This window comes from Ursus arctos, unplaced genomic scaffold (assembly GCF_023065955.2).
Source record: "Ursus arctos isolate Adak ecotype North America unplaced genomic scaffold, UrsArc2.0 scaffold_3, whole genome shotgun sequence".
NCBI lineage: Eukaryota > Metazoa > Chordata > Mammalia > Carnivora > Ursidae > Ursus > Ursus arctos.
The window spans coordinates 54266204-54405701 of NW_026622985.1; the positions used below are offsets into that span (position 1 = coordinate 54266204).

Below are 139498 nucleotides of genomic sequence, written 5' to 3' on the forward strand. Positions count from 1 at the left end.
ATAGATCAGGTCCTATGTCTCCCTCAGCGACCCAGGTGCCCACGGTAGATACTTAATAAAAGTCCCTTGGACTAAGTTGAATTACAATAAAATCTTATTGGTGGGTCCTAAATGCTTAGGCTCTTCTAAAAGGGCATAGTCAGTCATGTCAGTACCTCAGAAGAAGAGGAATTATTCAGCACAGAGGATAAGAGAGTCACAGGGAAAGAGAGAGGGGGACATTTTCTAATAACGACAAGGGAAAAAATCCAAAGAGGACAATTTTAAGAAAAATCATTAGTGTTCCACATTAGTGGAACTATTCTTTTTAAAGCTTTAAGAGTTGGCCTGAGGGAGCTCCGTGAAATTTGCTGTCTCAATGAATCGTGATGAAGTAAAAATAATACATCAGTGGTTCTCACCATTCCTAGGACTTATATGCATTGTCATTTCATTTCCGTGATAACCCCAAGCGTTAGGTTTACTAGTATTGCCATTTCCATTTTTCAGATGATGAAACCGAGGTCTAGAGAAGTTAAATGACTTGCCCAAGGTGACACAGCAGGTAAGTGGTGCCACATCTTTAGAAAGAATGCTCTTGGACAACAGCTGTATGACACATTGAGGCCCTAAGGAACAGTATTTCTAACATCGTGGGCACTTAAAACAAAAGAGAAAATGGACTGTGTTTGAGGGCAGTGGTTTTTGTCTGTTTAGTTCACAGCTGAACCCCAAGAGCCTGGGATAGAGCCTGGCACATCATGGGCATTTGAAAATGTTTGTTGAACTTGTGGTTGAACCAAAACGAGACATGCAGCACCTGCTACACAGGTACCATATAAACTCTATGGTACAGTTACGGTCCAGCATGCAGGGAAGAACCCAATTGCTAAGTCTCACTTCCCGTTTGCTTTGTATTTTTTATTTGAATCATTCTGTGAGATGGTCAAGGCAGTATTATGATGGTTAAGGCATGGCTCCAAAGTCACACAACTTGCTAGAGGAAGAAATAAATAGGACTAGAACAGAGGTCTTCTCAAATGGCCTAGCAATGATGCAGGTATAGGAGAGGCTTTCTCAACGCCATGAACCCAAGTACAAAGGTTGCTTTGTTAGTTAATCACTCAATGACTTTTTATTTGTATACTGAAAAAGGATTATCTCCTCGTTAAGAGGCATGGGCTGATGATCTGACTTGGCACACTTCTTAATGCCTCTGAGCCCTCATTTCCTCGTGTGGAGAAGATGGGTACGGTAGCACTTACCTCTGTCAGTCAGACTCCAATCAGGACAGAAGCATCACTCCAGACATCTCAGAGACAGGGCACTTAATATGGCGAATTGGTTACCTGGGTGATGGAAGGGCTGAGAAGCCAAATAAAATACTGAGGCAATCCAGAGACCACCTGCACCAGGAAGCCACTACCACATCTAGATGGTGTCAGGCAGGTAATGACACTTGTCAGGGCAAGAAAGGAGAAAAACTCAGGGCACATGGGTGGCTCAGTTGGTTGAGCGTCTGCCTTTGGCTCAGGTCGTGGTCTTGGGGTCCTGGAATCCGAGCCCTGCATCCAGCTCCCTGCTCAGGAAGGAGTCTGCTTCTCCCTCCCCCGCCTTATGCATGCTCTTGCTCTCTCTCTCAAATATGTAAATAAAATCTTTTTTAAAAATAAAATAAATAAATAAAAAAGAAAAGAGAAATATGCTCACCTTTTCCCCCTTTCTGCCCACCAGCCTATACCATTGTCTCTTCTTGGTTAAACCTAACTAAAAGCCGAGGAACGGGGTACAGAGCAGAGCAGGAGAAGGGCAGAGATGGATCTGGGAGCAAACAGGCAAGCAACCAGCTCAGGACCTCGTGGAGCTGCTGTGAGACTAAATGAGATGCTCGCAATGGGTTTAGCACTGTGCCTGGTGCGTAATAGTGCTTAATGAAAGGTATTGTTGTTGTTATATTTAATAGGCCCTGGAGCAGGCATGGGTAATGAAAAAGACAAGGACTCTGCCGTCAATAGCCAGTAGTCTGGACCTCATAGCCCATTTATCAGCTATGATGCCATCTGTGGGCCTCTGGAGTGAAATCTAGTGGGCCTCATCCCACCATATTGGTGCAGGCGACCAACTTCAAAGCATAAATACCTCCCGTCAAGCATCAGGGATTATAGAGAAAAACCAACCAATATTGGCCTATAATTGTTTTCCTCTCCTAGAATAAAAGAGGTCATTAACAATGCAAAATATTTTTATATGAGACACAAAATAATGTGTCATTAAAATAGGCATCAGCTCAATCATCCTCCCTGATAAGACAGTGACTTGTGAGTGTATGGTTTACACAGCTGACTGCGTGTCTGATTTAAAAGTACTTAATGCGCTGCTATAAAGGAGACGGCTTTGCCCTTGGAAGTTTATTTTAAGAAAGAGCTTTCTCAAAAAAAACGTGCGTCCCACACTGCTGACATGAAACCTTGGGTGAGGGGTTCCAGCACCCTGGCACCGAGCAGAGCCCATAGATGCTGCTATTTAGAGGCCAGGAAATCCTGTCTTAACATCTGTCCCTCTTTATCCCAAGCCTCTGGGTTACAGACTATTAGTGCTGCAGCTTGAAAAGCACATTAATATGTTTCACTAAGATGTAGAAACCAGTCCGAAAGCACAAATGCCAAGAACTGCTAACATTCATGGTCAGTAGAAAGATAAGGTAGAGATTGAGATAGCAACCTGACCATGGCATTGGGGCCTGGCCACACCAGGGCAGCATCCGATACTCCCTGCCTCCTCGTCCTGTCTCTATCTACTTGGGGCAAATGGACTGTGGGGGAGATTTATACTCTGCTTTTGAAGTAATAATGCCACCTTAAATAGCAGGCATTCTGGAACATTCTAACTAGGTGGGAAGGCACCAGAAGGTATAATCTGTATCTTCCAATGTATGACTAAATGAAGTCACTGAAACCCTTCAACTCATCTCTAAAGAATGTGAATGAAAATAATATTTTATGCACAGAAATAAAGGGGAAAGATGGAGTGAGTTTCCAAAAATTATGGGTAAAATTGAGCTGGATTAATAACCTCTTTCCTATACAAAATGAATCAGTCTGACAACGTAGTGACTCTGAAGTTACCATAGGCTTAAGACAATGGAATGGCTCCGCCATTCTCCATGCTGATCCAAAACCTTTCAAAAAGGAGAGTTCCTGGACCCAACAAATTTCATTCTGATATTGTTTCCTGGTTCTGTCTTTTTGGTCCCCAGTATAAATGATATCATTGTTCCCATTAGTTTGACATGAGGTACTGCCAACTCATAATTACAAATGCCTCCCCACCCTCACCCACCAGCATTCTGTTACATGGAGCTGTCAGTGAGCCTCATCTCCAAATTGTAATGGCACTATTTGCTTTATTTAGGCTTGGGTGATACAGGATGGATGCCCTTCTAGAAAAGCATGTACATTTAAGATGGCAGAGCATGAGTGATTTATATAGGGAATAACTCCTTAGTCTGTCAAAGACCTGGCAGAATCTTTCTGGGAAAACTAATTGCAGCCAGTTCCTTGCACTGCTTGAAGATGAACTATCGGCCTCTCTGCCAGCTATCATAAGATACAATCTGCCAACCCTAAGAAGAGAGGAAACCAGATTCCTCATTCTCAACATTTGTACAGGCCTGATAATGCTAAGTTTCTCCGAAGCCAATTACTGAGATTTGAACGTCCCATTTACAAACATACGCCATTTTCCTTTGATCATTACAAAACCTCACAACCTTTCTGGACCATTTAAGATGCATACAAAAATGCTTGTTATCCTACAGCCCTGCTGACGTAGTTGCTGTAAATGTCGGGTCTGCAATGCCCTTGTGCTCTCATGAAGGGCAGAGATGCAGGCTGCTCATTTGACGGGGAAAGGCGAAGATAGAGTCTGTCCTGAACGTTGGAATTCTGGAGAGTTCTCCTGTTCCCTGAATGTTCTTTCTATTCTCCCTCTCGTGGCCCTTTCTCCCGTGACCACCCTCAGGGAGTCTGAGAACCACATTGGACACCCGGCTCCTCCACTGCAGTGGGAGGTCAGGAAAGGAACCCAGAGTGGGCCAGTTCCCTTAAAAGACCGGGAGCCACCAGAACCTCCCTGGGCACCCCCCGGGAGAGGCCCAAATTCAATCCCGTCTGATCAGCTAGACCAGTAGTTATCAACAGGGGTGATTTTTCCCCGGGGGACATTTGGCAATGTCTGGAGACATGTTTGGTTGCTGCGAGTCGGGAGTACGGGTGTGCTCCGGGCGTCTAGCAGGGAGAGAGCTCAACGTCCAGCTCCGCACAGGACAGGCCCCCTGGACGAAGACTTGTCTGAACCAAAACGTCAATCGGGCCAAGGTTGAGAAATCCTGATCTAGATTTTAATCAAGGTGTGTAAATAAGAGGATTCAGGCAAGCCTTTCCCTCTTCCAATTGGCACAAAGCCCTGCACGGAACCTACACCCCAAGCCGGAGCCCTGTTGAGGCCCCGCAGTGGCCTGATTCAGCAGATCACACTTTCATAATGTAATGCAATTCTTCCTCATTTTTTTAATGTTATTTGGGCCCTTTAATATAATTTGGCAAGCTATTATAGTTGTTACAGCTGCTAGTTTTGCCCTCAATACTGATTTCACTTATGACCTCAGCCGGAATAAGATTTAAAGTTTGAGATGATGTAAGTGAATAAGGATTATTAGATTTATTCGTATGGCAATTTAAATAAGAAACTGCCTGGCTTAGAATAAGTGGTAAATGAAAAATGCTAGTGATTTATAGACCTGTCCATTTTAAAGATTTATATGATGTGTGGGATGATTAAGTAAGAGACAGGCCTGATTATATGAAATATGTAATTTTTGCAAATGCAATATTGGAAGCAAGCTGCTAAACAGTGCTGCATGGCATCTCTCGGCGAAGCAATTTTTATTCCATGATTATTGTAAACCAGTATGCAGAGTCATGTGCGAATTACGCATGGAGTCCTTGCTCTAATTCTTTATAGTCGAATGGGAGTGTGTTCATAGAAAATGCATCGAACTTCAGCCTTGAAACGTCAGTCCCATCAGTACCCCAAAAGACAGGGCAGGCTGCTGATTTGGGACCTGCGTCAGTGACTGCCCTCCTGAGTAATTCTCTTTTGTAAAGGACTCGGCCACTCTGTTCAGGTCACAGCCACCGATTTATGAAATGGAGATTATCCATTTGTCACATTTTAGTGACACACTTTGTGAAAATACTCCTGACTCCAAAGTACAGTGAATCAGAAAGAGAAATGCAAGAAACTGAGATGGGGTTTCCTTTCCCTACTGTGAATCCTACTCTCATCAAGGTAGCACCTCAAGCCTGAAAACTGGGGTGCTCAGAGGTGATTCACCCGGGTCTCAGGATGCCTCCCCCTCCGGGGAGCCTCAGGATCCCCCAGGGAAAGCTGAGGCCCAGGGCCTCCCTGAGATTTCCTGCAGAGCTCCAAAATCAGCCAGAGGATTGCCCTGGAGGAATGAGCCACGGCTGGATTCTTATCTCTCAAGATGGGGGAAGACGTAAGAGATATCATTAATATTTAAATCACTTTGACAGCTGCTCGGTACAAACAAAAAAACAAAACAAAACAAAACACAATACCTATCCTCGGAGAACAGAGAGGTGTGGGGTAGCAGTGGTGTTTCTTCCACAAATTGAGTGTAGGACCTTGGGTAAATTGTCCACGACTGTAAACTCAGGGCTATAGCTTCTTTATCCATTTCTCAGGATTGGTATGAGGTACTAAAGGGATCATTGAAAGGAAAGCCCTGTATAAAGCAAAGGGCGACATCCAAATGCAAATAAAGAGGCTCAGAAGAGAAACGGAGGCCAAAGCGGAAACAGGAAACACCTTTGTTCAATAAACATCCGTGAAGGCCCTAGAGTAACGAAGAGGAGCAACTCAGGAGACCTTGAGAGAGCTCAGGGCTGAGTTTGGGGATTATCTCAACTTTACAGTGTTTAGCAAACAGATTAAGTGCTGAGGGTGAGAGTTATTCAGCTTCGGAGGTGGGGGGTGGTCAGCAAAGTAGAAAACTTCACAGAAGAAATAACACTTAGACATTCGGCTTCTGCAGAACATAGAGGAATCAGACAAACAGACAAAGAAGACTCCTAGTCCGTCCCCATGTTTGTCCAAGCTGGCCCTGAGATCACTGTCAGAAGGTGAAGGAAACTACCAACATGCATTTGGGTTGATATCAGGAACCAGGAACACACCTGAAGTACACTTTGTGGAGGAGAGCAACACAGCGTTCTGCAGCTCTGGAAACCTGCAGCCCTGGCAGGGACCAGAAACTCTTAGATTCCAACCTCATATTGAAATTTAATATCCTTTATAAAACATGTGGAATTTCCAGTGAATTAGAGCAATGATGCTCACACCATTCTTTCTATGGTCAAATATCATTCTCTTCAACTTTTAATGGGGCCATGGATTTTTAATCACTAATTTGAATTCTCCAGTACAGTGATTTTAATAAGATAAATATTTTTCTTTCATTTAACAGTAAATGGTTTGCTCCAGAGTCCTGATAAACTGATTATTACTTCTGAAAGATTCATGTTGCCCATATTGATTAAAAGTGATGGCATAAAAAAAGAATCATCTTTATATGAAATGATTTTTAAAAATTCAAAATACGTATCTAATCTTTTAGCTCTGGATTTCTTTCAATAACTTTGAAATCGTATGCTCAGCTTCGCTAAGATAGAAGAAAAGAATAACAAAAGGAACCTGGGCTGTCAAATTACGGCTAGCCTCTCTCAGAAAAGAGAAATATTTTTAGTTGCTAACTGAAGACATTTCCACATAGCAAAAATTATAGGTCAAGAGAGAGAAGAGCAAATTAAATAATAAGATGCATTTCTTTGTTGGAACTTTATCACCACACCTTTCTAAAAGCCTACTCATCCAACAGTAGTAGGTTTTAGATTTATTTCCTAATTACTACATTAACAGATCCCTGAACATTTTCCTGATCAGTTTTATGAATTGATTAATAAGGCAATCATAGTTTGAGAAAGCTTTTATATGCCACTTGATATCGATGTCATCTATTAAAAAAATGGCCAACTGAGCACCTGATATCCAGTAAAGGCATGTTCAAAAATTGCAGTCTTAGAAAGATAATGGAATGACCATGACCTCAAGTACTTTGAGCCAAATAGCAACTGTCAACTCCTGATAGCAGTATTTGACCTCAGAGCCAGGTGACAAAAACCAACCTGAAACAGCCATTTTCTCAAGTTCAGTTAAAGATAATAAACCATGTTGGGAGAAATCACCCACCTGAGTAAGGAAGGCTCTTGTAATCAATGACCTAGAAACAGGCACCATGATTTGGGTGAAAGGATCAGCTGCTAAGGGACTCTGGGAATTTGTTGCTTTAGATTGAATGCCCGCTAGATTTTGGCAGAGTTTTTGGTTTTGGTGGTTGTTACTGTTTGCTTTCTTCTGATTCATTTTTAGTTCTTCTCAAGGAGTATTTCAACACACATAAAAGTAGAGAGAACAGTATAATAAATCCCCATATCTACCCATCATGGAACTTCAAGAATTACCACCTCAGGCCACTCTTGTTTCATATATACTTGGGCAACATATCATTTCACCCACAAGTTTTAAGTGACTATTTAAGTGCATTTTTCTAAACTATTTAAGTACACATTTCTAAAAATAAACTTTTTAAAAAGTACGAATCCAAAGCCATTATCACCACTAAAAAATTAACAGTAATTCTTTAATTTTATCAAGCGTCCACACAGTGCTTACTTTTCCTAGCCGTCTCCTAAATGCTTTTTTTACAGTTTGTTCAAATCATCGAAATAAGGTCCACATGTTACAATTGGTTGTCATGGCTCTCGAGTCTTAGTCTATAGGTGCCCCTCCTCCACTTTAATTTTCCTGGCCATTCGGTTATTGAAGACATAGAGGTCATTTGTCCTAGAGTTTCCCATATTCTGGGTTTTGCCCTCTGTGCCCTATTATTTTCTGAGAGGTGATGGTTAGATGGAGCCCTCATTAGATTCAGGTTTGATTTTTTTGACAAGACCACTTTATTAGAGGTGTCATGTGCTTCCATCAGAAGCGTCATGGTGTCTGGTTGTCTCTCTCTGTGATGTTGGTGGCCATTGATGATCGATGGTCTCTGTTAATGTGGGCTGTTTAGAGAAAATCATTGAACCACAATATTCAGAAGGTTCTATTTTTAAAAAAATGAATAAAAAGAATTTTACTCTGTGTTAGGTACTGTGTCCTGCCGCACACATGCCTCACGTAATCACTCTCATGCCTCTATGAAGTAGTGCTAGGGGAGACTTTGAACCCCCAGTCAGTCTTCCTCCAAAGCCCATTGTCTTAGCTACCACAGAAACAAAGCACCTTGAGAGGGGGACATGAAACTGTAGCCCAAAAATGTTTGAATCTTAACAAAATACAATATGAATTTATTCTTTTAAAGTAGATCAAAGTACCAAGTAGGTATTTCTTTTTTTTTTTTTTAAGATTTTATTTATTTATTCGACAGAGATAGAGACAGCCAGCGAGAGAGGGAACACAGCAGGGGGAGTGGGAGAGGAAGAAGCAGGCTCACAGTAGAAGAGCCTGATGTGGGGCTCAATCCCATAACGCCGGGATCACGCCCTGAGCCAAAGGCAGACGCTTAGCCGCTATGCCACCCAGGCGCCCCCCAAGTAGGTATTTCTTTTTTTTTTTTTTTTTTTTTTTTTTAAAGATTTTATTTATTTATGTGACAGAGAGATAGCCAGCGAGAGAGGGAACACAGCAGGGGAGTGGAAGAGGAAGAAGCAGGCTCCCAGCACAGGAGCCCGATGTGGGACTCGATCCCGGAACGCCGGGATCACGCCCTGAGCTGAAGGCAGACGCCCAACGACTGCGCTACCCAGGCGCCCCCAAGTAGGTATTTCTTAACTGGCAAACACAATCATTGAAGGTGCTCATCATTTGATAGGGGATGTGAGTTTGACCGCAGTAGGCACCATCTTGGTTCAGGCAGGGAAGGAGCCAGAGGAGGTTGAGGACAGCCTGCACAGGAGAGCCCCACAAATGTCACCAAACCAGCTAGAAGCTATGATGTGCTGTTTCAAGCCGGCTCCGCCCTCTGCACAAATCAACTTAGAGTTATGTTACCCACTCTCCATGTGCAAGGGTTGCCAAAATTAGAGTCATTTCATTAATCTCCCATGCCAGGGAGAGGTGGCTATATATCACTCCAGGTTACACTGACAGCAAGACAATAACGTTACATTTCCACAGTGCATCAATTAGCATTTTCCTCAATTCATTTGCTATCAGAGTCACTATAAAAATACCTTATAGCTAAAATAGGTCTGTCTTTTAGACTTCAACAAGACTCACTTCAAGATAAACATCTTATTTTTTGGTATAAAGGAAGAAAAGTATGGAAACTTCACTTCAAATGACATCTCTAAGCAAATAAAAAGATCAATATATTTTTTCAAATCCTTGTCTCATTCCCACCAGGGAACGGTGCCTTGTGATTAGAAGGAAGAAGAAGAGGAGACAGGGGAAGGGGAGGGAAAGAAAAAGAAGAAAGGAAGGACTCAAACTTAGAGTATTTAAGATGCTAATTTTTATTAGAGTATGTAAGAAATTTAAATAAGTGTCAAAAACAAAACAAGGTAACCTGATATAGATGGTTTGTCATTTAAATGCATCTTTAAAAATAACATGACCGGGGCGCCTGGGTGGCACAGCAGTTAAGCGTCTGCCTTCGGCTCAGGGCATGATCCCGGCGTTATGGGATCGAGCCCCACATCGGGCTCTTCCGCTATGAGCCTGCTTCTTCCTCTCCCACTCCCCCTGCTTGTGTTCCCTCTCTCGCTGGCTGTCTCTATCTCTGTTGAATAAATAAATAAAATCTTTAAAAAAAATAAAATAAAAATAACATGACCAAGCAAACTCAAAGTTCCTTCTTCTTCACATATCTTCCTCTCTCACAACTCACTTTTAATCACTTTGTTTAGGACTCTAATTCAAGATTCTGGATAATTTATAAGCTCTGAAGGGGTAGCCCCAACTTCCTCAACAGTGTTTATTAACAAGGAATAGTGTCATGGCAGAGATTTCTGGAAACTTTTCTCTGAAATAGTATTCCTTCCCAGTTCTTTTTAAGAGCAATTTAAGACAATCATGTATGACAGGAAAAGAAGAATCATTTTCAATAGAGTAAGATATTATTAAAAATAATGAGATCTCATAGAATGCATTGTAAAATAAAAATCAGAGGCAGGAGAGTCAAGGGATTTGCGCTATCATCACTTCACTGATGTTACAACCCCCAAGAAGTGTTTACATTGCCCAGATCCACGTATTTGGTTCTTTCAACTCACATAACTCACTACGTTTTGAAGTGTTTCTGTAACAATTTATTAAATGTTAGTCCTTGCAGACAATTCCACTGCTGTGTTATCCAGCTTTTTTGTCTTAGCACCATGAACCATTTCATGTCACAAGACCGTGAACATAAATTTCGATAACACCAAGCATCTCTTACACTGTGCTCTGAAGAAACCACTCAGGGAGTGAGTAAAGGTCTCGCAAACAGTGCAAAAGACAGGAAAACAAAGCCGGGCTGCTTCAGACCCAGACGGGCACAGCCCTGGCTGCAGACAAAGGAGAACCCAGACTCCCGGGGCGCTGCAAGCCTCGCGCATGCGCTGTGGTAGGGGGATCAGGTGGCGCGGGGTAATGGAGTGGAAAGAGCGGGGACTAGCTACAGTCACCAGTCCTGAGAAAAATGCTGCTCTGCAACTCACTAGCTCTGTGGGTCAGGGCCAGTAGCGCAATCTCTCTTAGCCTCAGTTTCCTCGTCTGCAAAATGAAGAAAATACCACCTTGTAGATTTATTGTGGAGACGGAAGAGAGAACATGCATAGCTTCTTAGTATGTGGTAGATGCTCAATAAATGGTATTCATTCTCACAACCTGTTATAGCTCTGATCATCATCCCAAATGTGTAAGGGACAGCACCATAGCAACATCGCTGTCCTTAGACTGATTATGCAGAAGACTAAATCGAAACAAATTTAAATAACACCCACACCTCTTTTAGACATTCTTTTAGAATTTGGGCTGTCTGAAAGTGATTCGTGTGAGTGGGCTGCCCGCACACGTGCTTCATCTTGCCTGTGTATTCACTGCTCCCTTCCTCTGTTCAGACAAGAAGAGAAATTCCAATCTGTGGGTGGAGCAAAAGAGTACAGGTCTTTAAAAAGCTACGTGGAGTGAATGGAACCACCAAATTTCAGCAGCAAAAAGTCTATATTTAGAGAGCGCCAAACTCAGAATCCTAAACGTCATTATTAGCCTTAACATTCTGAATTAATCAATCCTTCCTAAATCCACACTTCCGAGACAGACACAAAAGCCAAATATACTTCCCACACACTGTCTGCTTTGGAATGCTGTTCTAATATTGATGAGTTTTGGATACAGTGTATTAATATAAAGATGTTAGAGGGCACATCTGAAAGCCAAACTTGACCCTGGAGGTAAAAGGGATCGAAGATAGATATTTACTATACACATTTCCTTTCTGAAGCTATGTGGGAATGCCAAATAATATCCAGGTTAACTATTCACTTTACTTTTTTTTCCTCCCCATAAAAGAAGATTGCTGGGATTATAAAGACTACCTACAAACTGACCTAATCTGAGAACAGCAAAAAACAAACAAAACAAAACAACAAACAACTAAGGAAATAAAAATCAACAGCTCATTCCATTGTTTTCCCAGTTCCAAACACATACACACACCACATACATGCACATATACACTTAGCTGAGAAAAAAAAATAGCCTTTTGACAAAAAAGGGCATCTGACTGGGAAATTCTACCTCAGTGAGAATAATGGTGAGGCATTTCTTTCTATCTTGCTATTCCTTAAACGTGGGCTTGCAGAATATTTTCCATCCCCAGTTGAAATTACCTCAAGAATACTACAGAAAAAGCTCTATATGACCATAGCGTCTAAGAGGGATCCATCCTAAAAGGTATCCTCCCATCTTCCCAGGAGGACTTATGACAAGGACCTGTATTTATTCTTGTGAGGTTGACAAGGGCTAAAAGAGATGCCGATGAATCTGGTAGGCTCAGAAATATATTTGTAATGGACATAAGATTAAATGTCAATAACTCATATTTGGGGGGTGGGGCGAGGAGTGAGAACAATCGCAAGAAAGCTCAGGAAACCCAAAACAACCAGGGAAGCATGCTCCCCTTTGAGAAGGCTGGCATTCTGCTACTCTGCTCTGTCCAGGGCCTCAGACAGCCTCCACCACATATGGTATTTGAGAACCGCCAGATGGAATTGAAAGGACCACAAAGCTGATGCAACATCTTCCCATGGGCTGTCTGGCCACTGAGGTGGGCATCTGGAGTAGTTGTTACCGTGGAGGAAATCTGACTAAGGGGACCAAGGGAGTAAGGCACAGCCTCCTGCATCCGGCCCTCAGCTCCTCAGTCACATCAGTCAATCAGAACTGTGAGTTCTGAACCAACTTGGCCACTTCAGCCTGTCTGGTAAAGAGCCTCTGAGGATTTTCACAGGATGTCCCCAATAGCCCATCACTTATCCACATCCAAACTTAGTCCAGGGGTCTAGGAAGCCCTAGGATTCTCTGGTCAGGACCAGTCTCACCTATGGCTCTGTCTAGGTGTGATTTTAAGGGTCATGAGAATCTCTTTCTTGAAACATTCCCTCCCCCATCCCCAATGCACCTCACCCATCTTCCCTGACTGAATGCTTTAGAGAGTCCTATCTTTGAACTGGGAAAGAAAGAAAGAAACTGTCCTGAAAGAAACTTCCTTTAAAATGCAAATGCATTAAGACAAATTTTTTAAAAAGCAATTTAGCCTATGCCAGGTCCCTGAGGAAATGGAAGGCAGAGGACAGGGAAGCAGGAAAATTGCCTGGGGGGGGGCAGTTTAAGAGGGGGACCCACGAGGGTCTCTGAGCACCCCAGGGGAGCAGGGAGGCTCTGGGTGTTGAGAAAGTGGCTTGGGATGAAAAGTGACAAAAAGAACTGCAAGCATGAGAGCTAAGGCAGACAGGGGAGGCGACATTTCTCCCCATCTCTTCATTAGGGCCCTGGCTCAAGTCCCGAAGGATCTAGAATGGGTTAGGCAAACCTATTATAGACCTTTTTCATTCTCCCACAACTGATCCTATTTACAATGATCTAAAATAGGAGGTGGTAAACTAAGGTCCACAAGCTAAATCTGGTCCACCACCTATTCTGTACCTATGAGCTAAGAATGGTTTTGACATTTTGTAATGGTGGGGGATAAAATCAACAGAAGAATACTTCCTGACATATGAAAATTGTATGAAATTCAAATTTCACTCCTCACAAAGAAAGTCTTATTGGAACACAGCCACACTCATTTGTTTACATAATATCTATGACTGCTTTCCGATCTCAAAGCCTAAAATATTTATAATGTGGCCCTTCTTAGAAAAGGGTTTTGGATCCCTGCTCTAGATAGTGGTTAAGAGTGTGTGCTCTGTGGCCAGTGGTCGGGGTAGATGCCCTGGAACTTACTAACTTCTCAGGCAAATCACTTAATTTCCTTTTCCGTAAAATGGGGACAAATCCTTGTGGATTGAGAGTAAGAACTAAACTAAGTGTTCAGCCCAGGGTCTGGTGCATAGTAAGTGTTCAATAAAGGGTGGGCCGTTATCATGTTTTAATGTGATGAAGTACTAGCACATAATATTATTCTTCCACACCTCCCTGTCCTCCATTCCAACTTAGAATACATCTTGTGCTTGAATGAAATATTCTTGAACAAGACTCTAGAAGGTAACCCGCTTCAATATGGCCGCCCCTACCAAAAGTTGTCAGGAGAATCACTTGCACAGCAGGAGTTGGCAATCATTTTGTACCAACCTCTAACCCCTTGAAATTCGACCTTCTGTTTATGTCCCATGACTTCAGGTAAAGCAAATAAATCAGCTTATGACCAGTTTAGCAAAAAAAAAAAACAATTAAGGCAGAGAGGCAATCTGACTCACAAATACTCTGACAAGCGTACGCGGACTTGAGCAACAAGAGCTGAAATGAATCACTGCTTGGGAGCTCTCTCACCGTGGCAAAAGCAACCAGTTGGAAGTTAGGTACCTTGGGGTAGAAGCTCTTTGCTTTAATTCAAGAATTTCCAGTTTTTAAAAATCCTCATTAGTCATCTGAGGCCTATGTGAAGGATTAAGTTAGAGAACAAACATTGGAAGGAACAAAGCTCAGCCTAGCTTGAGGGTAAAAAGGGAATGGAAGAATTCTTGGGGGTGTGAAACGAAGAGTGTCAGGGGTTACTGTGGGCACTGACCTTCGGAGCCACCGAAGGCCACGACGGAGGTGGCAGAGGCAGGCCGATGGCCATGACTTTCCATGCTTCTAGTCTTTGAGTTAAAATAAGAGAGCAAGGGACAGGGGCGCCTGGGTGGCACAGCGGTTAAGCGTCTGCCTTCGGCTCAGGGCGTGATCCCGGTGTTGCGGGATCGAGCCCCACATCAGGCTCCTCCGCTGGGAGCCTGCTTCTTCCTCTCCCACTCCCCCTGCTGTGTTCCCTCTCTCACTGGCTGTCTCTCTGTCAAATAAATAAATAAAATCTTTAAAAAAAAAAAAAAAGAGAGAGCAAGGGACAGATTCTAAGTACCAGGGGCAGGCATAATAATAACAGCTACCATTTTGTGAACTCTCACAATACACGTGCCAAGCAGTGTGCTGGGGATTTTGTTTGCATTATCATATTTAACCCGCCCGATCCAGTCAGGTGGGCTTTCTGGGCTCCGTTTTACAGACGAGAAAACTGAGGATTCAGAAAAGCAAACAACTTCGTAAAACGCACACAGCTAGTGAACAGCAGAACTGGAATTTTTTGAATTTTTAAACTTGTGGACTTAGCCATTCAGGCACGTGTAACTAAATTCAAAGGGTGTATCACGAAAAATAAGCGAGTGAGACTCCTTCTCTCCGTCTGTAGAGGAAGCTGCAAGAGCTAGTTTCTTGTGGATTCAAAGTAATTCCATGCCATGGACAAACACGTGTGCCCGTGTTCTTTCACCCACAAGTGTCGCAGAGTAAACATGCCCCATAGCTCGTTTCTCCCCCTCAATAGTAACATTTTCTTCGAGAACTCTCTGTGTTGGTATATGTAAAGCTGGGACTTGAATCAGATTTTCCAGCACCCAAATCTGTGCCGTTGACCATTTTGCCACATGGCCTCTGCGTACCAGTGAGGAGGCAAACAGAAGGCGCAAGTGCCAACCTCAGAGTCTGGCTCGTAGGGGGAGCTCCTCATTGAACATTTGCTGTTTCTAGGACATGGCAGTAAACCCAGAGAACAGCAAGATCTAGTTTTTCCCTCTGTTCATTTGAAGTTAAGTTGCATATGCTTTCTATCAATCATGCAAGCAGGGAGTTCCCCAGCACAGACAGAAAGTGCCAGTGGGTTTCAGGAAGAGAAATCGTGGAAGGTGAGAACCGTTCAGAAAGGAAGAGAGGAAGCTCAGATGGGAAAGGAAATGGCATGAGGAAAGGGCAGGCCGGTGGCTGGGAGGCAGGTGGGGAGGCCCACAGGGAAGGTGTAGCCAGGTCAAACGGAACCTGCTTTTCAACTGTGGTGTAATCCCACGCTGTTGGTTGTGGTATATATTGCAAGTACTCTGCTGTTAATAGCGGAAAGATTCTCAACTTTGTGTCCACCTGGAAAATAGGAAGGTGGCTCCCAATTACAGTGATTTTCAGAGGGTTTATGCCTTGCCCTGTCCCCAAGACAGGTAAGGAGGGGGGGATGATTTGAGAAGCTGTTCAACTACTGTTCCCAAGACTTGCCACCAGATATTCTGAAGGTCTGTTGAGAGGGAGCAGCCTATTTTAAAAATAATTCCACATCTAACCCCCAGAAGCCTATGCGAATGTCACCCTGCCTCGCTAGCGGTCTGGGGGGCTTTCCTGAGTGCAAGTAAGAAACCACATCATCTGGGCTCTGTATACGGTGTAGGGAGACTGTGGACTCTAACTCATTTGAAAACGATGAAGAGTAGAACTGCAGCTTCTATTAGGTTCTGGATGGGGACTCTAGACCTGCCTGGATTTTGTCCCTGAAGACTATCTTTCTAATGAAATAGAATAGAAAATATCAAAGGGCATAGATAGATTGTTTGTTCACTGGCATATTTATGTGTGTGTGTGTGTGTGTGTGTGTGTGTGTGTGTGTGTGTTTGTATGGACTCTGAGTCTCAGCATAAAATGGATTTCTTACACTAAGTCATGGTCCAAAAAGTTTGAAATCCATAATCTGCTCCAGAATACGCTACTTCCTGGAATTCAGCAACCTATTCCTGAGGAATCCAAGCAATTGGACCATGCCTAGCTATGCAGATCTCATACCCAAAGGAACTTTAACCTCATTAGGAAAGTCGCCAGTTACAAAGGCCGAGAACAGAAGGTGAAGACCCCATTGGTGACAAAACCCGCTGAGGGAGTGTGTGGGAACACCATGTTTCAGGACTGAGTCACAGGGAGTTGGCATCTAACAAGTCGGCATTGGTAATTGGAGCCATCCAACAAGCCAGAACCAAATGGCATCTGTTTGCCCCTTTCAGTGAAGCCGTGGGTTTGAACTGACAGTGAGTAAGGTTTGTCTAGCCCGTGTGTATTGACTTGAATTGGACACGTGGGCCAGGCTCAGCCGGCCTCCAATTTTAGTGTACAGGGTAATTACTGGATGCTTGTCAAACATCCAGGTTCCCAAGCCCTACCTCCAGAAATCCTGATTCAGAGTGGGGGGTAGAGTTCACAGCCCACCCACACATGGAAACCACTGGAAACGCAAAGCATTCCATTTCCATGATGACAGGTCAGTTTCCATATGTTGGCAAGCAGAATTGAGCAAGTGTGCAGGACTAGGAGGGTGCTAGGCACTGATAGTTTTTTAAAAACAGATCTTAGGGCCTTGTGCTCAGGAGTATATAAGTGAACTGTGTGTAGATGTGTGTGTATGTGCACATATGTAATTTAATTAAGGAAGGGCAGAAAATAAGGGACTAGGAAGAAGGTGATGACAAATGGGTAAAGCTACAGGCTTCCCTTCTTTTCCTATAACATTTGGGGAACAAGGGCCAATCTCCTCCATACATCGAAAATTTTAAAAGGGTAATGATATGAATGAGGTCAGGGAGTTCCTTGGAGGCCCGTTCTAAACAGTAGCAGGTAGAATAATTCACAATCACAGAACAAGCCCGTGGAGTGTCAGATCCGGACAAGGAGATCTCAGATCCGGACAAGGAGATCACACACCCGGGGCTGATGTGAACAAGAGAAGAGAGAGGGCCACTATCTGCCTGATGTGTGATTTTTTTTTTTTCCTGATGCGTGATTTAAACTGTAGTTGGTTCTTTTGACAGATAGTGAAATAGAGAAACAGACTTTTGAGTTCCTTATACAGTAGAGGAACTAAAGGTTATTCGCTCAGGGCCATATGGTTGGAGCCAAGACTTGAACTCAAAGCTTGCATGATGAATATATTTAACCTATCTGCCTATTCCGGGTGTGAATGGCTGAATGGCCACATAGGTAAAAATTAAGTTAAGGCCAGAACTGGCAGTATAGTGTGTACCTGGTAGGCACTCAGCAAATATTTGTCAAATGAGTTAATCTCTTATTTAAGAGATACACAGTGTTGGGTCAGATGGCTGTGAAGAGCTCAAGCCTAGAGCCTGAGAGCTTCTCTATGACACATGGCCGATGATCAAACAAGCTGTTATCGATCCCTTATTTATGTGCCCAGAACAGTAATAATAGCTAACACTTACGGCACACCTCCTAGGTGTTAGGCACTTGCTTTGTATCCGTTAACTGACTTCATCTTTACCACTATCCTTTGGAGCAGGAGCTGCCACCATCAGCATTTTACAGAGCAGGAAGCTGAAGCCCGGAAAGGCCAATTAACACCGGCCCTTACTACACAGAACTTATAAGAAAAATTTGAGAACAAGTAAATTCTAACTAATGGTTGCTGAATGGGATTCACCCATGCAATAGGAACTTAGAATCATTTGGGCGATAGGAGTTAGCCCTATAAGAAAAACCATTATTGGCCATAGTACCGGAGAAAAGTTCATGGTGGAGGTGGGATTTTAGCTGCATCTTAAAATACAGGCAAAGGGCACCTGGGTGGCTCAGTCCATTAAGTGTCTGCTTTTGGCTCAGGTCATGATCTCAGGGTCCTGGAATAGAGCCCCATGAGTTTGGCTCCCTACTCAGCAGGGAGTCTGCTTCTCCCTCTCCCTTTGCCCTTCCCCCTGCTTCTGCTCTCTCTCTCAAATAAATAAAATAAAATCGTTAAAAAAATAAAATCCAGGCAGGACTGGGAGGTGGGAGAGAGAGGCATAAGGAATCAAGGAAACAGGGTAAGCCAGGGCCCAGGGGCCAGAATGGAGAGAGTATGCTCAGGGGACCTTCCTGCCTGGAGTGGACACTGTGTGTCAGGGATTAGTGCGAAGTCAGTTGGGATAATATGGAGTTCCCTGTTCTTTACCCTGTTCTTTACTAGGAAATAGTCTCCGAAGAGCTAAACATAAAGGATATTAGGTTAGCAGCAGCCCGTGAGAAGAACAGGATCGGGGAGCAGCTTAAAGGCCCAGAGACCAATGTGGCCGTGGCTGCATTAATCCAGGCCCGGAGGCAGTAGACAGGAAGAAGAAAAGAACCAGCTGCGAGACCATATTATTAACAAAATAAGTAATCGTGCTGAGTCCTCCTGTAGGCTGGGCCCTGGGCTAAGAGCCTTAGAGCTCATCTTGATGCCTTATCACAGCAACCCCAGGAGGGTATTATTGTCCCCATTCTAACGAAGAGAAAACTGAGGCCCTGAGTCCAGAGCCTATGGTCTTAGTAACATGAACAGGCTCTGGCAACAAACCAGATGCCTCAATTTCTTATCCAGGATGGCACCTGTGAATGGCTTCTAAGCCCCTTGCGGGCAGGGAGGCAGTTGGAGGTGATGAATTCTGTTTGGGGTTGGTTGAGTCTGAGGTGACCGTGTGTTTGTGCAGGGAAATGAAAATTCTAGATGAAAAACAGAACTACTCTCTAAGCTTGGAGGCTCTGCCCAACTTCAAGATGGTGACTGTGGCTATGAGGGTCCTAGGAGCCTTTCTCAACTGTGCTTTAACTTTCCACCCAAAAATCGTGTTTAATCCATACAACAATCCTAGAAGTGGGTATTGCCTCTGAAAGAAACACACTGAGAGTTAAGAAACGAGCCAGTAGACGTTGGTTAGTCCCCAAACACGTCCCATTCCAGAAGCTGCACACACCAGGATGTTCTGTCATCTGGATGAGGAATGAGTGACCCCCTTCTCACAAATCTGCTCCCCGTAGGGCCTTTCACTGCAGGCTTCAGACTAAAAGGAGTCAGACAGAAACACGCCTTTTCTGAAAGCCTTCTGGCCTTCTGAGCCAGGGGTAGTCAAGACAGTCTTACCAAAGCAGCACAGTTCAGTCAACTGTATGTGTAAGTTTGCTTTCCTTTCACCGAACAGTCTTATTCCGTGATTACAAAACAGCTCTTTTAGAAAGGAGACAGCATAAATTGTAAAAGATTTGTCCCTGTCTTGCAAGTATTACCCCTTCAGGGGCCTTCGGAGCATCTGGAAAAGTAAGTCTGCCAATCTACCAGCAGATGTCTCTGTTTTTCCTAAATGAATAACACTGTGTTCTCAGCCACTACGATTCAGATCCAATTAAAGAAAACCTTTTTCAACTTGTCCCCCGAGATCCCAAAACACGTTTTTCTAAAATCAAAGAATTCCCTTCCTCCTTAACTTTTAAATGGAGAAATATAATGAGATCATTTCCATATCTCCTAAAAAATCAGCATTCAATCTCATGTACCCATTTCTAGTAAATCTTTTTTTTTTCTTTTATTTCAAGATTTTATTTATCCATTTGACAGGAATGGGGGGAGAGCATAAGCAGGGGGAACAGGCTCCCCACCAAGCAGAGAGCCTGACCACCACCCGAGCCAAAGACTTAGGCTTAACGGACTGAGCCACCCAGGTGCCCCTCTGGTAAATCTTACAAACCAAGCTTGTACTAAAGAATCTGCTACTCTCAACTTTAACCCTCGCTGTAAATCCTACTCGTCGACAAACTTTGCTACAACTGGCAGAAGTGACTTGGGAAAATAGACACATCTCAAGGATAAAATTTTATTTTATTTTTATTATTTTGGCGGAGGTGGGCAGAGGGAGAGAGAGAGAGAGAATCTTTTTTTTTTTAAGATTTTATTTATTTATTTGACAGAGATAGAGACAGCCAGCGAGAGAGGGAACACAAGCAGGGGGAGTGGGAGAGGAAGAAGGAGGCTCATAATGGAGGAGCCCGATGTGGGACTCAATCCCAGAACGCCGGGATCACGCCCTGAGCTGAAGGCAGACACTTAACCTCTGTGCCACCCAGGCGCCCCGAGAGAGAGAATCTTAAGCAGGCTCCACACCAGTGCAGAGTCAGACGTGGGGCTCGATCTCATGACCTGAGCCGAAAGAGTTGGACGCTTAGCTGAGTTACTCAGATGCTCCTCAAGGATAGAAGTTTAAATTCTGGGTGCTTAAAGTAGAAGTTTCTGAACGGACACCTTTTGTTAATAATGAAACAAACCCATCTTGAGTAGACATGGAACACCCTAGTTTGAAAGTCCTCATGATAGAAAAGATGCTGAAAAAAATTTAACCTTTTGGTGAAAGTAATTTTTCACATAAAATATTCACAAAGTGTGGGGTGCCTGGGTGGCTCAGTCGATTAAGCTTCCGACTCTTGGTTTTGGCTCAAGTCCTGATCTCGGGGTCATGAGATCCAGCCCTGCGTTGGGCTCCACACTCAGCACAGAGCCTGCTGGGGATTCTCTCTCCCTCTCTCTCTGCCCTTCCCTGCCTAAAGTAAATAAATAAATAAATAAATAAATAAATAAATAAATAAATAAATCTTTTTAAAATTTTTTAAATTAAAAAAATAATAAAATATTCACAAAGTGCAATCAGAAGTTCTATTACTGGGGCACCTGGCTGGCTCAGTCGGGAGAGCATGCAACTCTTGATCTCAGGATTGTGAGTTCAAGCCCCATGTTGGGTGTAGGGATTACTTACGAATAAAATCTTTTTTTTAAAGTTCTATTACTTTCTTCCTGCTACACCTTTTCCTCTCAAGACATCTGAATTTTTAATTGCATAAAAAATACAATTAATATTTGTTGAGTTTTTTTCTCCCTGAACAAATGGGGGTCCCATCTTCATTACCACGTGGGCCTTCAGAAAGGGCTTTCCCCATGTCAAAGCAGGTCAATCCTGCTGGAACGCTTTTCAGTAAGCACGACCCTTATGAGGCAGGAAAACCTTCTCACCCAGAACTTCTGAAGGTCAAGTGCCAAAAACTCAAAACCTTGACTTGACCCAGGCAAACCGTTCATGTCAAGATTCAGATTTAGGTTTCTACGGTGACACCTTTTTACATTCCCAACCACTAAGCCAAACTCATGGATTCCTACTTCATCACTTAACACACATCTACATAAAAAGAAGAATGTTAGGAACAGACTTGACCTTAATGGAAATAAAGCCTCAAGAAGGTCCAATAACTATTCAGAAGATTTCAAAGTTCCACTTAAAATTCAAATTCAGTTCAAAAAGTCAGCTTATATTGGAAAACACATTTTAAAATGAAAGGCCCCTCAGGAGTCTCAGCCCAGACATAGCCCCGTGTTTTTCCAGCAGAATCTTGGCCTGAGCCTTTCATTACTTACCTCTCCTGTGAGTGGAAGAGAAGGTCATCCTTGGACATGGCATTGATCCAATTAGCCTATGCTAAGCATGTCTAGATTTCACTTTTTCACTGAGTACCATTGTCTTTTGTATTCAAGAGACGTGCTCACCCCCCCCATTCTAGTTCAGACTGTCCTGAGTGACCAGCATTTACTGCCATGTTGGATGACAGGGCCAGCTGTGCTTTAGATATTTCCTTGTCCTGGAAATCACAATGAGAATGTGTCAATCAGCTGGCATGATGCCACTAATGGCAAATCACTATCACCTCCCCTTTTTTATTTTTAGCTCTTAAGTGACAGGTGAATACCATCCATCCAACTATTTCAAATGCTGCTCCCCTTATTGAAGACTTTGGGGGAACTCAGAGCTGGAAAAAGTTGCTAGTGATAGAGAAGGCTCTATGATCACATGGTAGAGGTGGCCACAATGTTAGGACAGGCCTAAAAGGACTGGTCACTGCAGACCCTCTGAGTCTATACTCTTGGGGAGGGGGGAGGGAATGGAAGGGCTTCTAGGTCTGTAGCTGTTGTATGAAAGGAACAAGTTTCTCCACAAAAAGCTCTACTCGTGGCCTGAGGGAAAAGGGCTGGAGGCCTGGCAGGGAGGAGCCCAGGGGAAGGCTGTGAAGCTGTGGCCCGGGTGGCCAGGCAGGCCTACTTACAGCCTGGTTCTCTCCCTTATAGCCAGGTAGCCTTCCACAAGTCACTGAAACCCTCAGACCTCAGTTTCTTCATTTGTCAAATGGGAATTGCAAAATCCACCTTACAGATATATTGGGGACACTTTTCTGCAAATAATAAACAGATATACTATCTTAGTAAACATTTTGATGAACTATATTTATAGAAAAGTTGCACAAGCTTTAAACTCAGTGAATTTTCACAAAGCAAAGACCCCCAGATCAAGAAACAACAGCCAAAAGGCAGAAACAACCCAAAAGTCCATCACTAGATGAATGGGTAAACAAAATAGGATATACACATGTAATGGAAAATTATTCAGCCATAAAAAGGATGAAGAACTGATACATGCTAAAATGAAGATGAACCTGGAAAACATTTTGTTAAGTGAAAAAAAAAAAGACACAAAACATCACATATCATGTGGTTCATTTTATTTGAAGTATTCAGAGTAGGGAAGTCTGTAGAGACAGAAAGTACATTGATAGTTGCCAGGGGCTGGGGCAGGGGAGAATGAGGAGCGACTGCCCCAGAAGTACGGGGTCTCCTTTGGGATGGAGAATATGTTTTGGAACTTGATGGAGGTAGTAGTTACAGAATATTGTAAATCTACTAAATGCTGCTAAATTGTTCTTTTTTTAAATGGCTACCTTTATGTTACGTGAATTTCACCTCAATAAAAGAAAAGAATGAGAAAAGAAAAAGGAACAACATAATCAGCACCTCACTCCCTCCCCAAAACAGCCACTACCTTGACATCTAACACCATAGATTCATTTTGGTTTGTTTTTTTTTTTTTTTTTTATTCATTTGAGAGAGAGAGCGCACAAGCAGGGGGAGCAGCAGAGGCAGAGGGAGAAGCAGGCTTCCCGCTGAGCAGGGAGCCCAACTCAGGGCTCGATCTCAGGACCCCGGGATCACAACCTGAGCCGAAGGCAGACACTTAACCGACTGAGCCACCCAGGCGCCCCACCATAGATGAGCTTGGACTGATTTTGAACTTTACGTGAATGGGATCATACAGGATGTACTCCTTATGTCTGGCATTTTTCACTCAGTATGCAATTTCTCTGAGAAATAGCCATGTGGTTGTGACAGCGAGACATTGTTCCTCCTCACTGTTGTATAATGGTCCATTGTAGGAATATATCACAGTTTTTAAAATCCACTTAAGTCATACTCCTTTGCAGCCTGTCTCCTCCAGGACCAAGCCATATGGTTTTGGGGTTTTTTTAAAGAACAGCTCTATGAAGATACAATTCACATACCATACAATTCATCCATTTAAAGTGTGTGATTCAATGGCTTTAAGCATATTCACAGAGTTGTGCAACAATCCCCCCAACTTTAGACCATTTTCACCACCCCAAAAAGAAAGCTGTTCCCTGTAAGCAGTCTCTGCCCAGCCGCCTGCCCTCTAGACGTCAGTAACCACACCCTGCCTCTGTTTCTATAGTTTCCTTTTCTGGGCGTTTCACCATGGATTTATACTGCAGAAAACATGGCAGGCACCACCTACAATCCAAAGGCCAATAAAGAACTTTGAATTTAAAATATTTATGTTTATGAAATAAGACGATGTTCATGAAAGTCAGATATGGTTGAGATATGGTTGATTACTAAACTCCATTAGCTCCCATTTAATATCTCCCCACCAATATATCAAGAAGTATTAAAGGGAGGAAAGGGGTGACAGGGGAGGGAAGACAGGCAGTCAGTTCTGTCCTGACCTCCCCCGTCTCTGGGCACCACTTGAAAAGAGGAGAGGGAACTTTCTGAGAGGTGAGTTGAAGAGAAGACCAGGGTGACATGGTAGCCTCCTGTCTCCATATTGATGGAAAATCTCCTCAGACTTCCGTCCCAGTGCACCAGAATAATCTTGTGGTGCAGCCTAACCTGACACTTGTTTCCCCAGCTGCCCTGTTACCCTGAAGCTTACCACAGGATCCAGAGCTCTCAGATGTCCCCAAGAAAAGGGTACAAGATGGAGCTGAGAATTCTTGGCTAAGGAGCTTGGCGTACGTGGCTTCCATAGTAGCAATGAGGAGCAGAGGACAGACCTGAGGGCTGTCCTAAATGGAAACCACAGCCAAACTTTGGTGGGGGGGCTCCACTATGCTCTCAAAAAGAGGCAAAGTTGCTCAGCAGAGAGAGCCGCCATGTTCCAAATGAAGTAAGATTTAGGCAGTTTGTACCAGCAGGATGGGAAATGGTTCTGGATCAACCAAACCTCCCCAGGTCCCGATCAGCACACACACAAGGGTCAAAGCCAGGCCAGGGTCCCTCTCCCCATCCCATGCCATGAGGTTTCACAAGCCACGTATCCCCCATTGAGCTGGCATCTAGGAGAGTTGTTGAGATGAAGTGGAATTTGGCAAGTCTGGTCATTTTATCCAACAGGTACTGAGTTTAATTTTTAAAAATTGATTCACTTCTTGATTTGGACTAAGGTTGGCTTAAATATAAAAGTTCTTGTATACTTGGTGGAGTGGGGATAAAGAAGATCAGGTCAGCTCTAATGAAGTAAAGATACTGCATTTTCTTGCATATATGAGTGTATAAGTGTGAGTGGATTTGCAACCCTGATATAAAAGAATTATAGAAATTAAAGTGTTGACAATGCCCGACACATAGGTACTCAATAAACAATAGATATTACTACTAGTATCATCATTTTACCATCTTTATCATCGTTACCGCAGTAACTCACATAACCCAAAGCAATTCTATTCTCTTGGGCATTTTAGAAAAGCATCTCCCAGCATAGTTTTTGAGAGTCTGTGTTTGCTGCGCCTCAAGGAGCAATGGACGACAGTTGTGCTAATTGTACAGTCTCCCCTAGATCCCGCCTTCACCCATTACCCTTCTTCCTCTGCCTTCCCTCACCCCATCTGTCTCACTCCTCAGCCCAAAGCATCTTGGCACTTTCTTCTGGGAAACATGGCAGTCTACAACTAGACGACTTCCCTCAGTTAAAGAAAGAAACCAGAGGGCCCCCAGGAAGGGGAAGCTAGATGGTGGTGTTCTTTGCAAAAGTTTGTATGTGTGTGTGTGCGTGATTACCAAGACTTCCCAAACATCAGCAAGTGAAGAAAGATGATGATTAAGTTACTTTGGAGCACTGATGGTAGCTGAAACCCAGAAAATGTTTGATCTTCCACAGCTAAATTGAGCTTAACATACATATTTGCTTCAATAAATCATTGCATGCATAACCTGGATTACCATACCTCTGCCCCTCTTCAGTTGTTGAGTATCATGAATTTGTAATCAAACTCCTTCTCTTTTGCCCAAACTTTGAAGGTCACCACATTTCTATTCCCCGCCCCACCTCACCTCACCACCAACTTTTGCTGGGATGCAATACTAGTCACCTTGGCAGATTCAAAATCTTATCTATATTTATAACCCTCTTAAAGACATTCACTCTTCCTATGCCTCCGGGCTACCATATGCCAAGGATTTTCCAGTATAACCCGAATGTTGAATCTTTCTTCCACCATTCCTCTAAACTCACTCATATTCTCACACTACGTGCTCCAATTTTTGTGTCTGAAAAGATGGTCTATATTTCTATTCCCATTCTGAAAGAGGCCAGAGCAAGTTTCCCACACCCTGCATACAAGGAAAAGGGGAATGTTTAGGGATGGATTTCCAGAACCTCATCACAGTCTCCCACCACTCCCTAGGATGGCTATCAAAGAGACCACTCTGTGAACCCAGCTGGTCAAAAACTCAAACCAAGAAGCCAGAGTATTTGATTTCGTGAGCTGTCACCCTGGAGTAGCAGGGGCTGCCTGGTGCTTCCGGGTTCCCCACAGACCCAGCCAAACTCCCTGGCAGCTCCTCTGTCAGCAATGGGATATTGCTCCACTTCACTTTACTTCTCCGTCAAATGGGGCCAACGAGGGTGTGACGAGACATAATTACTGTTTATAGAGAACCTCAGCATCTGAGATGAAAGGCGTCAGAGCTGGGCAAAGCTTGTCCAAGACGAGCTAACGCTTTGATTAGAGGAGTCCGAGGAAGAAAACTAGACCCCATGTCATCTGAGAATTATCCCACCTGCTGGGAGAAGCAAGCTTTCACTTTGCAGAAGACTTATGGGGACTTTTTGTTCTCATTTAAATAGTGTTTAGAGTCCTTGAACTTCATATCAGGTCTGAGGTTAGAGGAAGTCCTCAAACAAAGGGAAATACAACTTTTAGAACCAGAGATAGGGTGTGCAAATCAGTCCTTCCACATAGTCACACACCGAGTCTGTGACCCAATAAATTCCTTTATTTGCTCAAATCTGTCCTAATGTCCATGAAACAGGCTCCGGGAACTAGGTTAGCATAACAATTTCAAATCACCAAAAGATGAAAAGTCACATAAAATTACATGACATGGTTATTTTGACTTTCAAGAAATGTTCACACTCCACAGAGAATAATTTAGAAACCATGCAGATATTCCCTCACGCTAAAGTCAGCATGCAAACAACAGCAAACGGAGACATGGTTCAAATTACTTGTATTACTTGAGTCTAGAGGGAAAGAGAGAAACTCTAAAGTAATGTGGCAGCTTTTTAAACAAACGCATGAACCGTACACATGCCCCTGAGCGCGACCTCTCGTTCTAGCAGGGACGGCACTCCTCAAAGCATCTGAAAATTCCTCTTTAGAAACTTTATACAGAGCCCGAGGCCTCTGTTTTTTTAAATCTGTTATAGTGGCAAGTCTTCATATTTGGAGGGTACATTTGATTCTTTCAGACGCTAACAGGCATCAGAACAGATGGGCGACTCTACATTATGAACCAAAAGGGGAATGAGATTATGATGTAATCACAACGAATTTTCTCACATAGCTGCCAAACTGGCCCTAAATGCAAATCTGAAGAAGCAGTTTCAGAAATAGTTTTCAAGGGTTGGTGTGGCAGATTTACTCACTCCCAGAGAGGGGACAAAACCACCAGGCAGAGCACGTCGTGACTGTCATTGTACTGAACACTTGGGTGTTAGGGTCTGTCCTTTACAAGATGCTTCGGCATAATAGACTCACCTGTGCCCTTCACAACTGCCCCATCCCAAGTCCAAGTACAGACCCATGATGTGTATGGTCTCAAAAGACATCTACAAAATACGACATTGAGACCTTGTGTTCATAGTGTTCTACAACTAATAAGATATATTTTTAAATACTCGATAATGAAAATGTACCAGTGATCCTCAATTTTGCTAAGTCTCCCTAGCAGTCAAGTGAGTCTCTCCAAATCCATAAGGGTCTCAAAAAAAAGTATGAGATTTAGAGGCAAAGGTGCCAACTTAGTATCAGGGACAGGAAAGTGATCTTTAAACTAGGTGGCCAGAGAAACTTCCTCATCCTATACAAAGGCTGAACCAACACAACCAAGGGGGAAAACAGGAAGTTACATGTAAAATCCTAGTTCCAAATTAGGTATCTTTGTTATTATCTTTATAGTCGATACTTCTTAATATTCCTTACCTCCAATCCTTTTCACCCAGACATAATAATTGCATCAGAATAACCTGTCAGACACTTGTAAGCAGCCAGAAAAATCTCGAGGCCACCCAACACTCCCCTAGATCAATTTTGGAAAATGTTGGAGGTGAGGGCTTAAGTCGTGTTTTCTGGTGGTACCAGGCGGAGTGGTGCACGTGGGAAGGTCTATGTCATTCGATTAGTGTGGTCCTGCAGAGACAAGTCACTCCTCGGTGGTTGGCAAAATACATACCGAAGATCAAAATAATAGCTCTCCTCATGCCCGTGGCTGTTTGCGCGTGGAATTTAAATGGCACTTAGTTCCCGTGAGCAGTAGGACATAAACGTTTCCTAGGGTGACTAACTGTCCCAGTTCACCCGAAACTGTCCCAGTTTTAGCACTGGATGTCCCACGTCCCAAGAAACCCCTCCGTTCCAAGCAAACTGAGCAAATCATTGATCACAGGAATAAGGTGCCCAATTGAGGGTCTAAGATATGTTACAGCTGCCCGTGGGGAGTGGAAGTCAGCTCTCCTGACATCATCCATTAGGCCATTTTTGTCTATTTTGGCTGGTGCTCACCTCCGAGAACTAACTTTCCCTAGCAAGAGAAGAACATGAAGGCAAGATCTGGGCCCCAACTTCAGCACGATATGTGGACCGCACCATACCACCTCCCCCGACCTCAGAGCCATCCCGTGTCAGTAAGGGGCTTACGCATCAGTGTTTTCAAACCCCAGACAATAGCTTGATTTTCATGGGTCATGAAATTAATTTACTGAAGTACAAACAGCATTTGTAATTAAATAAAATAGAACAAAACAAGTAGAAAACACTAGAGGACATGACACAGGGTAAGGAAGTAGTGTTTGTAAAGCACATTTCAATGACATATACATGTCTGCATGTACTGGGTCTCAGTGTCAAACTCCCTGCTTAGGGCGGGCAGCAGTCAAACATTTAGAGCCAACAGATTACATAATCTCCAAGTTTCCTGCTGGCTCTAGAATTTTACAGTCCTACGGCAGTCATTTTTATAATTTTTTTCTCCTTTATTATTGTAAAAGATCCTAGAATAAAAGTTATTGTTGCCTCATTTACAGCCCCCAGTACCGGGCCTTACAGTTGGTTTACTCTCAATAAATGTTTCTTATATTCCAACACACCCACAAGAACACACTCCAACACGATCATTGGTGCCATCTTCCAGCTCCAGCAACAGCAGAAGTCCCAGGGCTGGGTGACTGTCCAGTCAGTGGGAAAATGGCCTCTTGAATATTGTTGTCTTTCAGCCTGAGAGAATTCAGAAAGCCCAGGAAAGGCCACGACCATGTGGGCAGCAGCTTCTGCAAATACGAACTTTGACACTGAGGTGAGATGCTGCCTTTGGGAACAATCTGGTTCAATTGCTGGAGAGATGAACACCCTAGCAAGGGAAAAGCAGAAGAGAGAAAAAAGGGAACAGAAATATTCTAGGACTGACAGATCCACACCAATTACACATCAGCAATGGCTTCTAGGAGCATGAAACATGACAGGTGCGGCTGGCAGATTGCTAAGGAAAAGAACAAAAAGTATAATTTTATGGATTGCCACTTTTCAACAGCAGGATAAAGAAAACATGAAAGTTGGTATTTTTTACATCAGGAATCACAGTTAGGGAACACGTTTCTTTTTCAAAGCATCCTCCTCAAAAGAAGTTGTGTGGCACTTTCCATACAACCAGGTCTTCAAGTAAAAAGTTCAGCATCCTGGGGCACCTGGGTGGCTCCGTCAGCTAAGCCACCGACTCTTGGTTTCAACTCAGGTCATGATCTCAGGATCATGGGATCGAGCCCCATGTCGGGCTCTGTGCTTGGCGAGGAGTCTGCTTGAGATTCTCTCTCTCCCTCTCCCTCCACTCCTCCCTGCTGCCCACACTCACTTTCTCTCTCTCTCTTTCTCTAAAATAAATAAATCTTTAAAAGAATTTCAGCATCCTGAAAGAAAAATGTCCTTTCCTTTTATGTTTTTTATGTCATTTCCTTTTAAATCACATCCAGTTACTCTGTTGTTAGCTAAAAAGATGGAAATGCAGAAGGTCCAGTCTTTTAAAAATTAGGAAGTGCTCTTTCTGTTCCAAAATGTAAGAACAGAGCAGAAATAAAAACTTAACGTTTTACACTGCAGCCTAAACACCCGGCTACCTTGGAAGCAGGGTTGATCATGGGATCGGTTCATCCCCCAGTGAGGGCGCCTGAGACCCTGCAGCTACATGGCAGCCCACTGAGGGGAAGTCCATCCAAGTTAGAGAAGCAATGTTTCAGGGAGTGAGCTGACAGGGGTTACGGGTTGTCAGGGCAGGAGACGAAGGACGCACGGTTCCGGAAGCAGGCAGGTGGACTGCTCTAGTCCCAACTTGCGGCCCTAACAAAACAAGGGTCACAGAAAGGGCAGGCATGCTTGCCATGGCAGGAGGAGCGGCCAGCCGGCAGGGAGGGCAACACCGGCAGAACTTTCTTTCTGCTGCCAGTACCTTTTACTCAGTTTGTTAAAAGTAGATATAAATGAAACAACTTCAGAATTAATCCCACCAAGCTACACAGTGAGCACCGAAGCTCTTCATGGCCTCTCAGCTCTCCTCACTAGACTCCCAGTTGCCAGGAGAGGCACCGGCCACCGGCCACCCAAGGGCCTGTATCCAGAGGGCTGGATGGTTCATCTGGGGGGCACTCATCCCATCAGCTGCTGCGGCTGGAGGGGAGAAGGGAGCCCCACGAGACCAGCCTGGCTCCTTGGACAGCTGGGCCCAGGGCACACCCAGGCCCCGAACCCAAGTGACCCCTGCCACTGCAGGAAGCCCACCCCTGGGTGAGCAGAGAACCAAGCGCCAGCCAGATCCTGGCACAGGAGAATAGTCCAGCTCCCCGGGGAGTACGACTGGGCCACAAGAGGGAGGCTTCATTACAGGAAGAGGACAGCAGGCGCCGAATGTGGGGAGACGACTGCGGACAGTTGAACAATGGCCTCTCTTGCAGAGGCCCAGCCACGGAGCCCTGCACGTGGTAGGAAATCAATAAAGACCATCTTGCTGCTTCATCAACGAACCCAGCAGCTTCCTCAGCTAACCCAGGTCGCTTCGCCTTCGAGGAAGAAGTGGATCAGTGTGGAAGTCAGCACAGCAGCCCTCCTGCACCAGAATCACACGGGGAGCTGGTTTAAAAGGGAGGTGCCAGGCTCCAGACGAGCCACAAAAATTCCTGAGCTCTAGGGACTGATTCCCCAGGAATCTGTCCCTCACCGTGGACTGCACTGCCAGCGATGTGGGCCATCCTGTTCTCCGGGGAAACCGTGGTGTATCAGATTCTGTTTGCTCTGATCTTCAGCTTAAGGGGAATCTCCAGGTGAGCAAAATGGAGCCACCGACAGTATTGATACCAGTGTAGCTGGTGTGATTCACTGAGACGTGGCCCACGGGAGGGGGCGTTGACTCGCACCCTCTTGCGCCCGGCTCCGGTTTTCCCAGACTGCTGTATTCATGGGCACCAGCTCCAGGGCCGGTGGTTCCAGTTTCTGCTGCAATCCCAACGGCTGGATCTCAGCCCCACCCTCAACCCACTTGGCTGATAATTAGGTCATCCTTTCCAGACCTGACACCGGGGGACCAACCAACCTTGCTCCTAATTGTTCCCTGAAGGTGCGAGGAGCCCGAGCGCCAAAGGCGAGCCCTGTGGGCCCACAGATCTCCAAGGACCAGCATCTCCCCTGCCCTGGCCCTCTCTTGCCAGAGCACCCAGGCAATGCTCTTGCCTTCATTTCCCTTATGAGTTTCTCGTCCTCTTCTGACACCAACATCTGCGGAGAACCCACTGGACCCCAGGCCCTGACTTAGCAAAGCGAGAGAGTCCACAGACTCACGGGGGTCTTCAATTCTCCAAAAGAGTGTTAGCTGTTCTCGTCCCTTAATTTCATGTTTTCATTTTGATGATGATCCTTTTAAAAAATCTGGTAGTCTGCCATATAATCTAGAGTTTATGTTTATCTTTATAAATGCATTCTCACAAAGTGAGAGCCAAGTGATATCATGTTATGATGAACAATGGAGGGTCCAAAATCATTGGAACAATTTAAGTAGTTAGAATGCCAAGCATTCTGGGCCCCAAACTCAAAGGAACCTTGTAGTAACAGGACCACGTTCTCATTCTCTTCGTAGAGACTATTTTGCACCTACTGGCTTGTAAAAGTTCGTTTATGGAGAATGTAGCAGGAAGTGAGCAATAAGGAACTTTTCTGTTTGTTATTCGAGCAATAAGGCGATAAGACACTCACTTTATGCAGGTTCCCAGGATATGGCCATGCTAACCTTACTTTTGAATGAACCAGACAATTCCATAGAGTTATCGAGTGGCATTTCATTAAAATTGGCACTTCAGGAATGCTCAAGGGCAGAGTTTTAAATAACTATGAGGTCTGATTATTCTGAACTAGTAAATAGGGCCAGAGTATCAGGCATTCTCTGCATTAGCACTGAACCCAAAGGCCGAAGTAAATCCAGAACTAGACCGAGACCGTCATGTTAAACCCACAGGACCTATTAGTTTCAGAACAAAAGCCTTGTCTGGCACGTTAAAGTAGTATGGCTTACTTGAACAATATTGGTTTTGCAGATGGGTTTGTGTTTCAATCTCACGTTGGCTTTGTTTTTATGATAATGTAATAGCTTGGTACTTACTGTGAGCTTACTACATGCCAGGAACTATACTAAGCACTTTACATAGATTAGCTCATTAAATCCTCACAACTCTGGCAAATAGGTACCGTTACGGGCACTTTGCCCGAAGTGAACCAAAGCACAGAGGGAACTTGCTTAAGCTTCCATACCACATAAGTGGCAACTCTAGGATTTGAACCCAGGCAGTTTGGGCTCCAGAGCCTGTGTTCCTAACCACAGCACTGTACTATTTTATACTTATATCATTTTATATACCCACACACCTACACAGGGACTGGCGTGGCATGAAATATATATTCCCATATATAGATGAAAATATGGAATGATATAAATACTAGGTGCCAAAATTTATATAGCTTTGTATTTTTATGTACTTAATTGGCTACAATGAAAACCATTTAATCCAATATTTGGCTTGTAAGAATTTCTTTTTTTATTGTAGCATAACTGACATGTAACATTATATTGGTTTTAGGTGTACAACATAATGATTCTATATTTGTATATACTGTGAAATCATCACCGCAATAGGCCTAGTTAACACAGAACTTCTTTCCTGATTAAACAAACAAAAAGGTCTGTAGTCTATTCAAGTGAAAGAAATGCAGTTTTAGTGGTTTCTGCTTAGGATAACTGGTACCTAGGCTAAATCCCAGAGGTGACTTGCAGGAGGAAAGGGTCTGATGACCCACTCAGTCCTGCAAGCCCCCCTGTTCCTCACATCTCCTTCTCCTCATTCCCCAGCACCCCCTCTTCACCAGGGAAGTCCTGCTGTGTATAGCCCCTGAGCTCATCTGTACTCACCGAGCTCCCGAACATTCCCAGTGCCAAGGCTACCATGAAAGGTTCTGCTGTTAGGTTCGATCTGGTATGAATGGAAGCCTGAGCCACGGCAGACTCCATGGTCTTTGAACCCCATGGATTGTTCAGCCCTCCCCTCCCACACCTGCACATGCCCCAGTCTGCAGGGCAGGTAAGGCCCTGCCCCCAACCTCCCATAGCTGGCACCTGACTGTGGGGTCTCTATCAGGATCAGCTTCCTCATCCACCTCCCTGCCCAGTCTCACAGTTCTGCAGTCCAGATGCTTCTCCTTGGGCTCAGGTGAAGCCTCAATAGCATGTCTGACTGCACTGCTAAAGCCTGCAGCTCTCCAGGCCAGTATTACAAAAGTGAATTACACCATTAAAACTGCATTTCAAGGGAGCCAGGAAGATGCAAGCAATAAATGCTTCTCTTCTGCTGGAGGGCCCACAAATTACCATCCTCCCTCTTTGCAATCATGGAAGATACGAAGCATAATTATAAGAATGAAACATTTCTGCATGTGACGTGAGAATTATGAAATTATAGGGCTGAGAGCACACTTGGAGTTAGATGGTTCGGTTACAAGTCGCATCACTTGTTTACTAATGCAAGCACTTTTGCTAGCAGCGATGATTTCAACCTTAACAATTAAGCCTCGGTGATCTTAATGTTCTTGGGGAGAGTCCTGTCCACTGTCCAGTCCCAACTTCTTGAGTGATGAAAGGTGGTCACAGTAGCATCCAGGTGCCACCCTGGTCCCTGGGTCACAGCTGAGGCATTGTGTTCTTTTTTTTTTTTTAAGGTTTTATGTATGTATGTATGTATGTACGTATGTATTTAGTGCAAGCAGAGGGGAGGAGCAGAGGGAGACGGAGAGAGATTCTCCAGCAGACACCACAGTGAGTATGGAGCCTGATGCAGGGCTCAGTCTCATAACCCTGAGATCACGACCTGAGCAGAAATCAAGAGTTGGACCCTTAACCAACTGAGCCACCCAGGCGCCCCCGAGGCATTGTGTTCTTGAAGTCAGCTGCCCCAGTGATGGTCTACTAGTGGTCTACCTTCCTGCTCTTGGCAAAAGAAGCAGCTCCCCTGGCAGACCAGTTTGGAAGTATATTCCAGAAGCTGTTCGGGCAGCCTGAAGCCTGCTTCTCTAGCCCCTCATTGTTATGTTCCTAATTCCACGCATCAAATTCCTTTTCTGCTTTAAATACTCAGAGTGGTTCTTGTTTCCTGACAAGAGCTCGCCCTGATACACTTGCGTTGATTCATGTAATGCCAACAACAACCCTATGTGGGAAGCACTATTATCCCCTATTTACAACCTGAGGAAACCGAGGCATAAGGAGGTTAATTAACTTGCCCGAGGTCCTATTAGGGAGTGGCAGAGCTGGGTTTCTAACTCAAACCATCTAGCCCACAGCGCGCACTCCAAAGGCCACACTGCCTCCTCAGTAAGCTACAGTAAGTGCCAGGAAGTAATGGTGCCTCCCTGGACCTGAATTATTTTTGTGACTTGATGTTATTCCACCGGTGATTCAAATTCCCAGAAGAGTCTAATTAGCCCAGTTTGGGTCTCAGTTCTCCCCTCAACCCCTCATTGACAGTTCCATCACTTATGCAGTGAAATATGGTAGTTCCACCAAGAAAGAGTCTGGCTGCTGTTTCCCAAGGACAGGAAAAGGGATGCTGGTCAGACCAAAACAACAGATGTCCACCGCAAGTACCCAAGCTGATCTGAATCTGGCCATTGCTCGAAGTACCGCAGAAAAAATAGACAAAAAATGCTCAGATGTTAGGTGGAAACTTGGCCTTTGTTCAGTTAGGAAATAGTCCCATATGGATCTTGAAGACGACTCATGAAACGTGAAGACTTTTGTAAATCACATAGGCATTGCCTCAAGGCTGCCATGGAGCAAAGTCAGATATTCTGGAAGGAAAGATGGAAGAGAGATGATTCTGAGGGTTGTGATGGCCAGGAGCTCCCAGCCCACCTCACACTGACACCCCACCTCACAGAGAACTTCCGGGAGGCTCTGGCTGGAGCTCTGCAGGGCTTGTGGGGGCACTTCACACACTGTCACGATAACTAGCTAGACAATGTCCTTGTGCTGCAACAGGACAGGCCTCAGAGGGGCCCTGAAATGGCCTGGCTGCCAAATGAGAAACCCGATGCCCAAATTCCCAACTCGGAATGAATTTCTGGGCACTTGGTGGATTCCTCCATTTCCTGGAGATTTGTCATTTGATTTCAGAGACAGTTGTCATGGTGCACCTGAGTGGTTCCAACATCTCTGATTTAATATTTTTGAGTTTTTTGTTTAAAGATTTTTTTCTCCCAGAACTTTAAAAATAAAATTCTCTCTCTTTCTCTCTTTCCCTGCCTCCCCTCTCCCCTCCTCTCTGTCTCTTATATATATAATACTATCTCAGGTAAATTCCTAACTGGCTTATTTTATAATCCCTTGCTCCTAAAACCAAAAGGAAAACTCGGATTTTTAAACTCCAGACAGGCACTCTTTGCTGCTTCTCGTAAGATTCCCCCTTGCCCATCACGCCCTGGGATCTCTCCAGTGATAGCTTTCCATTGCTCTTCCCTGCTTTCTGCCAAAGACTGATGACATGGCTGAGAGTTGGTTACAAAAACATATCCCCGAATATCACATTTTCCCAAAGCTCTGCCCTTTTCCTAGCCCAAACTTCATGTTTTCACTTTTCCCTACAATGTAAGTAATCTCCCAGCTACAAATTCCTAAGCCTCAGTAGTGGAGACTGCCCTCCCCCTCTGGTCATTTCCTAAACTGACCAGAGCAAGAGGATCTCAGGCAGCATTTTAGGAAGACCCGCCTTTTCCACTGATCCAGACCAAAGGACACAGTGTAGAAAGGGGAAGAGGATTTGCCCTAGCTGAGGCCAGCCTCCTGCAGCAGTCCGCAAAGCAGCACCTTGTCACCAGCCAAAAGGATGCTCATGCTTTCTCTTACCTGTGTGGACAAAGTTGTCGTACCCAGGAAGAAGGAGAAACACATGACTCCCTTGGCATTCCTTCTTCTTTCAGAATAGGAAGAAACAATTTCAGGAAGGTTGGGTCTTGCCTGATATGCCTGATAGCCAAAGAGCAGAAATCAGTGCTGTTGACCATATTAGTGAGAGAGATAATGTGTAAGGGAACGAAAGGAAGCAAACATTGTCCCTGACAATGGTGAACAATCAGGTCACCAAGAGTCAAGAGCTTCCAAGGGTCAAAGCCCTCTGGACATTCAAGGAGAATTTTCTAAAGCTCTCCCTAAGTTGCAGAGCAACCATCTCCGGGTAGCAAATAATTTACATCAACCAAGAGGACAGTAGGGACTCGCATCTAGACTTGGCGAGACAGATGACTTGCAAATGACGAATGAGCAGCAGAAGCAGTCACACTGACAGAAACCGTAACCATGGCGTTAGCCCCCGTTAGGTAGCTCTAAAGCCGAGCACTCCCTTGCTGGGATTTTATACTCTGACCTGCCTCTGGCTTTGCCAGGACAGAAGCTCGATTCTTTTGCTTGGATGTGCCAGTAAGAAGTCTTCCCTGAATGGAGATGCTTAACTATGTGGGACCTTGAGCCTGAGCACTTCCCTTCTCCATATCAGACATTAAAAGGAAACAAGAAAATATATTTCCTCTTTTCATCTCAGGATCCCCAAAACAATTTATTCTACCACCTCTTTTGTATTTGTTAATGAAATACAGTGATGTAATGCTAATGTTAAGAAGATAGTTGGAGGGAGGCCTGGGTTGCTCAGTCGGTTAAGCTTCTGCCTTAGGTCTCAGGTCATGATCCCAGGGTTCTGGGATCGAGAGCTCTGAGTTGGGTCCCTGCTCAGCGGGGAGTCTGCTTCTCCCTCTCCCTCTGCCCCTCCCCCTGCTTGTGCTCACTCTCTCACTCTCTCAAATAAATAAATAAAATCTTTTTAAAAATGGAGTTTTAAACTCTATTTGGAGAATATTTACTATAAAAGCTCTTCATGACTCCCCCAGATGTAAGCATGAGGCCAACTCAGCTGGATTAAGCTCCCACTGCAGAGGAGTATAGGGGCTTGTGGAAAATTCCAGAAGCTGGAGCTTTGTCATAGAACTGGGACTAGGATGAGAGGAGTAAGATATCTACCTCAAGTGCAAAAACAAAACCACAAAAACCTCTGTATGACAAATATGGCCCATAATTGTTATGTTTAATATTGCTTGTCTTTCGTCTTTTAGCATTTAAACCTTTAACATGAACAAAATTTTTTCTTTTAACCATTACTTTTGTGTTATTCTTTTTTCACTGAAAAAGGAATAAATGTATGTGGTTTTTAAAAAATCCAAAACAGAGCAGAGTATCTCAGATCCCCAGACATCTATCCTTCATCAAGGAATAAACATTATTAATAGTTTCTTCTGTGTCCTTGCAGAATTTTTCTTTGTATATACATGCATACTTACAGGAGCATGTCCCTTTTTATTGTTTACACAAATGAGGACACACACTATATTGCATTTGTTAGTTTTACTTGACCTTGGATCTCAGATTGATGTATCTTGGCATATATAATCTACTTCATTATTTTTTAAAGAGGTGAATAGCTTCCCACCATATGAAAGTGTGTAATTTATTTAACCATTTCCCTGCTGAGAAACATTTTCATAATTCCTAGATTTTTGTTTTTGTTTTCTACTACAAATAATGTTGTAACCATAATAATTTTTGATAGATTCAGGGCAACCAGAAGTCTTTGATTTCCCGAGCAATCTTAAATTTAATATAATGAATTATTTTCATATAAAATAAAATAAATCGATTCCAGAAAGGTATTTGATAAAATTTAACATTTTATTTCGGATGTTTTTTAATTCTCAGAAAAGAAAAAAAATATTTTTGATTTTAATAAGGAGATAATAGAAGTTATTTTTGTATTTAATAAGGAAACAGTAGAGTCAGGAAAAAGACAAAGATGCCCAATCTCCCCACTGTTCTTTAGCATTACTCTAGAATTACAAGTCAATGCAAAAGGAAAATAAGATTAAAATTGGAAATAAGGAGGTAAAATATTCCTTATCTGCAATAATGTATTTTATAACTAAAAAGACACAGAAAATCAACAGAAAAACTATTAGAAGCAACAAGAGCATTCAGTAAGATGACTCTCAGACACGCTTGGTGACTGATAAACTGGCTCACCCCTGGGGTGGGGGCAGGCATTGGAGGGTGGGATTTGGACCATCTATCAAAACAAAGTGTGTACATAGTCAATGAGCCTGTTAATTTCATTCCTGAAATGCACCCTTCAGATACACTATCCCCATGGATTGAGAGACTCATGGCACAGGTGTGTATAGGGACATGGCCATTCACTGGAGCATTTTTTACAATAGCAAAAAGGCCAGAAACAACTTGCTTTTCAAGAAGATGTCAGCACATGTATGAGGTGGTGTATGATATAAGCATAAAATATTTTCAAAGAATAGCCAAAAAATCAGTCTCAGTGACTATCTCTAAGGACAAAACCTAGAAAGGATAAGAAGGAGCTTATTTTTCATCACATGCCCTTTGTACCGTTGGAATTTGCCCTGTGCCCCTCAAATGCACGCCTTTAAATGATTTACTTTTTGTACTATTTGTAAGGCTTTTCTAGTAGATACATTTATTTTCCTGAAATTCTTGATCAAACCCAGAAACAGATTCCTAATTCAAATAGATGGATGGCCTTGGTTCACTTAAGAAAACCTATTCATTGACATGAGCGGGAGGGAAACACACTTTAGTTTTTTAGTGTTATGTTGACATTGTTGGGGTTGCATTTATTATGTTTTAATTTTTTTATGGGCATATAATTGAGGGTTTTGGGTTTTGTTTTTTTTTTTAAGATTTTATTTATTTATTCAATAGAGATAGAGACAGCCAGTGAGAGAGGGAACACAAGCAGGGGGAGTGGGAGAGGAAGAAACAGGCTCATAGCGGAAGAGCCTGATGTGGGGCTCGATCCCAGAACGCAGGGATCACGCCCTGAGCCGAAGGCAGACGCTTAACCGCTGTGCCACCCAGGCGCCCCCGAGGGTTTTGGTCTTGATAGCTTTGAAATGGTATGACTATGTCTCGACTCATCAAGTGACTTGACAGGTCAGTATTCTTCAAGCCCCGTGTCCAGGAACCAATTCACCTCACTGAGCATGCTGAACTCTGCTGGCATGTAACCAGGGGCCAGTCTAGCTCTCCTGAAGGTCTTCAAGGACCCAACCGCATGGAGGCACTTGACCCAAAGAACTTAGTGCAGACCAGGCCAGCAGGAGGGAGAGAGGAAGCTCACCAAGTGGCAGCTCTGCTTGCTCTCGCTGGCTCCTCAGTTCACAGTGATGACACAGTCCCAATGGAACCTCCTTCTCTTCGATTTTCCTCCTCCTCTGAAGTAAGGAGAGCTGCTTGGGTAATTCTAGTGAACAAGAGGAGGCAAAGATTTATGGACATGCGGTGTTAACAACAGAAAATTATACATTTAATGACAATAATATTAACATTACCCAAGATTAAACTATATTGATCAGTTCCAAACACCTAGTCCACCAAGAGAAGCTGGGTTGCCCCTGAATCATGGGGAGCCACCTTGAAATGGAAAAATTCCCAGGCCACACCCCCCAGAGATTCTGCTTCACTGGGTCTGTGGTGAGACCTGGGAACCTGGGGATCTGTATTTTCAGGACACTCCCCAGGTAATTCTTTTTTTTTTTTTTTTAAGATTCTATTTATTTATTTGACAGAGATAGAGACAGCCGGTGAGAGAGGGAACACAAGCAGGGGGAGTGGGAGAGGAAGAAGCAGTCTCGCAGCAGAGGAGCCTGATGTGGGGCTCGATCCCAGAACGCTGGGATCACGCCCTGAACGGAAGGCAGAGGCTTAACCGCTGTGCCACCCAGGCACCCCTCCCCAGGTAATTCTGATGGGCAGCCAGGCTTGGCAAACACAGGTATAAATTATTCAGTGACCCCCAAATTACTGTGAATCGTATAACAGTCTAATAAATTTTGATGTGACGCTTTGGGGGAAAATAGTCCCAAGACAAATTGTTTTCATGAAAAAATTAAAGTAATCCTCAAGAGTGAGTAAATTAATCCCAGTAAACACATTATAGTTACTGCATTAAGTAAAAGTTTTGTCTGCCTAATCAATAATGAAATAAGCAGAGAGAGGACATTTTAAAGCCTGCAGGAGATATAATTCAAACACTAGCCTAGATCTGATAAATATTTTATAGACAATCAATTTTATTTCATTCTACTTGAGAAATGAGTAAGGGCCTGCATTCCTGTTTGGCAACGTCAGGTTTTTAAAATTGAATTGGAAGCATGCAGAGTTAGTTAAACTAATGCGACTTTCTCCCTTAAGGTGAGTATTAGCAACCTCGTAATTAAAAAACACCTGGTCACTTTCTCGCCTCAGCGCCACTTCACGTGGTCTCCTGGCTCCGGCCCCAGCCTGAGGTTCTGCCCGCCATCTTCTCCCGAGTAGCGGTCCGAAGAAAGGTCTCTGCTCTCCAGAAAAGTCCAGCTCTGTGGATCTCTGGTGTTGACAGGACCTGGTCCCGGTTCTTCTTGACTTTCTCCTGCTGAGAATCTTGCAAAACCTCAGGTTCTTTTCATTGGTCTGCTGACTGGACCACAACGAAATGCGTCTGCTAAACGTGAGTTTGTGAATACACACCCATGGCGGGGGGGGGGGGGGGGGGTGTGGTGTGAAAGTGGGTCTGCTTTGGCTTTTCTTCCTCATCCTAAATTTCCCATCCTAATGAGTGAGCTGTTTTGTAAAGGATGAAATCAAGCCAGCCTAGAAGGCCTTCAGGGTTTGACCAACATATGGAGAGATTCTCTCAGTTACAAACAAGGAATAGACACTGTGGAAATGAAGTGTTTTCGGGTCTCAGAAAGTTGCAGGGCAGTCCGACTTCATGTGAAAATGTTTCTTCTAGAGAAACTGGTTGTCAGAGTTACAGCTGAGATTTTTCTTCGAAGGGAAACCATAACTTTAAAAGAACGTTTCCCCGGTTTCCCGGACCCACTTCACTGCGGGCTGCTTGCGTTGGGTAATTATTTGGTGTCGAGACTAGCGAGAACCTCCGCCGGGTTTAACTGGGATGCCACCGCCGGCCTCTAGAGGTCGCACTTCATAAACGAAGTTGGACTTGGGGAGGGAAGGGGAAGAGAGTTGACAATCAAAGGTCCAGCCCCCAGGCCCCAAGATTAAGCCCCCTGAAAGTCACCCTTTGGAGTGTCCCCAGAAGAAAGGAAACTAAGGTACAGGAAATTTGAAAGCCGTGTGCTTTATTTCAAGATAAAACTGAAAGGCGAAGACAACGGCGCTGGGGTGTGTCCCGCCACTGCCCCCAGCCCAGCCCAGCTCCCCAGTGCAGACTGCCCACTGCTGGCTAGACCCCTGTTGCTTGAAGAGAATGTCCTTCGTTTTCGAGGTGGGAAGAGAAGGGTCTCTAAGCAAAATGTTAAAGAACAGGGTGAGGAGGCTCGGTCTCTGAGTGGAGCCGCAGGAGGGCAGGGACTGGAAAAACCAAGCAGCCTTCAGATCTACCCCACCACCAACTAGGAACCGGTTGGGACCGAAGGTTAAGACCCCCTGCTCAGCACGCTTGCACCTAAGAGGAGAGAGGAAACCACCCAGGGGTGGGAGGTGCTGAATCAGTGCCTCAGCACCAATATCTTTATGATCAGAATCTTGGCCCTCAATTGTCCCTCCTTTGGGGGTGGGGAGGTTGTGGTGTGTACTGAGAAAAGGGTAGCTATAAGTTGTTGGTGCACTTCTCTTTTTTCTGTATTTATAATACACAGGAATACATGACTGAATAACTTGGCTACAAAGAAAGCACACTTCTTTGAGAATTGTAAGAGAATTCGTGTGTGAGAATTATATGAAAACTATATGAAAATTCAGAGCCTTGGCTCTTTATTAAGCAAAAAATATTACTTCAAGTGGGTCAATGCAACATATATCTCCCTTTCACGTATACAGGTTTTCCCTGCAGTCATTGGAAGCAAAATACTCACTCTGACCTCCAAGAGTTTTATTTGAGATGAGATGACAAAACACACCCACCTAATAATTTAAGATCAATATGAGGCAGAACGCAATGAGAACCTAACTGGCACAGATGTGGATGAAAATCAGGACAGTGATCTAGAGAAGGAAAACATCAGTGCGAGCTGAAGTTTCTGTTCCAATCAAAGGTTTCATAGAGAAGAAGTGGGACTTCAGCTGAATTCTGAAAATGATTTGGTTAAGTGTATATGGGAGTGGAAACGATGGAAGTCTATTGGAGAAGTTACTGCAAAAGTACAGAGGGCATTATATGGAGATTCCTTAAATGATTAAAAATAGGGGGGGCACCTGGGTGGCTCAGTCGTTAAGCGTCCAACTCTTGGTTTCGGCTTAGGTCATGATCTCAGGGTCATGAGATCGAGCCCCTCATGGGCTCTGTGCTCAGTGGGGAGACTGCTGAAGATTCGATCTCTCCCTCTGTCCCATCTCCTAAAATAAATAAATGAATCGTTAAAAAAATTGAAAATAGAATTACCGTATGATCCAACAATTCCACTTCTGGGTATTTACATGGAGAACATGAAATCACTAATTCTAAAATCTGATTCTAATATCTGCACTCTCATGTTCACTGCAGCATTATTTATCATAGCCAAGATATGGAAATAACCTAAGTGTCTAGCAACAGATGAACAGATAAAGAAAATGTGTGTGTATGTGTATATATATATATATATAATATATATACATATATAATGAAATATTATGAAATAAATATATATATAATGAAATATTATTCAACCGTAAAAAAGTGAAATCTTGCCATTTGCAATGACATGGACCTCAAGGGCATTGTGTTAATGAAAGAAGTCAAACAGAGAAAGATAATCACTGAAAGATCTCACATGTGGAATCTTAAAAAAAAATTGAGCTCATAGATTTGTAGTTGCTAGAAGTGGGGGTTTGTGGTGAGCCAAACGGGTGAAGGGAACCAAAATGCATAAGCTTCAAATTGTAAAATGAATGTACAGCATGGTGACTATAGTTAATACTGTATTACATAATAGAAAAATTGCTAAGAGAGTGGATCGTAAAAGTTCTCAACACAAGAGAAAAAGTTCTGTAACTATGGTGACTAAGGTGTTAACTAGACTTATTATGGCAATCATTTTGCAATACTTACAAATATTGAATCATTATGTTGCACATCTGAAATTAACTTAATGTTGTATGTCAATTATACCTCAATTTAAAAAGAAAGTACAGAGAGCAGGATGAGAGGGGCTGTGTGCAGGACAGCGATATAGATGTCTGCCTGTTGCTCTCCATGGTCTGTGTCAATGACAGGGATATCCCCCAAGTTACCCACTCGCCCTACTCAATCATTTAACCTAATCTTCATCACTTAATTTTTTTTATTTTAAAATATGTATCCTTAGTTTCAGAGGTAGAATTTAGTGATTCATCAGTTGCACATAACCCCCAGTGCTCATTAGACCAAGTGCCCTCCTTAATGCCCATCACCCAGTTACCCCATCCTTCCACCCACCTCCCTTCCAGCAACCCTGTTTGTTTCCAGAGTTGAGAGTCTCTTATGGTTTGTCTCCCTTTCTGTTTTTGTCTTATTTTTCCCTCCATTCCCCATGTTCATCTGTTTTGTTTCTTAAATTCCACATATGAGTAAAATCTTATGGTATTTGTCTTTCTCTGACTGACTTATTTCCCTTGGCATAATACCCTCTAGTTTTATCCACTTTGTTGCAAATGGTAAGATTTCCTTCTTTTTGATGGCTGAGTAATATTCCATTCTATTTATATACCACATCTTCTTTATCCATTCATCTGTTGATGAACATCTGGGCTCTTTCCATATTTTGGCTATTGTGCACATTGCTGCTGTGAACACTGGGGTGCAGGTGCCCCTTGCTGGGTTGCAGGGTAGCTCTATTTTTAATTTTTTGAGGAACCTCCATACTGTTTTCCAGAGTGGCTGCACCAGCTTGCATTCCCACCAACAGTGTAGGAGGGTTCCCCTTTCTCCACATCCTTGCCAACATCTGTTGTTTCCTGAGTTATTCATTTTAGCCATTCTGACTGGTGTGAGGTGGTATCTCAGTGTGGTTTTGATTTGTATTTTCCTGATGCCGAGTGATGTGGAGCATTTTTTCGTGTGCCTGTTGGCCATTTGTATGTCTCCTCTGGAGAAATGCCTGTTCAGGAGAAGTGTCTGTTCAGTGTCTCCTCTTGAGAAGTGTTTGCCCATTTCTTGACTGAATGATTTGTTTTTTGGTGTTGAGTTTGATAACCTCTTCACAGATTCTGGATACTAGCCCTTTATCTGATAAGACATTTGCAAATATCATCTCCCATCCCATAGCCTGCCTTTTAGTTTTGTCGACTGTTTCCTTTGCTGTGTGAAAACTTTTTATTCTGATGAAGTCCCAATAGTTCATTTTTGCTTTTGTTTCCCTTGCCTGTGGTGATGTGTCTAGCAAGAAGCTACTGCAGCCGAGGTCAAAAACTGTGTTCTCCAATAGGATTTTGATGGATTCCTGTTTCACATTTAGGTCTTTCATCCATTTGGAGTTTATTTTTGTGTATGGTATAAGAAAGCAGTCCCATTTCATTCTTCTGCATGTGGCTGTCCGGTTTTCCCAACACCGTTTGTTGAAGAGACTGTCTTTTTCCCATTGGATGTTCTTTCCTGCTTTGTTGAAGATTAGTTGACCACCTCACTTGATCTTAATCCCCCAAATTGCCAGCTCCCTAATCACTTAACTTAATCCCCCAACTGCCACCCCATGTCCTTAACATATTCATGTATAACCCTTTTACAACCTCGAAAGAAAGCCCCATGAGCCAAGAATAGAAGACCTCGAGGGGATCCATCACTTGTCCAAAGTTATAGGACTCCAACTGACATTGGCTGACTCCAGAGCCTATCCCACTACCTTCTACACAATTGTATGCATCAGCGGTCAGGTGATGGGCAGCTCCGAGCTGCATGACCCTCTCAGATATGTGCTCTTGGCCTGCACAGGGTTTAGTAAAGCAAAGTGACCAGAAAGGTAGGCTGGCTGCCCAACCAGCTTAATTTCTATTCTCCCACCTTCCTTGTTTCACATATTTATGAGACCAAGCCAGGCGACCGTGCTTGGGATCCTAGGCTGACACTGCTACGGGAGCAGGGGGAATGGAAAAAAGCCCATTCTTGAGACTCTTCTAAAAGAAGACTTTGCAAACAAAGACAAAAGAAAGGAAGGAAAGAGTTAAAAATGACAGACAAGTCTATAGCGTTTTGCAAAGGGTGTTCTCCACCATCAGAATCCCCTGGGGAACTGGTTAAAAATACAGAGCCCTGGGCCCAGGGAGCACCTACTAAGTCTGAGAGATAGCCAAGGAGTCTAAATTTTTAACAAGCCCCCAGGGGGATTCTGATAGACACTGTAATGTGAGAACTAGTGAATTATACTTGTTCAGAAAAATCCCTCACAACCATCTATTTTTCCGTTTTTGTAAATATAACTCTTTGCCATATCTCCTGGAAAATAGTATTCACCATCAGTTTCATATATATCCTAGAAAAACCTTTAATCACTTAGCCTTCCTTTCTCTGAGCACTCTTTCTATCTGTGAGCTTTGGAGTGCCCAAACGGAAGTCAGTCCCGAGCAATAACTTTCTCGCACTGACCAAAGATGAGGGTTCTAAGCCGCAGACATATTTGAGAGACATAGGCAGTCACACAACCTCCTTCTCCTGCTCATCCCCTGGGAAAGGTGGGCAAGAGAAATCCCTCCAAAGTCTCTGGGCAGTGAGGGGTGCCCATTCCCTTGCCCCTGACCTTGGAAAACAACGTACATCTCCTTACATTTCCTCTGAAGTTCAGTGTGCCTGGAATAACCTTCCCTGCCTGCCACACTCATAAATTCCTATTCATCCTTCAAGTCCCAGCTCAGAAGTAGTGACTCTCAAAATAATCATCATAAATCAGGTTTCCTCCTTCTATTCTGTCTTACCTTGCTGTAATTTCCCCTTATGGCACTCATCAAAGTCTGTAGTGATGGAGTTTGTGTTTATTGTATGAGATCTATATATCCTATTTGACTGAAAGTTGTGTGAGGGCAGAGACCATTTGCTTTGCCCATACTTGTATTTGTAGCCTATTACCATGCCTGGCACATAGTAGGTCCTCCATTAATATTATTGAATGAATGAGTGAATGAATGAATGAATGGGTTTACATTTATTGAGTACTTTTAATGTTGCCAGGCACTGGGCTAACTGCCACTGATACCTGATCTGTTTTAATCTTCCCAGCAACCTTCTGAGATAGGTATTATTACCCCTTCTGCATAGATAAGGAAGCTGAGGTTCAATGAGGTCTTGAAAATTTGTCAGAGTCACACAGCTAATAAGTGGGGACACTTGAATTCAAATATGAGTTTGTCTATGTCTAGAACACAGCTCTCAGCCATAATACCATACACTTCCTGTTTGAGATGGTCAGCCTCCCTGTTAACGTTACGTTCTAATATTAACACTAGCATTAGTGCTTTCCTCCGTTGTTTTTCTCATGGCACTTCAGCTATTCCTCAGTTAGCACACTTGTCGCCCTACCTCATCAGGATCTAAATATGTATCTGTGAGTGCCATGAGCGCATGGCCCATACGTTCTTCATCCAGCAGGCCAATTCCAACCCCCCAGTCCATACCCCAGTGCGGTTACAATACGGTACATAGGTGCTCAATTAACCCCTCATCATTGTCGCCTGATGGTAAAGAAAAGGGAAGCCATTAACACAGGCAGACAGATTAACCACGTGGACAAAGAGAGGGCTCAGAGGCAGAGCAAACATAGACGCAAACTTGACATATGAGCTAGGGGCGAGGGGGGAAGGGTGGAGTCAGCACGCTTGGTTACCCCGTGAAGAGGAATGAAGGTAGACCCCACCATACACCAGGCACAAAAATTCATTCTTAATGGAGTAAAGACTTCCATGTGAAAAACAAAACTTTCAAACCTATAAGATGAAGAATAATTGCAATGGTGATCGGGAAAATTAAGATTATGATAGGTTAATTATTTTAAAGCCTCTAAATTGGCAAAAAAGCAGAAAACTGATAATACTCTGTGTTGGTGAAGATGTGGATCACTAGGAACTCCTACTGCTGGTAGGTATGTATATTAGCAAGTCATTTTAGGAAAAAGGTTGGCAATATCTAATAAATTACGTTATACTTATACTACAGCACAGTTTATGTAGTAAAAAATGAGGGGTGCCTGGGTGGCTCAGTCGGTGAAGCGTCTGCCTTCGGCCCAGGTCATGATCTCAGGGTCCTGGGATAGAGCCCCACGTCGGGCTCCCTGCTCAGCAGGGAGTCTGCTTCTCCCTCTCTCTCTCTCTCACCTTCACTCATGCTCTCTCACTCTCTCTGTCGAATGAAGAAATCTTAAAAAAGAAAAATTAAGAAACTGATGTAGTTGCTAGAAAACAGTAAATTCCTCAAAACACGGAATTACCATGTGATCCAGCAACTCCAGTTTTGGGTATATACCCAAAAGAAATGAAAGCAGGGACTCGAAGAGATATTTGTACATACATGTTTGTAGCAGCATTATTCACAAGAGCCAAAAGGTGGAAGCAACCCAAGCGTCCATCGATGGATGAATGGATAAATAAAATGCAGTGTGTGTATATGTCTCAGTGGACACCAGTCAGCTTTAAAAAGGAAGAAAATTCTGACACATGCCTCAATGTGGATGAACTTTGAAAACATCATGCTAAATAAAATAAACCAGTCACAAAAGGACAAATATTGTGATTCCACTTACGTGAGGCAACTAGAGTAGTCAAATACCTAGAGACAGAAAGCAGAATAGAGGTTGCTAGGGGCTGGGGGCAGAAAGGACAGGGGAGTGAACATTTAATAGGTAGAGTTTCAGCAGGGAAAGTTGGAAAGTTCTGGAGATGGATGGGTGGACTATTGCACGACAGCAGAATGTGCTTAATACAATGAAACTCTACACTTAACAGTCATTAAAGGGTAAATTTTAGGTTATGTAAATTTTACTGCAATTAAAAAAAAAGTAAATGAGCAATGTATCTACTCATTCTCCCGTGCGTGGACATTTAGGATACTTCCGCTTTTGTTTGTTCATTTGTTTTTATTGCTATTGCTGACAATGCGACTATGAACATTCTTTTACAAGTCTCTACTCTTTCGCATGTGCAAGAAAATGGGTAAGTATATCCCTAAAGATGAAATGGCTGGGTCCACTTTATTGTGTCACATTGTTTTCCAAAGTGCTTGTACTTTTTGACATAATTTACATCATAAAAATAATTTGTAAAAGATGTTCAGGATATGTTAAATAACAATCAGAAGGAGCTAGGTGAATCTTACCCGACTACATAGAAGTATACCGTCCAGAAAAGGGAGCTCCGACCAGACTCTCTGTGCCATATTTACTCCTTGGCTGGGCATCCCTTTCAAGACCATTGGCTAGTTGATGCCAGGTGGTGGACCACAGGATGGCAAGAGTTCTGGAAACTCTGAAAGGGAGGAAAGGCTGAAGGAGAGGGAGTGGAAAGCACTCATGGACTTGTTGGAGAGTCTAATTCAGAAGCACAGCTACGGCTCTTTGCTTGGCTAATGCACTGTTCCCTTCTCTCTGGGAAATTCATCCTCTTTGATTAAGTGAGTTACCTCAGCAGGAGCCAGAGCCACAGAATCAGCCTGGAAAAGGAAAAGGGCAAGTTAGGGGACACATGACGCCTAACATCAACTACTAGAAAACCTGTCTTACAGACATGGATTCACTCTGGGGTGTCCAGAGAGCAGGTCCAGTGGTTAGAGGCCACAGGGGAACTTATAATAGACAGAGCTGAGTGAGCACCTACAAGATAGGCTGCCTATGAGGTCCTGGCTATGGCCAACCATCTAGGTGGTCAAAGACTCCAGAACGAACGGCTGGGGAAGCGGCAGAAGACGACAAGGGGTCCTCTCCCACTCTGTGATAATGATTCAAGTGCACCCCACCTGCCATAATAGCACTTGGTCTTAGGCCCGCTCAGTCGACATTTGAGTTGGGTTTTCTGTCTAATTAGTCCATTCCCCATTCTGATCTTACCATGAGCCAGATTAGCCCTTTTCATGTAATTTGTGGTCACTGGAGAATTAAAACTGCTGTCCAGGCTCAGGTTTTACCATTTATAAAGTAAGCCACATATTCTACTAATAAAAAGTGGCTTCTAGCAGATGCATATAGTTCTTTTTCTATATCCCAGCCAGGTCATCATTTTCTAGCTCTCCTATAAAACAGTCTACCATCTTTTCAAGATTTTCTCCCACATGCACTTTAAAACATCTCCATATTCTGCACACAGAAGTGTTTCAATTACCTTTGATGGAAGCCCACAAGATACTGAACTTAAAGATTTATATAAACAGCCACAGGCAGTTCTCCTTTGATACTGCGCGATGCAGTCATGAAGAAGGGACCACAAATAAGTCAGAGGATTACAGGTCACTTTAAAACCACTGAATGTAGAGTAAAGGCTGCTGAAAGATTTTGATCAATACCGAATCCACCCCGAACACCATGAGAAATGTGAGGCATGATGCCGATGTCTTTTCCCAAGTCTGGCAATTTCTTTTCTAAGCAGTCATTAAATCAGTGAAAACGATACAGATTATGTGAGTTGCTCAAATTGTTTTAGCAGCCATCCTGGAGCCAAAACCCCGCTGATACATTTGAGAAATCTGCAATTGGCAAGTGTTGAAATGTCAGGTCCATGCTAATTTATTTTTGCAAACTACTCCAGGGAAGCCAGATACCAGCCCAAGCTTTCCCTGCTGGTAGGAGAAAGATTTCCGAAAGTCCTCCCTAGCTGACGTCAGAGCCCAGTGGGCTCTCTTTGTCCTTTCCCTGGCACCATTTGGTGTCCCTGTGAAGTGTTCTGCTCCTGCTGCCGGTACGGGCATCGTGTCAAATCTGGTCAAACCCTTCAGTGTGTGCTGCGTCGGAGCCGGTGCGGAAATGGAGTAGCCGCTTGGGAGCTGTATTTGCATCTTGCAGCTGCTGAGCAAGCTGGCTCAGGTGTGCTTCCGCCTTTCATCTGCCATTGGTTTGCTCAGCCCGAGACCGGTTGTCTGCCCAGCAGGACCTGAACCGGTGGTTTCATCCTTGTCATTTGATGAATTACTAACAGCGTGTTTGAAGCTGTCCTTTCATTCTCAAGAGGCAACTTCCTTCTGTTGTGGAATCACTTGTCCCTGCAGAGCCCAGGGTTTGGGACACCAGGGAGACTTGGCCCTGAGCCCATGACTGGAGACTGTCATAAAAGGGAGGCAGTCGTGGGTTTGGCCATAGGAGCGTCTCTCCCCCTTTCTCCTCACCCAGAGTGGAAACACAGGGAAGAAGCCCAGTGGTTCTTAGAGAACCTCCTTCCTTAGAGACCCAGTAAGGCAAAAAAGATGCTGACTCAGAGTCACAAAGAGCTTTGCAGTGAAATGTGAGAACTTCAGCATCTCGTGCTTTCTAAGTGGGCATTACCAAATACTCAACTTCTTTTTAATGTTAATAGTGATTGTGAATTAGGGGCTGGCTCACAGACTGACACGGGCTGCGGTTGCTGTGGACCAGGGAAAATCAAAGCAGTCTATTAGAGACATCAAGGTCTCCTAGACGCCAGTGAGGTTTGCTTTTAACCCACCAAACTGCTCTGTGACCTCACAACAGAAATGTCTGAGCCAAGGGCTGGGATCCACCAGACTGGTCTGGAGGTAGTGTGAAGAGAAGGCGGAGGGAGATAATCAGAGGTGAGAGGTGGAAAGAACTAGATGCCTGATATCCAGAATGCTTTCATACACAAGCACAGGGGTGAGGCCGTGCCCTAGAGAGGGTCTGGCAGAGGAGAGAACAACAAGGCATTGTCAGAGTTAGAGGGAAAGACAGCTGCATTGACATTCTCAAACATAATTTGTGGGGGGCTCAGGTCATGATCTCAGGGTGGTGAGATTGAGTTCTGCATTGGGCTCCGTACTGGGCATGGGATCTGCTTAAGATTCTCTCTCTCTCTGTCTCCCTCTGCCCCTCCCCACCCCTCTCTCTCCTTCCCTCTCTCTAAAATAATAATAATAATAATAATAATAATAATAATAATAATAATAATATAATTTTAACAAAAACCAAAAACATATTTCTGGAGCCCAAAGTGGAAAGGACTAGATTCTTCTAAACCAAAAATGGGAGTGCGTAGATGAAGGAGGCAAAGGGCTACCAAAAGCAGTCCTGGTCTGGTACAAGCCAATTCTACAAGGAGATGAGCTCATGAGGGGATGGAGCTGGGGCACTGTACTGGGCAGGCTGGTGAGGACTGGTACTGAAGGGCCAGTTTCCTCCCCAGGAAACTGTGGAGCCCCTGGCCACAGAAAGCCAGGCAGCCCGTTGGCACAGAGGCCTCTGGACATTGTGATGTGTGGACACTCAGCTCCGTTTGCCTGGCAACTTCCGGCACGCGTCCCACCCCACCTTCACCAAGCTATTATCAAGAGAGAGGAAAGATATGTTTAAGGATCCTAGAGAAGGGGTCCCCTTTCTCTAGAATGAGCCAAATCTTCTTTTCTTCTGTAGTAAATAAATACAAAACACAAGCTGAGTCATCAGAAAAAAATTATAATCTGATATGAAGTTGAGTTGAAGCTTTAGCGACTGTTCTGAAGAGAACAGGGTGAGAGGCCCGTGGGGACCTCTGGAGAAGGAGGCCACGAGGGAAAGTCCGGTAACCCAGGTACGCAGACACTGAACTTGGCCACAACCCCCTTTGAACCTGGAAGATGGCAGCAAACCATGAACTGGGGCTGTTGCCAGGGAAGGGGGTGTAATCGTCCCTATTCCAAACTGCCGAGGTTTCTGGTGAGTTCTAGACCCAGCTCTCCCCACAGTCCTACTGATGTGCTATACCCCTTCCCTCCCTGCTTTTCCTGCTGCGCATTTGCTCCAGAGCCCCCGCCGCCCTCCCCACTGCTTATCCGGCTCTCCCCTCAACTTCCGGAGCTGCCCTCTGACCCCACGATTAGATAGTTACAGGTCACGCTTGGCACTTTACTGTGTGCCAGACACTGCTCTGAGGGCTTTTGCATGTCTTACCTCCCTTAATCCTTGTAATAACCCTGTGAAGTATTATTTTTATCCCCATTTTACTGAAAGACTAGGGCACAGAGGGGTGGAGTGACTTGTCCAAGTTCACAAAGCTAGTGAGCGGCAGAGCTAGGATTTGAACCCTGGAGGTCTGACACAGACAGCTATGCTCTCAACCATTATCCTATCTTTCAACATGAGCCTGTCCTAGCATGCCGAACGTTAGGATGTACAAGTTCATTTTGAGGCCCTACTGGTCTAGCCACTGAGGCCCCCTGCAAGCACAGCTGTCCCTGCCTAATCCCTGAGCCCCTTGCGACCAAGGCAGTGGACGGCTGGGATCCTGGCATCCTGCCAAGCTCTTACCAGGCCCCTTCCCATGGGACTTGATGCCAGCCATCTACCCCTAGCTACTGACTAGGGTCCTGCTGACCCCGAACCTTACCCCTGGGACCCTGGGACTATACCCAGGCTGATTTTGAGTACCATCTCTCGCTGGAAGCCCCAGACACATCACACCTGTCACAGGGTGGTACCCTCTTAACCGTGAGATGGCCCAGGGTCACTGCTTTTCCCCACACTGGACTGCTCACTACTCATCCTTCCACCAGCTTCCCCCCACTCCCCACAAGCCCTGGCTTCCATGCTGAGCCCACCTAAATTGTGAGGGCCTTCAACCTCCTATGGGGACAGGCGCCATCTTCTGCTTCTGACCGCAAATTTATAGTCAACATTCCATGCAGCTAGTGGACGGGCAAGAGCTTTTGAAAAACAAATGGACAGGTGACATGTATTCAAGTGCACACTTCTCCCTAAAGGCCGCATGAATGGAGCACGGTCAGATCTCTGACCTCGGAGAGTCATTCAAGGAATCCTCTGGATCCTCCCTCTGTGTGACCTCCATGTTTATCGTCCTGTAACCACCCTGACGGGGTCAGTGGTGAGACAGAGGGCACAGCAGAGTGACCGGGGAAAGACAATAGGGGAGCCCCCCATGCGTGGTCTGGGGCTGTGTGTATGAAGCAGTGAGGGGAGGACCTGGGAGGAGCACTGGCGGCCGAGGCCGCACATCAGTGCAGCGTTGCCCTGAGGCTTATCCTGTCGGGAGGGATCCTGGGGCTCCAGCAAACACTCTGGGATGGAGGTGATAAGGAACATGGCTATTTTTCTGCTTGGCTCTAGCTTTCATTCCCAGGAACATAATCTCAACTTAAAGTTTCCGGGGAAGTTTTGCCAGAAATATTTGCCACTTCTGCTGTCCAGGGCTTTTCCAAGGATGAAGTCCACTTCTGGCCACTGAGCCAGACTGTCAGACTGTGTCCAGACAGCTAAGAAACAGATGCCTGTCTTAATAAATAATACTACTTTAAGTACCCTAGACACGAAAACGGCATTCTCTGAATATGTCCTCGGTACGAAGAATTATAAAGAAAAAAAAGTGTGGAAAATGCTGCATATGATGGACCCCCTTGCTGCAGATCCCAGCACCCTCTCAACATGTTGAGGCTGCTGGAAAGTTCTGCAGCAAAGAAGCCTGTGTAGTTTCACTTAACACTGTATTTCCCCGGGCTGGGAGCAAGAGCGATTGGAGAGTGACTACTTCATGCGGAAAGGGTTTCTTTGGGGGGTGATGGAAAAGTTCTGGAATTAGTAGTGATATTTGTACAACAGTGTGCAGGTAATAGATGTCACTGAGTGGAACTCTTTGCTATGGCTGAAATGGTAAATTCACTGTTATATGTGTTTTACTACAAAGAGAGAGAGAAGGAGGGAGGAAGGGTGAACTCCTGATGGGGTGCAACAGGAAGTGGTCAGCACCTCCTATGAGGTAGTCTTGCCAAAAACCCAACTGGGTTATGCCTCTAGGGCTACCAGTTTATAGGGAAAACAGGGGAAAGAAGAACATTCAGCAACTCCCTGCAGTTGCATTCAGCAAAACAGAAAATGAGGGACATCTAAGGAATAAATCACCAGGATTCTTTAACAAATAAAAGATAAGGGGGAAAAAAGGGGGAGGGTGAACAACCACAGTTTAAAAGATTTACAAGAGCTCTCAGCCAAATGCAGTGTGTGAACCATGTTTGGATCCTGATTTAAACAAATCAACTAATTTTTTAAAAAGGTTTATTTATTTAAAAAAAGATTTATTTATTTATTCATGAGAGACAGAGAGAGAGGCAGAGGCAGAGGGAGAAGTAGGCTCCCCACTAAGCAGGGAGCCCGTTGCAGGGCTCGATCCCAGGACCCGGAGATCATGACCCGAGCCAAAGGCAGACGCTAAACCGACTGAGCCACCCAGGCGCCCTCAACTAATTTTTTAAAGTATTAATGCGACCACCAGGGAAATTTGATTACAGACTAGATTTTTTATGGTATTAAGGAATTATTGTTAAATTTGTAGGTGTGATAATGGCATTATGGTGATGCAAAAAAGATTTTATTTTTGGAAATACATACTGAAGTATTCATGGATGAAAAGATACATCTGGGATTTGCTGTAAAGTAACTCAGTATAAGGAAGGGGAGGAGTGGCTCCTGGGTGGCTCAGTCAGTTAAATGTCCGACACCTGGTTTCAGCTCAGGTCATGATCTCAGGATTGTGAGATCAAGCCTCCAGTGGAGCTCCATGCTCAGCGTGAAGTCTGCTTAAGATTCTCTCCCTCTCCTTCTGTCCCTCCCTTCCAAGCACTCTCTCTCTCTTTCTCTCTAAGTAAATCCTAAAAAAAAAAAAAAAAAAAAAAAAAAAAGGAAGGGGAAGAAAATGGATGACAGTTTAGAAGAAACAAGACTATCCATGAATTGATAATTGCTGCAAGCTGGGTGTTCTAATTTTGTATTAAGTTTGAAAATGTCCATATAAGAAGTATTTTAAAAATACATTGCTGAGCAACAAATGAAAAGAAGGACCTAAGTCTTGGACACGGGGTAGTTTTCTAGTCACCAAATCTCTGGTAGATATAGAATGTTAAAATAAGACCCAGAGATTATAAATGATCAGGATTTTTATATTTGCTTTCCATCCTTCCTGCCATATTTGGAAAAGAAAATACCATTCCCACAAAGCAGGGTAGTCAAGGAAAGCAAAAATAAAAGCATTTTCTTAAGTATTTGCTGCATGCATGTATTAATTTCTTATTCACAGTCATCTAAATAGCTTCCCATCTCACTCAGAGCAAAATACAAATTCTTCGCCATGGTCTGTGATGGGTCCAGTATGACCTGGCACCTGATACCCTTCTCCCTTCCAACTGCACTGGCCTCCCTGCTGTTTTTTTTTGTTTTTTTGTTTTTTTTTAAAGATTTATTTATTTATTTATTCGACAGAGATAGAGACAGCCAGCGAGAGAGGGAACACAAGCAGGGGGAGTGGGAGAGGAAGAAGCAGGCTCATAGCAGAGGAGCCTGATGTGGGGCTCGATCCCGTAACACCGGGATCACGCCCTGAGCCGAAGGCAGACGCTTAACCGCTGTGCCACCCAGGCGCCCCTCCCTGCTGTTTTTTTAAAACAGTCGGTGATGTCCTGCCTCAGGGCTTTTACACTCGCTATTCTCACTGCCTGGAGTACTCTTTCCCCCAGCTAGCTGTGTGGTTCTCTCCCTTACCCCCTTGAAGTCAGACTTTCCCTAGGCACTTCGTTATGTAACACACGTGTGAGCTCTCATACACATACCATCACTCACCTCTCCTTTATCTCTTTTCCTCTGCTCTGTTCATATTTTTTAGCATTGATCAGCCCCTGATAAATTGTTTGTTGATTGATTGTCCCATGAGGACAGCAAACTCCAATAGACCTGGGCTTTGTTTTATTCACAAAACAATGCCTGTTTGTTTGTTTTTTAGCACGTACTAGGTGCTCATTAAATATTTATTGAATTAATTAATTTAGTGTATACCCAAAAGTGTGTAGGTAAACATGCCCCCCATGGGGAGCTGAAATGTATTTGCATACTGGCCAAGACCCTCCTGGATTAGCCGGAGGTACATAAACTAGGCTAAGAGGCCTGCAGAGCAGTCAAATGTCTTACAGTGAGAGAGGACTCCTCCTCTATTCTAGCCTATGGGAGGGACAGCTGGAGGGGATCTTCTAGAGCTCCGTTGAGGGTTCTTGAGAAGAGTGAGGTTAGATGAAGGTCCCGCTGAGGGGTGGCAGCATCTGCTGGAAGCAAACTTGGAAGAAAGGACACAGCTGGATGGAGTGTTTAGGGGTCACAAGAATACTGGGGACTCAGATGCTACAGATGGTTTGAGGTTCCTAAAGGAATTCGTTTGCAGGGGAGAGCTGGACAATACACAGATGAAGCAGTTCTGAGCGGTAAATAGCCTGCGGAGCAATACTGTGTGAGCAGAGAACTGGACCCCGTCCAACGCATTTTGAAGAATGTCACTTCTATCCAGGATGACCTCCCGAATGACTCTTCAGGTTGCTGTCCAAAGGAATCTGGGTTTTTTGGGTTTTTTCTCCCAAAGGAACCCAGGTAGCTAAGACCCTTCTTTGGAACCCAGGTCAGAAATCACACTTGAGAAGCTGGGCGTTGTGTGTTCCGCCTCCCCACCAAAACTGCCCACGAACTGAGTTTCTGCACATGATAGAAGAGAGCAGTGAGCCTCCCTGGGGAAGAAACAGCACGGCTGAAACAGTGCAACCCTGGGAAGGGAACTGGGTCTCATCAGCTGCCTGCTTCCTAAAAAGCTGTACAGCAAAAAGATCAGCTAATGATCGAATGTTTAAACCAACAAGGTGATCCTACTGGTTACAAGATTCCCGTAAGGAAATATTTTGGGAAAATAATCCATAATTTACAGTTTCGAACATGAAACACGTTTCTCTACTTCCACTTTTCACACAGCAGAACATCTCTTTACATCAGCCAGGTTCTGATCTGTCAGCCACCTTGCTGAATTTCAGTGTCAGCTATGCCAAATAATCATCTCTTGGCTGTGAAAAGATTTCCTGGCAGGCTCTCAAAGACAAGGACAGATGGCATCCCATTGGGGGTACTCCCAGCTCTTTGTTTTAGCAAATATTGACACTTTTGTGGGAAACAGATCCAGATCCTGTTTCTTCCTAACCATCTTGGCAATCCTGAAGGTTTGGAGATGTGCAGAGCCATAGAATTGGGAAAATACACTTGCCACTGAATTAAAAAAGACATACATTAAGGAGGGTAACGTTCATTGTTAATCCATGCTCGTAAAAGTCACAAAGTAGGAAGCAATAGTCTGTGATCACAAATCACTTGCGAGCAGAAATGAGGGAGGATAGGCAGGGAGAAGGGAGACAGTGACAAAAAAATTCAAACTTTTTTAAGACCCCCAAAATATGTATAAAGAGAGTTTATCACGGAATTATGGTAGTGAAAATATGACAACAACCTACACATTCATCAGTAGCAAGTTGTTTCACTAAACCAAGATACAGCCACATCAGATGATATTTTGCAGCCTACAGAGATGACAACGTGTGACAATATTTGTTTAATATGGAAGATGTAATCAATATTCGTGGTTTTTAGAAAGCAGGTACAAAATGCAATTTGTTACAAAACCAAATTATTTTTATAAAATTACTATAGAACTCCTGTTAGTTACATAAATTATAAAAATTATTTTTATAAAAATGATGTGTGTGTGTGACCCTAAAAAAGTAGTTATCTTTGGGCGGTGAAATTCTAGGTGATTTTAAGTTCCAGTTTCCTTTCTGTATTATCTGTTGGTGGTGGTTTACAAGGAGCACATATTGCTTCTGTTATGAGGAGGCAAACTAAAAGTTATTCCAAGTTGTAAAAAGGAAATCACAGATAACTTTTAATCAACTTCTCCTGCGAAAGCCTGACTCAGTATTTTGCTGGGGTGCTGCTGCGGGGGGGGGGGGGCAGCAGGGAGGGACAAAACAAAGGTCAGGCAGAGGGAGCCTTGCAGGTTGGACACTGGGACAACGTTAAGGGTTCAGAGGGCTTCCAAGCCAAGCCTCCCGCCCATCTGCCCCCGACCTGAACTGGCCTGAGAGCCAATGTGGAAACTCCCTGTTTCAGCAACGCTCGCTCCCATGCCTTGGTCTGAGGCTGCCATGAACTTGGCAGCACCCAGAGTATCCCAATCTTTACTCAGGGGAAAAATAGTTCTTATATAATCACAAGAACCACATAAAAATGAAGGGAAATAGAAAACTTATCTGTATCCGTTTTCTAGAAATGCCACAGCAAATTACCACACCAAAAGCCTGGTGACTTGAAATGGAACTGTATCTCTCACATGTGGTTGGGAAGTCAGAAGTCTGAAATTAAGGTGCTGGCAGGGCCGTGCTCCCCCTGAAGTCTCTCAGGGAGAACCCTTCCTTGCCTCTTCCCACTTCTGATGGCTCCTGGCGCTCGGGGCAGCATGGCTCCCATCTCTGCCTCTGTCTTCACATGGCCTCCTTCTCTGTGTGTCTGTGTGTCTATGTGTCCTTTTCTGTCTCTTATAAGGACACTACAGGGGATTCATGGTCCACCCTAATCCCGCATGATCTCATCTCAATCCTCACCTTATTGTATCTGCAGAGACCCTATTTCCAATTTAGGTCACAGTCTAAAGTTTGGGGTGGATGTGAATTTGGGGGGACACTATTTGTCCCACTATAATATTGTAGACAACATTTGTTCAGCAAGCAACAACTCTGACTAGAATTTACCTTTCTAAAAAGGAGGCAGAAGGCTGGCAGGTGTTGGCAGGGGGCTCAGAATTGGCTCTACGGGGCCCAGAAAGCCCTGCCTCTGTCATAGTTTGGCCATCAGCAAGCTGCCTGGGAGTTAAGATCGGATAGAGTTTCTGGAGTACAGGACAATAAAACTAGGAATTGGAGAAAAACAGCAAGGACAAAGAAACAGTTAAGCAGGAATTGGTTAATGATGTGAGTTGGCACAGAGAACATTACAGCTGCTATCAAAAATGCAAACATGCTTGAAGGAGAAGATCAAGGGAATGAGAGAATTGAGGTGCTAAACTAGCCATCAGTTCAGGAAATAAAAAACACATCAACTCTACTAAATAACGATCAGGGTCATTGGCCTCAAAACTAGTTTCTGATAGCAAAGGAGCAGTAAGTCAGGCCTCTAGAAACTGGACTTATATTGAGTCCCAGTTAGGGATTCTTGGGTTTTCTACTCTCTGGATGGTCAGCGACATTCCCTACAACCCAACTTCTGTGCGGCTTCCCTATCATCGAACAGTGCAAAGTTGCAGAGTGAAGATCAATGTGATAGACTTTCCAAACCGACAGGCAGGTACATGTACCAAAAAAGTGGAAGAAGACGCATCATAAAGTCAGAGAGTGATGCTTTCATGTTCCCCTTCCAGCTGGAGATTGAATCTAGAGTAGAGTGTATTTTCTTTTCCAAAACCATGTGGTGGTGCTTTTAGGACTGAAAGCCTCAGAGTCAAGTGAGAACATGAGGCTGACAGTAATCAAACATAACTCCTCATTCATTGCCAAGACTTTCAGAGACATTGAAGGCAAGACCGGAACTTAGGAACCTGTCCAGTTCAAGTTCTCTCTGTGCAGGTAAGCGGTCTGAGGACTTGCTTGGGCCAAAGTAGGATTAGAACCAGGAATCCCAAGCTGGCTTCATGATGTGCTGTCTGACCAAGCAGCATTCTTTAAACACCTAGACTGTCAGGGTAAAGGGTTACTCGACTTTGAATAAGCCGCTCTTGGTTTGAATTACTGGATCAAGTCACTGTGAGGGGCTTAAATAGTATCTTCGGTCAAAAAGAGCTAGATACCAAGTAGGTGCTGAACAAATGGTTTCTAAATGAATAGAATGTGGAATAAGACCAAGGGACAGTGACTTCCCAGATGTGCCCAAGCCCCGTATCCATGCTCTCCTCTTGGTCTTGGGAACCCCAGTAGGCCCCACCTTCCAGCTTTCCTTGCTTTTAAGTGTGGCCATGAGGTTGAGTTCTGGCCAATGGAATGTGAGTGGAAGTCACGGTGCCACTTGCAGCCTGGCCCACAAATTCCTCCCATGCTTGGTCCTCACTCTCTTTCTCCAGCATCGGCTAAGTGGAGAAGATGCTGAGGACCTGGAAGAAGACGGAGCCACAATAAGGAAAAGGCCTTTGTCCTCAAATGACCTAAACAAGTACAGACTCCCCTGAACCCAAACACTTGTTTGATCAGTGAAATAAGAAAGAAGTAAACTTGCATGGGGCCAAGCCACTGAGATTTGGGGGTTATTTATGGTAGTGGTTGGCTGTTCTGATTAGGTTTGTGTGGGCAGTTAACCAGAACCAGGCCCAGAATAGTTGAGGGGCTAGGCACTTAGGCTGTGATGGACAGGACCAAGGTTAGCAATGCTAATTCCCTTTGCTCCCAACTGTGTATGCCGCAAACTTGCAGATTTCTCATTCCCTGCTGATCAGCCTCACTCTGTCCCCTAGACCTCTCTTCCTGACTCCCTTTCCGTCCTCTGCAGTCCTCCTTACGCACGTGCACACACACACACACACACACACACACACACACACACACACCAACTTCAAACTTTGGAAGCTTAACCTGAATGTAAGAATTCTAACTCACACTACAGAGACAAGGTGGGAGGCAGCAAAGCTCCTTCTCTTGTGAGCTCCCTGGCACGGGCCTGACCTTAAACAAACCGATTTCTCACAGGAGGACTCTTAGGTTCCCAAATCCTGCTGCCCTAAGAAGACTGCAAGACAGAACTCAAAACTGAGCCTGAAGACAGGAGGGGTTATTTTTGTGTCGAAGATCAAAAAGGAAGAACATCGTATGAGGGACAAACCAATATATTATTTTCCCCTGAAACTTTGCAGAGAAGATTTTAGCAGATCTGACACTTTCAAAAGCCATGGGAAGCATGCATTGATTGAAGAACGGGATTCCCTCCTGCGGGATGAAGAAACAAGCCCAACAGCCCAGACGAGCAGGTGTGGATTGCAGTGAAAAGTGGGGAGCTTGTGGGTTTGAATTCGGTCTCTGCCATTTAGCAGCAGCGTGTCATTGGGCCTGGGGTGTTATGTCTGTGAGCCTCAGTGTCCTTATCGAGACAATATAAAATGGAAGTGTGACTTCATACCTCCTTCACAGAGCTGCTGTGGGGAGCAAATGATACGACACAGGAGAAGGGCCAGCACAGAGTGGGGTTCAGCCCCTCCTGGCTTCTGTGAACACCGCGTGTGAGCACATTGAGGACGGTCGTCGTCATGACAACGTCCAAAACAGCTTCGCAGTCGAACTCACAGAAGATTACAGACTAACAAGAGAAAGAGGACACGCTCTTCCTCTTGATTAGCTATTAGTTGATTGATCATCACCAAGGCGGGTACTCGCCAGCAGATGAGGCCATTCATAAATCGATTTCACAGAAGCCGTTGGCAAAATGTCTCAACGATTGCTGAGTCATTTAAATTCTAGTGATTATGCCTGTTTTGAAACTAGCTATGCTGAATTCGTCCTCCTAGATAAAATGACTGATATCTTCACGTCTTGGACTTTTAATAGGCTATTTTGCTTAATCCTGGAATTTCTACTACAAATTTAAATTTCCCGTGGCTAACATTAGCAGAAACTTTCAAAAGAAGGATGCCAAAGTTCTAACTTGTTTTCTTCTTTGCTGATTTTGGATAGACACTTACAAGAAATTGCCACAGAAGAAAGCCACTGGTGCTCACTTCACACCAGCTGTTGACGGCTATGTTTTCATGGTAACTATCTTTCATGCCAAGTTACAATCTTACATTTTAGTTTGGGGTAAACTAGTTAATTGTGTCTCGGGACCAGAATGCACTACTGCAATGTTACTTTGTAGTTAGAAATTATTCATTGACTATCTCACTAACCATACAGCACAACTGTAGTCCCCTTTTTCTTTTCTTTTTTTTAAAAAGATTTTTATTTACTTATTTGACAGAGAGAGAGCACAAGCAGGCAGAGCAGCAGGCAGAGGCAGAGGGAGAAGCAGACTCCCCACTGAGCAAGGAGCCCGATGTGGGGCTTGATCCCAGGAACCTGGGATCATGACCTGAGCCAAAGGCAGTCACTTAACCGACTGAGCCACCCAGGCCCTGCCCCTGTAGTCTCCTTCTGACACAGGATGTGTTAGTTACCTAGGCTGTGTAACAAGTTACCCCAAGACTTAGTGGCTTGAAAGAACATTTATTTTCTTTAAAGATTTTATTTATTTGAGTGAGAGCGAAAGTGAGAGAGAGATTACAGAGGGAGAAGGAGAAGCAGACTCACCACTGAGTGGAGAGACCGATGCGGTGCTCAAGCCCAGGACGCTGAGATCGTGATCTGAGCCGAAGGCAGATGCTTAACCGACTGAGCCACCAAGGTGCCCTTTGAAAGAATATCTCTTATCTTCGAGTCCTTTCTGGGTCAGGTATGCATGTGCCACTTAGCTTTGTCCTATGGTTTGAGGGTCTTTCACAACGTACAATTGAGGAGCCAGAGAAGGAAGGCCACAGTCATCCCAGACCTCGACTGGGGGAAAAATCTGCTTCAAAGCTCCCTCAAGTGGCTTTGAACTCCCTCAACTGTTGGCAGGCCTCAGGTTCTCACCGGCTATTGGCTGGAGGTGCTAATGTCTTGCCACCGGAGCTTCTACATAGGGTTACTCACAACATGGCAGCTCTCTCCAAGAAGGAGAGAGTGAGAGATGGAGAGAGGAGGAAAGTGCTATGCTTTGATTTTTTGTGTGCTCCCAAAATTCATATGTTGAAATCTAACGCCCAAGATGATGTTATTAGGAGGTAGGGCCTCTGGGAGGTGGTTAGGTCATGAAGCTGGAATTATCATGAATGAGATTAGTGCCCTTATAAAAGCCACCGAGCAAGCGCTTTGTCCCTTCCACCATGTGAGGCTACAACAAGAAGTCAGCAGTCTGCACCCAGAAGAGTGTTCTCACCAAAACCCACCCATGATGGCACCTTGAGCTTGGATCTCCAGCTTCCAGAACAATAGATTTCTGCTGTTTATGAGCCACCTGGTCCTATGGTATTCTGTTACAGCCGCCAGAACAGACTAAGCAAGCAAGCAAGAAGCCGCTGAGTCCTTCTGTAACCCTAACTTTGGGGATGACATCCCATCACTTTTGCTATATTCTATTTGTTAGAAGTGAATCACTAGGTTCGGCCCACACTCAGGGGTTGGGAAGCAATGGGAGTCATCTGAGAACCTACCTACCTCACAGACATGCCATCGAAGGCAGTGCTTTGCAATCTAATCCTGGTGAAGGACCAGCTTGCTTTTTTCCCCCAGTCTGCCGTAGGTCAGTACTTTTGTAAAATAAAAATTCATTTCTAAAAACGTAACAACGGCATAAGAAAGCACTGATCATGTGTTGGAGGTTGCACAATGTCAAACTGCTGTAAAAATTTCTAAGCACTCTCGAGTCTATTATTACCCATCTCATCTGAACCAGAGGCAGTTTGTGGACTGGCAGCAGTCTTGGACCATCCTTTGAGTGGCACTGATTTAAGGACTTGAATAAATGTAGGTGACTTTTCGAGGCTTTTACAAGACAATGGTTTGCACTTTCCACTTGGCTATTCCTGGTGGAGGGATTTTAGAAATTTTAAAAAACCTAAGTACAAATCATTCCTTCTAATCGCATCACTCTCTGCAAACCTAAGTTGGGATCTCTTGTTGTGATTAAAGTCGAGAGTGTGTGGGATTGATTCTGAGTCTCCTGTTTAAGATTTTACTGCAGAGCCCTTATGTGCTCTCCTCTTCACCAGTCTGTAAGCTAGACTTAAGACACTTTTGAATGAAGCAGTCTGACAAATATGATTATCTAAGCACATTTTTAAAGATGAGGGGTCACCCCCCTTCCCAACTAATGTTACAAAGAAAATTTGAATGTCCTTCCTGATGCTAGTCTATTATTCCGATCCCTCAAAAATACTTCTCAAGTCTAAATTCCTCAATTCAACTGAAAAAAATATATTTTGAGCACCAACTCTGTGTGCAAGATTCTGGAAGATGTGACCTTGAAGAAAGCACCATCTCTCCTCTCACCTGGTTTACAGCACTTCCTGTACTGTCATGGACATCTCAATATTTTGGCACGTGAGTACATTCTTTCTCTTGTTTCTGAGTGTGTCACACATCTCTATCTAATCTCCCTAATGAAATCATAAAACCACCAAGTAAAAGCATCCATTTCATATCCTTCAGTCTTCAGCACAGGGTCAGGCGATTTAGTAGGTGCTCAGTAAAAACCTGAGTTCAGTGGACATGAACCGAACCTAGAACCTGAATCCCCCATCCAGGGACTAAGTGCTGTGAACAAGGGTTTGGTCCCAAACATCACTAACCTGGCGAGCATCTCTCTTCTAGCCTCTTTGCCACCCCCTAACCCATCCTTCAGGGCTTAAAGCAGAAGCAACTTTAAGAAGTCTGCTTCTGCCCCCCTCGCTCTCAGAAAAATGAAATCTCCTGTGAACTTTTCACACTAGGCCGAGAAGAGAGAACCAGGTAGAGAAAGGGGCCTTTAAAAACAAGTCTTTCTTGCTCAACACCTTACACAACTGCTAGCCCTCAGTTGGTCACCTCCTCGAGGAAGGGAGTGATGTTAGTAAAAGCTACTTTTGCAAGGCCCAATGCTGAGTACCATGTGCCCACAGAAGGGAGCCAAACAGGTTTTTTTGTTTTGTTTTGTTTTTTTGTCCTCAAGAATTTACAATGCGCAAATGAAACCAATCCTCAACTACAATACCATGTGCAATGTGCCAAGTGTTGTAATATTGGCATATGGAGAAAACGCTGTGGGAGAACATATGGGGGAAGAGATTAATTCCAAATAGTGAAAATTTAGGGGATATATCTTTGGGGTTAAGCCTTGGAGGATGGGTAACATAAATAATAATACTCAAAAAACATTACCTATACCAAGTGTTATGGTGGTGGTTTAGTTGCATCTCATCGGGGGTTCACAACAGGTCTGCTGGGGATGTGCTATTATCAGTCCCACTTTCCAGCGAGGAAACTGACGCACAGAGTAATCTGTCCAAGATCCAGGCTAGTAAGAAGTGGAGTGGAGGATTTGAACTTATACAGGGTAATTCTAGAGCTGGTGTTCTTAACCCTTACTTAACAAGCAAAGGAGACCAGAAGGGAAGGCCTAGCAGCATGCAAGGGGTGCCCAGGGAACAGTGAGGGGTTGTGATGCTGGAGCACAGGACCTGGAGATGTGAGGTGGGGGGTGTGTGGGGGGAGGAACAAAGGTTTAGGTGGAGTGCTGTTTGATCTCAACGGCAGCTGTGGAATCTATACGTCAAACTCTGGGCTTTACATAGAATATTTCATCCGACTTAACCACGTCCCTATTGGACAGGTACCATTATCCCCATTTTACAGATTAGAGAACTGAGGTACAGAGAAGTTAAGTAACTTCCTGGCTGATCATGGGGTTGGGATATGAAACCAAGGGTTGGACTCCTGGACTCACCGTGCCAGCCAGTGTTCTCACGTGGGTGATGGCCCTTTGCATGCTGCCCAGTGCCTCTACTTTCCCCTTAGTCTACACATCCTGTCACTTCCCACCCACCTTTACTCCTGACCCCCTATTCCCACCCCGCGCTTTCGGTGGCAGTCGCCCAGCCCACCAGCACTGAAACACGGTCACCTCGGGCACAGAACAAACTCTACTCCCAGAAAGCTTTGCGTTTCCCCCAATAAAGGGCTTTTGAGCTGGGGAGCCCCGCCCCTTGCATGCCCCTCCCACGGTCGCGAGCCCTGGGCGGCCGTGGGCGTGCCCCCGGCGGCTGCGCCCGCGGCTCGGGGCGGGGCCTAGCTGGGGGCGGGGCCTCGTCGCGGCGCAGGGCTGCCGGGCTGCCGGGAGAGTTGACTCTCTTTGCAGGTGGCTCCTCTTCCGCCTCTCCTGACCCCCAGGCGCCGTGCCGGCTGCCGAGGCAGCGTCTTTGTGCCCAGCGCCGAGAGCCCGCGACGGCCGCTGCGCGCCCGGGTCCATTGTTTCGCTTCTCCGTCTCTTCCGGGCAGGTGCCCGCGGCGCGCGGGGCCCGCACGTGCCAAAGCGGCAGCAGGAGGGCAGGGACCCGCGGGCGCCGGCAGGGGCGTCCCGGGCGCGCGGCGCGAGATGAAGTACCTGAAGCCTTGGTGGTCGGACGGCGGCGGCCTCCTGCACCTCACCATCCTGCTGAGCTTGGCGGGGCTCCGCCTGGACCTGGACCTGGACCTCTACCTGCCGCTCCCGCCACCCACCCTGCTCTGGGATGAGCTGCTGCTCGCCGGCGGCCCCACGAGCTCCGCCTACGCGCTCAGCCCCTTCCTGGCCTCGGGAGGGTGGGGGCGCGCGGACCAGCTGCACCCCAAAGGCCGCGAGCCGGACCCCGCGGCGGAGCCCGAGGGCCGGCTGCTTCGGGAGGTGCGCGCGCTGGGAGTCCCCTTCATCCCCCGCACCCGAGTGGATGCGTGGCTAGTGCACAGCGTGACAGCCGGGGACGCCGACGGGGCCCACGGGCTGCTCGGCGCCGCCGCCTCCTCCGCTGGAGGAGTGGGCGCCAGCGTGGACGACAGCAGCCCGGCTGCGCCGGGGGATGGCGGGGACCCCCGCGCAGCTGCAAGTAGCCCCTTGGCCGCCGGGGAAGAGGAGAAGGCACCGGCAGAACCGACGGCTCAGGTGCTGGACGCCGGCGGCCGCGCGAACCAGGTAAGGAGAGCGGGGACGCGAGCGCTGTGCTGGGGAAGCTGGCCAGGAGCCCTGCGGGCTTGTGCCGGACCCAGGGAGGGAGCACACCCGCTCTGCCTCCACCCTCAGCCCCTGGGTGGCTGCAGTTTCGGGACCACGCTCGCCGCCTCCTTTTGTGAATGCAAACGAAAGCTGTTAGTGCGGTCGCTATGGCTTTTAGGTGTTTGATAAAGAAGTAAGTGAGATCATCCGTTTGGTTGTAGAGGATCCCTTTCCTGTGTTTGATGGCCGTCAAGAGTAGTTCGGGGCTGCGGAGGGGAGAAGCGATGCTGGTAATTTTCTTGCCTATGGTCTTCGTTCAGTACCTCGTGTACACGTAAATGTCTTTTTTCTGGAACCAGAGGATCCAAAAGAGGCCTTAGCCACCGGGAAGACGCGTTTCTCTTAAGAACCCATGTTCCCGGTCTAACGTGATGGCCCCTGCCCAGATTTTAACCCGGTTGCAGTTCGTTTTTGCTGCTTACCGTGGATTAAGGAGCCGTGGTCAGTGTTCAGTTCCAGGCAAGTTGGCAGACGGCCCCGCAGTGACCTAACCATCCCCGGCGCCTAACGACCCTCCTCCCTTTTGGAACATGTGTAACTTTTTTTTTTTTTTTTTTTTTTAGATTTTATTAGCACGAGCGGGGAGCAGAAGCAGAGGGAGGGGGAGAAAGACAAGTAGAGTCCCCGCTGAGCTCGGAGCCCAACCCCACCGAATCCCAGGACCAGGAGACAATGACCTGAGCCCAAGTCAGTCATTTCACCGACTGAGCCATCCAGGCGCCCCATGTGTAACTTCTTATAAGCATAAAGAAAGCAGGTACCCTGACGGTCATCTAATGACTTAACAAGTGCCCTTTGGTTTATGGTTTCAAATCCTTCGGTTTAACATCCTTTTGAAACGACGTTCACCAGGATCGACTGATGGAGTATCTGTGTGGTGCTCCCACCGACTCTCGGAGTCTGAAGACACTTATTACCAGTTTTCACATAACTGCCTTACCCAGTGTTCCTTCAAAGGGACCTTTTTAATTACCTGTTGGCCCAAACCTTAGCGTTAGCAGTCGGTATCGATCAACAGGTGTTCCTTGGGATGTTGTTTTTGCAGAGCACGATCTTATGCAAAATGGGAACTGGGGTTGGACAGGTTTGTTTGCTGCTCTCCCGAATTGCCCTGTTTGTGTAGGCAGTTGCCAGACGAGCTTCTCCACCCTCTCCCGGAGGGGTCATTGTGCCGTAGTGCTTGTGATTCACTGTTATGCAGATCTGATCCCTTCCTCTTCCTGAGGCCGGAACTCATGCCGCGGGGCTTACTGAGAGTCTGGGTGGGCTTCGGGCCCCAGCGGAAAGTGGCAGTTTCTTCCCCCTCGCTCATCCAGTCTCGACCGTCATGAATCCCCTGCCTCCCAGGGAGTGGTGCGTGCCGCACTACAACCTTTCCTGACTCTGTAACCGGGCTGCGTGTGTGTGAGTGTGAAACCCAGTGCCCCGTGCTGTAGCAGATGGCACCCTCCCCTCCCCCGCTGAATGCCACCCACCTTGCGCAGCGTACCAGGGCCTGGAGGGAGGTGAAGCTGTTCGCTCTGGGAGAACTTCCTTCCCCTGCTCAGCATTACCTATTTGGACTGGCAAACCTGCTTTGGGGGAAGCTCCGGGGGCCAAGACCAGCCACACCTCCGTGGAGGGTTGAGCCCGGCTTTCCTAGGGGGGAGGATGAAGTTCATACGGAGCCAGTCTCCTGGAGTTGCCTTGCCCAGCTCGCATGTGTGGGCCTGCTGGACCTCCATAGCTGCTGGGCTGCCCTGGGTAGACTCATTCTGGGCACGATCCGCTGTGGAACACCTTACAGTTTTCACAGCCAATTCACCTTTATTGGGAATGCCTTTTAAAAACAAACAAACAAAACATAAGGAGCTTCTATCTGGTTGTAAGTTTGTATGTATTTGGTAATACTTTTTCTTTTCTTTCTTTCTTTTTTTTTTTTTTTTTACATCAGCTTGAGAGGTAGGCAGGCGTGGCTTCCTTCTATCCAATTTGTACTAAAGGAAAATAGAGGCCCAGCGAGGTTAAGGGACTTGCCTAAAGCCACACAGTTAATTGGTGCTAGGAGTGCAACCGGACAGAACCTGAGCTTCCTGACTCCCGTGCTAGCACATGAATTAAGCACCTGTGCTGTACCCAGGTTCTCCGAACCAGCGTGCAGCTGGCATGGGGTGAGCCCCCCCCCCCACTCCCCACCTCAGCACCACTGCTCTCCAGGGCTGCATGGACTTTTAAAAGCAGGTTGTGCCATCCGTAATACCGAGCTTACAATCTGAAACCTTGACTCTGGGGGAAAACAGCACCAGGGTTTGCAGTCAGCAGACCTGGGTTTAGGGCTATCACTTAACGAACGGCAGGTGGGAGAGTGATGCTTATTTTACGGTTTGTGCGAGTTAAATGGGAAAAGCCTGTGTGAAGTGCCAGCCCAGTGCCTGGAATGTAATCGCCGGTCTTTCACCTCCATTCTCCGGCCACCCTCCTTAACCTGCCCCCACTCACTCTATTTGCCTTTGTCTTGTTTATGAGTCTGCCCCCGTAGTTTGCTTGCCAAGGGGGTGTGGTGTGTTGCAGCCTGATGGCCTGGTTTTGAATCCCAGCATTACCACTTACAGCTCTGCGACCTTGGGCCAGTTTCTTCACCTGTCTCCACTTCAGTTTCCTCACCTGCACAATAGGAATCATCCAGGTGCCCGCCACATAGAGTTGTGAGAATTCATTCATTCCACATCAGAGGCTTAGAAAGGTGCCGGTCACATCTTAAGCACTTAATAAAAGTTAGCTACCGTTAACTTCTAAAAGAGGGACTGCTTTGTCCTGCAGGAACATTAGTTGTGTTTGTTTTTAAATAGATAATTCCGGTGGCTTATATTTGAGTTGTAGGAGATTGTTCTGGTTGTATGGGATAACTTCCCATAATTTTTGTACATGTGCAAAAATGTGTTGGAGTGGGGGATTTTCCAGGTATCAGAAGAGGTACTGCTTTGCTTTCACTGCTTGGTGGGGCCAAGCATTATCTGAAAACAGAATCCGGAATTCCCCAGGGCAGACCTGCTTCCCCTCAAAACCACAGCCATTCACTCACAGCCGATGCTGCACGTGTTTTCAGAGGCATGCGTGGGTTAAACAAGGGCTTGAACAGTTTTTGCAGATTTGAACGCGTGAGCATATTTGAAGATGGGCGACTTCCTGTAGCCAGCGCTGGCAGTTTGGAGAGCGGTCCCCACCTGGAAGCTGAGAGGCTTGTAGTCATCTTGATGCCGGTCTCAAGCCCCAGACCCAGGACCCTGTGCCGGGGGAGGGGTCCAGCAGGACCTCATGGGGTGGACCGGGTTTCTTCAGGTCACAGGAAGAATCTGATACAATCAGTACTTCTAAGAGTAAAGGAAGAGGAAGAAGCTCCTTGATTGTTAAAATGTGCTCTTCATTTCAAAAGCAAAGTTAATCCCTTGGTGCCTGGGCAATTGGAGATGGAGGAAATTTCAAACACTTGCTTTTAACTCACAACTGTGATAGAGATCGTCTTAGACCTTCCTGCGACTCGGTATAACGAAGTTTCAGAGGAGGCTCTTTGCTTACCTAAGGACTCAGTAAAAATTCACCTGTGGTCTAATGGGGAAGGACAGCATAGGTCACTCACTGGATTAGGGTCCTAGGGCTGCAGTAATGAAGTCCTGCCCGCTGGGTGGCTTAAACAGCAGAACTTTACTGTCTCCAGTTCTGGAGGTGAAAAGTTGGAAATCAAGGCTTGGTTTCTTCTGAGGCTGGGAGGGAGACTGTTCCAGGCCTCTCTCCTAACTTCTGGTCGTATGCTGGCAATCTCTGGCGACCCTTGGTCCCTCTTTCACTCCCTCATTTTAGTTTTAAGTAATCTCCACACACAATGTGGGGCTTGAACTCACAGCCCCAAGGTCAAGACCCTAACTGTGCCTCCCCAGCCCCAACTTTCATCTTCACAAGGCATTCTCCCTGTGTGCTCATCTGTATCCAAATTTCCCCTTTTATAAGGACACCAGTCAGGCTGGATTAGGGCCCACCCTACTCATCTTAATTACATCTGCAGTGACCCAATTTCCAAATAAAATCACATTCTTAGGTACTGAGGGTTATGGCTTCCACATGTGGACTTCGAGGGACACAAGTCAATCCATTACAGTTATTGTGCCCCTTTTCCTGGCAACTCTTGGGGTGTTTAGCTTACTTGGCAAGTAGGCTGCAACAATTTCTGGAAGCAGCTGGCCCAAGTGTGGGATCATTTGCTGCAGGATTTGGTGTTTGCTCATGAGCAAACCTGGGTTTGCTTTTTTTTTTTTTTTTTTTGCTGACTTCATGTGCAGCTCACCCCAAGGAGCCTTACTTCAAACTTTTTCCAATCAGTCCTTCACCTCCGTTTGTGGTTTACAGAAATATCCCCTCTGCAGTGTCCCTTGTATCATTTGGCTGCTCTCCACTTTCCCTGCTTCTCGGCTCAGAAATCCGAGTGCAGGCCCAGGCCCCGACTCCAGGGCAGGCTGGGCTGGTGGTCAAGTGTGCTTGGCACCGGGGTCAGACCAGCTGGGGCTGCTGCGGATCTGGGCTCCAGTGCGGACGGGTTGTATGATCTGGGGCACACTTCTTAACCTCTCTGTGCCTTGGTTCCCTTAGCTGTGAAGTGGGATGGTAAGAGTATCTTAGGGAGTCGTTGTGAGGATGAAATGAGATCATCCAAGCTCGCGTTGGTACATAGTAAGCCCTCAGCAGTGTCAGCGACTGCTGTTCATTCAGCTGGGGCTGTAACGCCCCTTCCCCGGCTTATTCCTGTTCATTCTCTCACCGGGTGCGGGTTTCCAAGCCCAAGTGCGTCTCTTCACTTCCATCTGGGGAGCCTCCACCAGCTCGTTACCTACCTGCCAGTTCGAGATTTCGTCACTCGAGGCTCCGCATTTGGCTAGTGTGACCTAACTCCCCAGCTGCCCTCGCCGAGCTCGTCTCCCGCCAGCCATGGCCTACTTCCCACCAAACTTTCTCCCTTCCTTTTCCCCACAGCCCCGTGCTTTCCTGCGCCTGCCTCTCTCTTACCTTTGCCCAGAATGCGTCCTTTCATTCCTTCCAAGTCTTTTATTGTTAAATTCTCCCGCTCAACTCAGCCATCATCACCTCATCTACCAGCATTTCCTGTTCTTTCCTCCGAGCCCTTTCGCGCTGTGTACTGTTTCGTCTGTGGGCCTCGCTTGCTCTGCCTGGAACCACAGGGTCTGGAGCGTGGAAACTGGGTCTTCGTTTTACCCTGGGGGTAGCAGCAGAGGCAGGGTTAAGAGCAGACGGCCGCCCAGCCAGCCTCTGCGGAGCACTGCCCATCTACCCCCCGCATGGGCCGTGCAGAGCTGCCAGGAGACCGTGAGCTTGCATGTGTCTCGGGTCGTTCAAGGCTAGAGCCCCCACTAGAAAGTGGGTCAGATCTGAAATCCTGGTAGGCCGTCTACCATTTAATGCCAGTTCGAGTGGATGGGGGCCATGGGAAGCTGACTTGCACGTTGGCATTGCCATTAATCAGGTGGTGAAACTCAGGATTGCCTCAAGTTATATAGCAAGTTAGTGACCTTACCCAGAATACAACAAGTCACCCTTCTCAAGCACTGAGTGACCCATACCTCCCACCCACTACGGAACTTCAAACTTGTGAGGACACACTTCCCCATTTATGGCAGCCTTTCGGTACGAAAAAGTTACTCTCAAAAATCTAGTTACGGATCTGTGCGAATAATCCGATAGGCGCCAGGCCGCGGAAGCTGGCCGCGCTCAGGCACAGCCCTGGCTTCGTTCTCGCTGAGCGGCGGTAGCCGTGGGCAGAGGACGGACAGTGGCAGAGAAGCAAGGCACGGCCTTTGGGGGTTGGCGAGAACTGGGTTCGCATCAGCGTCAGGGCTCTTCGGAGAACAGAACCAGTATCATCAGTGTACGTGACTGTATGCACACGTGCGCGTCCCTGTGTCAGAGATCGGCTCCGCCTGGCCGGTGCGATCGCGGAGGGGGAGCTGGGGACGCGGGGCGGGCAGGGCGCCGATGCCGCAGGCTTGACGTGGGATTTCTTCCTCAGTGAAACTTGCGTTTTGCTCTTAAGGTCCTTCCGCTGGTTGGATGGGGCTCACTCAGATCAGCCAGATCGTCTCTCACGGGAAGTCACGTGCTTGACTGTAGCTGTTCACCGCACGTACCGAGCAGTGTCCTCGCACGACACCTCGGTTAGCGTCGAGCCACGTGACCGAGCGCCGTAGCCTAGCCGCTCGGACACTCGGAGCCCGCCTGAGGGAGGCCAGCGCCGGCTCGTCTGGGCCACCTCCGCGAGCCTTGGTGTCCGAATTGGAGGAGGAGGAGATTAACGTGTTTCTGGGAGAGTTCTTGGGGGGGTTACGTAAGGCCTCGGTCAGAGCGCTAGTACCGGCCCCAGCGTGTTCCTAGATGTGTAACCGAATCTGCTCTGATTGCCCCGGAGCTGGGGGTCGCGTCTCCAGGGAACTGGCGTCCTCTGGAGGACAGTATCAGACGGCTAGGTCATGCTGGGACCTGCTTTGGTGTGAAAAGAGGAACCCTTCTGTCCATGAGGGGGAGGTCATGCTGGAAACGCTTGAGTGGATTGGGGATGTTCCGTGCTGAGAAGATGACACCGAGGGAAGAACACCAGGGGCAACTCAAATATTTGAAGAACTGTTACGTAAGGGAGGCCTTGGAATTGTGGAGGCAGACCCTGAACCTGAAGGCTCATCTAAAGGAGGAACTTTTTTTTTTTTAAAGGTAGGCTGTATGCCTAGTGTGGGGCTTGAACTCACAACCCTGAGATTAAGAGTTGCACGCTCTAAGGAGCAAGCCAGTCAAGGGCCCCTTTCTTGCCCTTTCTTAAGAGCAGAGTTTCTCGGGCCGCCTGGTGGCTCAGTCGGTTAAGCGTCTGCCTTCTGCTCAGGTCATGATCCCAGGGTCCCGGGATCGAGCCCCACATCGGGGAGCCTGCTTCACCCTCTGCCCCTCCCCCTGCCTGTGTTCTCTCCCTTGCTCTTTCTCCCTCTCAAATAAATAAAATCTTAAGTAAAAGAGCCGAGTTTCTCCAAAGGTGATCCAGTGAGTGCATCAGTTACTAAGTTGCTTGTTAAATGCAGATTTGGGGGCCCACCCCTGACTGGCTGAACTAGAGCCTCTTGGGTGGGGCCTGGGAATCTGCAGCTTACCAGACCTCCCGGTGATCCTTGCACCAGCCCAAGCTTGACCTCAGCCATAGTGTTCCTCTCCCCTGGCCTCCCAGTGTCCCGCAACCCCCGAATGGAAGGGGTGCCTGGCCTTAAGCCTGTCCTTCCATGAATTTAAAGCCCAGAACAGCCAAAGGCCTGGGCAGCAGGGCCAGGGCTAGTGGCCTGGTTTACACCAGGTGTTTTCAAGCTGAAGTCGCATCTCTCCAGTTCCCTGCTGGAGGATGGGGAACTAGCTTGCCGAAAAACTAATAATGAATACAGAAGTACAAATGACCCTTGAACAATCAGGTTAGGGGTGCTGACTCCACACACAGATGAAAATCCACGTCGAACTTCTGACTCCCCCAAAACTTAACTACTAACAGCCTGCCGATAACAGGAAGAGTTGATGGCACATGTATGCTATGTGCATTGCATTCTGGGTCCTTACAGTAAAGGAAGCTAGAGGAAATACGTTTACAGTACAGGACTGTAAAAAATCCACGTATAAGTGGACATGGCACAGTTCAAACCTGTGTTGTTCAAGGGTCAACGGTAGCTTGCCCAGAAATGCAGTTTAAAGTTCTTGCTTAAGTTTTTTTTTTTTTTTTTTTTTAAGATTTTAGAGAAGCAGGGGGAGTGGGAGAGGGAGAAGCAGGCTTCTCGCTGAGCGGGGAGCCTGATGCGGGGCTCGATCCTAGAACGCTGGGATCATGACCTGAGCCGAAGGCAGACGCTTAACACCTGAGCCACCCAGGCGCCCCTCTTGCTTAAGTTCTAAAACAGGCAAAGCCAAGGTAGAAATATCATCGGAACAGGAGATAACTTTCTGGGCAGGTAAAAATGTTCTGTGTCAAGTAGAGATGTGAGCTAAACAGGCGCTTCCATTGATCAGAATTGTACAGCTAAGGTTTATGCATCCCTGCCTGTGTAAATCCTGCCTAAAAACCATGATGGACTAGTTCTGCGGGGGGTAGGGGGGACGCTGATGATAGAAGCATGGCAGCATGCTGATAGCTGCTGAAACTGGGTGATGGGTACACGGAGGGTTTACTGTAGTCTGTTTTCTGCTTATTTTATGTGTTCGAAATGTTCGATAGTAAAGAAAATACAAAAACATCATACGTGTTGAGGCCCACCTGGCCTGCCTTGCCTGCCCGGGTAAGCCACTGTAAAATAAATGAATCGTAAATGAATTTCTACTGCCTACATCCCCTCTCTGTGGGCCACTTGGCATGAGAAACAGCACCTTTTAAAATCCGAGCCAGTGAGTTGGCGTTGGTGGCCTGGGTGTGGAGGCTCCTGGTTAGAAACACTGCGTATTTTTATACTGGACTTCGAGTGGGCAGTCGCGTGGAAGGACTTGCCCTGCGGAGCATCCCTGCCAATTGTCGGGCTGCCTCCCTGCCGCCTCCGGGGGCTTCAGACATGAGTTCAGCCTAGAGTGCATGTTATGGAAAATTCCCAAGCATGTATTACCAGTGGAGAGAATGGGGTCCTGGGAAATAGGACCTCCAGGCTCTGCCGTCCAGCTTTAACAGGCACAGTTCCCGGCCAGTCTTCTTTTGTCCGTAACAGCCCCCACCCTACTTACTTTGAAACCAATCCTGGACATCATTTCTTAGGGTTCTTGCACCAGCTCTTTGCAGGGACTTGGCAAAGAGAAGAGCAGAGCGCAGCTGTGTCCCGGTCTTACTCTCCCCACTACCTTCATTGACTCGGAAAAACTTCTGTAAAGATTTCCGTATATACCCCTAAAATAGAAGGACTCTTCTAAACATAACCGAGGATAACCGTTAACACCCCTAAAGCAGCATCCGCCCTCGTTCTTCAATGTGTGCACATTTGCAGGCAGTATTCAGGTTTCCCCGGACACTCCGCGCACAGTCTTTGCAGCACTGGGCTGTCGGCAGAGGAGAGCCACACCTCGCCCCGCCGCCGGCCGCATGTGCCTGGGCAGGTGCCGCTCGCACGGCTGGGGGTCCGCCCTCCCCAGCACCGGGCTTCTCTTCGGGCGGGCGGCCGGCGGGGTCCTGGCAGGAAGCAGAATTCCCCCTCAATGGCTCCCGTGAAGGGACTCTGCGAATGACTTCTTACAGGAGCAGATGGGGTGTTAGAGCACCCAGAGACCAAGCAGGGGGCGGGGGAGGTTTGAAAGTGTTACCAGAGCGGGGTGAGGAGGGCGCGGCCATCGAAGATGAAGGGGGAGAAATGCCCCCCCCTCTCCTTTGTTCCCCCTCCAGTCTCCCGCTTCTGCCGCCCACTGGTGAGCCCAGCAGGAAGCCGGCCTGCTTGGAGCCCCAGAGCCCGCAGGGGACAGCTTCTGTGGGCACACCGAGATCCCGAGCGACAAACCAGAGCTAGTAGAGTGGCTGAGAGCCAGCTACGAAGGGCAGATGCCTGCGGCCGAATCCTGGTTCTGTCACTTCAAAGCTACGTGACTTAGGGCAAGTTGCTTAACCTCTCTGTGCCTCCGCTTCCTCCTCTGCGGCGGGAGGGAACAACAGTACCTGTCTCACAGGGACGCTGAGCAAGTTCAGTGAGCTCATGCAGGAGGTGCCTGGCCCACAGCGAGTGCTCAATAAATGGGAGCTATAATTATTACCAATGCTGTTACAAACCACCCGGGCCAAATAGGACACAGCCTCTCTTTATCTGGCTCCTTGTTTCTCTCTAGACCTGATGACTCCAGCTTGCCTCCAGCTTAGAGACCGGCCTCACAATTCCTTGGCCTTTACCCCTCTCCCTCTGATGTCATGCTTCTCGTAGGCACCACATTGTTCTTTGTCTTTGAAGGTTCATCCAGCCCTAAAGGTCAAAGCAGGTCTCAGTCGTCCCTCCCCCAGAAGCATAAATGAAAGGCCCGGTCAAGCCAGCTGGGACTGTTCACAAAGACCTTTTTCAGGGTCAAGCTCTGCATCGCAGTATTCAGGTCCCAATACATTATAAAAAGTACCGGCTTGGAGATCGTGTTGCCAGTTATCAGGAACTTCAGAGAAAACTTAGCGGAAAGAGAAAAGCCCCGCCTTGCTCCTCTCGCCCCCTTCCCACCACCTCCGCTGACTCAGACAACTCGCGTGCAAGGCTCTGCTCCTCAGTTTTGGTGGAGGCGAATCTCAGCTGGAGGACCGCTTTCCTAAGTGTCCAGCCCATCAGCAAAGAAGAGATCTGAATAATTGTAATTTTAGATAGAACAGGATGAGTGTCATAAGAGAAAGATCCAGAAGCCATGGTATTTGAGAGACAGGAGAACCGAGTTTTAGCTGAGGGGCCCAAAATGGCATGGTTCTGGACCCGTGCAGAGGAAGAGATGAGTCACCTCTCAGCAGAGAGGGCTGTGGTGGGGAGGACCTTTCTAGCAGGTGCCTGTTCAGTCCAAGTCACTGGATTCTTAGCTGTGATTATTGAGCTCCACAAGGCACAAGTTTATGAGGGCTTCCTGTGGCAAGCATGGAAACTTTCTTTCCTTTTTTTTTTTTTTTTTTGAGTCCTAACCCCACAAAAGTAAAAATCACCTACACACAAATAAAAAGTAACTTAATGATGGGTTTGACTGACCCATTCTTTAAATTCAGAGCATGGACCATAAATCTCCAGTATATACAATAGTGCTTATAAAACACATATACTCGGTATCTCAGCGCCATGTCACTGAGTTGAGAAAGACGGGAAGAGAAGAGAGCAAAGATAATTATTGGTACCAGGGCCTCTGTCGCTTTCTCTTGACGTTCTGATTGAGTGGAGTTAGTCATTAATTGCCACTCTTCAGAATCAAAAAGTAGAAAGGAGTAGTAATCAGTATAACATCTTAAATGTATAAAGTGTTTTTTCTCAACTAATTCCTTAAAATATGAGTTAGAAAATATCCTTTCACTTCAACAGACAAGGAAACAGAGGGTCAAAGTGGCCCAAGGTCATACAGCCAATAGGAGTAGGAGGGGCCTTTTTACTCAGCCCTGTTTGGATCTGAGCCCTCCATAAGGCTTTTTTTTTTTTTTAAGATTTTATTTATTTTGAGAGAGTGTGCACATGGGGGTGGGGGGAGGCGAAAAGGCAGAGGGAGAGGGAGACAAAGAATGTCAAGCTGACTCCATGCTGAGCATGGAGATCTTGGGGCCCTGAGATCACGACCTGAGCCGAAATCAAGAGTCAGACTCTTAACCGACTGAGCCGCCCAGGCACCCCGCACAGGGCTTTTGAGGCGCCTTGCAGGCTATGCAAATTGTACTACAAATGCAGTACGCCTTGTTTTACTTTCTAAATAGAAATGTTACAATCTGAATCCTGTACTCCTCCCTGCCTTGAGAGCTGGTCTCCCCTTTCTTCCTGCCAAGATAAAATTAACTGTGATGTCACACGTTGGGTTCCCTCGGAGGGGGATGCTGAGATTAAGTTAGGTGTGCGGGGTGATTGTAAGGGAGCGACCGCGGGCACCACAACCGGGGAAGCGAGGACAAGAAAGCAGGATCAGGCAGAAGCAGAAGTCAAGCTTGATGCAGCCTAAGGAAACCAGGAGCTTTGGGGCTGATGTGGCTTATCACAGTTGTCCCACGTTGGGCCATGATGGCCAGGCCTTTATGCCCTCCCTGCTCAGTTGTGGGGTGTGGGTGCCCAGGGAAGGGTGTGACCTTAGGGCAGGTGGCCGTCAGCAGCTGAGGCCTTCTTAAAGGCACAGCTGGAGGCTCTCTGCCCCCCCCCCCCCCCGGTCCTTCCTGGAGGGCCATCTGGGTTACACAGCTCCATGGGTGGCGCACTAACCCAGGGAAAATTCTTCTCACTCGTCGCTTCTCATACCAGGTTTCTGTTAGCCTTGTAGCACAGCAGTGAATGATAGCTGACCGAACGAGCGAAGAACCAGCCAAGAAGATACTGAATACCTAAGGCTGTGCCTGCGAGACCGTCTCTCTTCCCCCGGGCTGTGGAGTTCCATCTGCCATCAAGATTCTTGATGGCTAGCAGTCTCCTCTGTCCCCTGCGGCCCCATAGACCGGGTGACCATTTGCGACAGTCTCAGTTTGTGCCCATTGTCCAGCTTACGGTTAATAGTAGGACCCTCTTACACGTTTGGGGCATAAAGTCACAGACTGGGGAGAGTCAGAAGTGGCAAGGGCCCGCTCGGGAGACTAGCTGGGCGCCCAGCTCTGCGGTGGAGAGCCCTAGGTCTCACCGCCTGCCTGTCCCGCCTCCCTGCCTGTGGCTGGAGAGGAAGGACCAGCACCTGCCAGCTGCTCAGCCCAAAGCCCTGCGCCAGCCGCTCCTCTGCTCGCTCGGCTCCGCCGGCCAGCTCCTCATGCCTCCGCCTGGCAGGGTGTTCAGAAACCCTCTTACATGCGACTCTGTGTCCCCAGCTTGAAGCTGCCTCTGCTGTCTTCATGTCACTGCTGGCTTTATGGGTACGTTGAGAGCTCCAAGACTATTGCCGCCTAATGAGCTGCATTTTTAACCTCTTAGCGAAATACTAAGAAACAAATCCAGAGTGGGTAGGGGTATGAGGCAGTGGGTATATTCAAATCCCGTTGGGCCTTTTTGGAGGGCTGTTTGGCATACCCCTGAAAGAAGTTTGTTGGTGTTCTTTTTTTTAAGATGTTTATTTGAGAGCATGAGCAGGGGAGGGGCAGGCAGAGGGAGAGGGAGAAGCAGACTCCCTCCTGAGCAGGGAGCCTGACATTGGGACTCAGTCCCAGGATCCCGGGATCATGACCTGAACGCAAGGCAGACACTTCACCATCTGAGCCACCCAGGCGCCTCCCCATGAAAGAAGTTGAACACGTCGTCAGCATAATTTCTTTAAGAAGTTAAAAGACATAAACTGGTGCGGGCAGAATTCAAGAAGAAATCTTTCAGACTTTCCAGTAGGGAGTTCTGTTACATCAAGTTTCCCATTTCTTTTTTTTCAAAACCAGTGCAGCAATGATACCAAGACCTAAAAAAGTACATCAAAGAATCACTCTTATGCATATTCATGCAGAATACTAAATAAAATGTTAGCAAGGCATGCAAACAATGTGGATGCAAAAAGCATTTTTAATGTTTGTATTAATTATCCATTGTTGAATAACAAATTGTCCCAAATTCAGTGGCTTAATACAACAAAGATTGATTATCCCACAGTATCTGTGGGTTGGGATTCTGTGGCAGCTTGGCTGGGAGGGGCTGGTTCCGGGTCTCCTGAGGTCGGATCAGGGTGTCGGTTGCGTTTATCCGAAGGCACGGCGAAGCTGCAGGATCCACTTCCAAGCTGGATGAGTCACGGGTCTCTGTCAAGTAGGCCTCTCCGTGGAGAGCTTGATCTTCCAACACACGCGATGGCTTTTGCTAGAACAAGTCATAGTGAGCAAAGAGGAAGCCAGTGCTATAACCGTCACTTCCCCCTTGCTTGTTGGAAACCGTTCACTAGGTTTAGCCCCCAGTCAAGGGGAGGGGGAGTAAGCTCTGCCTCCTGAAGAGAATTTGTGGACATATTTTTAAATCCTTTTAATATTCAATATCCATTTCTACTTTTTAAAAAATACCCTTCAAAAATAAGGGGAGGTCTTCCCACTAATAAATCCTCAAATACAATCTTGTATCCACTTCTTACTCATCTTGAAATAAAGGCTTTCATTTAACTTGATTCTGAATCACCCCTGCCACCCGTGCTTCGGGGTCCATCCTCTCTGCCTACTGTTCCCCTCTCTCCTACATCGTTCCCTTACTGACGCACTCTGGTTTCTCTCATCTTCACGCCAAACACTGCTCCGACCCGTTTCTCCACTCAGTTCATAGCCAGCACTCCTGCACAGTGGTCAGTCTGCTGTTGCCGATTGTCAGCTCCCAGTGACTCTTCTGCACGGCGTCGCTGGCGTCTACCCTCAATTGGTTGGTTGAAAGCCACCAACAACTAACTAACTTCTTTTTCTTTTTCTTTCTTTCTTTCTTTCTTTCTTTCTTTCTTTCTTTCTCCCTCTCTCTCTCTCTCTCTCTCTCTCTTTAGTGAGAACACAAGCAGGGGGAACGGGAGAGGGAGAAGCAGACTCCCCACTGAGCAGGGAGCCAGATGTGGGGCTCCATCCCAGGACCCTGGGATCATGACCTGAGCCAAAGGCAGATGCTTAACCTACTGAGCCACCCAGGTGTCCCAACAACCAACAACTTTCTTATTGCCAATTCCTGTGAAGACTTTTCGGTCCTTACCTCGTGTAACCTCCAAGCAGCATTCAACACTGTCAACCACTCCATCCTTCTCAAAACACTTTCAGATTCTGAGACGTTGCTGTCCTCTGGCTTCCCCCCGTACCTCACTTCCTGTCCTCAGAGTCTTGGCTGGCTCCTCTGCCGGACCACAGAATGCTGTGGCTCCTTGGGACCCAGTGCTGAGCCCCTTCCCCTTGCTTTGTACTCTGGACCTGTCGGGTTTTGTTGTTGAGGTGTTCCCAGTTTATACCTCCAATTCAAACGTTCACTCTGAATTCCAGATTCTCATCTCACCAGCATAATGGACATTTCTACTTGACTTTTCACGTCTCAAATTTAACATTTCCAAAATGGAAGGACTCCCTATGTTTCCCCTCTTCTCTCCCTGTCTGCCAAGTGATTCAAGCCAGAAGTCGAGGAGTCATCCTTCATTCTTCTCTTCACTCTCCCATTTCCTGTCTGTCACCAAGCCCTGTGTATTCTTTCTCCACAGTACATGGATTTTCCCACTTCTCTTTCCGATACCACCACCACCTTCCAGATTCTCCTCTGCTCTCCCTTACCTTACAATGCAGTAGCCCCCTCACTGGTCTCCCCACTTCTCTTGAATTTCTGCAGACAGGATGGGAGGAGGGGAGGAAAAACAATCCTGTGCTATTAACAATCCACAAGAAAAAGAATAACACCCCAACAGAAAAGTGGGCAAAGGCTACAAGCAGTTCACAGAAAAGGAAAGACGAACGCTTTAAAGCTTGTGAAAAATGTTCAAGCTCACTCAGTAGGAGAGAGTAGAATTATAATGAGATACCAATTTTTTTTTTTTTTAGATTTTATTTATTTGACAGAGAGAGACAGCCAGCGAGAGAGGGAACACAAGCAGGGGGAGTGGGAGAGGAAGAAGCAGGCTCCCAGTGGAGGAGCCCGATGTGGGACTTGATCCCGCAACGCCGGGACCACGCCCTGAGCCGAAGGCAGACGCTTAACGACTGAGCCACCCAGGCGTCCCAAGATACCAATTTTCATCTATCAAATTGGCACTTTTATCCACTGTGGGTAGGAATTTAAATTACCACAAATATTTTTGAAGAGCTGTTGGGTAGAGTCCATCAAATAAAAAATGCTCATATCTGTTGACCCAGCATAAATTTTATAAATTTATTCTGTTTGCACATGTATGCAAAGAAGTATGGACGAGACGTTCGAATATTGTTAGAAGGACATATTGGAAACAAGCAAATATCCGTCATTAAGAAACTAAGGACGTAAGTTATGGTAACAGGCACAGGATTACAGCGTTCAGAGGTTATCTGTGCCTCCGTGCATTCCTCCCTTCACACAGCTCTGTTCCTTCAGATCTCAGCTCCAGTACCGCTTCCGAGAGCGCCTCCCTGGCCATGCTCTAAAGGCCATCTCCTCGTTCTTCTCTCGCTTGCCATCGCTTGCAGTTATTTTGTCAGTTCACGTGTATTTCTGGCTCCCTCCCTTTAAATGAAAACTCTGCAGGGGCAACCTGCATGTATTTTTCCAACCTGCATGTATTTTTCACTGTTGTAGCCCCAGCATCGAGGGTAGCGTTTGGCACTCGGTATGTATTAATTGAGTGAATGACTAAAAAACTAATCGTTGAATCTCGAATAGAGGTCCATATGCTGTCCTTACTGGTGAACCATTAAAAGCATTCCCATTAAAGTCATGAGCAGGACGAGAATGTCAGGTGTGGTTATCTGATTTAAATGTGTATTTTGGTTTTCATTCCCCTTTCTGGCCAGAGCCCCCAAAACTGTTGGTTTCCTAAAAGTTAAGAGCAATGGAAGCATCTTTTGCTAGATACTATATGGCCTTTTGTCCTCAGTTCTTAAACCGTCTCCAGAGCCATAAAGGTAAAAGGAGCGTCTTATTTATAACAAGCCCCTTGCAGTCACTCTTGATTTACGTTAACGAGGTGACTTTTGCAAAGTCACTAAAGGTGGGGTGCCAGGGCAATCAGCCAGATGATTAGAGGGTTGGAACTTTCAGCCCCTACCTCTCAGACCTCTGGCAAAGCAAGAGCAACTAGAGATTGAGTTGATGCTTTATGCAGTCCTGCCTACATGATGAAGCCTCGGTAAAAACCCTGAGGGGTGGGGTTCAGAGCCCTTCAAGCTGGGGAGCAGTGGAGGTGCTGCAAGAGCCGCTGCCCTGCGTGTGGAGCCTCGTGCCCCTTGCCACGTAACTTGCTCTGCATACCTGGTTCTTTCTGAGTTATAGTCTTCCGTAATAAACAGTAACCTAGTAAGTAAAATTTTTTCTTGAGATCTGTGAGCCGCTCTAGCAAATTAAACCCAAGGGAGGGGGCCGTGGGAACCTCTGATTTATAGCCAGTTGTTCTGAACCACAGGTGACAACCCGGATTTGTACTTGGCATCTGAAGGGAGGTGAGTGGGCAGTCTTGTGAGACTAAGCCCTTAACTGTGGATCTGACGCAGTCTTCAGGTAGGTAGTGTCAGAATTGAGTTAAATTATAGGACACCCAGCTGTGTTGCAGAATTGCTTGGTGTGTGGAAACGCACACACCTGGTGTCGGATGAAGCAGTGTTGTAGTAAGAGTATCTAGACAGACCAATAGTGTTTTCCTTGAATCAGGTATCACCATTATTATTGAACATTATTCTGGAAGCATAACCAAAGCAATTAGGCAAGAAAATGAAATCTGAAGTTTAAATGTTGGAAGAGGTGAAAATAATAAAGCAATTCATAGGACTACTGTACACTTCGGGGAGAAAATGCAGATTAACAGAAGATTTAATGGAAGAATAATTCTGGGTCAACCTTTTGCTGTTGCTTTGACCAAAGTGATTTTGCCATGTATGAATTTTTAGGGCAACTCATTAGTGAGCTATAATTTCAAACTTTAATTGCAAGAATAGTATATATCCTTTACTCAGATTTACCTGTTTGCCTTTTGCCCCATTTGACTTCTCTGTTTTGTAATTATAGCTAACTATCCATCTATACATAATTCTTTTTGTTGGGAAACGCGTGAATTGAAGCCATTTTGTCCCTCAATACCCAAATACTTTAGTGTATATTTATCAAAATTATCAAAATCAGGAAACTAAATCTAAGACTATTATCTAATCCATCCATATCCACATTTTATCTGTTGTCCCAGAAAGGTCCCATATAATACTTTTTTCTCCTGGATCAGCATCTAACCCAGGATCACACATTGTGTGCCAAGTCTCTCAGTCACATTTAATCTGGAAAAGTTCCTCAGCCTTGCATTTCTTGACCTCTAGATTTTGGAAGAGCATCAATCAGCTGTTTTGTAAAACAACCCCAATTTTTACTTACGTTTGATGTTGCCTCGTGATTGAGTTGAGATTATGAGTTCTGGGCAGGAATAGCTTAGAAGTATGGTATCTCCATATCAAGAGGCACACGATGATGTTGGTTTATTTCCATTTTGTGATGATGGATTTTACCACTTGGCTGAGGCGGTGTGTGCCATGTTTCTCCTGTAGTGTCACAATTTAAATATGTTTCTCATCAAACTACTCCCTAGTTTTAGCATCCATTGATAATTTTTTTTTTTAAAGATTTTATTTATTTGACAGAGAGACAGCCAGCGAGAGAGGGAACGCAAGCAGGGGGAGTGGGAGAGGAAGAAGCAGGCTCATAGCGGAGGAGCCTGATGTGGGGCTCGATCCCAGGACTCTGGGATCACGCCCTGAGCCGAAGGCAGGTGCTTAATGACTGAGCCACCCAGGCGCCCCCACTGATAAATTTTCTAATCCCATCATTCTTCTGTATTTATTAGTTGCATTCTACTGTGAGAGGTTTTTTTTCCTCATTTGTTTCTTCTCATTGATTATTCTATTTAACTCATTTTGTTTAATGAGTTATTCATTATTACAAGGTGGGATTTTTTAACCCAATTTCTGCTTCTTGTAAAGTGAGTAGTGTTCATACAGAGTTTCTCTACATTCAGTTGGTCTCTTCTGGAGTCTTTAGGCAGGCCATTACCAAACTCTCACTCAGAGTTTTCCCCACCAAAAAAAAAAAAAAAAAAGCCTTCGCAGACTAAAGCTGACTTGGCTTCCTTATGGGCTTTATCCAGGCCTCTATGAGCTACCTGTTCCCTCTGTTTGCTTTGTGTCACGTTAGACATAACATATTCTCATGTTTGCAAGTTCATGTGTGTGTCCGTATGTGTTTAACTCACATACTACACATTAATGAAAGGGACTTTGCTTCATGGCTCTAAAATCGATCGTGCAGTTTCGTTTAGAAGCTCCTGTGCCCACCACCAGCAGATTTATAAACAAAGTTAGCTGCCTCAGGAATCCACAATTTTGGATTTGATTATCTTCAGGCTTAACAAAAAAAAAAACCTTGCCTTGGCAAAAGATAGACATTAAAAGAGTGATGACGAGTCAGTCACTTCCCCCCCCCCCCCAAATTTAGATAGGAATCGGAAATGTAATTGCAGGAAAGAGCAAGACAATGGCAGCTCGCCCACTGGAAGTGGGTCCCTACCAAAGTCTTCCAATGCTGTGTCTGGGAGTTCTATTCAACAAATACCTAGTAAGGGTCTACCATGTGGCAGGTTCTGGGGTAGGCAGTGGGCATGCAGGAACTAAACAGCCTCTACCCTCAAGAAACTAGCATTCTAGCGGGAGAGATGACACACATTCAGCTGGTGCTAAATGCTATGGGAAAAAAAGCAAGGGACATACTGATGGGAGAGATGCCTTTTTTTTTTTTTTTAATGAAAGATGGTAATATTTGAATAGAGACTTAAAAGCTTCAAAGCCACGGGGTTGGGGATGGGGGACCAAGCAGAGTGAGAGCCCTACAAGCAGAAGGAACAGCAAACAGGAGCTGAAAGGTGGGAGAGTTGCCTGGTGTGCCTGAGGCTGAGCCGCAGAATCCATCAGAGAAGTAGTTAGTGAGGTAGGATAATAGAGAACGTACTTGGGAAACGTACAGGGAAAAAACGTTTCCAGGAGGAGGGATTTATTAAGTGAAATGTTGCTGATGGGTCTGGTAAGGTGAACGTGGAGAACTGTCAACCTGGGGAGACCCTGTTGAGATGTTTCAAAATTCCCCCTGGAGTTAGTTTAACAGCGAGTGCATGGAGTCCAGATGAGTCTTTGGAGAATTAGGCTCTAACAGAAAAATGGGATGGGATCTAGAGAGTAATATGGGACACCAAGGGAGAGATTTTTAAAGGTGAGAGGTGTTGGAGGTTAGCAGACTGGTGGATGCAGAAGAGAGTGTAGGAGCAGCAGCGGCGCTTAAGCACAAGAAGAGCAGAGCTGTGCAGAGAGACGGGGGCAGGAACGAGACCAACACTGCATCAGGAGGGAGGCCGAGGATGTCAGTTAAGTACGGTAAACAGAGAAGCAAGTAAAACCAAGCGGGCCGTTGGCACATCAGTTCCTTTTTCTGCTCATTTTAATTTCTCTCCTCACTTCTGGCATCTGTAGATTTTATTTTTCTTTGACCTTCATGTTTTTAATTTGCTTGTTTTTTAAAAAAATTAGCATTTCTCTGCTATAGAGTGTGGGGGTGGTGCTGCTGTCCTTGAGGTTAGTCCACTGTGCTGTGCTGCTGGAAGAAAAATTAAAATAGATCTTTTGAAAGAGTTTGAGAGGCCTCGATGTTATGTTAGAGGGGGAGAAATTGTGCACTTTTAATATAAGTATCAGTATATACAGTGTATGTCAATGGTTAACTCTTAAGTCTGCAGTTAAAAAGTAGGACTCATCTGGGTAAGCAAGCATAGTTGAAAATATCTGTGGAGATGCTAGTCTAAACTTTGTTAACTTCTAGTTTTTCAAAATAAAACACATTTATTTCCTGATTTTAAAAGAAATAACATTTGTTGTAAAATAAACAGTACAGAAATGTATAAAGTGTAGACAGTTCTTTTCACCCACACTTCCCCAACCTTAGTCCACCTTTCAGAGAGAACCACAATTAATACTTTTGTAATACTACTTTTCCGGACTCTTCATGTATGTATATATGATATATATATGATCACTGTTTGCTTCCAGCTTAGCCGTTTGATCTATTTTCAACAGCAAACTAAGTAAAAACTGCCTGCTGGCAACACTGATTTCTAAATCTAATCAAATTTGTAAGTATTTTAAACTTCAGGGCTTTATAAATGCATATATTTAAATTATGCAGATTACAACAGCCTGTGTCTCAGTGAGTTCTTGGGCCTTGTTTCAGAATTAAAATGCCCTTTAATACTGAAATAATGCAATGTCAGACTTAGCTTTTGACTTGTGGTTTCTATGATCACTGAGCAGTAAGTATAATGAAGTTTTAAAGGTTGTTTGACTTATTTGGTGAAATACGGGTTTCTACTTAGCACATTTTGGGTACTTTTATAGGAGAATGAAGTACTAAGAGAGAGGCATGAAGCTGTGGATCACAGCTCCCAAAATGAGGAAAATGAGCAGAGAGTATCAGCCCAAGAAAAATCACTACAGCAGAATGAGAATGAAGATAAAATAGCAGATAAACCTGACTGGGAGGCAGAAAAGACCACTGAATCTAGAAATGAGGTAAGTGTATCAGAGTAACTCAGCCTTACCATTTTGGCTGTAAGGTAGGTTTTTTTCTTTTTTTTCTTTTGTATTTATCAGAATGAGTGCACAGGAGTGGTGGGGGCGGGGAGGGACAAGCAGACTCCCCGGTGAGCAGTGAGTTCAATGAGGACGAACCTGAGGGCTAGATCCCAGGACGTGAGCCTAAGGCAGATGCCTAACCCACTGAGCCACCCAGGTGCCCCTGTAAGGTAGATTTTATGGCTTTGACAATATGTGTTGGTAATGAATTTTCCATATAAGTGCCTTACTATATAAGCAAATCAGATACATGAAAATACATACCCTGTATAGTTGTGGAAGTGGCCCATAGAGTCTCTGGCTAAACTCAAGATTGTGTATGTGTGGGGGGTGTATTTATACACAACCCCCTCCAGGAAGTTGCTAGCAGGTTTTGTTGTGTTTGCCGTGGCAAGGGATGAAGAGGTGCTTGGGATGCTAAACCCAGGATTCCTCAACCAGCAGAGGTACCCAGGCTGGCTAGGTCTGGGATAGTGAGGCAGAGTAACTTGAAGGCAAATCACTCCTCAAAGCCATCTGGGTCTTAGGCTCAAATCCTCACTTGGTCTGCCACTAGGCCATGCTGGATTCAGGAGCCCACTTCGTACCTCTGGCCAGGCCCAGTGGGACAGCCTCCTTGGCTACTCTGACCATACCCCTTTGGCTGTCAGGCGTGTCTCATAGAAAGAGGAATTCCAGAGGCTATGCTGAGATGGCTTCTTCCTGCAGCCTGTGCTTCCCTTCGTTCTGCTCTGCCCCACTGACATCCTAGTCCACAAGCCTGGCAAACCAATACTCCAAAGACAGGCCTGGAGGTTCACAGACCCTTAACCCACTTGGTACTTCCATTTGGAAGGTACACCCTTGCAGGTCTTGCCCCGATGGCGCTCAGCTAGTGACTTGCCCCAGACAGGGAACCATGTGTTTATATTTAACATGAAGTTTTAGGAAGAATTATAAGAATCTGACTTAGAAAAAAAGACTTTTCTTTTTTTTTAAGATTTTATTTGACAGTGACAGCCAGCCAAAGAGAGAGAGAACACAAGCAGGAGGAGTGGGAGAGGAAGACACAGGCTCTCAGCAGAGGAGCCCGATGCGGGGCTCTCCTGGGGTCATGCCCTGAGCCAAAGGCAGATGCTTAACAACTGAGCCACCCAGGGCGCCCCAGAAAAAGACCATTTCTTGGGAATCTAAATTACACTTAAGAGGGCGCCTGGGTGGCTCAGTCATTTGACTGTCTGCCTTGGGCTCAGGTCACAATCCCAGGGTCCTGGGATCAGGTCCCACATTGGGCTCCTTGCTCAGCGGGGAGCCTGCTTCTCCCTCTGCCAGTCATTCCTTCTGCCTGTGCTGTGTCAAATAAAATCTTAAAGAGATTACACTTAACGTATGGAATACCTCTCGTGGATTAACTAAGAATGGCTTTACTTCTTTAGTAGACAGAACTCTATCAAATGGACTTCAAACAGATGTTGAGGCCCTCAACTAGAAAGCGTGTATCACATCTGATCAGATTCTGAAAAGAAGTGAGGGGATTTTGTTTTGAGGTGAGGGCATGTTTAAGGGAAACATCAAATAAGGAAACTTTCAAGGACCAATAGCAACATGAAGGGCAGAAGGGAATCTGGGAAGAAAGAGCACTCGGTTGTCTCTAAGGCACATCTGTCCCTCCTCCCATCACAGATCTGTCTCCCCTGTGGACCTAGCCAGGGGCCTGGCTCAGTAGGAGTTAGCCCCTCAGTTTGCCATCTCCCGGGGACTAAAGAAGGGAACAAGCAAACGTTTAATGAAATGTTATCTGACGAGCCTTAAGGAACAGTCCATAATTTACTTAAAGCAAAATGGGCTTCATACCCTTACCTCTGTTCTAAATATTCAGGCTTTGCGAATAGTTTTATTTCCCCACAATTTAGGATTTTCACAAGAATCCAGATTTGTGCTGATACTCCACACACTTGTGACCATCTGGAAATTTTGGTCAATGGTTGGAGCAGGACTAATGACTCAAGTTTGGGATCGTTAATGGAAATAGACACTTCTGAAATTTCTTGTAGTGAAGTTAGCAAGTAAGTCTCCAGCCCACTAAGGATGTGTGATTTGCTATTAAATGAAATCTTATCCACCAGTTCAGCTTAGATGGTACTATAGCATCCAGACACAGAAAGCCTTGTATTTGTTGTATTATGGGCCTTGAAAACATGGCCTCATAGAACCCAAGGTATTTGGTGGAAAGGGAAACCAAATATTTGTACACACTTAAAAACAAGTCTAACCGGTCCAAATCCTCAAAAAATGGAAACCCTCAAGTACAGAGCTAGGGGAAGGGGAGTCAGGAATATGAACTCAAAAGAAAGAAAGGGAACTCCTATAGATACAAGCAGCAAGGAGGCTACTCAAATCCAGAATTTAAAAGATAGACACCAAAACTAAAGAAACCCCAATGAAAAATTGGAGACAGATGTCATGAGACGGGGGTTGAACAGATAGGAAATGAAGTCTCAAGCCCATACTTGGGGGTACCCAAATTCCCCCACTTAAGGCTCAGAATTTACAGACTCTTCTGTTCAGGAGACGGGACTAGGGCAATCCTAAGCTACCACCTAGGAGACAAGAGCAAGGAAGCAGTCTATCCATCCTTTGAAATCAGAACCCCAAATGAGCCCATTCTTTGATTTAGAGTCTGAATTCACACTACCATTACTGTCAGGAATCCTGAGCCAAGAAAGCAAGGTCTACAAAATGATATAAAAACTGGTCCTTGCAGAGAAAAAATTGTTTTGTTAGCAGGTAACCCTTGGTATGTGGGATTCCTACAGAAACAGTTGCCAACAAAGATGAGCTCACCCTTAACTGTAGAAGAAAAACTAAGAACGAGAAAATCTAAGTTACTTGTAACAGGAGTCCCAGAAAAAGTATGGAGGTGAAGCAGTCTTCAGAGTGTTTATGGCAAATTATTTTGAAAATTAAAGTGATTTTAGGATTTGGATTATAGTAGTACAGACTCCCAAGCAGAGTAAATAAAAACAAATTAAGTCCCCAATACATCAAAGTGAAATAGGGCAACAAAGACTACGGGGGATAAAAAACTTTAAAATTACTGGAGGAAAAAAGATTGGCCATAAAATGACAGACTGACATCAGTAGCAATGCAAACACAAAGGGAAAACATTAAACTTGATCATCTTACCAGACAAATCACTGTTGGAAGCATGAAAGCAAAATAACTCCAGGTTACAAAAACTTAAGTTTACCACTGGTGGAGCCTCTCGGAGGCAGCCTGTTGAAGGAATTATTTCAGTAAGAACAAACCTGAAGGCTGGGATGAAGCAATAAGGAGTGAAGCTGGCATAAACATTTTGGTAAATCTATGTGTATTTGACTTGTAAAATTTACATAATGTTGTAACCAATTTGGAGGGTTAGCCATGTAACAGTAAGGCAGAATGAAGACCAGCCAAAAATTACATGGAAGAGTTTGGAGTTAAAGGTTTTTAAAATATTGAGTACTGAAGAGGAAATGTAAAAATTCCAGTAGGGATAAAAATCCAGAATGGAGAGAAGACCTGGTTATCCTTTCAAGATTAAGCCTAAAGCCATACAACCTCTTCAGCCTTTTAATGGTGCACCTTACATTTTTTTCTACAGAGATCTCTAAATGGGACAGACACAGCTTTCTCCCTGGAAGACTTATTTCAGATGCTTTCATCACAGCCTGAAAATTCACTGGAGGTAATTGGAACCTTGGCTTTTATCCTTGTAGGAAAATCTGCACCGATCCGTGAACATGTTGAACCTCTTTAATGGGATGCCATAGTTTATGACACAGTTTAGAGTACTCCTTCTGTAACAGTACTGCATTATATAAGTGCACAGATTTAGGATTACTTTTTATACAACTACAATTTTAGAGAATTAACCAAATATGTATACTGTTCCTCCTCCTAAATGATCCCACGGATATAATCAAATTTAGGATTCACTGAATCCAAATGACCATAAACCTTTGACAAACTAAGGCATAGATTATTTATGTCTTTATCATATTTAAAAAAAAAAACAGAAGACCTACCCACCCACCAGCTATAAAGCAGCAAATTACAGTAAGATCAGAATAATATTAACTGAATCAAGCTTTTTATATTTCTAAGATATACCAAAAAAATAAAATCTTTCCTCAAATACAGCATCTTTCAGATTTAGGGCTCACATAGCATGTTGTATTTGCCTAACTGTTATACTAGTTACTACTAGAACTGCTACTGAAATAAGGTTCCCCTCCCCCCCCCCCTTTTCAGGGCATCTCACTTGGAGAGATTTTTCCAGGAAGTATCAATGATGGCATGAATTCTTCAACACATAATGTAAACTTTAGCCAGGCTATAAGTCATGATGTGAATCTCCATGAGGCCATGTTGCTGTGTCCTAACACTACATTTAGAAGAGAACCAGTAGCAAGGACTTCACAACCACAAGAACCATTTCTGCAATTAAATTCTCCTACTACCAATCCTGAACAGACCCTTCCTGGAACTAATCTGACAGGACTTCTTCCCCTTGTTGGCAATCAGATGAGGAATCTAACAAGTCAAGATCTTCTACATGACCTCGATATAAATATATTTGATGAGATAAATTTAATGTCTTTGGCCACAGAAGAAGGTTTTGATCCAATGGAAGTGTCTCAGCTTTTTGAAGAACCAGATTCTGATTCTGGGCTTTCCTTAAATTCAAGCCGCAGTAGTACCTCTGTCACCAAGTCCAATTCCTCTCACTGTGTATGTGAAGATGGCGCTACAGGTTCTAATAGTGACCTTCAACCTTTCTCCCATGACTTGGAAGGGGCTGTAGGTGGCTACTGCCCAGAGCCCGATAAGCTTTGTCCCATGGATCATAGGAGTGACTCTGGTTTTCATGGGGATCTTGCATTTCAACACATATTTCATAACCACACTTACCACCTACAGCCAAGTGCTCTAGAATCCACCTCTAGATCTTTTTCACGGCATGGGAAGTCACAGAAAGTCAGTCAGTACCTCAATGACACAGACAGAAACTTAAGCCGTGATGAGCAGCGTGCTAAGGCTCTGCATATCCCTTTCTCTGTAGATGAAATTGTCCGCATGCCCGTTGATTCTTTCAACAACATGCTAAGCAGGCACTATCTGACAGATTTACAAATGTCACTCATCCGTGATATCAGAAGAAGAGGGAAAAATAAAGTTGCTGCTCAGAACTGTCGTAAACGCAAACTGGACATAATTCTGAATCTTGAAGATGATTTATGTAACTTGCAAGCCAAGAAGGAAATCCTCAAGAGAGAACGAGCTCAGTATAACAAAGCTATTAACACAATGAAACAAAAACTGCATGACCTTTATCATGATGTTTTTAGTAGGTTAAGAGATAATGAAGGTAGGCCAGTCAATCCAAACCAGTATGTTCTTCAGTGCGGCCAAGATGGAAGTGTTCTCATTGTACCTAAGGAACTGGTGACCTCAGGCCATAAAAAGGAAAACCGTTAAGGGAAAAAGAAAGTGAGAAGAAACTGAAGGTGGATTCCATTAAGATGTATATTATAAGGTATCAAACTGATACATGGCCATAAACTGCTTCAAAGTTTGGCTCAAGTATTAAATATCTTTTACTACTGCTACTCAAATCACTCAGGACTACATTTTGAAGTTTTTACGGCCACCTCTGTGGGAAATTTTGGGAAGCCACAACTTTTCATCAAGTCTGACTGCATTGTATGCAGGATTCAAAATACGTACAAAGAACAGGGTGACATGAAAATCTGACAGAAGTCCAGTAACATGGTCCCTTCAAAGAGCAAACACTGGATGTAAATTATTTTTAAACATTTTGGTTTTTATGACTTGAAATGCAATGTTAATTTAGCTGTTTTTAGTTTTTTAGCACTGAAGTAATTAGCACTGAATATATGGAGTCTTAAAACTTTCTGTGGAAATAAATTTTATATTTGAATTTGTAAAATTTTCTTATATAAAATTTAACCATATGTATTTGTTCTCCACAAAATCCACATTCAGGAATACAGGTGAGACACATAGCCAGTAAGAGCACATAGTGTGGGTTTTAATACCTGCATAAAAATCTATCAGACTCAGGCTAAACTAAAGTCACCGCCTTCGACTTACCCAACTTCTAAACCAAGATGCCAAGGAACAAAATTGGGGCTTCAATGCCTAAGGACAAAGACCTATACAGTTATAGAAGACTTTGCCTCTTGTAAGTAGAACAGAGCTACCTGCATAGAGTAGAGTTACCTAGCAAGTTAAGCCAGCCTGTACAAATGACTGCACATCTAGAACATGGACCTCTCCCCCAAAGGGTCTCACGTAACAATGTGAAAACATTACATACAAGAACACGAGCCAACAGTAGGGGAAGGGGGAAGTCAGTAGAGGAATATGGACTTTTACAACCAAAAAACTGGAGTAACTGAAACCACATGAGAGACTCTTAAATGCTTAAAACAGGAAAAAAGATAAACATCTGGTTAAAAAACAAATGGATTTGAAAACGAACTACATAGTTCTAGAAATAATGGCATTTGCGATGAAAGCTCAAAGAGCTTATTGCAACAGTAAGCTGGAGGTAATTTTCTGCAAACGTTGAAGGTTTGGCAACATTAACATGAGTACTTGTAGTCTAATGCTTAATTTCAAAATTAGAAGAGTTAATGTAGTCTAAAAGCTTTTATAAACAGAGCCTAGGCATTTCTTTCAAGACTAGATTTTGCCCAACAAAAAAGGTCCTAGACAGTTATTCTAGTCAGTTTTATACAGTAACTTACACTGGCTTTTTGTAAGAGAATACAGATTGTGATTGTAACTTGATTTCAGCTGCACAGAGGGCACATTTCCACAGAAATTACTTTAAATCTACAATTTAACCGTCCACAGTACCAACTTTACAAGCAGCTTTATCCATCCAATTAACCATATTGAAACAAGGTTTTCAGGGATGGGGATGTGACCTCATACCTCCAGTGCGTTCCCAAGTTATTTGGTATACAGGTTACAAATGCACATTTCAAGGGGGATCAGTAATGCTTACTCTAAAGAACTTAATTAACCCTTGGCTGCTTTTAAAGACATTTTCTGGTGGGCACCCCTTCTGCTCTTGAATCTGCAGTAGACAGGTGCAAACTTACATCCCAGTTTGAATTGGTCCCAACAGGAAATTAGTCTTACCTTTTTTACCTATGGGAAACAATGGTTAATCCTGAAGTCATTCCTCCAATTACAAAGTTACAAGTGAAGCAGTCTGGTCCACCAGCCAGATTCTCAGTATCTCATTTTTCCTTTTCCGCATAAAGCCTTCATATTTCAAAAGTAGCCATCAACAGGCATCTATGTTGAACCACCTTACAAATGCAATTAGATTTTCAAGTGTATGCAATCTCCATGCAACATGTACTAAAGAATGTCTGGATAATCTGGGTCCCTCTCAAGGCTGGCTTCAGTTCAGCAAGGACCTTTAGAATACAGCAGTCAGAAAATGCAATTTGCACACATCCAAGCCCTAGAACTACATAGCCTACATAGTACATGTATTAGAACTTAAATGCTTTTTATACATCTGGATCAGTCTTAATTTCCCCCTTCTAGCACCCTCAGAGAGATGAATTTCCCCCTTTCTTGGGTAGTCTACTCCCCTCACTGGTTTGACCAGTCACCCGAAAGTGTTACATTTAAGTGATCGGCGCAGTAATAAACAGTGGTGTCGTTAAAACTGACCGGGCCTTATCAGCCATCTAGGTACAGCCATTCCAAAGCTCAAAGATCAGATTTACATAAAATTTTGTGAAGAGTATGTTACCTATTTTTAGTACACTGGGATTAGCGTTTTCTACCTTTTTGGAAAGGAACCCACACTTGTGAACTACTAATTGTCATTACTAAATAACAGAAACAGGATTTAAGTTTTCTAAAATTAACTCAGTACTAAATACTTAGTACAAATTATAATTCCTTTCATACCATCTTAGCTTGTATTCATATACCAGTTATTGAAAACCTTACATGTGATAGAACCAGTTTCAAAAACTTCCAGTAAAGATTAACACTCTAACGTGGAAGCCAGCCCTCAATATGGCTCCCAATGATGCTAGCTTCTCAGTAGTCCTACAAGTAAACCCCTTCCGTCCACATGTGACCATTAGAATACAAGGTACTACTTCCAAACATTGATCCTACTGGGAGGGTTTTGGTTGCTCCAACAGCTCAGTATAGGAAAAATAGCCAGCGCCAACTTGCCAGCCCTGTATGTCCTAGTGAAGCTTTTCCTAACTGTAGCCTTGAGCTTCAGCAAGAATCACATAGCTAAGTTGTTTTCAAGTTGTTGACCTGCAAAATACTGTGTAAAGTAACAAATTCACTGTTGCTCCAAATCCTTAAACACTGAGGTGTAGGATTAAGCCTGATATAGAAATATAATGCTTCATACGCGAAAAAATGTTACTTCCTTCGTTTAGAAAACTTTTAAACTACTTTAAACCTCAAGTTCTAACAGAAAATTAACAGCTCCAATATACAACATACACACAGGGGAAATGCCTATGTTCATTACTCAACATTACCTACTTAGTTGCAGTAAGTCAGATCATTTCAGCCCATTGTGTACTGAATTGTTTTCTAATTTGTCCGATTAAGGGTTGGGTACTTCAGGTTATGGTGTTATACCTTCATTTACCTTCTCAGTTCGACTTCTTGGTAGAGCTGCATTTTTTAAAACCTTCAAATATATACTTACCTACTTTTCAAGTACTCTAACAAGTTTACAGTTGCTGGACGCATCTACTGTATTTTAAGCAAGTAACAGCTTAGCTCATCTTCTGTTAATCATCAGTTTGACTTACCTGTGAGTTACCTCATTATCAACCCCCCCCCAAAATGTTAATCAGTCTTACTATGTATCTTTCCTGTTATCTTTCATTGTTTCAGGTAAATATGTACAAGTAAAAAAGCTACTGCTTGTTAAATTCTGTCCACCATATTTAAACCTTTAAAAAGACAACCACTGAAAATCAGTTAAAATGCATATAAAGGTAATTTGACATTTGAGAAGCTACCATGACAGATTGTCTGTGCTTTGCAGTCACATTATTGGGATCGCTCCAGCTGTTTAAAATATTTGTAACAACGCCACCAGCAATGTTAAACATACAAGGTAAAGCCAGAAAACTAGAGCAGTATTCAAACGCTGAATGTACAGTAAATAAAGAATAGCATTTTATTAGGGACAGCCAATAATGTCCACAATGCTTTTCTTATTTGACTATCAATACTGAAAAATGGCAATATGCATAGCTTTGTGAAACTACTTTAAAAATCTAGGGGATGGCAATCTTAGACAACTGAATGTTTATAGAACAAGATTCACACATTTTATGTGTAAACATTACACCAAGTATTTGAATACAAAAGTGTTTATTTTATAAACTTTATATTTAAAATAGAATTTTTATCTGTCTACTCACAAAACCTAGTTTAAAACATGATACATTTCTCTCTAGCTTACTCGATGTTATACTCGTTTACAAACAATACTCAATTTGTAATTGTTTTATATTAAGAACCTGTACTAAATGAAGTTTGTATTTTATCAGATAACATTTCCCTTTAAACTTAAAGTGCTTTTTTTTAAATGAAGGCACCAACAAGAACTACTTTCAGATGGTACAGAATTTCTTATTTCTTGAAGACTCTGTGGTTGACCACTTCTTCATTAGTTACCTGCAGCAAGACACCTTCCTGCCAAAGGAAAAAAAAAGTATCTGAAGAAGTTTATCATGTTTGTCCAAAGAACCTAAATAACTTCAGTGGTGGTCTTAGGATCAAAGAAGACTCACTGGTGCATACAGAATATGCCCTGATTATCACATTCCTGAAAAGGCAATAAAGCCAGGCAAATCAAACTCTGATGACATTTAACAATTTCAGCAGCCAACCTAAATCTCTCCTATAAGGTAGGGGGGTGGGAAAGAATTACCACATTTAAACCCAAATATTTAGTACTGGATACATACAGAATTTATAATGTAGACACTTTATTCGTAGGTATAAACTATCATCTGGAAATAGTTTCAACCATTTTACCCTACCTTCTCCTGAGCCTGATCCTGATAAGCATGTAAAACTAGAACAACCATATAACAGAAGAACAAAATGTCTTTATTTTTAATAAAAACCACTAGTTCACTCAAAATGCTTGATCCAAGAAATGTGAATACAGAAGGGTGTAATGATGGGTACTTTCATGATTTATTGAACTTGCAGCCTAACTTTTACCTACCATTTTACTACCAACACCACTGAAGGAACCAAGAAAAGCTTTATTAATGATCACTTGGCTTGCGCCTCAGCTGTTGAAATGAAGCACTTTACAGTCTTTGTGGCAGCAGAATATACTTGTCCATGGTTCATATCAATGCTAAAATTCCAGCAGGGAAAAAAATGATATGTTAAGCACCTGAATCTTCATAGAGGGGGAGGGGGGTGGGAAAGAAGGAAAAAAAAGGGGGGGAAAAACAACCAAAATAATTTAAGTAAATGACAGATTGGAAAACAGGGTTTGTAAGATTATTCTCTTGAGTTTATAAATTGTTAAACTCAAATTTATAGCTATGTTAAACTACGTAAGAACCACTATACTGAAAGACCATTGAAGAGTAGTATTAGTTTATCTTTTGGGGAGGAAAATTAAGAAAGGAAAAGTAAATAAGATCTTACCTAAAGAAGTTTAACTGAAGCTTAGAACTATTTTGCTCTACACCCTCAGCTTTCGTTGTCATCCTTATAAACTACTGTAGTTAAAGCTTTGTAGAAACAGCACAGTTTTTTAAGACTGGCTGAACTTAGTAGCCGTCAAGAGTTCTCTTGTACTAGACCTGTATCCCTGAAGAGTACCTCGCTGGGGTTATTTCCTTTCCTTGCATTGAAGAAGCAGCATCTAAAAGATCTAAAAAGGTGTTTCTCTTTGCAGAGATATCCCTTAAGTTATCTAGATAATTTAATCCTGATGAATTGCAGACAACACACTTACATCTGACCAGCATTTATCTTACACAAATATAACAACAGCTTTGCAATGGACCTTAATTATACTACCCACTCCTTAACTTATTTAAAATAAAAAGTCTATAATTACACAATTTCCTTTAGAATTATTTTATTAAATCATAAATGTACAACAGCTTCTTAACTCTACACACGCACTTAAATTTTTTTAAAGGAAAAACGTTATGTCTTATTACACCATGATCCTGGCTAATAGCTTTTCAAAACTTTGAGAAAAATCTTAAAAAAGGTTTCACATGTCACCTGAAACTTACAAATTTAACATTATCAAAGAAGGAATGCTTCTACACTCTTACAAAGACCACTAGAAAGAAACAACAATTAAAAAGCTAAGAAACTGTCTCAAAGGCATTTTTTTTTTTTTACAATCCTTCCTCCACAGTAAGGTAATGTTATTAAATAATCCAATCCATTCACAAAATGGCTCTCTGCATCTGCTCTGGTGTCTTCTGCCATATCACTGCATATTTATGCATGACTGAGATAAGAGTTTCCTTAACATTGTTATTTCGATAACCTGAAGCTGTTCTGTTACCTCTGGGCTCTCATCCTCTCCTATTTATACAGTGAAGCCTGTTTCAACAGAAGTAAAGAGTAAAAAAAAAATAGGTTATGAAATTATCCATCTAACCAGATTTTAAGGAAAGATAACATGATCCTAAAAAGCTTTTACTCCTGGCAGCTAGATCTCCCAAGACAGTAATAATGTAAAACTCAAAAGCTACTTACCCATGGCAAATAGGAAGAAGCTCAATATCGGCTTCTCCCTCCATAACCCCCACTTCCTCCACTGCCTCCAGGACCATAGTTTCCTAGAAACAGCAAGAGAAAGCAAACTTACTTCTATTTTCCATAAGAAGCCTAATATGATCTATAGTTGATCTCTATTTTATAGATCTAGACTCCTTGAAACACACAGCTCATAACCTGTTAGTTACAGATAGTTAACCTACTACTTGGGAGATCAATTATCCAGACTCACAAAAGTTTAATTTTGCCCTTTACACTTATAAACACTTTACTGTGGCTATTCCTTTAGAGGATTGTCTACCTCAATCACTGGAGTCAGTACAGGGTTACATTAAGAGACATAAAACATTGGTTTAGTACTACTACAAACTTTCTCAAGACCTTAAACATACTTTTAGTAAATAATACCAATTTTTATTCAATTAACTTTCAAAAAGAGAATTCCTACAACTTTACACAACTTGTAATGTGCTCAATCTTCTTTGGCTTTTTCTTAGGGAGTAATCAGCCAAGGAAAAAGATCCCCACCTGAAATGTCTAACCTACTTTCCCAAGTCCTAAATATTTTATACCACTGAATATCCCACCATTTCAGTTAACAGTGAATTACAATGGAAGTATTACTCAAACTAGCAATCAGAAGGTCTTCCATTCTTAAAGTCATGAAAGAGTGTCCTTTAATCACAAAATTTAAAACAATCTAATAAATTACCTCCACCATATGGTCCCCCCATGTTCCTGCTACCACCAAAGTTTCCACTCTTCATTGGACCATAGTTAGAGGGTTGCTGGTTATAATTCCCAAAATCATTGTAATTTCCACTTCCATAATTTCCTGTGAAAAAATTGGAATGTTTTGCACAATGACCTTCAAAATAACATATTCAAGCATTAAACCAGCTAAACATAGTAAGCATATTTAGGACAAATCTCCCACAAAAACAATCATCAGAATAAATGCAAGATACCTATCTACAACTCTACAGTTTTTAAGACAACTACTGACAACATTGAAATGCAAAATCTCATGTGTTAAAGTCATTAATTCCAATCCATATTCCCACATAAAGGTTGCAGGTGAATTTATTACCTCCTCCATAGTTGTCATAACCACCTCCGTAGCCCCCACCCTGGTTGCCATATCCAGGTCCTCCACCACCATATCCTCCTCTTCCTCCTCCATAACCAGGGCTACCTCCAAAATTGCCACCTATTATAAAATAAGCTTTAAGTAATTACTTAATATTTTCAATGGCATTTGAACTGTCTTATCACACCCATTTCCAGCTTTCCAAAACACATATTTTTATAAACAAAATATTTGCTCTATGAAATCTCTTCCTTAATAGCCTCAAGGGCAGTATAGAGTACCTATCTTTGGTAAACATTTAGGGGCAGGGAGCATCTGTTCACAAACTGGATAAAAACCTTTACAGAGACAAACACTTGCAATGCCACAGCTCTCCCCTGACAGTAAAGATATTAAAAATCCTCTTGAAAATATCTTGAAACAGTTACATTTTTTGTAAGGATTGTGGGGGCAGACAAGAGGCATAGGCTAGTGGGACAAAAAAAAGCCACACACCCCTACTGGTCCAAAAGATTAAATTCTAAGGTTGTTTCCCCATGAATTCCCGTGTCTCTTAAATAATAAGCCCACTACACCCTTTTTCTGAGTAGAAATGGGGGGAGGACCAGAAATTAGCAAACTTGCATGTAATTCAAGAACATAAAATGACAGTTTTCCAATTATTGAAATACAAGAACTCGTCTTTCTCCTAATACCAAATTAGTATTTGGATTTCAAAGCAAAATTGATACAGGATATAGGATTAACTAAATCATGTTCAAGAAGCAGCAAAACCAGCATTCAGGTCTATTACTACCCTCAGTTTCTAATATCCCATTCTTAATAGGACATTTGTCAGTAAGTATTAAAAACTTTTCTGTACTCCAACAGAACATACATCGAATACATCACTTGTTATGGAACAGTGGCTCACAACTTTAGATGGGCCCAAGAATACAACTGTGTATTTTAAGAACTTCTTTCAGTTATTTATTTTTTAAACAAATTACCCTGGGAGACTTATCTTGGTAAGGGACTAATTTTAAGTTAACAGTTGACCTTAGTATCCTTCCCCTTTCATGTTGACCATAATCACATCTAGTGGTCTTTTTCAGGAAAATAGCATATAGAATACATCTAGATCTAATTCTTTGCCTGAGAAACAATGGGATAGCATGACAGCATCTTTAAATTCTCTATGAAATTCCCCCTAAATGATTTTGCAACTGGTACCTATACCTACAAGCAAAAATACTCTTTCCATAAGATATAAAACTAAGATGCAAATTATGAAGGAATAACAGCCAAATAACTGAACCACTAGCACCTAAGCCCTTTGCAAAGAGTAAAATGCAAAACGTTAAAAATATATACATTTAACTATACAAATCCACAGTGCTTGTATCTTTAAGTCACAAACTAAAATGCAGGAAAAACTGACCTCCAGGTCCTCCTCCATACCCATTATAGCCATCCCCAAATCCACGACCACTTCCATATCCATCTGTTAGAGACAGGAAAAAAAATTGTATTATACCCCGTTCACCCTAGTTATAATTTCTTACCCTCCTTTCCTCTGCATTCTTTATTAATACCTCTAAATGAGAATTATTAGAAACTACCCTCCTTGTGCTAGAACAGTGGTGTTACCTTCTTAAAATACAGAAGTGTATATAATTAAATCTCATTAAGAATAACTAATTTGGGGGCTTGGACTTAGCAAGACTCAATTGTAAGAGATTCCATTTATTTATAAGAATGACACTGGGTGGGGCAGCAGGTTTTTCTGTTGGCACTTCATCACATTAGTAATTCGAATGTATCTGAAGCCCGAAGATTTAACTGATACACACCTTTTAAAGCCTATACACAAAGCACCCACGATATCTTCACTTCCATTCAGGGGTACCCTCTTTTTTAAAGCTAGCTGCAATATCTTTAACTTTTTTTTTTTTTTTAAGGTTACTACCCTAAAAGGAACTCTGCGATTATCTTGGATTACAATTTTTAAGATGATTATGTTTTTAACTATACCTCCCACCTGGCCAACCAATTTAGACTATCCCACCAAGATACAATCTACTTAAGTATTAGAATAACTTTTAAAAAATTAGATTGTATTTCCTGAATCTAATACAAATTGAATGAATTTTTAATTGAGCATATGCACCCTTTTAACACTCAGAACTCAAACTTACCAGATCCTCCTCTAAAGTTACTTCCTGGTCCTGGTCCAAAATTTCCACCACCGCCACGAGAATCTCCAAAACCAAAGTTGCCTGTAGCAAATGCCCAGGTTAGTAACAAGCATTTACTGCAGTAAGTTTTAAAAAGAAAATTAACAGGAGTTAAAAGTTACCTCCTCTTCCACTTCTAGAACTTTGGACTTCCTGCATTTCTTGTCTAGACAGAGCCTTTCTTACTTCTGCATTATGACCATTGATGGTATGGTATTTTTGCACTGCAATGAAAAGTTCACACTCCATTTTATCAACATTATCAGTAAAAAACTTGCACAATCTACGTTTTAAAAAAAATTAACAAACCTACAACCTTATATATAAAGAGTCACACACCTACTACTTATAGACACTTACACACAATCTTATCCACAGGATCATGATCATCAAAGGTAACAAATCCAAAGCCTCTTTTCTTTCCAGACTGCCTATCGGTAATTATCTCAATGGTATCAATCTTCCCATATTCCTCGAAGTAATCTCTAAGATGATGTTCCTCAGTATCTTCTTTAATTCCACCAACAAACAGCTTCTTCACAGTTACATGAGCCCCTGGTTTTCCAGATTCCTAAAATAATGGGAGACAAATATCTTAACAGAAGAAACCAAAACATGATTGAAAGCACACTATCTGGGTATCAAAAACAGCTTATATCGTATGATAATGCACCAGGCAGAGCAACAGCTTACGACTAAGAACCCAGTTTTTTCAAAAATATGCAAATCTTAGGAAAATTAGAGTAGAAAACTGACAGCTTTAACAAGATACAAAACTTAATTCTTTCAAAAGTTAGTTTAATCTTCAGTAGGACAGAATATTCTTCATTTATTGTACAAAGTTATATTTTGCTCACCTCTCTTGCAACAGCACGTTTTGGCTCAACCACTCTCCCATCAATTGAATGAGGTCTTGCAGCCATGGCAGCATCAACCTCAGCCATGGATGAAAAAGTTACAAAACCAAATCCTCTTGATCTTTTGCTTGCAGGATCCCTCATAACCTTAAAACCAAAAGGGAAAACTTTAGCACCTCATTTCATTACTTACAATTACTAGCAATTTAGAAGACTAGCAGTTTTCACAATGAACAAAGACATTAAAATAATTTTCTCCATATTTTACTCAACATCTTAAACACAGTAGCCCAACAGCTTAAAGACTAGTATCTGCAGACACTTATATAACGTACCACACAGTCTGTAAGTTTTCCCCATTGCTCATAGTAGTTCCTCAAACTTTCTTCTGTGGTTTCAAAGCTCAAGCCACCAATAAAGAGTTTACGGAACTGTTCCTTTTCTCTCTGCAAAGGAAAACACCATTTCAATTTTTATTTACATTTCCTCTTTGTATACAGGAAATTAAATTCTTAAATATGAGGTGACCTGCTGGCAGAGTACCTTTTTCCTCTCCAAAGGAACAGTTTCTAAAGTTTTCTGGGGGGGAAAAAAAAAACTTACATCAAATTTAAACCATATGTTAAACTGCATATTAGTTGTGTTACACCAAAAAAATTGCCCCAGCTGATCTACACAAATTTCAAAGTCATTAATGCTCGATCTAAATTTACTTGACATTAAATTTTGGATAAATTTACCATCCCTTTATAACTTTCTGAAGAGAGAGGAATAAACCTATTCTTTGGTCATTGAAGGTTTAAAGGACTTTTATCAAAATTTGCATTCAATCCTATTGCCCAAAACAAAGAAACTGGCTTTTTAAAACACGCATTGTAAATATACCGTTTTAACATAGAAACTGTTGGTTCTTTACTTATAACCCATAATTTACCATTTCAGGATTCAGTGTCAAACAGTGACATTTCCTTTCCCTTTACTGCTCCCTCTGGTGGCGATTCTAATGTAGCTCAATTAAAAAAAAAACCCACATCACTGAGAAAAATCATTCTTTCTCCATAGACCAACTCTTCATGGGGGGGGGGGACTTAAACATTCAATAAATGTACCAAAATATCCTTACAAAATCTGCCTCTTTCTTTTGAGCAAGGCACAAATGACTTTTATGACCAATGGTGGGTGTTTAGAGCTTCCAAAGTTTTTAACATACCTGTTTTTTTTGTGTGTGGGCACCCTTATATTTGGTATTTACAGAATACAAAATAATCTGAATTATTACTGAACCATAAATGCAGTAAATGTTTGCAGTAATCTCACTTTTCAAAAACCGTAAGCCTTTAAATGATCAGTTACCTACTCAGTAGTTTTGCATTACAATTTACACTTCATGGGCGGGGGGTGGGGGGGGAGAACACCCACAAAAACTCAGGTGTACTGGCCTTAATGGCCATCTGGCAAAATACACAACACAAATATCTCTAATTTCACAAGTGTGTGGGGGGAACCTAAGCTGAAAAATTTTAAGCCCCATAAACCACCAAGCAAATATGTTGCATTAGCAGCCCTGTATTTTTTGACTGTCCGTTAAGATGGGTTATACTGTTTTCAGAGAACTAAGTTAAAAAATTAAACTATTCAGAAACCAGAATAAATCATAATGTACAGGAGCAACAATTATTAGTGTATAATACAAACCAAAGGTCAAATATTTTCCATGCAACAGGAAATACATTATTAGCAAATAGTATTACAGCTCTCTAACTCCGTTCTATGCAGGTTTCTTCCTCCAGCAATGAAATTTCAGAACAGCTCAAAATATACAGTAATAAGCATTCAATTAAGTTTTTTTTTCCTTGCTGCACAGTTCTCAGAATTGTGAAAAATTTTTTAAAGATCAAAAAACTATCAAGTTCCTAAAACACTCAAATAGCTCTTTGAACGATTATCTGACATATTGATATTTAAATTAAGCTTATCTAATTAACGTTAAATCGGTCTTTTACAACCCACATTACACAGTTAAAAAAAAAAAGCATTTACAATAATTTTTACACATCACTAACAAAAGGCAAAAACTCATTACTTACCTCAATTTTTTCCAAACTTACCCGATGTCCACTATCGATTACAAACAAAGTTATTTTATAAGTGTGCTTAAGGTCAAAGAAAATACCCAATCAGGCCCCCTTCACTTGAGACCTTATTCTTACCAATGTAATGATCAACCATCATAGCAAACAGATGAGAAAAGCAAATGACAAAGTTCAAATACACAGTGGCCCAGCTGTTACTCGAAACGAAGGACTGAACCACGTTTTAACCAAAGAACTACAGATAAAATCATTTTTCACTTTCCTCTTAACTTCTACCGTATAGCAAGAACCGCTGTATTACCCAGTAAAAATTAAGTTCCCCAGCAAAACTATTATTTAAAATATGAATAAATTCTACAGTTCAAAAGAAATCCTTCAGGAAAATATAGAATTGTGAAACCAACACCCCCCCCAACCACCTTCCCCACTGCCACCCACAGTCGGTACTAACTTAATGGCTCCCAATTTTTATTTTCTAAAAGTTTCCTGCGATTCAACTAGCTTTTTAATCACCGCAGACCCAGATGAAACCGTTATTCAAAAAAAAAAAAAAAAAATAAAATAAAAAACAAAACCCCCCCCCGACGGCTGAAAAACAAAATATTCCCTTTGTAGTACGATTCGACTTAAAAACTGGGCCCGATACCCTCGGTGGTTAAGTTTTACCTCCTCCTCTTAAACCGTGCGCACCAGCCCCGGGGAACCGACTCCCCCACCCGCCCGCTCTTCGGTGTGGCTTCTGAACGCAATGGCGCCATTTCATCGAGGGGAAGGGAAAAAGCCTCTAACGAGGTGCGCAGGACTTTTAAAGATCCAAGCTCACAAAACACTCGGAATCCACCTCGAAACGGCATGAAAACAGCCCGAAAAGAAAGAAAAATAGTTAACCACTTCTATTCTTCGACAAAGAAGTCAAACTAGCAGAAACCAGAGATTGAAAAGAAAAACGCTGCGAGGAAGGAAAGGAATGAAAATGGCGGCCGCCAAATCCGGTTCCCGGGAGAAGGGAGGGGGAGGGGGAGCTCCGCAGCCTCGCTCAGGAGAATCCGAAGCCCGCCGAAAAGCTCAGATGGGGGGACGCCGGGGCCCCCAAATCAGCGTGCTTTGAAGAGGGAGTAAGAATTCCCGCCTCCGCGCCCCACTTTTCGCCGAAGGAGGGCTGCGTCCGCCATGTGGAAGTTCCCCATCCCCCACCCCCAGCAAAGGGAAATGGCGCCGGCAGGCTGAGGGTGGGGAAGGCACTGTTCAATCAGGCCTCCGCTAACGAACCCTCTTCAAAAATATCCTGAAATCAACCGCTTTTGAAGTGGCCCAATTTCATCGCCGCTCTCAGACGGAGGCGGGTGGCCGACTTCCACCGAGGCGCCAACGGCCTCGCCATGCCCTTTTCAAGAACTCATTGATTTCAAACCCGTTACCTCCATCGCGGACTCAGTCGCTTCAGCCCGATTTCCCGCAGCCGAGCGAGATGAGAGAGATCTCCGCGGACGAACACGAACCGGACTCGTCCTGGCGCTGTAGTGAGAACTGCCGCTGCTCGAGAAACAACACCGCTAAGAGCACCTCCACACGGGAGCCGGCGCTGCTGCTACTGCCGCTAGAGCCGCTGCCGCCGCTTTTCTAGAACCTTCCCCCCGACTAACGCGTCTTCCCCTACGTCAGGCCGTTGCGTAAACGCCCTAACCGCCGCCAATGGCGGGAACGCTCTACGCCCTCCTTACGCCAGGTACGTATTCCTCCCCCCTTGCAGCCAGTAGTAGTGCTTGACGTCACTTGCGTAAATGGTCTCAGTGAATTGCGGAAGGCTCGAGTCCTGCGTATTTCTCTCTCATGGAATTGGGTCCAGCCCCCGCCTTAGCGCAGGGCAGGTGAGAAACGGTCGCGCAGTTTGAAATTAACGCTGTCGGGAGGAGCTTAAAGCACAGCCCTAAAGTCCAGCCCCCTCAACCAGGAGGTGGTCCCTGCAGCAAAGCCTCTAATAATCCGCGCCTCGCCCCCCGCCCCTGATCTCCCGCCAGAAAAATCTTTGTAGCCTCCCCCTTGCGATTTCCCTCCCGTAATTCTCCCCCCAGCGCTGAGGACTGACTCGGCCCCTTCCGGAAACACCCGAAGCGACTTCTAGTCAACACGTTACACTTCACGCTCCACCAGCCTAACCCTGGCCAACGTCTTTGGGAGTCGACCCCTTGGGTTCAAGAGGTCTTTGGAAAGGGTGGTCTGAGAGGGGCACTCCTTAGCTCCCGATTCTCCCATCCAAGTTTCTCTTCGCTCCCTCACCCCTAGCGTTTGGCGGCACCCACTTCTAGGGGCGAGGAAGTAGGCGGAGCCCGGTTTTGGCGCCAGGCGCTGCTGCTACGAAACAGAAACGCCTCCGTCTAGAAGCTCGGTTACTGTCCTCGCCTCTACTTCCCTCTCCCGCCCCTCCGGGGACCACCAGGCGCCACACCGCGAACAGTAAGTGCCGCGTCGCTGCAGCCTTCCACCTGCCCGGGGTTCTGGTTCCCGGCGGGCGCGGCGCACGGCCCCTCCCCCCGCTGGGCGCGCGCGCGTCCGCCCGCCCCGCCCCTCGCGGCCGCCCGGCGTGGGCGGTGCCACCACCACCCCCACCCCCCCTCCAGCGGCTGCCCGGCGCGCAGCTCCCCAGCCCCCTCCCCCTCGGATGTGGCTGGAGCTTGAGGCGCGCAGGGCCGGAGACGCCGCAGACCCGGGACCCGGAGCAGCTCGGAGGCGGTGAAGTCGGTGTCTTTCTTTCTCTCTCTTTAGTCGGTGGTGGTGCTTAAAATACCACCTGCGCCCCAGGGATCCCCCCCACCCAGTTCCCTGCTTCCCGCCCTTCCCCGCCCGACCCCGAGTGGGGAGCTGGCGGGAAGCAGCGGAGAGTCCAGCGGAGACCCCACGGCGGGCCTGGCGCTGGGCCGGCGCTTGGAGTTAGTTGTGGGGGAGGGGGAGAATGAGACTGTCCTCGAGAGGGTAGAGAGCCGTGGCGACAGCCGCCTTATTTCTAGACAAAGCGCATTTCCTTTTCCCCTCCCCCATCCGCGATCAAGATGAGGGGCCCTCCTCCCCCTCACGGCCTCGGTCGGCGACTTGGGCCTCCAGTGAAGGCGGTGCGTTCTCCCGCATCAGCGCGGCCCGCTGTTCCGAGGCTGCGGCGGGCATTCCGTTACGTGGCTACCGCCGGGCGGGGAAGAACGTGGGCCCGGTGGTGCAGTGCCCTTGAGCCCCCGGGCCGCGGCCTTTGTTTCTCCCGGCGGATGGGCTGACCACGAGGCCCGGGCTCCTGGGTGGGGGGCGGGGGCCGGGCGTTTAGGCCTAGCTAAGCAGGGTGGGGCTTACGGGGAGCGGATAGAAGAGGTGGTTTGTTTTTATAAAGTGGCACGAAATGGGACTGAAGCATCTCGGTTTGGTTTTTTTCCTTGTTCAGTTTTTAAACTAGTGATTAGAAAGGGGGAGGGTTTTTAAGAACCCAAGTTGGGGTTATATAGGCGCCCCTTTGGACTGTTAAAAGGTCTAGAGGGGAAATGTACCATAATTTATCATTGTGATTGGGTGATCACGTCGAATTTGAAGCACATCATTTGGCCATTTTCTTAAAAATGCTGAATATGACATAAATGGGATTTAAATTGGAAAAAAATTTTGCTATTTTTTCCTTTGTAAAACTGTCTCTGATAACAGCGTACCTAATAAGGTTTTCTAGACCCACTTGGTTAGAGCACTGATGTACTCAGCAAGTATAGATCACTAATAACGCAGGTCTCAAATCTGCATCTCTGGATTTGAGTACAAGTTTTAAAATATACGATACATAGGTGGGGGTTGGAATCCAAACAAAACTTGTGTTTAGTTACCTTTTGTGTGTCGTGCAAACTTTTTAACTGTCATGCATTTTTCTAGTAATAGCTCTTCAAGTCTGCAATAAAAAATGGCCTCCAATAAAACTACATTGGTAAGTTAATGAAAACCTAAAATATATAAGGATCTAACTCAAATTTTTTTCCCAAAAATTATAACTTTGCATTTCTGTGGTTGAGATATTTACATCCACATGTATTTCCTAGTCCCTTCTCCCCCCCAGTGTTGTAATGAGGAGAGTTAGAGGCAAAACGAAATCATTACATTAAGATACTTACCGACTTGGCTTAATAGTGTCTTAATCCATTTAGAGAAACCTAATCTTGGGAGGACAGCACAATGAACTTTACGGAGTATTTTTATCTTGAAATAAAAATAAACTTTTGCAACATGGAAGAATTTTTACAAGCATAAACAGACAATGCTGTAAAGCCCTTGGTCATTGGCATAACAGTCCCTAAATCACCCTATAATGAAGTCTAGAGAAACCAGCTATTTTTGGTATTGCTCAGTTTAAAGAACAGGTAGGTACCTTACACACCTAGATTGGGACAAAGGTCATTCAGTTACTTTGTTCATGTTATCCTCTTTCAAACTTGATTATTCTAAAATACATAAAGGCCTTAAATTCAAATCATTGCCATTTTTTTAAAAATACAAAATAAACAAAATCATATATATATATCCAGGAAGGAGAGAAGACTGATCTGGATCATTCAAGCAGTTAAATTTTTTCTCTCCACTTTCTTAAACCCCAAGTTTGCTTTCTTACTCTTCATTAAAAGGTCTATGAATGTGTAAAGACATGTATGTCAGGCATATCAAGTTACAGATTTTTTGAAAACAAATATTCACATAAAAATTGTGAAATTCAAAGTTAATTGTTCTCACAGTAATTCTAACATTTCATCAATAATTGCAATCATATTATTAATATCTAAATAAAGCAAAAAATTTGGTTTTTGATTTGTATATTCTCCCCTTGGCTTTCACACTAAAAAGGCAAGTTTGGTTTTTAATTTTTGCCATCATTAGGTTGCATGTTTAACTCCAATATCCTGGGAGACATTGAAATAAGAAACAAAGTCTGTGGCACAAATGATTCCCATCAAAGCCGTCAATGGAAAAAACACAAAGCATCTTCTGTGCCCCCCTCAGGATTGAACTGTTCTTCAAATTCTATAAGCGGTACACCAAAGTGTAGACAACTGAATTGACTGTATGGTTACCTGTGACCTTCAGGTATTGGAAGGAGAAGGAACTAGCTGTCCCTGAGGCTTTGAGGATGAATAGAGATACAGAAAGCAAACATAGATGCTTCTGTTGCTTTGGCACACAGTTTTGACAGTCTTCAGTGTCCAAAGGATCATTAATTGACAACCTTGAAAGTTTTTCTTAATCTAACTTTTAATTTTAAGAGATGAGGTGTGTTAGTTTAGGTGGGAAATTGAGTTTTGTTTTGAAAAGAAAAAGGTGAACACTTGTAACTAGCTTATGAGTGCCATAGTAAATACTTCATTATTTTTATCTTATTAGTGCTTATTCTTTTCACTTTCTTTACTTTTGTTATCCTGTTTGTTCTATTAATCTCTTACTTTCATGAACATAACTAATTTGTTTATCATTTAGGATCAGTATCGAATAGGCTTTTATCTACAACAGTTTTTCATTCCTTGTAGTGTACAGAAGCTAAAAGCTCTCTGACTGGTTGTAATACCCAAGTGTCTTGACTAATAAAAATTATTAAGAAAATTGTAAGACCTGACTTGGAGATGGTATCCAACAAAATCAGATGTTTGCTGGGTTATTCTAAATTCCAGAGAATTTTTATTTTTTATATGTGTGTACACCTCTAATTACATAATTTTGATTTCAGTGTTCTTTTGCAGTCTTGAGGCATTGCTGTTGTTACTTTTCGGCTTGTATGCTACATTAAGAGGTGACTTTAATGACTAGGCAATTAAGTTGTTGTTTTTTTTAACAGCACCACTGAAATTATTTTAAAATTGACGTAACATTTGAGATTTCCCCCTTAGTCTCTTCTAATTAACCATTTCAGTTATATTCAATCTTCATAACATGAGTTATTGGAAAATAGTGGTTTTAGCCTGGTCTTTTGGCTTTTCTGATAGTGTTAATACAAAAAAGAAAAAAACTAATCTAAAAACTTGTTTAAAGTGAATTTTGCTGGCTACCATTTTAACACTTGAGAAACCAAGAAAGAAACTTGATTTTCACATTAGAGAATTAAAATGATCCAGTATTTTGGCTTCTTCAAGTGACAACATTATAATTTTGTTCCATGTGATCTGTAATGTTATACAGAAATTATGGAACAATAAGTGTCCTTTTTAACCTATTAATGGTCTCCTTCGTTGACTCTACGACTGATCTCAGGATTCTGAACCATGTTTTCATTCTGCACTTACCTATTTCTGTATAACTGAGACTTTTAATATTGGTGTTTGTTTTGAGAAAGGGGGTTTTTAAGTGTTGGGAGGCTGTAGTTTTATAATGGGACTATGGTTGACTTAATAATATCCCTTGTTAGTATTTACTCTCTTTGTATCATCCTCTAATACTTTCTAGTTGTTTGTTGCTGTGTTGTAGTTAAAATGAGTGCAAACCCTACAGGGCACCAGGCTGGTTCAGTAAACTTGGTTTTGTAGACTAGGTAAGACATTAGATTTGGGAAAGAACAGTATTTCCCACATAGTGTTTTTTATTGTATTATTTCTGCAAAGGGGGTGGGTGATAGGTTTGAGCTAAAATGGAATTAAGTATTCTTTTTGATTATTCTGTTGACTTCCATCTTCTCAGAATGTGTCTGCCCTGGGATATAGAAGTAAAAATAAAGGTGTCAAATGCAACAATAATATAAATAGTTTAGCCTTTAAAATGTACTCAAAAATGAAAAAAAGAAGTTTCTTAAATCTCTCTTTTGTTTTATTTTAGCAAAAAATGGGAAAGAAACAGAATGGAAAGAGTAAAAAAGTAGAAGAGGCAGAGCCTGAAGAATTTGTGGTGGAAAAAGTACTGGACCGACGTGTAGTGAATGGGAAGGTGGAGTATTTCCTGAAGTGGAAGGGATTTACAGAGTAAGAAACCTCTGGTGCTTTCATTATATGTTGGACTGCACCTAAGTGACGTTTAAAATTTGCTTTAGTCTGGGGTTTTTAAAATCAGATTCCCCGTAGATTTCTTTATATTTAAAGACACCTTTAAGCCAGGGTGCTTTGAGATCTGTTTAAAAAGAGTCAACCAAGCAGATTTGAAATTAGTTGATTGCCTTGGAGAGTCAAATTTATAGGTGTGCAGTTTGCTATGTAATCATGTTAATGTAGTTAGATATTTTACTAATTAGAATGTCTAATTGACATTGTTTTCTTAGATACAGAGGACACTAAAAATATTGAAGCTATATAAGGTAGACTGGTGGGTGTTGAACAGAAGTGTTTATCATCTAGGACTTACACCGTGCACTAGGTTTACTGTATTCTAATCTCTTAAGAAGTGTTGTGAGCATTTTTTAAGCTCCTTAATTCTTTATGTTCCTTGTTACTAATTGTTCTCATAATTTTTATGTTAGCTGTATTGCGAATAACTCATGCAGAAATTCCATGAGTTATAAACTTAGGTTTATCATGTGCTAAATCTACTTGGATTTTTCTGCTTTATACCACAAAAACAGCAAGGCTCTGTGGTCAGTGACTTCTTGAAAATGGATAGGTAGAGATAGACAGCAGTTGTCTGAGCATGGTGGAGATGGGGGAGTGTGCTAGTCAAATAATCAGGCTTCAAATATCTGTTACGTACTACTTGCCCCACCATTTACATTTAAAGATGTCTCCATAGCATTTTGGGAATTATGAGTTGAGTGGAAGATTTAAGGTTCTTTATTTTATCCTTCTAGTATTCTTAGTTGAGCTTAAGTATGTAAGTTTATAATTTGCCACTAGAAAAATTTCCTACAGATAGCAGAACAAAGCAAAATAAGTCTGAACTATTTTAAAATGAGATTTACCCATTATGCCAAAGAACTCATTACCTTTTTTGTTGGTTGTTTTGGAATCTCATGAGGCATTAAATGCTGTTTGTCTCTGTCCAGCCTATCAAAATGTTAAGAAACTTAATTCCTTTCTCCCTCTTTCTCCCAAACCGAAGGCCGTTAGTATGGCTGAGAACCTACTATGTGCGGTACACTGTATTAGGTGCACAATATAGAAGTCTATAATGAAAGTAACATGACAAAATGGAGGCTCCGCTTCAACTCTTTTGTCCTCCCCTATCCTGATTCAGGTTTGCCAGTTTTAGCGTCTCAGCATATCAGAAGACCCAAGTGGTAACCAGAAGTTAACAGTACCTTTCTTTTCCATCATCTCTAAAACGATAGAATGATTTCATTCTGTCTTGTTCTGTAAAGGCTTTTTGGATCAGAGTGCACAAAGTTAGCAAGCCTACAGGGCACCAGGCTGGTTCAGGTAGTAAAGCATGCAGTTCTTGATCTTGGGGGTTGTGAGTTCGAACTCTACGTTGGGCATAGAGTTTTTTTTTTAAATGTTAGCAACCGTATCAGTGTAGGATTATCTAACATTCATGTTTGGTAATTGATACTCATTTTCTTTCCAGTCCTTCTGAAAAACATATGAAAATAGCCATCTCAGCATTATATCAGGAGTTGCCAAACTTTTTCCTTAAAGAATCGTGTGGTAAATACTTAGGCTTTGTGGGCAGTAGACCTCTCACAATTACTCAACTTTTCAAATACAGTACAAAAGCAGCAGTAGACACTACATTAAACAAACAAGCATGGCTATGTTCTAGTGAATGGGCCCTGATTTCCTATAATTGTCATTTTGAAATTTTTTCCCAATTAAAAATGTGAAAAACATTTTTAGTTGGCCCAACATACAGAAGCTGGATTTGACTTTTGGGTTGCCAACCCCTGCTTTTTATCACTGCCCAATTTGAGCACCCAGCAGAAGTTGAAAATACTGCCTCACATATAGAATGCCTTAGAATTTTTGTTCTCAAACATGGTGTTGGAGGTCCCAAACGGAGGCATAGTCTGACTGATCTGATAAAGTAATTTGGAGTGGAAATAGGGAATCCTCATTTTTAAAAAGCCTTTGCAGAGAAATTCTGAAGTGGGTTGTCTATGTAACTTGGGAAAATATTCGTTCCAGTTATTCTGTTAGAGCAGGTATAGTTAACTTGGAGGTAATACAGCAGACTGCCCACTTACTAGAGGCTAAGAAAGTAGACACAGGAAGTATAAGCAGATTTTCTCAAAAGAATGTGGGGATAGGGAAAAAATGGTAAGCATCTGCAGTGCAGCAGACTGTTTTTCAGCTGTATATTAAATGAATGTGGATGATGATGAATCCTATTTAATTGAATTTTTTTTTTTAACCAAACCCAGTGCTGACAATACTTGGGAACCTGAAGAAAATTTAGATTGTCCAGAGTTAATTGAAGCATTTCTTAACTCTCAAAAAGCTGGTAAAGAAAAAGATGGTACAAAAAGAAAATCTTTATCTGACAGTGAATCTGATGATAGCAAATCAAAGAAGAAAAGAGATGCTGTAAGTATAAAATACTGCCCAGCAGACTGACCTAGCAAAAGGTTGATGGCTTGATTTTTAAAATACGTTTAAGATACTTTTAAAAATTCAAATACTTTTTAAAATCATTAAAAAGTTTCTTTTAAATGCTTAGTATTTAGGACAAAAAGGCTAGGCATGATCTAGCCTGCATCATATAAATGTTCAATAAGTGCTTTTACAACTTACATTTTTGTGCTAGTGTTACTTTGAGTAGATTCATGGAGTTGATCCCTGATAAGAACCATTTCCTGTGATCCAGGACTAGCAGTCTTAAATACAGTGAACACAAAGATTAGATCATTGCAATCCCTTACAGTAAAAACAATCCACATGGCACATCCTGATTATAGACCATTAGTGGCACTGACCACCAGAACGTACTTTGACATGTGGTCTTTGTTTTGTCAGAGTATTGCCAAACAACATTCTGATTTTGAAGTATATAATCTTTGGTAACAGAAATTTAAAAAAAAATTTTTGGTGTGAATTGAGACAGCTGGTTCATTAACTACATGGGTATTTTGATCTAGTCTTTGCTTCACTAATGTGTCGGTGGCTTTGGGCAAAACACATAACTACTTGCTTATACCTTCAACTCCAAAACAGATTGTATTTACCATGCCTGCTGGCAATTTGGGAAAAGGTCTTGATTCTGAATTCGTATTTAGGCTTGGGAACTAAACATAAAATACAGATTCATTGATAAGGTCTTTGGATTTAAAATTTGATCGTTTGAATTAGATGCCAAGTAGTTTACAGGTAACCTGTTAAATCTTCGTGGCAGGTCTGCTAAGATTATAGGTATTATCCCCATTTTCCAGATGAGCAGCAGAGGTTGACTACAAATTTGGTTCTGGATGCTTTAGCAGCCAAAGCAAAAAGGTAACAGTGTTGAGAATCCATATGCATAAATTGAAGGTCAACCGTATATTCAACAGAAGTGCTGTTTAGTAACAGTAGTTATCCTACACTGAACTCTTATAGTGTGCCCAGCAGTGTTCTACATAACTTAGTTTGCATTTTTTATGCTATAAAATGTCTCTGAGACAGATAGTATTATTATTCCTGTTTTATAGGTAATGAGTCAACCACAGAGATTAACTTGCCCTGTTTTATAGGTAATGAGTCAACCACAGAGATTAACTTGCCCAAAGCCACGCAGTAAAGGTTAGAGTTGTCATTCTAACTAACCTAGGTAATCTGACTCCAGAATCTAGGATATTGATATAAAAGTCTGGTAGGGAGAAGGCATTTCTTAATCTAAGCAGTTCTCAAACTTTCTGAACCCCTTTAATACTCAAGAATATTATTGAGAATCCTAGAGAACTTTTATTTATATGTGGTATGACCATCAATCCTAACTGTATTAGAAATTAAAACAGTTTTAAAACATTCGTGTATTCAGTTAAGAATGACAAAACCTATTGCTTGTTCATAACTTCTGAAAAATAACTTTAAATGAGAAGAGTGGCATTTTACAGTTTTGCAAACCTTTTCAGTGTCTAGCCTAAGACAGTTCTACTTCTGCATTTGATTTGCTGTCTTAATGTTGTTTGGCGGAGGCATATGTAGATACTTTAAAGTCAAAGAAAAAGGAGGAGGCCTTGCCGATAAACAGCCACCCACTAAAGGTCTCAGGGATCCCCACGGGTCCTCAGACCACACTTTTAGAACCACTGGATTATGCTAAGAATTTTTTTAAGGTTTCCTATAACGCAGATTATTATACTGATCAGTCTGAGTTTCAGAGTTCTTACTCTTTTGCTATTTGTATTTTGTGTGTGCTTTAAAAATATGTGGGTAATTTCCATTAATTCCTAAAAGTGATTTGAAATACTAACTTCATGAATTTATAAAGAAGTTAGAAATAAAGGGATTAATTTGTGTGCCTACATAGTTCTGTCTTGAGATTCAGAACACTTTTAGATACCTGGGTTTGTTTTTTCTTATAAGGTTAATGGAAATTACAGTGTGTTTTAGTACTAAATAAGGGTTCTTTCTCCTGTCAGTTCTTTTTTACTTTAATTTGAAAGCTATAGTTCATGAAAACAAATCGGAAGTTAATATTATTAGTTTGCAATATGGAAACTGGGTGACACATTTATGTAAATAGTCATTTAACATCTTTAAATCAGGCTGATAAACCAAGAGGCTTTGCCAGAGGTCTTGATCCTGAACGAATAATTGGTGCCACAGACAGCAGTGGAGAATTAATGTTTCTCATGAAATGGTAAGTGTGCAGATGACTGCTGTTATATTTTAAATTAAGAGTTTTTTTTCTTTTTTTAATTTGTGAAGCTTTATCTAGAAAAGGTTTTATAGTTTTCATCATTTAGATAATATCTGCTGAAAGGATGATTCTAGGTTTTTTGGTTTTGGGGCTTTTTGTTGCTTGGTTTTTGTTTTTTTCCTAATGGTGTTTTAAAGCAAAGATTGGCCTGTTTTGGAAAATGTAGTTTTATCAGAACATAGCCACAAGTATCATATAACCCTTCTGAAGCACTGAAATACCTTTTGATTGAATTATGATTTAAGTGAAACATTCTCAGTTGGCAAAAACAGTTGAGACTTTTGACTGAAAATTTTTTTTCCCTCACAACAGGAAAGATTCAGATGAGGCAGACTTGGTGCTGGCAAAAGAGGCAAATATGAAGTGTCCTCAAATTGTAATTGCTTTTTATGAAGAGAGACTAACTTGGCATTCTTGTCCAGAAGATGAAGCTCAATAATTGTTTGTGTTGCTTTTTATATATATTTATATATATATATAAAATCTGGGTCTTTGTTTTTTGATTTGTTAGTGTGAAGAAATAACATTCTAATGAAAATCAAGTTTGATAATGTTTGTTTTGAAGTAGTATTGGGGGAGTTGTTGGGGGTTTTTGCATCTATAGCACTGGTTACTTTGAACAAATAAAAGCTTTCTGTAGTTGCTTCCTTTATCAGAAAAGAATATTTGAGACCATGGTATATTATCCCCCTGCATTAGAGAACACCTTTTCTAAATGTTGGGGGAAATCTTCATAGTTGTTACTCATTCAAAATTTGTGTTTAACTCCTGTATGCCTAAGGACCATTCTGGGTTTTTTGTTTATTTAGGGGTTTTTTGTGTGTATACTTAAAATACATACATAAATGGTTTTCTTTTTCCCTTTTTTTTTTTTTAAACATTCACCAAAACAAAAATAGCGTTTTATAAACCATGGATAAGCCCGTGTTTCCGGGATGTATCATTTTCAGCAAGTTAAGAAATAAATCACTTAAAGTTAAACTGAAGTTTTTCCTGAAGCCTTAACCTTTCAAATTTTGTAATTAATTGGACAATTTAAATAGTTTAAATTGGACAATTTAAAAGCAGCCATATCAGAATCTATATCTGTATCTACAGTCGTATAAATGCAAGTGTGTTTGCAAGATCCCTGAAAGGAAAATCTTACCACCACCACCGACCTCCCCACCCAAATGACAAAACTAGACAAGTCCTGGTGTGTTTTAATTAGGTAAACAAAACTTAGTTAAATGGACATTTAAAGGTTCCTTCTAGTGAACCAGTCCTTTTCAAGAAGTTGAAGTCTCTGTGCTGTATTGACTAAAAGGTCATGATTCATGGAATGTCTTAAGACTTCATTCATGGAAACCTAATCATAAGCAGTTGGTTAGATATGTTGGCAATTCAGCACCTGCTGGAATAAATAGGTGGACAGACTCCTATAATCCAAATTCTTAACCTGCATGTTTTTTTCTTTACCCCAACTCATTCCTGACACGTAGGCTCAATCTTCTCAGTATTTGAGTTACTGGTTCACCAGAAACCAGGAAAAACAACTTTGTAGTCAAAATGTTACCCAACTGTATATTGTTTACTTTATTGTAAATACTGGTAAACAGTGGTCAATAAATAGTTTTATATTCCTTTATGTGATTAGACTTTTTTTTATCTGATTATCTTTCTAGTGGGAGTAGAAACACACACCTTAGGTTCCTCTTCATGTTTATAAATAACACTAAAGCATTAGAGTACATGTCTTCGATCTTTTGAGCTGAGGAGTTTCAAACTTACTAGAATATGTATTTCTACAAAAATGAAAACTGGTATCTTGGGATGCCTAAGAGGAATCTGCTTCATTAAAAGGAAATTTTCATACTTAGAATATAGTTTGTTGAAACTGCTGTCTGAAAAACAAGTTAGGACTGATACTGCTGTGATAGACTTACTTCTACTAATTTCTAAAATCCATACAGAGAAAAGGAAATCATTTTGCAATATATATAAATATTTAATCATGTTGTATACCTGAAACTGACTATGTCAATTTATACCTCAGTTTTTAAAAATTAAAAAAAATATCCTATCTATACTAAGCTGTTTATTACTTACTCTTTATGTACCTAGCACTGCTCTCAACAATGGGTTCATAGGTGATACCAAACACCCTGTTAATACCAGAAAACGATGGCCCCTACATTAAACTTCAGTAAGGGCATTTCTGGAAACTATCCACATACTACTTTTATTACCCCTTCTTATGTTGTATGTTTCTTATTGGTGCTGTAAAAAATTGCGTCGATCTTCATGGCTTGAAATAACAAATTTATTATCAGTTCTGGAGGTCAGAACTGTGTAATTTGTCTTAACTGACCTGAAAAGGTATCAGGGCTGGTTCCTTCTCGAGGCTCTAATGGCAAAATTGTTTCCTTATTTTCAATAGCAGAGCCAGCTGCTATATAATGGTTCCCCTTCTTAACCAACTACCACAGGTAGGTTAGGTTGTCATTTTTTGCTGTTAATGTAGGAACATTTTTAGATGTAATGTGTAGTGACACTTAAGTAGATATAGATTCCCATGTATTACTGAAGTCAAGCTTGCAGTGATCTACTCTCCCCACATTATCCTATATCTCCACTTGTACTATAAATTAATATTGATTTTTTTTTAGCCAGTCTGATGGTTTCATGTTTTAATTTGGCATGTCTATGATCTTTTTTGGGCATTCTTTTAATGCTTAATGACTTTCCATTTCCTCATCTATAAATTACCAATTTTACAAAAATTCTTAATTGGTATTTCTTTTTGTAGTGAGAATATTAACACCTAAGTTTTTGTGTTGCAAATATTTTTTCCCATTGTGTATATTTTGACATGATTTATAGTATCTTTTGATTGTACCTTTTTAAAAAAATTTTTATGTGGTCAACTATTGTCAGTTTTTACATCTTCTGGATTTCCTGTCTTGTTTAAAAATACTTCTCCCATTCTGAAGTTGAAGTTGTATAGACAGTCTTCTAAATTTTTCTAATTTTTACTGTCATTTTTATAGTAAAGTCTTTAATCAGATTTTGTTAGATATTGTCATGAAGGTTTCTTTTTTTTTAAAAGATTTTATTTATTTATTTGACAAGAGATAGAGACAGCCAGTGAGAGAGGGAACACAAGCAGGGGGAGTGGGAGAGGAAGAAGCAGGCTCATAGCAGAGGAGCCTGATGTGGGGCTCGATCCCATAACGCCGGGATCACGCCCTGAGCCAAAGGCAGATGCTTAACCGCTGTGCCACCCAGGCACCCCTGTCATGAAAGTTTCTGATTTTTTTCACCCCAAGATGGACATCCATACCACTGAAGCAGTGAGATGTGTGGGTAACAAAGTTTGCCTAATCCTTTGGATCAAAGAAAACCATATGCCACTACAAAAATGTCGGTCAGCATTAAAACTGAAGTTTTTCTTTCTCATAGGGGCCTGAAATCTGTTCAGATATCTGGACAAGTATTGGTGTGGCATAATCCCGGAGTTTAATACCATTGAGAACAGAAGGGAACACTTTGACCTGCAGTTTATTACCATTACCAATAAACTACTTTTAAAATCTCTGAAGTTTTAATAATGCGATTCCTCACTACTCTCCCCCCTTTCCTGTGCTTTGCTTTTGTGTTTGAAAACAAATTATATATCCCTTGTTTATAAGCCAGAAATCTGGTTCTTGGTTCTAACAGGACCTGATACTTGATACTGCTCAGGTATTAATGTAAACAGCGTGGATAGTAGTGAAAGGAAAATCAGTAAGGGGAAGTAGACCTTTAGGGTAACTGTTAATATACTATCTTCCTTTTCTTTCAAGTTTGAACCTTAATTAACTAGGCAGTGAACATATATGTTGGAAAGAAAATTGTAAGGAAATCTTGAGTCTGGACTTGATTATTATATTTTCCTTGTCTATCTCACAAAGAACAACTCAGGTTTGTTTTGTCTTCAACACTCCACCCATAAGCTTATGTTGGCTACATTCCCTGGAAGGCTAATGAAGAGAAGCACTTAAAATTCCTGTGTGTGTGTATTTTAATGGATAGGGCTGAATGGCTGTCTTAAATTCTATTTGATTCTTATGCATTGTTTTTATGTTTTATTAAACCAATATGAAAATTGGGTATCAAGCAAAAGAATCTAATATGAAGTGGAATATGAATAATCTGTATATTTTTATGTAACCTATAAGATATATCAACTCTTATGTTCTGATGAATAAATGAATTTGTACCTTTGAATATTCACTGAACAAGAGATACTTTAACAACTTAAAGCTCTAGTAGTTGATACAATCAAGGAAGTTGATTCTGAATGTAGTATAATGTGCTATACTTTTCAGATACATGGCAATCCCTAACATATCTGCTCATAGAGAATAATTAAGGAGGGGGGGATTGAAGGTTGTTGGGTTATGGTGGGGTGAGGTTTTGTATGTGTGTGCTAAGAATTTATATTATGTTGAAAACTGTCTGCAGGCAATCATATAGGTCACCTGGAGAAGTGCAAAAGTGTGAAATCATCTTCATCTGAAGACTAATTTTCATTACAGTTCATGTTTTTGCTATAAAAGCAATGAAAATCTCCATGAGCACATATGAGTTTAGTTCCTAAAAGAAATACCTAACAGTTGTTGAATACTGTGCTAAGCGTTTTTCATATTTCATCTTCCTCAAATGCCCTATGTGGGGTAGGTATGATTGACGCCATTTTACAGCTGAAGATAGTAGGGCACAAAAAGGTTAAAGAAGTTAAGGCCATTTGTATGAATTAGGGCATTAGCTGTGGGAATAAAGAGAAGGGGACTGATTTGAAGATCAGGTTTTGTCCATTGTAACCGCCAAGTTTGTGTTTATAGAATAAAGTGGTTTGGTATATAAAAGGATGTGGAGGTTGGGAAGAAAGGGATCCAGAGTGACTCCCAAAATTTCATTTCATCTTGTGTGGATGAAAATGTCACTTAGTGAGAAAGGGAAGGGAAACCAATTTGAGGAGGAAGATGAAGTGGCTTTGGAAATACTCTGGGGTATTCCTTTGATTACTCTGATTAGTGTATTACTTAGTATGCCTACAGTGCATACATACTACATAATTTGGCTGCAAGTGCAAGATGCCCAACTCAAACTTGCTTTGATAAGGGAAATTGCTCACTGGCTTAGAGACAAAATAATAATGTGGTTCAGAGCACTGGCTCTGGAGTTTGACCCCATGGGTTTGAATCCCAGCTCAGCTATTGCAGTTACGTAGCCTCCCTATGCCTCAGAATTCTCTACAAAGCTGGGAAGACTTAATGGTATTTATCTCATGGGACTTTCAGGACTAAATGAGAAACATGAAAAATACCTAGAGCTGAATGTCTAGTACTTAATAAGGACCGGTTAAATCATTGCTAGTCTCCACTGTAAGCCTCAAGATGACTGGGACCCTGGACTGGTACAATCCCAAGACTTGCCATCTCTGGTTGTTGGCGCTCTCCTCCAGAACCAGTCTCCACATATCAAAAACAAGTGCTGGCAGCGCCCAAATCCCCAAGTCTGCCTCTAAAGCGGCACTGAGGTTTTCTCTCTGCTAAGAGTCCACAAGTTCTGACTGACCTGGCTTGGGTCAGATGCCCTCTCTGGAACTATCAACTGTAACCAGATGCATGGAGGAATATGATTGGATCAATTGCCAGAAGAGTGCTTTCCAGAAAAAGGTGGATGCTTTATATAAACAAAATGTATAACTAACGCAAAGAATTTCAGCCAAATTGAAAGCACCTTCTTAAAATACCCCTTGTCCTTGCTTTTTAGAAAACTTCTAATGTGAATATTTTCAGTGGCCTGAAACATCATAGAACTTCCTATCACCTCTTTCCTTTTTTTCAAATGAAGATTGAAATCGGCCCTTTTCCTTAAGTTTGAGTATTGGGGAAAAAATTGACTTAGGAGAGCAGAACAAGAACACCGATATTTAAAGCTGTTCTTGTAGCTCATGAGTGCACAGAGAATTCTCCTTCTAAAAATGAAACTTCTATCCTTATTCAGGAATTCTGCATATTAGCTTCCGAAAAGAGAAAAATAAGGACACTGAAACTAATATTAAGTGACCTTTCATAGCAACCTTTTTCCTTATCATATTTCAATGTCTTCTGTAAGGATCAAGCTCAGTGCTATCCACCAACTCCTCCCTACTCCCCCTGATGCATTTATTGGATACTGACAACACCCTAATTTAATATCCTGAAGGGGTTGCTCTGGTATAATAAGCTGATAGTTTTAGAGCTCCAAAGCCACTTTTGGGTGTCTCAAAGCTCTAAGCCATTTTGATGAGCAGTAAGGGAAACGTGGGAAGAGAAATGAGGGGCAGATATGCAGGAGGAAAGACTAGACGAGAATGGGCATTGGGGAATTTGAGAATGAGATTAGTAAACCAAAGACGATACATATTACATTCAGGATCCATGCCACCACTTAACAAGGCATGTTGGTAGTTCAGGAACTGAAACTTAGCTAAATCCCAAGACGGACTCCCTTTAAAGTGAATTCATTTCTAGCATGGTGTCACAATGAGGTTCCTGTCATACTTTCTCACTCCTTGGGTCTCTGTTTCGCTGTCATGGGTATCTGATACCTCTGCACTAGGAACATTTTCTGAGTACAGTAATAGAAACTTATCCAATGTGCTGAAAGGGATAAAAGCTTGGACATTTTGCAGTGAGAACGCTACAGCTTTCTGACAGTTTCAGAGTGGCAATACAAGGCGAAATTCCATTTTACCTCGAAATCCCACTTGTTCTACCTAGAAAGTCAGGCTCAGCAAGTTTCCAGCACCAGACATTACGTCTACTAATCGGAGAGGATTCTTAAATTACACTACACTCTTATTTTATCATAAATAGGCTACTCGGCTCTCTGCAGGTGCTTGTTATGCAAATGAGGGCAGAGAAGGACTCAACCTTTGTTTTCTCCCTCTTCTAAAATGTAGGGGTCATTGGGGCAAGTATTTGTCTTTTTCAGTAGTGTATCCCTTGGCACCTAGAAGAGGGCAATGGATGGATGAAGGGAGGGCCCTGGATTTAAATTTGGGCGTTTACCATTCAAAAACTCCAATACAATCTGCCTAAAGAAGATCAAACCCTTAGGGGCACCCCAGTGGCTCAGTTGGTTAAACCTCTGCCTTTGGCTCAGGTTATGATCCCAGGATCCTGGGATCCAGTCCCCCAGTGGGCTCTCTGCTCAGCGGGGAGCCTGCTTCTCCCTCGGCCTGCTGCTCTACTTGTGCCCCCCCCCAAATAAATAAAAATTAAAAAAAAAAAAAGATCAAACCCCTAAAATAGATGAAGTTCAGTATATGGATCATATATTAAGACTGGAAGAGTAAAATTATATATTTTTAAATTTAAAGTGTTGTGGTTTGGGGAATCAAGTGCCTAAATTAATAAAATAGATCTTGGAAGGTACACTTTTTTTCCCCCACAAACATGAAGCCTACTTTACTGCATATAATTTATAACAGCCCTCCATGTGCTTATCATTGTTTTCTAAATTATTGATAATTTCTCCTTCCATTCTCATTTGTCTAACTAAAGGCGAATTTGTCTTCAGTATCAACCGCGTGTTCCCCATTCAGGGCGCGTGCACGTGTGTGTGTGTGTGTGTGTGTGTGTGTGTGTGTGTGTGTATACTCCTAAAAGGTCCGTATATATATACTCCAAGAAAATTGTGCGTGTGGACTAGGATGGCCCTGTTTTGCTATTTTGACCTTGAAGGAATGGAAGGAAGGAGAGCACTGAGAAGAACCCAGAGATTTGTGAACACACGTTCATTTTCAGGGACAAACTAAACCTGTGATGGAAATTAACACCATTCCTTTTAACAAACAGGCTCAAATTAAAAATGGTACAATTACTATGAAAGAGTGTTGGCCGTTTGCTCTGTTCTTGCTCAGTACTGTCCTAGATGTTGGGCCCAGGTGTATTTTAGACATACCTCTTCCTGGTGGCATTTACATCTTAAGATGGACTCTGGTGAGAACACTCAGTTGGCCTGAAAATAAAGGAGTGAAGAAAACCCATGCAATTGTGACCCCTTGTTCAGCCCGCCCAAAGAAAGATTATGCCACATTTAAGAGCCATCCTCTGGTTGCACAAACCTGTGAATATATTCGAAGTCACTGAATTGTACACTTGGAATGGGTAAATTGTATGGTATGTAAATTATATCTCAATAAAGCTGTCTTTAAGAAAAAGAAAAGAAAAAAAAAAAAAAACAGAAAAAGCCGAGGCATGAGAAGGCTCTTAGCTGAAAAAATACTTAAAGAAGAAAATCATGCCTATTTTTCCTCTTCGGAAATTCTTCAATTTGATCATGCCATCATTTTCGGTGACCTCTTTGAGACGTTCTCTTCTCCCCTTGCTTCCATGTCTTCCCTTCCTCACACCTCCTCACAGATGTGTCACATCTATAAAACAGTCAGGATACCACCCATCTCCCAGAGTTAACAGAATGATAAGGAAAGTGTTTGGCACACAGTGGCCTGAACTGAGTAAACACTCGAGTCTTGGAAAGCCCTCGGCTCCACAAAGCTGAGCTGGGGCTGAGAGAAATTCTTGCAGGCAGATTCCCCAGTTAACTCTTGGGGAGATGAAGTGTCTGCTGTCCGGTGGCTTAGACCACAGAGAACCCAAGATGCTGTGTATGCTGCTGGCAAGAGGACTCAATTTTGTTTTCCATTCACAGCCACATCCTTGGCTACTGGCTCTGGAATTCAGTACAACTCCCAGGTCGCCTTTGGGGGCCCCCTTTATTTATTTACTTATTTATTTATTTTTAAGATTTTATTTATTTATTCGACAGAGAGAGACAGCCAGCAAAAGAGGGAACACAAGCAGGGGGAGTGGGAGAGGAAGAAGCAGGCTCATAGCGGAAGAGTCTGACGTGGGGCTCGATCCCATAACGCCGGGATCACGCCCTGAGCCGAAGGCAGACGCTTAACCGCTGTGCCACCCAGGCGCCCCGGGGGCCCCCTTTAGAGTGCTCTGACCCTCCTGGGGCTCCAGTGATTTCCCACAGACTGGAAACCCAAGTGCCAGTCAAGAGAAAGAAATCAGGATGAAATGCATCTTCCAAACGATTCCTAGATTTCAGCAGACTTTCCAGGTTTTCAACAGGAAATTTTAAAATAACCCATTTTTCACTATTTGTTCATGGGTGATTTTTACAATTTTCTCCTTGCCCCTCCAGAAAACAAATCCCAAAATCAAAACACAAAGCAATATCTAAGGTAACCCGAAGAAAATACACCCTGAAATAAATGACTAAAACGAGCTGGTGAATTTCAAGAAGTTCTCCTAGAATGTCAAGTTAACTATTATTACCAACTTGTTCCTGTGCAGCAACAAAGAAGTAAGACTCTAGTTAGAAGACTGTAAGCCATAAAAGTCCTTGGACTTTGACAGAAATTTTTTTCAAAGTCCTCACATTTCACGTTCATTGAAAGGACCCTCATACTAAAGTGATCGACTAAATTTTAGAAGAAAAAAAATCACTGTGTGATTGTCGCAGTACTTTGGTCTTTAGCATAGAAGATGCTAGAGACGCTAAATACAAGCCCGCTGAAGTCTGACAGACGGCTGCACAGGCCCGGCCGTTCGGTGACCTCTCCCTTCTTTAACTTAACCTCCCCCACTTTTCACCTACTTCTTTCTGCCTTCAGTTACTCCCTCTCTATAATTCACATTTGCCCCTAAAAATACATTTCTGAGTTAGACTTCCTGCCATGAGCTTCCTGTCTACCCCATCACACCCCTTACCTCTCACAGTATTGTAATTGCTAGTTCGTTTTCCTGTCTTCCTATGACAAGTCCCAAGGGGGCAGGAACTGTCTCTTGCTCTCTGTTTGAGCCTCTGTTCCTAACCCACACCCGACTGGTTCTGATTAACCATTTGCCAAAGATATGAATAAAATCTCCACCAGTTACCTGTTCAGGCACCACACACAGCCGTGTGCTCCCAGAGCCTAAAGACCATTTCCACCTAACTTTATAGGTCCCTGCTTTACAATGTCTTTACCCACCATTGGCTAAAACTTCAACTCACTTCACAAAACAGACACATTCAGCCCTAGGCAGACGCAGTTCATGTATGTAGACGACATCGCATAAAACCCCAAATCATATCTCTAATATAGCAGGCCGTGTACCACAGTGTTTCTGTACCACAGCAACACAGGGAGCACTGCTCCGATTATTTATGACCCCATCTCAGTAATTCATAGCCCATTTATTCCTGCATACAGAATCCATTGTTCCGGAAGAGTCATATCATCTAGAAACGTGGGATGCCCAAAAAGCTATAAAGAAATCTGCTCATCCAAACAAAACAACAAAACAAAACACAGGAGAAAGGACACGTTGTTTGAATTTATATTCTTAACTAGGGGGCTATAAGGCCTATATCATCTCCTGATGGCGGTTCTGATGCATCTTAATAGTATTTTAAAAGCTCTAGTAAACAGTAAGGGTTGGGATTACATTACCTGATCTCTGTCTGATTCCCAGCCCTTTCTTTACTGTCTCCCTGTTTCTCGGTTGTGTGTGCTGAGGTTGACTGGTACATTGATGGCGAAGGGACGCACGAACTGGAACCCTTAGACACCGGGGTAGCCTGGGAATGGGCTGGCTGGCTGGAATGCGGGCGGAGGAAGGGCCCATGAACACAGCAGTCCTGAAAGTGGCCACGGTCTCGAACAGGCCGGGGCTTTTCACTCTGTCTCCCTACCTGACTGTGGCCGGCCCTCCCCCACCAGAAAATGAGCTCCACTTGAGCTTAACTGTTGTGTTCCCCACTGAACTTCTACTGCCTAGAATAGGCCCGAGTAGAAGCAGATGCTTGGTAGATCCGTGGTGAATGAGTGAGAGCTGGGACTGGCCCCGATTCCAGGCCCAACTGCACCTTTTCCTTCCTATCCTCCATGGCTTGAGCCAAGCCGGCCTCGAGAAACAGAAAATCATATTTATATCCTCGGGGCTCATGGCTAAGGGTTTCTTAATGGATTATACCCACAACTCCGCAACTATATAAGAGCAGGTTTGTCAAACATTGTCACGGCAAACCTTTTTTTTTTTAAGATTTTATTTATTTATTTGAGAGAGAGAGTGAGCACGAGATGGGGGTGGGTCAGAGGGAGAAGCAGACTCCCCACTGAGCGGGGAGCCCGATGCGGGGCTCAATCCTGGGACTCCGGGATCATGACCTGAGCCCAAGGCAGACACTTAACTGACTGAGCCACCCAGGCGCCCTGACAGCAAATGTTAATAAGAAATTTTACATCAGGATACAATAGTATGTATAACGCTCCTGCACACATGTCCCAAACTAAGGTTTCACAAAATAATACTTATACATGTTTTCTGATCTGTTTTGTCTTGTTTTATTGTGATAATTATTCTTATTTTGCTGGTCCCAGACCACCACTAATTTCACGTACAACCCACTAACAGCTGGGACCTGCAGTTTGAACAACACTGGCCTGACCCCTCTCAGCCCTGCCCCAGCAGTCAGTGGAGACCTGACTGGAAGTCAGGGGAGACCTGCTCCCCCAGAAGGAAGTAGAGAAAACGCCACCGTTTTTCTAAGCTGAGAGACTGGAGGCAAACTCTCATTCCACCACAGGGCAGGACTAGGGCAAGTAACTTTTCTCAGCTTTAGTTCCTGGAAAAGAGAGCTGAGGAAAAGAACAGTTTCCTTATGTGGAAAAGGAGGATAAGAAGATCCTTCCAGGCCTTTGCGAGGACTAGAGACAGTGTACACCAGGGTTTCTCAGCCCCAGCACCACTGACATTTGAGCCTCACGGTTCTTTATGGTACAGCCTGTTCCACACATGGTTCCAGCAGCAGCCCTCCAATCTGACAACCAAAACTACCTCCAGATATTGCCAGTTCTCCCCTGGGGGGCCTATCACTCCTGGCTGAGCATCACTGGTATGTTCTTCCCCGAACACTTCTTGCTTTAAAGAGACTATGGTTTAGTCCCTGGGAGAGGACATAGAGGAAACAGCACCAAGCCATGTGTCCATCAACCGTAAGTAAGGACATGAGCACTCTGGTGGCTGAAAGACAGGCATACGCTGGGTCATCTGTGCCACCATGAGGGGCCAGACGGAGTTTGGAGTTGGAGGAACGTTCCACGGTGAGAACACTGTATTGCAGGTGGTTGCATTACAGTGGAGGCTGTGGGCAGAGGGAATGAGATCTGAGTTGGACTCAGATGGGCTGATGACTGGAGGTGGAGGACAAAGAAGACTAAAGCAAAAGGCCAGCAGGTGTCCCCCACCAGGAAGACTTGGTGGGGCAGAGGACAGTTCACGTTGTTCATGTTAATGGAGAAAGTAGGAATGGAAGAGGAGAAGAAAAGTCAAGGTCAATGGTGACTGTGGATGTTTCAGATTTCAAAGGCGTGGACTACCTTACTAGACATTCCCGCGCTTGGCTATAAAACAGAACTCCAGAATAAGGACAGCTGATTGTTGGGGGGAAAATACCAAAAAAACACAGTAGTCATTTCTCCATTTGCATAAAGGCCCAGAAAGGAATTCCTCGAGTCCTGCAACAGTGGGTGTATTTCCTTGGACAGTGTGCAGTAACACTTGAATTATTTAAAAATATAGTAAGCAAAACAAAACTATATCATTAAGCAAATAGAATGTCAGTTTCTATTTACAGTTTTTAGTTTTTTAAAGATTTATTTATTTATTTGAAGGAGAGAAAGACAGCCAGTGAGACAGGGAACACAGGCAGGGGGAGTGGGAGAGGAAGAAGCAGGCTCCCAGTGGAGGAGCCTGATGTGGGGCTCGATCCCAGGACTCTGGGATCATGCCCTGAGCCAAAGGCAGACGCTTAACGACTGAGCCACCCAGACGCCCTTATTTACAGTTCCTTTTTAACCCAAGATTTCATTTTTACCATCACAATTAATATCCTTTATTTAAGGGCATTTGTATCGTTTAGGAGAAACAGAATCCTAGGACCACAGGATACAAGGTGAAAACAAAAGTGTTAATATTTTTTCCTTATTTATAGAATATTAATTGTAAATACTTTTCATCCCCAGATTTTTAAGTTACATTGTAGGTTACCTAATAGAAGCATTTACTTAGGCATAGAGGCAATTTTAGGAGTAAATTCTACAGCTGCATTTTTTTTTTTTTAAAGATTTTATTTATTTATTTGACAGAGAGAGAGACAGCCAGCGAGAGAGGGAACACAAGCAGGGGGAGTGGGAGAGGAAGAAGCAGGCTCACAGCGGAGGAGCCTGATGTGGGACTCGATCCCGGAACGCCGGGATCACGCCCTGAGCTGAAGGCAGGCGCTTAACCGCTGTGCCACCCAGGCGCCCCTCTACAGCTGCATTTTTATAGTCATGCAAGTGCCCACAGCGGTATGTGTATTTCTTTTCTAATACATGCTGGAGCGTGTGAATTTGGGCCCACAGCAAAACCAAGACTCTATGAAAAGATGTCATAATTATTAATAATGTTAGTGCCTCTTAACATGTTTCTAACATTACCTTCAGGAAAAAGAAAAACGATATAATGTAAACACACACACACACACACACACACACACACACACACCAATAATCTTAGAAGTAGGGAGTTAGAGGAACTTCCATAGCGTTAGTTACTGCAGTAGGGCAATAGAAACCTTATAAGGAAGTAACTAAGACGAGCAGTGCATTGTAGACTATGTCCCAATGTTCGATGAGCACAAAAAAATGTGGCAAAATGCCAATTAAATATCACAGAAACAGCAAAATAAACTTCCGCTCCCTGCAATATATGCCTCTAGAAACCATACAGGACTTGGCAAGCCATGGCTAAGTTCATAATTCCCCGAGTGACTGAGTACGAAGCTAATTGTTTAAAAATAAAGTTGTGTTCCCCCATTTCTATTGATCTTCTGGAAGCATGAGGCAGGAAGCTTTGGTCGATGCTGTCCTAGCCAGCCTCCAAGATGGCCCCCACGACTCTGTCTCCTGGCACTCACGCCCTCAGCTAGTTCTCCTCCACTTTGCACTAGCCTTGGTCTGTGGGATGGAAGCGTGTGGCAGAAGAGATGGCACGTCACCTCCAAGATACCTCCAAGATCAGGTTGTCCCAGTGGAGGAGCACTCTCTGAGTGCTCTCCACCACCTCACCCCAACTTCAGATCACCTGCCCTGGGGGAAGCAAGCTGCTGCGCGGTGAGCGGTCCTACGAAGAGGCCCAGCTGGTGAGGAACTGAGGGCTGCCAAAAGCTCATGAGTAGGCTTGGAAGCAGGTTCTCTGGCCACAGTCAAGCTGAAAGACGATTGCGGCTCCCACCAAGGGCTTGACTGTAACCTCGTAAGAGACTCAGTCCCACCGTGTTAAGCCACTCCTGGATCCTTGACTCTAGAAACAGTGTGAGATAATAAATGTTTGTTGTTTTAAGCTGCTACATTTTGGAGTAACTTATTCTGCACCGATAGGTGCCTAATACAAATGTCTTCCTTGTCTTTCACAGAGACAACTGCTTAGAAAACTGGTAGAAACTAGTTTTGCTAAATCTGAGAGACCACCAACATGAAAAAAAGAAAATACATAGACCCAGGAGAGAAAATCAAACAAGTGAATAATCCTTTAAGAAGGAATGGTACCTCATTAGAGAGTTCCTAAAGGGGGCGCCTGGGGGGCTCAGTTGGTTAAGCGTCTGCCTTTGGCTCAGGTCACGATGGGATTGAGCCCCGAGTGGGGCTCGTTGCTCAGCGGGGAGCCTGCTTCTCCCCCTCCCTCTGCCTGCTACTCCGCCTGCTTGTGTTCTCTCTCTGTCAAATAAATAAATAAAATCTTAAAAAAAAAAAAGAGTTTCTATAGTGTTTATCCCTTTATTAAAGAAGTATTAACATCCATACAATATCGTTAAACCCATGACACAACGCTAGGTTGAGGATGTCTGTTGAGAAAGAGGAGAGAGAAAACACTTGAGCACCTCCTCTCATCTGTGCTCAGGAGGTTGGGGACCCACTCAGTAATGGTCTATTGAACTCCTACTTCTATAAAACTACCAAATAATGGATATTTGCTTTGCTATGTCTTCTTTATGGCACATATCACTTTTATAATAAAAAGAAACAAACAAAAGTCAAGACGTTTCTCTGCCCAGTAAACCATCACAGTGGCAAAACACAGACAACGGACAGAATGATGTCTGTGACAAACCAAACCCCAACACCACAGTCCCCTTTATCTGCGGTTTGCTTTCTGAGGTTTCAGTGACCCAGGGTCAGCTGTGGTCAGGAAGCAGACGACCTCCTTATGACATACACAGTAGCCTGACGCTACGTCACAGCGCCCATGACATTCATCTCACTTCGTCTCATCATGGAAGCATTTTATCATCTCATGTCATCATAAGAACAAGGGTACAGTCTGATAATCTGTGAGAAAGACCATATTCACATACATTTTATTATAGCATATTATTATACTTATTCTATTTTATTACTATTGTTATTAAGCTCTTACTGTGCCTAACTTATAAATTAAACTTTATCGAAGATGTGTATACATGGGAAAAAAACATAATATATTTAGGGTTCAGTACTATCCATGATTCCAGGCATCTACTGGGAGTCCTGGAATGTATCCTCCACAGATGGGGGCGGGGGGACTACTGTATCCATTAAGTATCAGCAAACACATAACACCTACTACACTCCTACTTATGACTGCTTTTTTAAAATTTTCAAATGATTTTTACTTCTTTGCAAAGTAGGGGCCATAGAGACAATACACGAGTTCGTGACTATTTTTGAGTTTGGGATTGGATTTGTGATAAGAACAGAGGTAGGAGGGGCGCCTGGGTGGCTCAGCCATTAAGCGTCTGCCTGCAGCTCAGGGCGTGATCCCGGGGGTCCTGGAATCGAGCCTGCATCGGGCTCCCTGCTCAGCGGGAAGCCTACTTCTCCCTCTCCGTCTGCCTGTTGTTCCCCTTGCTTGTGCGTTCTGACAAATAAATAAATAAAATCTTAAAAAAAAAAAAAGAAAAAGAACAGGGGTAGGATACCACAGTACAGCACTGCCGAGGGTGGGGCAGAGAAGAACCCTCCCAATCAAGCATATCTGTGAAAAGACCTGCCGGGTAGGGATGGGGTTACTGCTATTGGTATTTTGGAAAGTGGGATCATTTCTTTGGATTTAGTAAAATGTATTATGATCTAAAAATAATGTTACTGAACCCAGTAATAACACTTTGAAGAAATTGCACATAAGGAAATCGTTCTCAAAAAGAAAAAGCTGGGGCGTCTGGATGGCTCAGTCGGTTAAGCATCTGCCTTTGGCTCAGGTCATGATTTCAAGGTCCTGGGATTGAGTCCCACATTGGGCCCCCTGCTCAGTGGGGAGCCTGCTTCTCCCTCTGCCTCTGCCTGCCACTCCCCCTGCTTGTGCTCAATCTCTGACAAATAAATAAATAAAATCTTTAAAAAATGTTTTTAATGTATAGCTTATGCAATTTAAAAAAGGTGGTCGGGATCTTAGACATGCAACTGTGTTGCATATTCTTTTCTTATTTTCTCTCCTTAAATTTAGGATCAGAGGCCAGTTTGATGCCCGGGTGGCACGCAGACAGTTGAACTGAGCCCCAGTGCACACGCCAGTCAGATGAACAGATGGAAGGTCCCTATGGGAACTTGTGGCCCAGAGGAACGAGCACCACAACCAAAGCTCACCTTACTCTGTCCCTACTTCTTCATGGCTCTGAACAAACCCCTTAACTTCCATCTCTAATATTTTTTGGAAGCAGATTGAAACTAAATCATAAGTAAAATTAGTTAATTTCTGAGTCTTATTTCCTTTTATTTACTAAATGAGGAAAACAATGCTGGCCCTTCCTATCCTTGCAGAAAGACTTTAAGAATCAAAATGGAGGGGCGCCTGGGTGGCACAGCAGTTAGGCGTCTGCCTTCGGCTCAGGGTGTGATCCCGGCGTTGTGGGATCAAGCCCCACATCAGGCTCCTATGCTATGGGCCTGCTTCTTCCTCTCCCACTCCCCCTGCTTGTGTTCCCTCTCTCGCTGGCTGTCTCTATCTCTGTCAAATAAATAAATAAATAAAATCTTAAAAAAAAAAAAAAAGAATCAAAATGGAAAGAAGAAGAAGAAGAAGAAGAAGAAGAAGAAAAAGAAGAAGAAAAAGAATCAAAGTGAAAGGAATAGAAAAATATTTCTGAAAGTATCATCATCATTTTAAAATGACAAATATGCACATTATGAAACAACATGGAAAAGTGTTTTCAGTTTAAGTGGAAAAGAATACATCACATACTTGCATCGGGGTAGGACAAGAAGTGTTATTTTTTACGGTACCTTGTGAGATATAATTTACATATGATAAAATGTATAAATCTTAAGTGTACAATTCAATGACTTTTTACATATGGCTATAACTATAGGACTATCATCCTTCTTAAGGAGTTCATTCATGCCCATTTCCAGTCAATCCTCACTCCCACCCCAGAGGTAACCACCATCCTGACCTTCAGATGATACCATTTTAAGAATAATGTTAATGTTCAAAATCCATCCAAAAACATTTGACATAGAACCTGAGGTCCTGGGTCCATACCTGAGATCTGTCCTTTACCAACTATGGCCTATGAGAAAGTCACAAATCCTTTTTGTGCCTTGCATTTATCAACTGTTTAATGGGAATAATAATTCTCCCTTGGACTTTCATGGTTGTGGGGAAATTAAACCCCCCCCCCCCCCAAACGAGCACCTGTCTCAGTGTCTGCTCTCGGGAGGCACTTCACAAACTACTGTTGCTTGTGGATTTGTCCTGTGGGGAGGAGTGTTCCAGGGGCTGAGAATTGCGGGTTTGGATCTCCGTTGTCTCACAACCCACCTGAGTGACCTTGGTCAACTTTTAATCTATCCCCTTGATTTCATTGTCTGTAAATTACATATTCTACTGTTTTCAGAATATATAATACTCTGAGAAAGAAGAACCTGCCGGCAAAAGATTTCTAAAGATCCCCATTTAGGGCATTATTCTGAACACTGGAGGCCTTACCAGGTCATTGCTGTTAAACCACTTGGGAAGTGGGCTCCGAGGGCCTCGGACACAGTGAACAGTGACGAACGACGGAAGTCAGATCGGAATTTCGTCTAGGGCTCTGAGTCACCCCCAGGTCTGACCCTCATCCCCACTTGACATCTCTCCTCATAGCCATGTGACTGAAAAAAGAACAATGAAAGCATAACACATTCTATGGAAAGCACTGTCACTTTTTTTTCACCGACTTAATTTTTTAGAGATAGGACTACGTTGTCTCAGAGACTACATAGTTAGGTTATCTTGCCATCACATACTTTTAGACCAACTCACTATCAGCTATATCCATGACAACGAGTTCTAGAGCCGAGTTCTGCCTTCACTATGGGAACATGGGAAAACACAAGCATAAATGAAAGATCCCCAGAAAACTAGATTTAACACAAAGAAAAAATATCAGCTTAGCAAAGTCAACAGCTACAATTATAAACACCTTCACAGTGAGAGCAAAGTGGAATAGCATTTACAGTATGTTATTAAAGGCAAAGCAGGAAAAGTCATGCTCAGAAGCATTCCTAACAGAACTATTTTTTTCAAGTCCAAAGGTAATTCTTATTCATTCTAGAAATCAAAGAAATGGATACATTTTTTGAAATTCACTATGTAAATATTTTGATATATATTTTTCAATCTTTTTCTTTAAATCTTAGAATCAATCATATTAGATACAAACTCAGTTGTGCAAGAATTACAACTTTTTTCAATTCTTATACATAATTAAACTTATGATTTTTTTCAAGCCCCTTCCAACCAGGAGTAGAAGTTAAATCTCACTCTCTCTGCCCAGGGCTGGGGGAGTAAGAAAGAGAAGGCTACTGTCTGTCTACTCTGAGTTCATTCTCATCTATCTACACTGGCTTCTTTGTTTTTTGAATCTTAAAAGTATTTTTCTCTTCTGTTGAAAAAAGTATTTTTCTTGTCAGGTGGTATGTACATTTTTAAGAATTTTGAAACACAATGTCAAAATTATATCCATGTAAAGATGATAGGAATTTATACTTCCATCATCCAAGTGAATTCCTATTTATTTGTAAATTCCACACACTATGGTTTTGCTCTTTCACGATTGAAATAAGTAAAAAAATTAATATACGTTATTAAAAAAAACCTTAGGCTGTACCAAAGTCCAATCAATAGAAAGTGAAAACCCTGTTCTCAGGGCACAGGGCTGGCTCAGCTGGTAAAGCCTACAACTCTTGGTCTCAGGGTTGTGGGTTTGAGCCCCATGCTGGGTATACAGATTACTTAAAAATAAAATCTTTAGGGGCGCCTGGGTGGCTCAGTCGTTAAGCATCTGCCTTTGACTTGGGTCATGATTCCAGGGTCCTGGGATGGAGCCCCTCAGCGGGGAGCCTGCTTCTCCCTTGCCCACTCTCCCTGCTTGTGTTCCCTCTCTCGCTGTCTCTCTGTCAAATAAATACATAAAATCTTTAAAAATAAAATAAAATCTTTAAAAACAACAACAACAACAAAAACAACCTGTTCTCCCAACAATACTCTCCACTGTTTTGTCAATATCTTTCCCGTGTATTTTCAGACAGTAAGGTAGAGATAGACGAATGACAGATACAAAAGAGAGACAGATTAATGTATATATTTAATATGACATAGAGATACACATATTTTTTAAAACAAAATGTAGGAGCATGTATAGTGTTTTATAACTTTTTTTACGTATTATAAACAGTCCTTCATTCAATAAACACTTCTTAAATACCTATTGAATATCTGTATGATCATTTCAGTAGGTGCCTAGTATTCTGTTGTATAATATATCATAAAGAAGTAACAAATCCTCTGTCATTACCATTTATTTATTTTTAAAGATTTTATTTATTTATTTATTTATTTATTTATTTATTTATTTGACTGAGAGAGCGAGAGAGCACAACCAGGGGGAGCGGCAGGCAGAGGGAGGGGGAAAAGCAGGCTCCCCACTGAGCCAGGAGCCCGATGCGGGGCTCGATCCCAGGACCCCAGGATCAAGACCCCAGTTGAAGGCAGACCCTCAACCGACTGAGCCACCCAGGCGTCCCTGTCATCACCATTTAAAGCTACATTCAGTCCTTGTACAACCCTCTTTGTGTAGATTATTTTAAGTTAAATTCCCAGAAGGGGAGATGCTGAGGCAAAGGACATGCACATTACAATGCTGATCCCAGGGCACCTGGGTGGCTCAGTTCTTAAGCGTCTGCCTTCAGCTCAGGTCATGATCCAGGGGTTCTGGGATCGAGCCCCACATCGGGCTCCCTGCTCAGTGGGAAGCCTGCTTCTCTCTCTCCCACTCTCCCTGCTTGTGTTCCCTCTCTCGCTGTCTCTCTCTGTTAAATAACTCAATAAAATATTTTTAAAAATTAGTAAAATAAAATGTTGATCCGTATTCCCTGATTTGTCCCCAGAAGAGATGGTTCATCTCACAAACAGTATATGAGAATTCTTGTTTCTCAACATCAATACCCAAACGGGCACATTTGCCTTTTTAATTCTCACCAGTGCATCAAACAAAAACCTCAATTTGTTGTTATTTTATTTTGCTTTTAATTAGTACTTAATTCTATATGCAGTTGAGAAAGCCGGCAAAACTTTTGAGCAGGAAAGGATTTTGCTCGTCAATGTGAGGGCGGGAGTTGAGGAAAGAGGCCTGGACACAGGGAGACCAGGCGAGAAGTGCTCAGCTCTGAAGCGGGCTGCCGAGACGGGACTGCAGTGTGCAGGGCAGGCAAAACGCAATTAAGATCATCCGGATGAAATCTCAGGTCATTGTGGCCTGATGTAGTTCTAACTAAGAAAGGTCAAAGTTAATCACTTATATGGTGCTTTCAGACAGAATTAACAAAAAGGGGGTGACATGCATGATAAATGTGGGTGCATTAACTAGTTCTATGGAGGGGAGAGGGAGCCTGGCCCTAATGCTCATGAATGAATGAATGATCTGCCCCAGTGTACCTTCAGGTGCAGCTGGGGAGTGCATCTGAATTACCAGAACTGGATTTTCTTTTCTTTTTTTTTTAATTGAGCAGAATAACTATTTT

At 43.4% G+C, this 139498-nt stretch overlaps 3 protein-coding genes across 23 annotated transcripts; 2 read left to right on the forward strand and 1 right to left on the reverse strand.

The window, feature by feature from the left end:
* Positions 1 to 66627: 66627 nt before the first annotated feature.
* NFE2L3 (NFE2 like bZIP transcription factor 3) lies at positions 66628 to 98715 on the forward strand. The gene is made up of 4 exons (XM_026508008.4): positions 66628 to 67449; positions 88268 to 88441; positions 92128 to 92211; positions 92778 to 98715. Exons 1-4 carry the CDS (start codon positions 66877 to 66879, stop codon positions 94002 to 94004), a joined length of 2058 nt encoding a protein of 685 aa, XP_026363793.3. The 5' UTR covers positions 66628 to 66876; the 3' UTR covers positions 94005 to 98715.
* HNRNPA2B1 (heterogeneous nuclear ribonucleoprotein A2/B1) lies at positions 97921 to 108641 on the reverse strand. 20 transcript variants are annotated; one of them, XR_008956416.1, is made up of 14 exons: positions 108012 to 108641; positions 105044 to 105079; positions 104836 to 104946; positions 104501 to 104647; positions 104004 to 104214; positions 103766 to 103867; positions 103605 to 103685; positions 102848 to 102910; positions 101428 to 101547; positions 101050 to 101172; positions 100317 to 100399; positions 99240 to 100160; positions 98803 to 98940; positions 97921 to 98261 (listed from the first exon to the last, which is right to left on the reverse strand). XR_008956416.1 is itself a non-coding variant. In XM_026508040.4 (12 exons), exons 1-11 carry the CDS (start codon positions 108015 to 108017, stop codon positions 100338 to 100340), a joined length of 1062 nt encoding a protein of 353 aa, XP_026363825.1. In that variant the 5' UTR covers positions 108018 to 108641; the 3' UTR covers positions 97921 to 98261; positions 100317 to 100337. The 20 variants fall into 20 exon arrangements, 10 of the variants coding, with proteins under 10 accessions (XP_026363825.1, XP_026363817.1, XP_048069050.1 ...); XR_008956419.1 differs by lacking the exon at positions 101428 to 101547; XR_003318512.4 differs by lacking the exon at positions 99240 to 100160.
* Positions 108642 to 108947: 306 nt separating this feature from the next.
* On the forward strand, positions 108948 to 119971 carry CBX3 (chromobox 3). Of its 2 annotated transcripts, none has more exons than XM_044387246.3 (6): positions 108948 to 109047; positions 110491 to 110542; positions 113404 to 113546; positions 115871 to 116033; positions 118190 to 118284; positions 118657 to 119971. In XM_044387246.3, exons 2-6 carry the CDS (start codon positions 110519 to 110521, stop codon positions 118781 to 118783), a joined length of 552 nt encoding a protein of 183 aa, XP_044243181.1. In that variant the 5' UTR covers positions 108948 to 109047; positions 110491 to 110518; the 3' UTR covers positions 118784 to 119971. The 2 variants fall into 2 exon arrangements, with proteins under 2 accessions (XP_044243181.1, XP_026363846.1); XM_026508061.4 differs by lacking the exon at positions 108948 to 109047 and adding an exon at positions 109193 to 109328.
* Positions 119972 to 139498: the final 19527 nt, after the last annotated feature.

What these genes read in the sequence shown, in the direction of transcription:
- CBX3 (XM_044387246.3), top strand. Translation starts at nt 110,519, where the DNA reads ATGGCCTCCAATAAAACTACATTG. An exon ending in CCTCCAATAAAACTACATTG is followed by an intron (nt 110,543 to 113,403) that starts GTAAGTTAATGA and finishes GTTTTATTTTAG; the next exon opens with CAAAAAATGGGAAAGAAACA. An exon ending in TTAATGTTTCTCATGAAATG is followed by an intron (nt 118,285 to 118,656) that starts GTAAGTGTGCAG and finishes CCCTCACAACAG; the next exon opens with GAAAGATTCAGATGAGGCAG.
- HNRNPA2B1 (XM_026508040.4), bottom strand. An exon ending in TAACTTTAGAGGAGGATCTG is followed by an intron (nt 102,911 to 103,604) that starts GTAAGTTTGAGT and finishes TGTCTCTAACAG; the next exon opens with ATGGATATGGAAGTGGTCGT. An exon ending in GTATGGAGGAGGACCTGGAG is followed by an intron (nt 101,548 to 102,847) that starts GTCAGTTTTTCC and finishes ATTTTATAATAG; the next exon opens with GTGGCAATTTTGGAGGTAGC.
- NFE2L3 (XM_026508008.4), top strand. Translation starts at nt 66,877, where the DNA reads ATGAAGTACCTGAAGCCTTGGTGGTCGGACGGCGGCGGCCTCCTGCAC. An exon ending in CCACTGAATCTAGAAATGAG is followed by an intron (nt 88,442 to 92,127) that starts GTAAGTGTATCA and finishes TTTTTTCTACAG; the next exon opens with AGATCTCTAAATGGGACAGA. An exon ending in AGCCTGAAAATTCACTGGAG is followed by an intron (nt 92,212 to 92,777) that starts GTAATTGGAACC and finishes CCCCCTTTTCAG; the next exon opens with GGCATCTCACTTGGAGAGAT.